Source organism: Melopsittacus undulatus, chromosome 8 (assembly GCF_012275295.1).
Source record: "Melopsittacus undulatus isolate bMelUnd1 chromosome 8, bMelUnd1.mat.Z, whole genome shotgun sequence".
NCBI lineage: Eukaryota > Metazoa > Chordata > Aves > Psittaciformes > Psittaculidae > Melopsittacus > Melopsittacus undulatus.
The window spans coordinates 20,847,334-20,991,512 of record NC_047534.1 but is presented as its reverse complement, the minus strand read 5'-3'; the positions used below and the strand labels follow the sequence as shown (position 1 = coordinate 20,991,512).

The 144,179-nt window shown below is 41.4% G+C and overlaps 4 protein-coding genes and 1 long non-coding RNA gene across 8 annotated transcripts; 3 read left to right on the top strand and 2 right to left on the bottom strand.

Annotated features, from left to right (window-relative positions):
• Positions 1–36,970: 36,970 nt before the first annotated feature.
• OLFML1 (olfactomedin like 1) lies at positions 36,971–45,256 on the top strand. Of its 2 annotated transcripts, none has more exons than XM_031050480.2 (3): positions 36,971–37,389; positions 39,456–39,741; positions 42,736–45,256. In XM_031050480.2, the coding sequence occupies exons 1-3, from the start codon at positions 37,264–37,266 to the stop codon at positions 43,512–43,514; spliced, it is 1,191 nt and encodes a 396-aa protein (XP_030906340.2). In that variant the 5' UTR covers positions 36,971–37,263; the 3' UTR covers positions 43,515–45,256. The 2 variants fall into 2 exon arrangements, with proteins under 2 accessions (XP_030906340.2, XP_005150669.2); XM_005150612.3 differs by having other exon boundaries at positions 39,453–39,741.
• A 4,391-nt stretch (positions 45,257–49,647) lies between these two features.
• On the top strand, positions 49,648–65,443 carry TRAF6 (TNF receptor associated factor 6). 2 transcript variants are annotated; one of them, XM_031050340.2, is made up of 7 exons: positions 49,648–49,677; positions 56,213–56,533; positions 60,301–60,451; positions 61,039–61,197; positions 61,812–61,883; positions 63,211–63,288; positions 64,167–65,443. In XM_031050340.2, exons 2-7 carry the CDS (start codon positions 56,244–56,246, stop codon positions 65,046–65,048), a joined length of 1,632 nt encoding a protein of 543 aa, XP_030906200.1. In that variant the 5' UTR covers positions 49,648–49,677; positions 56,213–56,243; the 3' UTR covers positions 65,049–65,443. The 2 variants fall into 2 exon arrangements, with proteins under 2 accessions (XP_030906200.1, XP_012984895.1); XM_013129441.3 differs by lacking the exon at positions 49,648–49,677 and adding an exon at positions 49,945–49,993.
• A 7,434-nt stretch (positions 65,444–72,877) lies between these two features.
• PRR5L (proline rich 5 like) lies at positions 72,878–115,080 on the bottom strand. 2 transcript variants are annotated; one of them, XM_005150614.3, is made up of 9 exons: positions 114,818–115,080; positions 107,343–107,616; positions 105,927–106,007; positions 102,331–102,379; positions 88,890–88,947; positions 84,763–84,854; positions 80,778–80,918; positions 79,252–79,378; positions 72,878–75,640 (listed from the first exon to the last, which is right to left on the bottom strand). In XM_005150614.3, exons 2-9 carry the CDS (start codon positions 107,510–107,512, stop codon positions 75,258–75,260), a joined length of 1,101 nt encoding a protein of 366 aa, XP_005150671.1. In that variant the 5' UTR covers positions 107,513–107,616; positions 114,818–115,080; the 3' UTR covers positions 72,878–75,257. The 2 variants fall into 2 exon arrangements, with proteins under 2 accessions (XP_005150671.1, XP_030906337.1); XM_031050477.2 differs by lacking the exon at positions 80,778–80,918.
• Positions 115,081–119,932: 4,852 nt separating this feature from the next.
• On the bottom strand, positions 119,933–130,571 carry LOC115946773 (uncharacterized). The gene is made up of 4 exons (XR_004080803.2): positions 130,425–130,571; positions 124,092–124,259; positions 122,913–123,022; positions 119,933–120,953 (listed from the first exon to the last, which is right to left on the bottom strand). It is a non-coding gene; the product is annotated as an uncharacterized lncRNA (long non-coding RNA).
• Positions 130,572–134,712: 4,141 nt separating this feature from the next.
• COMMD9 (COMM domain containing 9) lies at positions 134,713–140,725 on the top strand. Its single transcript, XM_005150615.4, has 6 exons — positions 134,713–134,841; positions 134,943–135,068; positions 135,538–135,677; positions 136,404–136,438; positions 137,848–137,951; positions 138,794–140,725. The coding sequence occupies exons 1-6, from the start codon at positions 134,791–134,793 to the stop codon at positions 138,932–138,934; spliced, it is 597 nt and encodes a 198-aa protein (XP_005150672.1). The 5' UTR covers positions 134,713–134,790; the 3' UTR covers positions 138,935–140,725.
• The last annotated feature ends 3,454 nt before the right edge of the window (positions 140,726–144,179 follow it).

Below are 144,179 nucleotides of genomic sequence, written 5' to 3'. Positions count from 1 at the left end.
TGCAGTTCATGTTTTTTATCACAGAAGTGAACAAATGTGGAGAAATCTAGTGGTGATGGAAGGGATACTAGCTGCAGCTGATATTACAAATAATACAAGAAAGCAGAGTCAATGACAAGTATGTGACAGATGAAATAAGACAGTGCTTTGGTAACATATCTCAAACTATATATTACATATATGATAGCAGCTTATTTATCTCATGTTTTAAGTATAATATTTAAAACATTTAATCTTCCAGGTCAAATTAAGTAGTATGCATCAGGTGGTAGAAATTCTGTATTGGTAACTGATAGAAGAAAGCTTCTTGCAGGTTGTTAGAAAGCTTCTTTGCACCTGCCAGATGTGCTAGATCATATCATCATGGCAAATAATTTCATGTTTCCCACTAAAGGAATTCCTTATGTATTTTAACTCACCAGTACTATTACTCCTAGGTCTATCAATCACAAAATGAATCAGTGACTCTTCAGACCCAACAAAAAGAATATTTGACAGCTGTTTTGTGATCGTGCATCTCAGGAACTGCAGTGCCATTTTCTCCTTCCCTGTTACTAGTCCCAGTGAAACACACTATCCTGAGTCATGTAAATCTAGATACAGTCAAACTGCATGCATTCATCAGAACTTCTGATAATGGCACTAATGCATGCACTGGCACTGTTGAACCTCACAATGTTAGCAATGAACTTTTCCAAAGCTAAATGTGCAGGGAGATCAAATCAGAAGGTAAAATTTAAAGAAAAAAACTCATTTTTTCAAAAAAAGAAGGGAAATCAGACAAGCTCAGTCTTTTCTGAGCTGTTTTTAAAACAATACAAAATCAGTTGACTACAACATTGCACTAACATGAATTCAGTCTTAAGTGACATAAACAAAGTTAATAATATAAATTTGCAATTGGTATAAATTGGATGAAAAAGAAAAAAGCTGAAGCAGGAAGGAATTATACATTCTTTTCTTGCAACTTATTAAAATAAAAAGAGAACTACAGTTTAATGTTGTTGTATAGTAGTTCTCTTAAAAGCTGCCAGAAAAATTATTCTCTAAAGACATTGTGTGGTTTATGTGGGAGAGGAATTAAATTAAGGAAGGAAACTTGCAGACCTGCAGAAGAAAACTTGCAAAAACTTGCAGAAGTGAACCAAATTACTGCACTTAAAAATAAACATATCAAATGCCATTTCAGCTACACCATTCAGACTCATGATTCTAACTTGCACTAGAAATCTTAGTGAGGTGCTGGAAGTACATAAGAACACAGATACCCAGAGCTGTGAAATTCTTTATGTATTTTTACAGAAGGTATTGAAAGCTGTAAAAGAGTTCATGGCACTGTATCTTATAGTCTGCTTGGGTCTCTGTTTATCACATGGCACTAAAGAGGTTACTGGTTCTGTCCTGAAAAAGCATCAAAGTCCTACTAGCTAGAATACAATATTTAATGACTGCGAAGATGACACAAATTCTGTCACTGTAAACCAGATATTATTACATTCACTCAGTTCAAAATCAAAGCAGAATCTAGGTATTTTTTCATCTGAAACTATTTTAAGTTGCTTTGACATTACAGTATGTTGTTGTTTGACCCCAGCTGGCAAGTAAGCATCACCCAGCCACTCACTCATTCCCCCTGAGTGGGATAGGTGCAAGAATCAGAAGGGTAGAAGTGAGAAAACTTGTGGGTTGAAATAAAGGCAGTTTAATAGGTAATGCAAAAGCCATGCATGCAAGCAAATCAAGGAACTCATTCATCAGCGAAGAAGGCCTGCATCATGCATAACTGTTCCTTGGGAAGACAAACACCATCACTCCCAGCATCCCCCTTCCTTCTTCATCCCCAGATTTTTATGCTGAGCATGGCACCATATGGTTTGGGATATACCCTGGGTCAGCTGGGGTCAGCTGTCCTGGCTGTGGCCCCTCCCAATTCCTTGTGCACCCATGCACCCCCATCCTGCTCACTGGTGGGGTGTGGTGAGAGGCAGAAAAGACCTAGGCTCTGTGTAAGCACTGCTCAGCAGGAACTGAAATATCCCTCAGTTCTCAGCACTGTTCCCAGCACAAAACCAAAACACAGCCCCATATTAGCTACTATAAGGAAAATTAGCTCTACTCCAGCCAAAACCAGCACACAGTATCATAACACTGAACTGTCATCATTATTTATACACATTATACACATATTTCTCATATAAGCCTGGCAAATTAGAATTTTTCTCCCTCAGCAGTTCTATATATAACTGGGTTTAATTACTTCATAAAGACCTGAGAAAAAAATGTAGGTTTGGGAAGGGACTTTGAAAATAGGTTTTGGTTGGCCTGTTGAGTTATGAGGGCTGCAATAGACAAAAACAGTTATGGAGATCTCTTAACAAGGCTGAAAGTAGTACTCACCAGCGCTGTACAGTTAATTCAAGCAGAGTCAAATGAAAAAGCGATCTCTGTATCAGAGTTAATGGGGAATCTGAACCTAGAGCAGGTTCAGAAATTGGCTTTGAATCAGCAGCTTGTTTTAAAAAGCCATAAGCTTACAAATATTTAATGCTTTCCACTGAAAAAAGAAGACAGTGGGAATCCCCTGCAGAAAATTCCATCTTCAGCCATAACAGTATGAAGTGTAAATGCTTGAAAGTATGTCTACAAAGTATTTGTTAAAAAAAGAGCTTTACTTCCACCAGAACAAATCTTTTCTCAAAGTTGTCAACATGTTCTGATGAAACAAAATAGAATTGCAAGCTTTTTTAGAACAGGACCATAACTCTAGATGTTACAGGTAAATTGGATAAATCATATGAAATTAATAACGTGGCATTCCATGAATGCAATCACAACTGATTGTGTAACTGTTAACACTTGACATGCCAAAGCTGAGCTAAAATCTCACTCAACTGAGAATTCCTGTCTCAATGTAAAATTGAGCTTTATTTTCTTAAAATCAAGACAAAATCACTGTGCTACTCTATCAAAAAAATAAAATTCACTGTCAGCTACAAGTGCTTCCAGGTCAAACCAGTACTGTGGAGGGACACCTCCAAAAAACTTTGCAACCTACACATTTTATTCACTGCTAATTTCTGCAGTATGCACTCCCCTAGTTTGTCTCAGCAAGTCATGATCTGAATAACCTGTTTCTCTTCTGATGCCACATATAGCACAAAACATGTCCTGATCTGGTTTCTACTTTTGAAATACTTGGGAATTTGTATCTGGGTTAAATAGTGTCAACTTAAAACTCTCTTGCCTTCTCTTGAACACATGAAGACACTGTGGATACTTAGAAATACTTTATGATGACTGAGATATACAATGGAATTCATGATACTCAAATAACAAGTTAGATAAAACTTCACTATTTACTCATCAGTCTATAAGGGACTGCAGTACTGGTAAGACACAATGAGCGATACATACTGAAAACTTCAGCACTTATAAATTTTTCCTTTGTTACAAATGTTCTCTCTGCACTTGATGATGATTCTATTTTATAGAAAGGTTTAAGTCCCTTTTGTTCAACACTACAGAAGGAATTATTTTCCACTTGTTTTTCAGATAGCCTGAGGGATTTTTGAAGATCGTGACTACTGAGATTACTAAATGGACAATGCCTATTTACAGGAAGGAGCTACTGTTGTAGCACCACAGTTAGTGGAAGTCTGAAAAAGTATGACAGATTTACATCGCAGTTCATAACTTTACTAAGTAAGGTTTCTATGAAGATTGCTTCTTAGAGAAAGAACGCTAAAACTGTGTTTTCCCTCTGTAAAACTTAGTAATTGCATTCCAACAAACCACACACAGGGACAGCAGCACCCAGCTACTCTTTCTGTACATAATCGGGCTAAAGAATACAGTGACATGCACACAACAGCTTAGCTTCTATCATATAAAATATTATCTGTGTAATATTGGCTGCTGTTCTCTCTTGAACAGCAGTGTACTTGTGTATTCTTTAATTTATGCAAAAAGATCCTATCATTTTCCTTCAAAACTCTCATTCAAACTTTCTTTTACTGCAGTGTCTAGAACAGCAGTGCCAAGCTTTGATATGTTTCAGCCAGTGCTTATCAACCCATTTGGAGCCACTCTTCTATCATGACTTTGGGCCTCCTGCTTGTTTACCTCACTGGGTTTTTGACTGCTTTACCCCAGAAGCTTCTCAAAAGCAAGGCCTATAGTACTGTGCCATGTATAGAGTGCCACATACATCACTTCATGACTAACTAAGGACACCAAGCTGGGTTAGAGCTTGAACGCAAGACTGATTTATGGCAGAAATTCTCAGTTGACTGCAGTAATGGACTGGGAGGTAAAACAGATCACTTTAAATTTCCTTCAGTGTTATGGGCTAAAAGTATGTACATTGTCTTATTATTGGTCAGCTGACATGCTGTAACTTAATCAAGTATCTCAGTCCTTAATTTTGATGTTACAGCAAACATTTTAAGAATACAGTGGAAAACTGAGGGGAGACACATATCTTTTCCATGACACATTTTCCCTTTTTTTTTCTTGCCATCTGTTCTGACTGTATCTGATGGTTGGTGCAGGAGTACATTGTTCAACTGTGGGGGCTGCAGAGGAACGTCCGCTCCAATCCCTGGATTGGATCCCAATCCTAACCCTAACCCTAACCCTTCTTCTTCCCAGACCTTGGTGCCTGCTGAGTTGTTTCTCTTACATGTTCTCACTCCTCTCTGTCTGCTCCTGCACATAAACTTTTTCCTCTTCTTAAACATGCTATCACAGAGACACTACCACTGTTGCTTATGGGCTCAGCCGTGGCTGGTGACGGGCCTGTCTTGGAGCCAGCTGGCATTTGCTTTATTGAACACAGGGGAAGTTTCTAGCAGCTTCTCACAGAAGCTACTCCCGTAGGCCCCTGCTACCAAAACCTTGACACAGAACCCCATTGCAAGTGGAAAAATTATCTCAAAATTTTCATATCTTGAGCATTCATATTTTGCTGTATTTTTTCTGTGATAGCGTGAGCTTTCACTTGCTATTTCTGTCTTCAGTATATTATTTGGTAATATAAAACCTGTTTTTCTTTTTTTTTTCCTAGTATGAATTTCTTCCTCATAATAACTTCAGATTTCTGAGGTGGCAATTCCAGAAACATAAATTTATTTTTTCAATCAAGGAAAAGATAAATTCTGAATGAACAAAGATACTAGCCTTGCAATTGAATCAGAAGACAGGGTCTTTACAAGCCAGTGTCCTTTCTGGTGCAGTGTCTGCTCCAGGCATTATCCCATTAATGGGGCATTTGAAAATTCTAGAAGGCTGATAGTGGACAATTTTATTAAAACTAATTGACTGCATAGTAGGCAGTCTTAAGAACATCTCCCCAGAATACCCTCACTATCTCTTGGTGTTCATTCGAATTACTGCTTCACTGAGAAGTCATTGGGCTTGAATGTGGACTAAATTCTAAGCAAATATTGATGCCAGTGATTTTATTATAAACAGGAGCAAAATATTAATTTACATAAGTAGTTTAATAATGTTCAAAATTCTGCTGATCTTACTCTAGAATTTTGAAGAAGATTACTGTGACCACCAGAAATACCAAAGAGATCTAACTCCCAAGAACTTCCTCAAGCTCTAAGCTATTCTGAGGGTCAAGATTCAGACCAGGGTGAATACAGAGGTTGTGGCTGTCATCATGAAAAAATCAGGAGCACAAACAAAGAGTGCACAAGTACAAAGATGAGGCCTCAGTGTTTTTAAAGTGCATGCAATCCTGACCTGGAGAAACCAAAATAGCACTGTTCGTCTGGAGCTTACAGAAAAGATGGACTCACTAATTAGAAGAGAGTTGCAAAGCATTTTTGAAGTAATAACCTGAAAGGGAATAGCCAATATGGATTTCAAAGGGAAAAGTCTCCTCCACAAAGATGGTTATAAAAGGTTATGGAGTTGATTATGGCAACTCATTTAAACTGTTTGATATTCAAAAGGCATTTGATGACACATCTCCTGCTGAAAATCATAAAAAAAATACATTTGGGTCACATAGAAGGAAATATCCTGTGGTGAGCGCTAATTACATTCATCTTTTATTTATATATGGAAACCTCATAAAACATTCCCTAGCCCAGTGTCATCCAAATACTTTCCAGACTGAGCTATACTTAGGACTCTGCTCCACTTCCTGGAGATGGAGGTTCTGCCACGCTCTAGGATCTGGCTCACTAAAAATCCTAAAACTCTAAGAGCAAAAGGATTTGCTGTTCTTCATTATAAAAATAGAAAGTAGTAGATTTTCATCTTACCTTACCCATCTGCATCTTTCTGTCAACTCTTGCCTGACAGAAAGAAGACTTTTTTGGAGCAAAGACAGACTTTTTATTCTGACTTAACAAAAGCAGGGCCACATTTCAGAACCTGGACATCTGCACGTACTTGTATATATATATATATATATGCAAATGCTATATTTCAAGTCATGGCTTATTATCAGTTACCAACAAGTACAGTTCCAATGGCTATCCCTGTGTCCTAAGCATTATTTTCATTATCCATTTCCCAGATATTGGGTTACCTAAGTGCAACCTCTATTTCTGTCATTTTTCTCTTTTTTTTTCCCTAGTACAAATTCTGCTGGTTCTGCGCAATGTGTCTACTATTTCATAGGACCAGCAATATCTTTCTGAATTTGCCATTTTACTAAGGATCACTGTTACAGAAAATCATAGAAAAGTTTTATTTTTTTTAATCACTCCATACATCAAATTACAAGTAGAAAGTATTGTTTCTTCCTTATATGTCTATTTATAGGCATTCACATACTGTAGCTATATGCAAATATTTAAGTAGCCCAATTTGCAGAGACCATAATTAGCACCTATAATGTCTTCACTGTGAGTTCTGGGTAACATGTAACTTTTGTTAACAGTAAAAGAGAGAGTTAAAGAATATATGGATATCTCGAGAACACATATATATTAGCACAGAAGATTTGAGCAATTCAGTTTTAATGCTTTATTCATTATAATATCTGGTGAAATAGAGAAGCTATCATTGGTTTGTAAAAGTTGGAAATTTTAAAAATAAATGTAATAAAATTCATTATGGAAATCCATTAACTGAAAGTGTTTGCCTTCTCAAATTAAAAGTATTTTTTCACAGATAGTTTAATTAGAAAGAAGAAAAATTAGTAAATTCTTTTTCAAAAATCTTATCACAAAACATATTCCATAAATTGCAAGGAATATTTTGTCTGTTTTATTTGAAAACCCAGGATTTTCCTCACATCTATTATTACACTAAATAATAAAGTCAAAGTTATAAAAAGAAAAAAAGAAAAAATAGGGGTTTACAACATTCTTACACATTCAGAATATTGAAAAAAGGTCATACACGCATCTAACTACCTGCCATTAAAACCAACAGAAAAAACATATGTTTGGTACTGGCATACATGGTACTTATTGCCTGCATATCTCTGCTTGTCCAGGTCAATTTTCCATACAGATATATTGCCATGCATCTCTAAATAGAGCCTTCCAGCTAGGGGCTGGACACATTAATCCTGTCCAACTGATGTGGGAGAACATTTCGAAGGAACATTAAGCACTAAAACTGGAAAAACTTCTTTTCAAACCATTTCGAAGAAGAAGAGTTTTTGTTTGCACACAAATTAATTTTTTAGTTATTTCAGCAAAGGAGAAATAGCTGTTGTGTATAAATGTTGAAACATTTGATTTCGGTATTTTGAAACAAAGGGCCTTGACTTTTCATTTTGAAATAAAAATTTGAAATTGAATTCCATTGCAATTAATTTAAAAACAAGCAAAACAAAAACAAAACACACGAACCTCTTTTTTTCCAGAAGTAGGTCTTGGCTAGGCTAGTAAATTAATATGCATAAACCTGCTGGTTGACCCCAGGCCTGCCAGCACTGAATGGCTCATGTCCACATTATCAAACTTTCTTCCCCACCAAAACAGGCTTCAGTGAAACTGCATAGCAGGAAGGCTCCCTGACCAATGCTTACACTTGAATCATGCCCACCCATCTCTTGTTTGTGAAAGTGGAAATAGTTTCAGGCCAAAATAAAGCAGGACACCTTTTTAAGAGTGTTACTACACAGACAGTGGTCCCTGGCACTATTTAATTTACTAGAATCGATATACCCTGAATGTTCTTGAATTAAAAAATTAGTTCTTTGTAGAAAAATACCTGGATGATAAGCAGGTATTCTATTCATATTTAATCATTGTGGAATCTGAATGCATTTGCTGACATGAAATAGCAGTTGCAAGGGAACCGACTGGTCTAGCTAGTTTTGGGCTCAAATGGCGTAATCATTTTAAGTATTCTACTTCAGGATGAAGGCTCAGACAAGGGAGAATGACAACACAGCAATTCTTTTACTCCACTTCCTCACATGCTAGTCCTAACAGTTTTATTACAGCACTTTTGAACAAAATAAAGAAACAGTAGTCAGCTAAAAGCAACAAAATTACCATGACTGAAAGACAATGAGAAGTATTAAAATATTAGTTCTGTATATGCAGCTGATCAGAAGTCTCCTAGAATTGCCCAATTCCCACAAAAGGTCAGTGCAGCATTGTCAAGTCCTTGTCCAGAATTCCAGTCACTGGATTATTTTTCCTTCTATGTGAAGGAAAGTTTCTGCACAGTATCAGCACAGAAACTGAGATGCCCAATGTGCAGCACGTCAGCATAACAGCTGTTGATCTACCTGCAACCTATAATATACAACAGTTTCTCAATTTTGCCTTCATAAATTCCCAAGCAACCAACTGATATTATTCATCTTGCAGGTAAATTTTACTTTCCTCAGTTAAATCTCGCTCTCTGTTGTAATTAAGCTTTCTCTTTGCTGGTTAAATGAGGCTTAAAAACAAAAAAAAAATCTAACAAAGTTCATCTTGCACTGCCAAGAATTTTTCCGTACCAACAGCAGTCCTAATCTTGCATCTCTTTTTAAAAGCCACTCTTGCTTTTCACTGTTTTGCTGAGATTCTCAAAAACACCAACTTCAAAATCTTCCCTTCTGCAACCATCTTTCTGCATATACCACGTGATGCATATACTACACACTGCATATACACAGTATGATCACATTATTCACAAACTTCTGAACATTTTTAAGAATTTCAGTATCATAATCAGAGCCCTAAGGGCCTGTATGGTGCCTTCAGGACTTATGAATGGTCTTGATGTCAAGATGCTCATTCAGGAAGCATCCAATTGTGCTATGCGGACTGCATCAGGGAATTAGATGAATCAGGCATCTCTGGGTTAGAAGTTTCCTGGGAAAGCTGCCAACAATCACGTCCTGAAAAACTATTTCTTACCCAATTCTTTCATTTTGACACGTCTTGTAATTGCTGTTTTATGACCCTGTTGAGTATTCTGCATCAACTGGGACGATAATATTACCATAACAAGAAACCTCTATCTAATGAGAACAATTATCCGGAGGTTATTTCTTGTTTTGTGACAAATCATATGTTGTCACTGCTTCCTTTTTCTCCAGTGACAGAATATCAAGAGTGACTTCAAAGTTCCCTCATCTCATAAAGTTTCTTGTAAACACTAATGTGTTCCTTTACAAGGCAGAGGCATGGTGTTCTGCTTAAGCAGAGCAGCAGGAAACAGAAGGGACTTCTGCCTGTGAAAGTGAAAGGGCTGATGGAAGCTCAGCTGCTTCATTCTGAGTCACATAAATGCTAAAAAAAAAACAAAAAGTCAACCAGAAGTCATAATGATAAAGGGCTAAATGTCTGAAGAAATTAATCCAAGTGAAACCTCATTTACTCTAAAATAATCTACAACATCATCGAGACTAGTTATCAAAGGCTATTAGGAGATTTCCCATAACAGAGCACATCCTTTTCCCAGACAAAGCCCTGGTGTGTTTCCTGCTGTAATATCTATGATGCATAGAGAGATTTGTGAAAGGTGACGAGAGGTCAAATTAAAATGGTAAGACAAAATCAGAAGAAACACAGTGTCTAAACTAAGGTAATAAAATCAAATCTAGTTCTTTGATTTTTTACTGATTCATGTTTCTTGCAGCATATTTCTTCCTACTGAAAGCATACATACACTACATAGGGTAAAATCTCAAACTTATTGACAAAAGAAGACATTAAACTCTGCTGTCTGGCTTGCTAGATACATCAACACTCTGATAGTGATTTGACCAACATGATTGCACCTGAAAGAAATACTCTTCAGAGAAAATGTGGGCTTTGGGCTATTCATGTCTCAGCCTCCTGCACTCTGAACTAGCATGCTTGTCTGCATGCACAATAGACCTCATAAACATCAATTTCTGTGTCAGTAACTGCACTAAATTACTTCAACTGTAGCAAGGCTGAGAAGGATGTGAATTAACAAGAAACAAATAATAAATTGTGCCATCACAGAAAATTAAAGCAAAGCAACTTCACATAGCTAAATTTCATTTCCATTTATACTGAAGTGAAGGCTCTGAAAAGAGACACACAAAAATATCTGGAGACTGGTGGAAGAGGTTTTCTGAACAGCGATTAATAAATAGCAGTAGAATAATTTTTGCTTGGTTGCCTCAATCTTTAAATATAAAATTCACAAAAAGCTTTTATTCTGAATAATTTCATCACCACAGTTAAATGGCTATCCTATTACACATTTCTTTAGGCTTTTCTGAAGTCTTACTTTCCTTCACATATCCACAAAAGTAACAATGCAGATGCTTCTAAGTTAGTAAATTGATCATATACTTTTGTCGATGAACACCTGAACCATCTTGCTCCATACCGTCACAAGATAGATAGACATGTTCCTTGACACATTAAACCACCAAGGCTTTTCTTAAGAAGTAATCATGCAGACACCTACACCCACAATTAAGTCATAGCATTAGAACATCTATTAACTACACAATTCAATTAACGCTCTGTTGGGTCTTGGTTAAAAAAAACACAGATGTGTCTAATTCCACCCCTATTCAATAGCAGAATGAACAGTATATTTTAAAATGTGATCCAATTTTATAAATTCAGTCAGTATGTTTTTCTGGATAGGAATGTCTTCTATCAGAATTTGTGTTTGGTTTATGTATGTTCTTGTATTATTGATGTACATTACATAAATATCTCATATTGCAAGAATATGTGGGACAAACTCACTAGTCTTATAACAACATAAATAAATTCAACTTGACTGCACATAAATTAAATCATAGAATCACAGAATCATAGAATAGTTAGGGTTGGAAAAGACCTTACAATCATTTAGTTCCACCCCCCATGCCATGGGCAGGGATGCCTCACACTAGATCATGTCTCCCTAGACTCTGTCCAACCTGGCCTTGAACACTGCCGTGAATGGAACATTTACTGCTCCTTTGAGCACCCTATTTCAGTGCCTCACCACCCTCTTGTAAATAACTTCTTCCTTATATCCAACTTGAGCTTCCCTTATCCAAAATTTTAAACCCATCACCTTTTGTCCTATCACTGCAGTCACTGATGAAGACAAAGTGTGTCACATAAATAGCAGCCTTCCAGCATCTGAAGGGGGCCTACAGGGATGCTGGTGAGTGACTCTTCATTAGGGACTGTAGTGATAGGACAAGGGGTAACAGGTTGAAACTTAAACAGCAGAGGTTTAGATTGGATATAAGGAAGAAATTCTTTACTGTGAGGGTGGTGAGGCACTGGAATGGGTTGCCGAGGGACATTGTGAATGCTCCATCCCTGGCGGTGTTCAAGGCCATGTTGTATAAAGCCTTGGGTGATATGGTTTAGTGTGACGTGTCCATGCCCATGGCAGAGGGGTTGGAACTGGATGATCTTAAGGTCCTTTCCAACCCTAACTATTATATGATTCTATGATTCTGTGAAATCATTAGGGTATCAAAGATAAGAAAGATAAGAGACAGCAGAAGCTCAAAGGATCAAGGTAGTATAGTAGTTTTAGCATAGAAACAGTACAAAAAGGCACATTATTCAGTTATCAATAATGTTACTAGAACCTTTTGTGAAACTTTGGTCCCAATCATGTGAGTGGAAGTTTTGCTGCAAACTTTGGTGAGTCTAGATATGACTTTCCCTTTTTTCTTTCTCCTCCTCTTCAGTTTTGCCAGGTCCCCAGAATGATAAATGTCCTCAATAATATCTTGCCCCATGGATTTCCAAGAAATAACTCTATGTACTGAAGGTTTGCTTCAGTTAAACTGAAGAACAACTAAAGAACAATGTATATATTCGTAAGGGTAAAAATAAAACTATTTAGACATATAAAAATATTGTCCATTTAGCCTGAAAGATATTCCAATTCAGAGTAGAAATAATGTATTCCAGTGGCATACCGATTAATTAAAAATGAAAAAATAAATACCTCACTGTGAAATAATGAACATTGTAGCTCCATGCAGTAAATTTCATCAAGGATTTCACTTCATAACAGGGAATCAACATGCATGACCTTTAAAAAGTCAACTTCTAAATACTAATTGGTGTAAACTCTATAGACAGCTATGGCAGTTATGATAAAAATTACCTTGCCACAGTATTCTGATGCAGTCTTCTCCCATTTCAGGCCCACATATATTGGGTGGTATGCTATAATCTTTCCTCTGTAGCATGTTTCAAAGTTTGTAATACTACAGACCTAGAAGATAAAAACCCCCAACTTTATTTAATATCAACAAATGACGCAAAATTGTCTGTCCTATCAATTAACAGTTTTATACAGAATTTGTCAACATGCTTATATGATTTATGTGAGAAAAACTTGCTTGAGACTAGAAAACCTAAAACCATTAAATATTAAAGAGAGTAAGACTAGAATTAGTTCCTTCAGCATAAAAAAATGTTTGGAGTTTTTTATTGTATCCTAACAATCTCTAACAATCCTGCTATAGCCAGGTAACAGTTTGAGTTCATTCATGAATATTAGTTTCCAAAGTATTAGACACATACAAAACTTACTTCAAATTATTTTTATTTATGATAGGATTTACGTTCTACTGTAAAAAACCTCAAAACCACCCACTAAAGAAACAACCGAGACTATCTCATTTTGAACATCACTCCGCTTTAGCAAGTTATTCCATAATAGTAACAGAGCAACCATGAGACATAGTTTGCTCAACTTTTAAAAAGATTCTGGAAAGAAGATATGAAAAAAAAAACCAAACCAAAAAATCACACTAGAGTACAGTAACCTGGAGGAAAAAATAGTGATGGAATATCATCAAGAAACATTACTATTTTATGTTTTCCTGGTTACACTAGCTTTATATAGATAGAATGTGAAAATCTTGACAAATATTTGTACCTCTAATTTCATCTTGGTACTTTGTTCAGCATATTTTCCTCTCTTTTTATAATTTTCCTTTCTTTTTATTATTTCTCTGTACTTTGCTGTTGTACTGCAGTTAGGTACAAAAATTCACACCTACTTTGTAACTCTTTTTGTACTGCCAAAGCAGTTCTTAGACATGCACTTTCTAGAAAAGATACAGTGATGTCACTGTTCCAGTGAACTTTCAAGAGAGAATATTGGTACTAAGCCTTAACATAGGTGCAGTATATATACAAGTGCTTAATAACTGTTGAACCAGCTCCCTTGTCTGCCCATCAGTGTCTGAGATCAGAATAGCATCTTAGGAATTTCATGTATTGCTGTGTGCAAACAAAACAACATGAATGGACACAAAACAATCTGTTTGTTTTTTAACTCCTAAGTAAATTCACCTGCACAGAAATTAACTGGACAGATAGGATTTACTTTTTTTTTCCAGGAAAGCTGCCTGTCAACAATTAAGCTAGCTTAGTACATTACTCTAAAAGGTCCTTTTAGCGTAATCCTACCCAGACATCCCTTCTGAGGAGAAAAAGATTTTTAAAAAATAAAAAAAAATATCTTCCAACAGTTATATTGCCACTGGGACCCAAGTGACACTGTTGCTTTCAGCTTATTCTATCCTCTAGAAGTCCACATCTAGAAGTACCTAAAAGATCCAGTGTGGAAGAAACACCCTTAAGAAAAACTTGGATTATTCACAACCCTAAACTTGAAGAAGTGAATAATTTCATGTTTTGATCAAATGGCAATGTAGATTCTGCAAACTTGTTTGCACTAAGTGATTCATAAAAAAATGCCAAATTTAATATTTTTCTTAATCTTTTAATCATATGCTCACAGATAAGCCCTAGAAATGTCGTTATGCCACCTTAATGTGTACTCAAAAATCAGTGCAAATTTTAAAAAGTTTTCCAATATCCTATTGTCCTGGTTTGAGCCGTAGCAGTCATTTTTTCTCCTTCTTGGTAGCTGGTGCAGTGCTGTGTTTTGACTTTCGGGCTGAGAACGGTTCCTGATAGCGAGCATGTTTTGAGTTACTGCTCGGGTGTTTGGTTTGTCCAAGGCCTTTTTCTGAGCTCATGCTCTGCCAGGGAGGAGGGGAGGCTGGGAGGAAGGAGAGACAGGACACCTGACCCAGGCTAGCCAATGAGGTATTCCATACCACAACACATCATACCCAGGATGTAACCGGGAGTTACCTGTAAGGGCTAGTGCTCTGGGGGGTTGGTGGAGGTATCGGTCGGTGCTCGGTCGGGCAGGGTGGGGTGAGTTATGGGTCGGTGGCTGGTGAGGTGTTGTATTCTCTTCACTTGTTATTGGCTTTATCATTATTATTTGTAGTAGTAGTACAGTAGTGATTTGTGTTATGCCTTAGCTATTAAACTGTGCTTATCTCAATCCGTGGGGGCTACATTCTTTGGATTCTCCTTCCTAACTCTCCGGTAGTTGGGGGAGCAAAGGGGGGGGAGTCAGTGAGCGAGCTGTGCGGACTTGGTTTAAAACACGACACCTATATTACCTTTTTCATCACAGATATTTGTGTACATATATATGTTTGGGGGCTTTTTTGCACTTTCTTGCTCTTTTCTGAAGAAAAATCAATATTTATGTTTTTTCCTGAAAGACCTCAGAAAAAAAAAAAAGATGTGCTATAAATAACTATAACCATATCAAATAGTTACTTCTATTAAATACAGTAATAAAAAAAAATCTGATCTTCTATTTTAAATTACTTTATTTCCTGCATGACTGACCATAGGATGCTTCTCATAAACTTATTTGTTCAGGCTCTTCAGACAACATACTGAGGAACAGGAGTTCTAATTAGAGGTGGTTTGGAAAGCTTTCAAGTACAAAATAACTAACAAACAGAACTGTCCTTGTTAACCTTCAGCACCAGATGAAGGTTGCTATCATGCTCATATCACCCTGAATAACCTATTACTTAGGCCTTCAAAAAGCATGGCCATCATGAGACAGTATGAAGTGTCCTCCTGAATCAATGAGACTGAAATTTTCAAGTAACTATTGCCATGAGCCACTTTCAGGGGAAAGTTCCCACAGGCTATCAGCAATGAACATTTTTCCCCCTTGCAAGATTGCCAAGAAGATGCAGCAGTGTCTACATGACTCCCTTCTCTTGAAGTTAACATTCTTATAACATGGCAAGGTGAGAACAGATTCTCTTCATACAAAGCCTCTCTTCTTATTGCTATGCAACAGAGGAACCCAAGAAAGACTAGTCCAAGACAATAATTTTTTAGATACTGCTCTACTATTGTCCATTTTTACCTTTTCAGAATCTTTGGCAGTTTTAAAATCTGCTAGTGACACAGGAGGCATTTCCTTCAGCAGAAAGTTGTGGTGTCCACAAGCAAGTGCCTTCAACCTATGGATCCTAGATGCTGTTGTGTTAAACATTAAAAATATGAGCATAACCACTGATATAGCTCTTCTTACTTGTATATTCTTTCCATACTTCCCCCAGAAGAATAAACAGCAGCCTGCCTTTACCTTCAAAATTCAAATAATTTTTCTTTTATTTCAGTAGAGAAAAAGACATTTCCTTGCCTCACTCAACTGCAGCTTATCACAAAGGCCTTTGTTAGCATAAAAGAAAATCTTGATTTTACCATGACTTTGTAACACACAACCCATCATAACAGTGGTGGGCATGAGTGCAAAATGGGTGTCTTGAATAGGTCAGGTCTCCTCTGCAGTATTCACAGCTCCTTTCTCTGAAATATAACAGAAAGTGTTTCAGAGCTCTTGAACAGATTTTTCCAACTTGGTTTGATTAATGAGTGTACTCAGAACCATCTTACAAGGCTTGTAGTATATCTCAATTAATTGCTTAATGTTTCTTTTGCCTTGGGAAATTTGATTAATGATCTTCAAATAACACATCTGGTCATACACAGAAGTAATCACTCACTCCTCTAATAGAGTATACAGATCATAAAGGCACTAGGATTGGTGTAGATAATGTACATGCAGCCACACTGCTGCTGCTCCATCTTTTGTTCTAGCACACGGTATCCATTTTAGGTGATTTTCAACCAAATGTCTTTCTGTGCTTGATGCAACCCTTTCATGGTTTCATATGTAAATTAGTGCAATTCCCAATTTGCACTGGACAAAGTATTCACGTACTCAGTTTTGTACAGACTGCCTTTTTAGTGCCTATACTGAATACACATTCAAACAAAGAAACCATATTCTTCAAATATGAAGCAAACAAATAAAGCATACTCTTCAAACTTCACTGATTTTAGCCTTCTCTCAAGGATTTTCTGTCTCTACCATCCTGATCTCTTTTTCTCCAGAAAGCCATGCCAGGCCTATTATCTTTGTATAGAGAAAAAATACTGAGTGGTCAGAATAAGTGAGTAAAAAACCCTCTGCACCATTATATGAGGCCCTAGCACTTTGGCAAATGATGATTTGGATGACCCTGCATGCTCACAGAGAAAATTCCAAGCAACCATCTATTACTGCATGCACGTGCCTGATCAAGCAGGTACACCTGTGAGGTGTCCAATTTATAGTTTCAAACAAAAAAGAGACATTTCTATTCAGTGTATGCCAAAGATAAGTTATCAGCTTAGGATAAAAATCACACAGAGAATTTCTCTGCCATGAGATTTCTCTGATGAGATTGTGCATTGCAACTGTCCAAAAATGTACAGCTTACAATGAGAAAGTCTTGCTCAATATAGTTTCCAGAACACTTTTAATCTCTCAAAAGCAGTTTCTGTCATGAACTGCAGCTCTAATTCCTGTAATTTTGAAGCACTTCAAGAAGGCCACTTAAGTGCTCTGTCTTTCTGCCAAGGAAGTATACTACTAGAAATCCAGGAATATACAATTATGAAATTTTATTTTATTATTTGAACTCTGAATCTTTGACAAAATGCCTTAAATTAGGAATTCATTTTTTATATTCTCATTGTTAAAATGGGATTTCAGAGTCAAGTCTTGGGCACCAACTTTCAAGTTAAAAAACAAGGTGATTTCATAGAATCATAGAATAGTTAGGGTTGGAAAGGACCTCAAGATCATCTAGTTCCAACGCCCCTGCCATGGGCAGGGACACCTCACACTAAACCATATCAGCCAAGGCTTCATCCAACCTGGTCTTGAACACTGCCAGGGATGGAGCATTCACAGCTTTCCTGGGCAACCCATTCCAGTGCCTCACCACCCTAACAGTAAAGAATTTCTTTCTTATATCCAGCTCAACCTCTGCTGTTTAAGTTTTAACCCGTTACCCCTTGTCCTATCACTACAGTCCCTAATGAAGAGTCGCTCACCAGCATCTCTGTAGGCCCCCTTCAGATACTGGAAGGCTGCTATGAGGTCTCCACGCAGCCTTCTCTTCTCCAAGCTGAACAGACCCAACTTTCTCAGCCTATCTTCATATGGGAGGTGCTCCAGTCCCCTGATCATCCTTGTGGTCCTCCTCTGGACTTGGTACAACAGTTCCATGTCCTTTTTATGTTGAGGACACCAGAACTGCACACAATACTCCAAGTGAGGTCTCAGGAGAGCAGAGTAGAGGGGCAGGATCACCTCCTTCAATCTGCTGGTCACACTCCTTTTGATGCAGACCAGGATACAGTTGGCTTTCTGGGCTGTGAACACACACTGAAGCTGGCTCATATTCACTTTCTCACTGACCAACACCTCCATGTCCTTATCCCCAGGGCTGCTCTGAATCTCTTCTCTTCCCAGCCTGTAGCTGTGTCTGGGATTGCTCCAACCCAGGTGCAGGACCTTGCACTTGCCATGGTTAAACTTCATAAGGTTGGCATCAGCCCACCTCACAGACGTGTCAAGGTCCCTCTGAATGGCATTCCTTCCCTCCAGCATAACAACCAAACCACACAGCTTGGTGTCATCGGCAAAGTTGCTGAGGGCACGCTCAATTCCATTGTCCATATCAACAACAAAGATGTTAAACAAGACCGGTCCCAACACCGATCCCTGAGGGACACTGTGGAGACAGTGTTCTCACAGGAGAATGGATATTTGGTACATGAGCTCTGAATAACTCCGAGGGATACAGCAAGGCCATGGGAGGCCCGAGGAAGCCTAAGAAAGCAAGATAAGAAGAAGCTGGAATTCACTGAGTGATGAGAACTGTGGACTGTTGGCAAGCGTTCGAGGTCAAGTTCTCACACCTGTGCTTAACCAATTATAGGTTAGTCACTAAGGGTCTTCTAGACAAGCATCCAATCATGATATGTCAAATTGCTGTAGGTGTGTGTAAGCAATAGTATATAAGGAGTTAATGCTTTGCAATAAATGGCTTCTTGTCTGATCATATTGGTCTCTGACTGAGTCCTTTCCGCTGCAGGACACCACTCATTACTGGTCTCCAGCCAGACATTGAACCGTTGACCACAACTCTTTGAGTGCAGCCATCCAGCCAGTTCTTTATCCACCGAGTGCTCCACCTATCAAATTGATGTCTCTCCAATTTAGAGACAAGGATGTTGCATGGGACAGTGTCAAACGCTTTGCACAAGTCCAGGTAGATGACGTCAACTGCTCTACCCCTGTCCATCACTTCCTTAGCCCCACCATAGAAGGCCACCAAATCAGTCAGGCAGGATTTCCCCCTAGTGAAGCCATGCTGGCTGTCACCCAGCACCTTGCTGTTTTTCATGTGCCCTAGCATGCCTTCCAAGAGAATCTGCTCCCAGATTTTGCCAGGCACAGAGGTGAGACTGACTGGTCTGTAATTCTCTGGGGCATCCATTTTTCACTTCTTGAAAATGGGGGTTATATTTCCCTTTTCCAAGTCATCAGGAACTTCACCTGATTACCATGATTTGCTCCTTCAGGACGCACGGATGGATTTCATCAGGTTCCATGGACTTGTGTATGTTCAAGTTCTTAAGATGGTCTTGAACCAGATCCTCTCCTCCAGTGGGCCTAAGGTCTTCATTCTCACAGTCCCTGCGTCTGCCTTCCAAGACTTGGGGGTGTGGTCAGAGCCTTTGCCAGTGAAGACCGAGGTAAAGAAGCTATTCAGAACCTCAGCCTTCTACAAATCCTGTGTAGCCAGTTCTCCCGATAGCTTCCAGAGAGGGCCCATGTTGTCTAGTCTGTCTTTTATTCACTACGTACCTATAGAGTCCCTTCCTGTTATCTTTCACATCCCTAGCCAAATTTAATTCTAACTGGGCCTTAGCTTTCCTAACCTGGTCCCTAGATTCCTGGACAACATCCCTGTATTCATCCCAGGCCACCTGTCCTTGCTTCCACCTTTTATAAGCCTCTTTTTTCCCTCTAAGTTTCTTCAGCAGCTCCTTATCCATCCAAGGAGGTCTCCTAGCCCTCCTGCTGCACTTCCTTCTAGTTGGGATGCAACACTCCTGAGCTTGTAGCAGGTGATCCTTGAATATCAACCAAGAGTCTTGGGCCCCCCTGCCATCTAGGGCTATATCCCATGGAACCTTGCTAAGCAGGTTCCTGAAGAGCCCAAAGTCTGCTCTCTTGAAGTCCAGGGCAGTGAGCTTACTGCACGCTCTTCTCACTGTCCTGAGGATCTCAAATTCGACCATCTCATGATCGCTGCAACCAAGGCTGTCCTGGAGCATCACATTTCCAAAGAGCCCTTCCCTGTTGGTGAGCACGAGGTCAAGCATGGCACCTCTCCTCATCAGCTCCTTTATTGCTTGCAGAAGAAAATTGTCTTCCACACAACCAAGGAACCTCCTGGATTGTTTGTGCCGGGACGTACCGTCACCCCAACAGATATCAGGGTGGTTGAAGTACTCTATGAGGACAAGGGCCTGTGAGTGTGAGGCTGTTCCTATCTGTCTATAGAGCGCTTCATCCACAGAGTTCTCTTGATCAGGCGGTCTGTAATAGATCCCCACAATAATGTCTCACATCGCTGTTCTCCCTTTAACCCTGACCCACAAACTCTCTGTTGACTGCTCACCTGTCCCCAGAGATTTTAATATCTCAGTCACGAGGAATTGGTCCTAATACCTCCATGTGCTTGTGAAAAAATAAAAGGACTTTCTAAGAAAGATTAATTAAAGCTAAAACTTCTTCCCATATATGCATTTTTGAATTTTGTTCACAATTTATGTTCATAAAATATTTAAAGATCCCTGTTTATAAACAGACACATGATGCACTTATGTGCAGTACATTATGGTTATTAAATGCCATGTGAGAGTCTGAGAAAATAGCATGTTCTGATATTAACTACTTTTAACCACATTATTATGCATTCACCTTCTAAAGGAATGTGTTATATTGCATATATCACAGGCAAAGAATAGAAACCAAAGATCACTTAACAGCATCAATATACTCGACTTTTCTACGTCAGACACTGAAAAGAAGTATCATTCTCTTAGTGGGTGGTTACACATGCCCCTCCCCATACAAATATTTAATGATTTGTGGTGATGCATTTCTAAAATACTTTTTCAGACAGGTTTGTGGGAGCTATTCTGGGTACAGGAAGGCACCTTCATCTTCTGAGACTGCAAATCTGAAGAAGCTGTCAACAAATTATAAAGTAAATTTTGGAATCAAGGCAAAATGAAAAGTAAAAGGTATTGCTAAGGATATGGCTGATAAGCTATTTATAGTGCTTTCAACTGACAGCATCCATTTTTTATGCTCCTGACCTGGAGAAACTAAATGACAAAATACCCATTTGAGGTAGTTGGTGACCAATCATGTCTGAAGCACTCAGGACAGAAAATTCCAGTGTTTATTTTTGTTCTAAGTAGTTTGAAGGACATCTGAGAAGTAGAAGATCATCAAGATCTATCCTATGATGAATATTCTACTCTGAATTGTCTACAGCATTCCCTGAATAATGGAAGAAAAGTGGAAATAGATTAGATATTTGTGGCAAAACTTTAAAAAAAACAATGAAGAAAGTGATTATTCTTCCTGGCTCAGCAGCAGAAGAACATTCATATAGTAATCTAAACTCACATGTGGAAATACTTTGATCCAACTGTCTGCAAAAGAACCCATAGGGCAGTCCAACAGCTGCACAGCTCTGTCTCAAAGAAGGTAAAGTAGCAGATGAGGCTGAACAGAATATGTAGAGGCAGTTCATGAACAAGCACTCAAACTCAGAAGGTTGTGGTGGAGTCCATGCCTAGGGCCCAGAACAAGGTCCAGTTCCACAATTAGAACAGATAGGTCATGCTGGTGGACAGCATAAAGATTGCTGTGGTAATGAACTGTGCAGCAGCACCAAAACAAAGCATAATAAAGAAAAGCAACTGGGCATTCAGCCCTGAGGAAAAAAAAACTAACCAAAAAAACTTCATGATATATTTTTCTATTGCTCAGTTATTTCAGAGCTGTGTTTCCTACATCATTTAACCTTCTTCCCCAATCTTAAACGAAAAAAAAGTTGAAAAAGAGTGCAAAAACTTATTGCATTTCTGTGCATCTGAAAAACATCCCTGTCAAAGCCCATCAACTGTTTGGTTATTGCATTACTGATTCCATACTGCAACATTATCTTGTTTAAATTCATGTTATATAAAATTCTTGGACAAGCTTTGGTATCCTTCACTTCAGTCAGTGATGAATTAACATTATAAATATTGCTATATTGAAAGCAAGCAATTGCATTTCATTCTGTCTTTGTGTTCAGAGAAAATATGCCTGATACCTGCCTGGATTTCTACATTATTCCACTATATAAAGAATACTAGTAAAACAATGAATTGTATGTAATATAAAAATGGAGTTATTTAATGCCTTTTGAATTTCCTGCTGGTAATTCTTGTCAAAACATCATATAATACAGCCTTCACTGAAGAGCAATAGAATGTAGCTTTTAACTGAAATAGTTGAGTCTGTGTTTAGCAAAGAATGAATACTAAATTATCTGTGTATTTATTATTCAGATTAAGCATTGCAGAAACATTTTCTATTCTATTAATTAATAATTTGAAAACTACTCAATGCAGAATCCTGTGAAGAAACAGCTTTTTAGAATTTGACTGTTTCACGTGCAGAATGTAAAATTAATTTGCAAACTTTCACAGTCATTTGCTAGGAAATAGACAAGTAGCCTTCCTACTCATCACTTCTGCTGTGCAGCTTCCCCAGCTATTCCTGCACTGTCCTCACTGCCAACTCTTTGCAGAAGCCAAACTAAAAATAATCTAAATACAAACATGCAGTTGATCAGCTAATGTATCAAATTCTGCCTATCTTATTTTACACTTGTCCACAACCCGGCTGTCATATTTGTGCAAAAGCTGGCAAATTAGCTAACACTGTTGTAGCTACAATAGCCTAAGGATATAAGTCAAGCAAGATTTATTGGGAGACATAATGCTTTTTATCAGATCATGTGATGCAGCTGGAAAAAAAAAGCAAGCTGTCAAACACAGAAAGCCTCCTAAGTTAGTTAGCTAGCATATACATATGTATACACAGGCCAAGCAGATGGAGTTAAAAAGTGACAACATACAGACCTATGTCCAAATTTAGTCTCTTTTGTTCCAATTTTACTGCAAAACTCACATCTTTCAGAAATCCCTGAGATGGCAGTGCTGCATCAGATGTATTATAATCAGTTCTGGGAGAACTGAGATTCTTAAACCCCCATAGGCAGTGATGAGAATTAAAAGCCACAATCTGTCCAGCTCCCTCTGTTTGCCAGCTGTAATTAGACCTCCACAATTTACGTTTTCTACACAGTATTTTGCATACAATTAAGGTTCTTCTAAAATTAATTTATCAAAACATGTTTGCCTTCTATTTATAGAAAGACAGGGCTTCTGTTTTTTTTATTTAGCATCCAAGAGTTCATACTGAAGACTGATGTTTGAGATTATAGCAAACTATTTGTTTGAAAATTGTAAACTGGCAGACATTCCTGAAATTAAGACAGATGCACCAGAAGTACATTCTGCTCACTATTTTCTGACAGTATAAAGAGTACATTAACTTATAAATAAAAGATTTAACCATGCTTGCAATTGCAAAATTTATGAATGCTCTTGCAAGTGTGTGTAGTCCAGTGGAATTCAACTCCCTGAACCAATCTTTTACAAACACACAATAAATTTCCTTCAGGCAAGAGAGCTGGTTTTTTATTTATGAGTATATAGTTAACATTACAAGCAGCTATGAAAGGGAAGAAAAAGGAATTCAGAACATGTGAAGCACCAGGACCCTTCAAAAATAGGTAAGCATACTTTTGAGAAAGATGCTTTTAAAATTCAATTGGAAAATTATTCTGTATTGGACACTCTTCAGCAAAAGAAAACTTGCTGCTTTTGGATAAAAAAAGATACTTCTACAATGTCAACATACTAGCATAATGATATAGTTCATAGCCATCAACACTCTTTCCCATACCTTTTCTAGATGTATCATTCTTATGAACAAGTTATGTGAATTCAAAAGTAAGTGGAATGATGGAAACCTCACCAAATTTGCATAAGTTCCTCAACTTGGTTCTCAAGATATTAAAGGACTGGAAAAAGTTGCACTGCAGACATCTAGGCCATCCTGACTAAACTGCACTACCTAATAAGGTCAAACTAAAGCCAAAAAGAAAATAAATCTGACAAGATTACCACTTGTTTCAATGGTGTAAGCAGGAATTAAGTTAGGAACAAATTACAACTTAATGGGAGACTAGTCCAAAAAAAAAAAAAACCACTGGTAGGATAGAATCATTAAAATAAAACTGAATTTAGTCACCATTTCTGCAGACTTCTGGGGAATGCTTTACCATCTTAGCAATGTTTCCTAGCTTTAGACAGTTCCTTACTTAAAAATATAATTCCATGTGAAGATTGTTTACCCTAAGGACCCAGATCTGGCACAAACTATCTGCACACTGCTCTATATTAAACCACTTTGTGACCTTTTTCCACATGTGAACTGTTCAAACCAGAGATCAATCACTACATACATACATTTATGATATAGAATAGTATTTTCTGAATAAGTAGTCAACCAATGTCATCTATATGTCACAATCTGGATAAAAAAGGTAAAAGTAGTTTACAGCTAATCTACAGTATCAAGGTGTCCTGGGTTCAGCAGTAACAGTCATTTTTCTCCTTCTTAGAAGCTGGTGCAGTGCTGTGGTTTTGACTTTCAGTCTGACAACAATATTGATAACACTGATGGTTTTACTTGCTGCTCAGTAATGTTTACTCTGACTATGGACTTCCCCAGTCTCATGCTCTGCCAGGGAGCAGGAGAAGCCAGGAGGAAGAAGAAACAGGACACCTGACCCAAACTAGCCAAAGGGGTATTCCATACCTCAGCACGTCATGCCTACTACAGAAACTGAGGGCAGTTACCTGGAAGGGCTAGATCACTGTTTGTGTCGGGATGGGTATCTGTCAGTGGGTGGTGAGAGGCTGTGTTTTATTCCTTTGTTATTTCCCTTATCATTATTATTCTTGGTGGTAGCAGCAGTGGTTTGTGTTATACCTTAGTTACTGGACTGTTCTTATCCCATCCTGTGGGAGTTACATTCTTTCGATTCTCTTCCCCATCCCTCTGGGAGCAGGTGGGAGGAAGGGGGGGAGTGAGTGAGCAGCTACGTGATTCTGGGTTGCCAGTTGGGTTTAAACCGCAACATAAGGATGCTGCTGTAGCGAAAAGAAGTATCTTTTACTAATCAGGTAGCTGTGGAAACTGTTTCTCATTGAGCATAAATTGGCAGTTGCTACCTGAAGGAATCACCTTAGGTGTTTCAGAGTAAATTAAAATTCTTCTCTAAGAATTAGTCTGTGCAAAAGTCCTCCTGGGCAAACTGATTTTTTCCATGCACATTTTCCATTTTGCCTACATTCAGTTAGATTGTAGGGGATTTAAAATTTCTCATGGGATGATGTTCATTGAAAACAGGTAATTGGGATAGCACAGACTGTGAAGCTTTTGAGCAGCAAGAATAAGGCAAATGTTCTGTTTGTACCACTAGCATTATATAACCTCTGCATGGCTTTTAAAGTTTATTAGCCCAGTTGTAGACAGAAACACTAGGTAATTAGGTAGGTAAAAAAGACTCTGAAGTGTACAATTGCATTCCCAATAACTGCTTTGGAAACAGGTCCCATAATAGCACTCAGTGCTCTGTGGCATCTTTCATCCAAAGTGCATTTTGCCTATCATGTTTATGACTGAAATGCAGTAACTACAAAAAGCATAACAGCTGCTTAATAATGCCAAGCAACCAGGCAAAGTTAAGAGGGAGAAAGGAAAACTGGTTTCAACTCCTTTCAGTCAATGGCAAATTCAAGAAGAAATAAATTATTAAGAATTTACTTTTACCACACCATCCAGCTGAACCCACTCTCTGTGTTACAAAGCATATAGTTGGATGTGTAATTACCACTAACTAGTCAACTAGTTAATCCCATAACAGCTGCCATACCAGCTCAAGACAGTTTACAGGTATGCATATTCCTGTTTAAAATCCACACTCTTACTTAGCCTGGATTTGTGTCCATGTTTGTACCTTAACACACAGACCACCTTGGAAAGTATGCTAAACACACTGATGGCTTCACAACAGTTTGCCAAGACATGTGTCAGCTTGAAATTCAAGTTTCTACCCAATGAACAGGTTTTAAGAGGCAGGGCTTTTTGTTCCTACACCTACATGTTATCATAAATTGTTCCTGTTTCCATTTCAAATTCGAACAGGTTAGTTTAATTTGTGGATGATTTCAGCCTCTTTGACTGTGCATTGGAGCAGAACAAAAGGGAAAAATTAAATCTATTGCCAGTAGCAACTGCAAGGACATGATACTAGTGGTCCAGTATCTGTCACCTCCCTCCTGAGACAAGTACCTGCCCATCCTGAACTGAAAGAGCTCCCAAGAGTCAGAACCATTGCTGGACCAAAGCTTAGATCTCATGCAGCATGAACAATCACCAACAACTTATGTCCCTTGGCTGTGCATGCAAGAATTTGCTGTAACCCTAACTGCTGACAATCACTGAATCATATTCCTGTTTTTCTACACTTAGCAGAATTATCTGCATGCCTTACAATATACAGAGGACACAGGTTTAACCATCTGGCCATAGATGTCAAGCTGAGATGTTTTCCAGTAGCTGCATCTGTTTCTCTACAAAAAGCAGTGTGTTTGCAGCTTTGGGCCTGTAATATGGTAAGGATATAAACACGTTACCTAGGCTGCCACATCTTCCTTCATTACTTTTTTTGATTCATCTCTAATTCTCTAGTGTTTTCTTTCTTTGTAAGGCTGTTCATAAATATATTTTTTCAGTAAAGGTTTAATAAGGAGCTAAAGCTTATCCTATGTATTACTCCATATGTGTTATATCCCACTCACCCACCTGATACTTGAGGCAAAATTGTCAAATACAGATGGTTTTAGAAGTGCTTAGCACTACAAAGAGGAGCTCATTGCCTTCCAACAGGTTTGTAAAGCAACAGTTCCTATATTAACATCACTTTCTAGTTGGTCCAAGTTGTCTCCTGTCTGAATAATAGTTATAGATAGAAAGTTATAGAAAGGAACAAAAAAGATACTAGTGGCCAAGTCTAATCTGTCACTTATAATTATACTATGTCAGGCAGTAACATCTTTTTAAATTGCCTTTCAGGTAGACATACACAGATAATTTTGTCAAAGGATCTAAAAGAATCGACATAACACCCATTCATGTATAAACACTAACACAGCTGTCGTGGTTTAAACCCAGCCACACAGCTCATTCACTCACTCCCCACCTTGCTCCCCCAACTCCCGGAGAGTTGGGGAAGAGAATAAAAAGGATGTAGCTCCCATGGGTTGAGATAAGAGCAGTATAATAACTAAGGTATAACACAAATCACTACTGATACTACCAATAATAATAATAATGATAAAGGAATAACAACTGAAGAGAATACAACACCTCACCACCCGCTGACCAATAACTCACCCCACCCTGCCCCACTGAGCACCGACCGATACCTCCTCCAACCCCTCCCAGAGCACTATACCTTCCGGGTAACTCTTGGTTACATCCTGGGCATCACATGCTGTGGTATGGAATACCTCTTTGGTTAGCCTGTGTCAGATGTCCTTGGCCAGACCAAACATTTTAGCAGTAACTCAAAACATACTTGCTATCAGCACCGTTCCCAGCCCGAAAGTCAAAACCACAGCACTGCACCAGCTACTAAGAAGGAGAAAAATGACTGCTACTGCTGAACCCAGGACAACAGCCCATAGGATGACAGAAAAATTCTCTGCCTAACTCCATCATGACAGCACAGCATGTAAGAATGACTGCACTAACTGCTTATCCCAGACTGTTCTTAAAACTCACCCCACTGTGTTCATGGGCCCAGTACAATGACAATTCCACAGAGACTGAACAATCTTTCTGTGAGAGGCAGAAGTGTACAGAGCAGACAGTGAATTTTGGTAGAGTATTTGGAGGTGATACTTGAATATTGTATGCAGAAAAGGGAGTATCTTCCTGTTATACCAGCAGGCCTAAAAGATACAGCATTATGCTAGCTCCCAAGTGTCAGGAATAAACATGTCCCATTGGACAACTATACTGATTCAAGTGCAGAAAAGATATCCCTTGTGTACAGATGCTGCTTGTCCTCTGTTGCAGAGAACCACAGCAGGAATTTTATGTTTGAACATACGGACGAGTTAGTCATGCCCTATCAGCGAAACAAACAGAGCCAGGCTGGAGAGCTTGCAGGGCAAAACAGGTTTGTGAGGTTTTTTTATCCCTATGACTCAATAAAAGGCCATGATGGTGGCACTGAATTTCTGTTTTATTCAGTTAATAGAAACAGTTTCTGTTTGGTCAACTGAGGGCTAGAGATCTGGAAAATTTTACTACATATTATGTCTTACTGGATGGATTCAATTCTTTTTGGCTTCCCTTTTCAGACATGTGTTCTATTTCTCCCTAAGAGAAGACTCTATAGGTTACATATTTATATAACAAGATTAAATTGCTCAGCAGAAACTTACATTTCAAATCACACAATTTCAGAGAGCACTGAGCCCTGACAGGTCAAAGGAAGTAGATCAAATCTACTTGATAACAACACTGCTGTATATCCTATGACGTGTACAAATATATGTGACCTTTTTCCTGGATGGAAATAATTAATTTTGGTGATATGACAAAGCTTGAGCATGGATTCAGTATAACAACAGGCTGCTAAACAACAGGCTGACTTCTAAAGAAAAAATAAAGAAATGTGTATCTATTATTCATGACAGCTAAACATGTTTATGACCTTTTCAATCAGCATAGTGTATGAGCTTTATTATTCATCATAAACTGAACTGGTACTAGGACCACCTCATCTGATACACTGACTTTCAAATGTGATAGCTCTAACCTTAGAAAGAGAATAAAGGCCACAAAATCCATTTCTTGCATATGTGTCATTATTAGAGTTCATTTTCTGTTGGTTTGGAAGATACTATTTCTAATCTGTAGACTTTTGTGAATGTCTGACTTTTTACTCTGTTTTAGAGATTGGGTGAAGCATAATATGAAGCTTACATTAAATGGAAATGTGAAGGTGTCTTGATATGATGGGGCTTTGAAAAATGTCAGTTTCCAAAGTTGTACAGCTGACTGCTCTGCATATCCAACAAATATGCCATCTCCTGACCTGGAGCTTGTTTCTCAGGAGATTTCTCTGAACTAATGCTCATATTAATGTGCTTAAAAAAAAAAGTTCTACTACGTGCTTATTCTGTACTCAGTAGCTCAGATCCCCCTGCTTTGCACCACACTTGCTAACAGTTTATTTTGCTTAGACTCAGGGAGATCATAAGCAGGTTAACAGAGATAAAGATTGATGAAAGGTATTTTTCATACAGGATTAGAGTGAGACAGAAAACCATACCTGGGTATCTCCATTTAAAGTCAGAATATCTCCCTTTGGCTCAATTCATGGATGTGATTCTTAATTTTTAATTCATTCAGAGAAGTATGTTTGAACAGTGTAAAAACTGAACCAACTTTTCCAAAAGTAGAAATCTCAAATACTCCCACTTAGAAATCTGAGAACAGCCTTTAATGAGGCTTACCTTGAGACCAAGATTCAGCTGATAGCAAGCAGATATAAATAGCAAGAAAGATAATCGCAAATAGTTTCTTCTTTAATCACAATCTCAACTTTTAAAAATATCTGTTGAAAATACCCCTTATTTTTAATCATGACTCCTGAGTTTGGAGATGCCCCCTTTTCCTTTTTTGGTAACATGAAAAAAACAGCACAATAAATTTCAGTCACCCTCATCAAGTTCCACATGGCCCCTTCAGGGCCTTTTCTGTCCTAGTTCACCCAGTTCATACACATTTTCCTATCTTTTAGAATTTGGGTAGATTTAATTAGACACTTGCTAACACAACTCCATTGTATTCAGTTCAAGTTTCCAGTACCGTAGCTATCACCATAATCTCTGAACATGTCATCAGTGATCACTTGGAAATTTAATGTAGGGTCAGAGTTTCAGTTTTAAAAAATATGACTGAAGAGTCCTGAATTCTTTGCTGTAGTCTCAGAGCACAACACCCTGTTACACACTCTCTCCATACCTCTCAATGAACTACAGAAGTATGCATTATTCGTCATCAGTAAAAACACTTTTTACCTCCAGTTAGTGACATTTAGTCATCTCAAAAGCAAGGCTACTCTAATAAGTTTTAACAGCTTTCCCAGACATACACAGATCCCTTCTCTCTTCTTTGCAGTTATAGACAGGTTATGAATCCATCTTTTCAGTGCAATGATAAATGAAACAACACTGAAATATGATGAAATGTTGCCATATCAATCTCTAGTATTGCTCTCCCTCTCCCCCCCCCCCAAAAAAAAAACAAACAACAATCAAAAAAACCCCAAAACCAAAAAACAAACCAATGTCTCATTATAGGCATTTAAAATTTTAAAAATGCTTTTTCATGTTTTTACCCTGGGAAGATTTAATGTGATATTTAGGAAACACAAGTCATGCATCACACCCAAAATACCTGTTTCAAAGCCAAATATAACCACAAAACAACAACTGGCATTGTCAACTGACCTGAGCTGGGCAGTTGTCGTCACCCTTTCATGTAAATATTCTGAGTTTAAAACAACATCATTTGATTACTGTACTTTTGCAAACGGGTTTAATGAATATGAACATTCAGGCAAACCAAATTTTAGTGAGAATATTCATGAGCAGATTTCACACTATAAAACAAGAAAAAAAAGAGGGGAAAAAAGAGTTTATATTGAATTGTACAATTCAAAGTTTGTTTAGTTTCAGAGTTATACAGATGTAAGCTTCACAGTAGGGGAAACAGATCAACAGAACATCCAATTCTGGGTTTTACAGCAAGCAAACAAACAATTCAAAATAATCACACATGGTTGGTTTTCACAATGGCAATTCTGTGACTTGTGTCCATATCAAATCCTGTGGATTATTTCAATACTTTACACATAAGTCTCCTGCAGTTCCTCTACATCTTCAGAACTACTCTCATCACAATCTCCCCAGATATCCCCATCCCAATCCTCCAGGTCTATACCCACAATCAACTTCCAAAGTTGGACAGTGCTGGGGTTTGGACTTTTCTTTTTTCTCATGCTAGCATGATTTCAATTCTTTGTCCAATAAACACATTCACTGTCTTTCTCCTTTCAGTTCCTATTTCAACCAGTCCATCTGCAACTGCTTCTCCAAATCATTTGCTGCAAAATAGTCCTGTGCCAGTACAAGGCACATGCCCAATATGGTGCACATCCTTTCTTTACCATCTCCACCATATCCACAGCACTCTAGGAGTGTCTGTAGGAGAGTCAAACCACTTCTCTTTTGCCCATTGTGCACACAAGGTGAAAGGATGCATCCATGCCTCCCTAACAATTCTTCTATGGACATCCTGCCAACGATGTCAATTTAGATGTTGCTGAACCAATAAACTGAGGCTAAGCAAAATTTATTGCTCAAACTCAGCTAAAGCTCCACCATCAGCTACAGGTTTGGGGTGTCACATGGCCTCACCACTACCCTGCTGCTCTCACAGCTGATGTCCAGCGACCCAACGTGTGCCATCACCCACCTTCACAGGGAGGGCTCTCCCCTCGACCAGCTCCCAGCCGCAGGGAGAGCCCCCGGCTGCAGGAGCTCTGCCCTCAGGAGCAGCAGCTCAGAATAGCTGCCCCGGGGGCTCCTTCACACCCTGGGCCAGTCTGACCTGTGAGCAGCTATGGTCACGTACCCTATGGGCTCAGGCCCCGCTTCCTGCCCCTGAACCACCACCGCCACCGTGTGGACCGGACAAGAGCTGTGCACGAAAGAGTTTTCCCTGGAGCCTGTCTCAGGGGAAGATTTGGTGGGATTTGGCCAAGGCTTTGGTTGGGGCTTTGGCTGGGGCTTCAGCCAAGATGCTCCCAAGAACTGTGGCCCCTCCAACTCCTAAGGCTGGTCCTCACTTGCTCAAGTGGCTGGCAAAAAAGACTTTCCCCCTTTTCCTGACTCCTTTTGCTGGCTTCATATACACTGATGCCTGTCTCTGCAATTGCAGGCACCTAGCTCTTGCTTCACTCTTATGCATAGGGTAGAAAGTGATTTTAAGTAGAAAAATATTTAAGAAAAGATTTAATCAATATTTGTGTTTCTCTCTATCATTTTGGACCATCTGAAACATACTTCCTTATGTCTGGTTTATCCCATTCAGAGTTTGGAAACAGCTTGTTTCAGTGATGTTTGCCTTTCAATTCTAAAGGCTTGAGAGCCGCCTAGTGGAGGCCTTTCTCTGAATCCCAAAATTCAGCAGTCTTTAACACAGTGTTACATTCCTTACTGATATCACTACTGACACTATTCTCGTAGCTGAACACCACTTAAGGAAATCAACTGGATTTCATATGTTTGTCTTTTTTACAAAAATGTGAATCACCCTCTAAGATATAGAACTGAAAGTAGTTTACAAAAAAAATAAGACAGAATTGGAAATGTTGGGTTAATTAGAATTAATTCATTGGAATCAATAACAAAAATATTTTCTAACCTCACAGATCCCAGCATTAGACAACCTATATCAATGGTATAGTGGCCAGTACTAACAAGAAATGTGACTCTGTAGACCCAAGTCTGAACAAAAATAGAAAATACAGAAGGCAATACACTACATATAATTAATCTAATGCATCATTATTTTTTATCAGCACCAAAACCTGATGAATTAGGCAACTGTAAACCAAAGCAAAATTGCAATTGCAAACAAAATCCCATTATTTCAGATAGCTATACCTTTTTCTTTTGTTTTGCTCGTAACACATTTGACTAATGATCATGAGATACAAACCCACGAGGCACATACGCACTCATGTATGAGTGAGGAGTAGCTGAGTAGCAGTTATTCTGTTGCAGGTTTGTACAAGGTCAGTAATGTAGAAAGCTGTAAAACAGACTGTGCCTGATGCTTTTTTTAAATCTATCTATTATTGTTTTACATGTAGAGGTAAACCAAAGATGAATAACATAACCAGCCCTGTTTTAAGCCAGTCTTGTCTTCAGGAGTAAAACCTGATGTATATATATATATATCTATATGTATATCTGTATCTGTACCTATATCTGTATCTATATCTATATATATATGTGTATTACTCATCTGTAAGACACAGGAGCAGGGTCTTCCCACCTTTTTCAGGTGGGAGAATAACATTTTCCTACAGCATTAGGAGAGCATTAGGAAGAGTATTAGGAATAGCATTAGGAGAGCAAGTAAAAGCCAAGGAAGAAAAGTGAGGGAGCCTGGGAGTCAGGGATGTTCACAAAGCTCAGAAAGAAAAATGTGAGGCTGTGTTTACAGTGCACACTGTGAGTCTATTAGCATCACAGACATGGACAGATCCAACAATGACACAATGAGGTTTATGTGTTATGGCTCTGGTGGGACAACAATTATGTCTCGTGGTTCCTGGGAGGAACTAAGGCATCCCTACAGGAAGCTTCAGCGGGACTGGAGGTAAGTCAAAAAACTGAGGAAGACATGGAACAGGAAGCTACAACAGTGATGTGGAAGAGCTGGAGATCTGCAATAAATCAAAGAGACTCATCTCTGACAAGACAAGGAGGTTCCTTGAGCAGTAATCTCAAGGTCTCCATGGCTGAGGTTCTATCTCATCCTGGGTTCAGCAGTAGAAGTCATTTTTCTCCTTAGCAGCTGGTGCAGTGCTGTATTTTTGACTTTCAGCCTGGGAACAGAGCTGATAACACCGATAACAGTTACTGCTCAAATGTTTTGTCTGACCAAGGACTTTCCCAGTCTCATGCTCTGCCAGGGAGGAGGGGAAGCAGGGAAGAAGCAGAGACAGGACACCTGACCCAAACTAACCAAAGGGGTATTTTGTAGCACAGCACTTCATGGCCAGGATGTAAACTGAGAGTTACCTGGAAGGTCTAGATCACTGCTCAGTCGAGCTGGGTATCAGTGGGTGGTATTGTATCCTCTTCCCTTGTTATTTCCCTTATCATTATTACTATTGGTTGTAGCAGTACTGGTTTGTGTTATACCTTAGTTACTGGACTGTTCTTATCTCAACCTGTGGGAGTTACATTCTTTCTGTTGTCCTTCCCATCCCTCCAGGAGTTGGGGAAAGAAAGGCAGGGGGGTGGAGTAGACTGCGTGGTTCTGATTTACAGCCTGGGCTTAAACCAGGACACTCATGATAGACAAGATTTCTCCATCATGAGTGTGATGCAGAAATGAGATTCTGCGTAGAAGTAAACTCAAGAGTTCGCTACATCCCGCTTGACTGTAACAGGACTTGCAAGTACCAGAGGGCTGCATATTGCTGCAGAAAGCCTGACTTATTGTGGTCCTGCTCTAGTTTTACCAACTGAAATGCTAGAAAGAAACTTACTTTTAAAACAGAAACACCAGCAAAATATAGTGTGTAGTAGTGTAAGAATGAAATAATATCTTAAAGAAATGACATTTTTTCCCCATCCAGCATCTGAAATCAAAATCATGACATAGATGAGGAACTGAAAACACCTATTTTTCATTTGGAAACTTCAAATAGCTGTCAAAACAGAGACACCAAATGGCGAAAATGTCAAATAAGTGCAGCAAAGAAGCACCAATGGCAGGAAAAGAATACCATCTTACCCAGAGAGTGGACAAAAACAGTGAAAAGGCATATACACTTATACTGACATACTTGTTTCCTTTTAGAAGTTTGCCTGTCAAGTTGACATAGTAATAAGAAACCTACTCCAGGAGTATTTCATAAGAGAAAAAGTGTTCCTTGAGATAAGAATAATCTTTCTGCTCTGTTGGTGTGTAACATCTTGTGCACTGAGATTAATTTCTTCCCAGGCATGCCAAGCAATCCTGCTTTAAATTATTATCATAAATGTATATATATTAAATACATAGCTAATATGTAGCTGGAAAAAAAATGTATATGAATATACCTAGGCAGAACAGAACTGGAAATTATAGAACAAATTAAAAAAAAAACCCATCAACAAAAGCAAAACCAACAAAGCTCCATTCTTAACCAGATGCTATAACATGCCCTCCCAGAATACAGCATCTGACATGGACCATCATTGCCATTTACCTAGAGATTATGGTTTAGTAAGCATGGGAATGTCTCATTAACAGAAATCCTTCAAAGATTCTGGTCTTTCAACTGCTGGCAATTCTAAGCAATGATGGAGCAATATTACAAAATCCAGTTTCTTATGCAACATGCTTAACCTTATAAAGTATGCTTAGAAGTTCAAGATACTTTGCTTTGTAGATAATTTGTCCCTTTTTTTAAGATGAAAGAAATAAATTATATATTTAAATCTTGACTTTAAAGTATGTTTTCTTGAAAGTTTGTCTTATTTTGCTTAGGCCATTTTATTTGGTTAGGTGATCTGGATTCAAATAGAAATAAACCTGCTGTGAAACTGATAAATGACATTGTTCATCTAGTGAAGTCTGAGGAATTGTCTGCAATTATAAAAAAAAAAAATGTAATATCTCTTCTAAGGAAAAACTTTCAGTAAGGAGTTCTGCCTGGACTGATGCTTCACCATACTCCAAGAGACTACTGCCTTATATTAGATGGCAACCTAGATTACAAACTGCAGTGAAAAAGAATATTAAAAGTCATAAAGTTGAGTTGCTGCTTCACATTACCTTAAGGTAGGACTTGCAATCACAAGTTAAGTCAGGCTTGTTCCAAACTGCAGGCAAACTGTGATAGATTTTATTTTACAAAGATATATGAATCCTCCCTCCCCTAAATGAAGAAATCAGCCTATTGAATTCCGCAGTTTTCATCTCCTGGTCATTACCTTAGATTATTGTGATAGACATACCAAACTCGGAGAACAACTCAAAAGGATTCCAGGTTCACCTAGGGACTTAGAAAAGGAACTGGTTTCCTGTATTCTACCCTAGTGTTGAAGCTGATCGTTCTGTGGGAGACAGCACACTTTCTCAAGATGTACCATAGGAATAATCAAGAAAGACCACACTTCCTAGGATGTCTGTTCTCAGTGCATAACGCTTTAAGGATCCAACTTTTTGTCCTCTCAAACATAAGTTCTGGAATAAAGTGAAATAACACTGGAGTTTAGAACCAAGTGCATCGCTTGGTATAGAACTCTTTGTGCATCACTGATTTCACCTTTAAATAGAAACTGGCAAATTATTTATGCCTTTTAAGATGAAGCAATATTACAATAAAAATACTTATCTATGCATTTCTGTAAAATTTGCCTGTAAAGCATGCATACCTTGCAACAAGCAAGCAAACAGCAGTAAAAATCTGCCTGCTGTGTCACATTTTCCTGAATTCTAGCACAAAACGCATGCTCACATACAAGGTAGTCAGAAAGAAAAGAAAAAAAAAGCTGTGTAACTATGAGGGGAAAAGAAATGTAGAGAAAAAAATGGAACTTAAAAACAGTGAAGAGGTGGAGAATTCTGAGAAAGACAAACAGAGATATCCTGTTTAGATTCAGATACAAAGAGCCTTCTAACATCCTAACACACAGTTTCCTAGCAAATACAGTGTTAGCATAGCCATGCATATTTCCAGAGAAGGCTTTCACTCATGGAAATGATGAAAAAGATTAAATAAATATTTCCTCAAATGCAATAGGCCCACAAAAGTTAATTACAGATAATTTTTAAATCATCCTGAGTGGAATTATTGTCGCAAAATAAGAGACCTATCAAGGACTACATTAAATTGACACAAAACTGTGTTAAGTATTTTTATTGTATCTGGAAAAGTACTGAAGGACAAGCAAAAAATTAAAAATATTTTTTCAGTCCTAGTGTCTCACTCCAGATAGGCTGAATACTGAAAGTGAAAAAAATTGATTTAGATTGTTTTACAGTAACAGCTGTGGTTGTTGAAATAGCTACAGACATTATGCAGATCTCCCTGTTAAGGAATGACCAGTGCTCCACTGACTGAATCTATGCTGACTTAGACCAGCTACATACTGCACACAGTGTTGGTCACATGGGAAGGCAGATGGGAGGAAAAAGAAAGGAAAACAAATTATTTTTATTTGTATAAAATTTGGCCTACAGGCTTTATGTGACTCAGTACTGAACATCTGGGATTGATCAGAGGATCACAGACTGGAAAACAGTCATATGGCTTCTAGAAATAAACACATTCAGCTCCTCTTCCACGATTTATTTTTTTAATGGCAAACTGAAACTGCCATTTTAAGTCTTTTTAATACTTGCAGCCACGGTATTTTTAACTTTTTAGTAATTTTTAGTATTACTTTTTCACATCACGGCATCAGACAACTCTTAAATTGCATATAATCCTGGACTGTCAGTAGTGTTTGGGATTGCCATCCACACACAGAGACACACTTAATTCACTACTGTTTTGCTTCAGGATTTTATGAAACAATGGTAGTCTTGCAACTTCGATTTTTATTAGTTTCTTTCCTAACAAGCACCATGGGAGCAGCACAATATATGATGCAAGATGCAGCATTGATGAATTACATTGACCGGCGTTTCCTGTCTTTAGAGGTATGTGCTAGTTGTATAATTCTGCAAGGAGGTTTGAAAATGTAAGAAGTTTCTTCTATGTATATGAACACACAACAGTCTGCATGATAAACAATATAAGGGAGATAAATTTCCAGCTTTTTCAAATAAGTAAAATTGTAGCTAAATCTTTAACTATAATGATTCCTAATTACCACATTATTATTTACTACAGGATATGACTTCATAATGTTATATTCTTATTCTGTTATCACTTGTATTATTTTACATCAGTAAATTTAGCTAGATATACAAATATTTATAGCACTGTCACAATCCATCATAGGGAGTAGTGTAACTGTATTGTTACCAGTAGAATTACTACAGACAATAAGGACACTAATAGATATCAGGTATTTTTCCTTTGTACAGATGAGCATACCTGGAAGAAAGTTTAAAACATATTTTTGTAAACTAGCAGCATATTTGCATTCTAACTAGGAGCTGAAATAATCCCCTTAGAGCTGTGAGGCTGAAATAGACATTTGCTTTCAGTTAATTACACAAAAGCACCAGTACCACCTTCTTTTTCTGCAGCAGAAAACTACCAGAACTTCAAAATCCCTTTTCAATATAGCATGCTGTATTCAATAGCATGCTGTATTCATACATAGTAAATTTTAAGTCACTAACATGTCCTTGGCTCCTGACTTGTATTGCAGACTCTTAGAGAAGCTTTAACTTGCCTGATCTTGCATTCCCTTTTTGTACAAAGCTCTCGCTGCTCTTATCACAACACAGAAAAATCAGAAGGATTAGCCTGGTATTCTGTTCTCGTTGTATAGACTAAGATTTAAATTTTCTTAGCCACTGTAGGAATAACTTCACATGGTCATTTGCATTTATTTAGCACCCATTAAAAATGATGCAATTCTACTTGTGGCATTTGGTGCAAGCGACAAGAAACAAAGTACAAGAAAAAGGGTGAGGCAGATCTTGAAGAGAACACCTGAAAATACTTAAAATTGTAGAAAGTGCAACATCCTGGAAACTTATGGTCACATATAAGTAGGCGGGGGGGGGGGGGGGGGGGGGGGGGGGGGGGGGGGGGGGGGGGGGGGGGGGGGGAGGGGGGAAGGAGGACACGACACAATGAGCACTTTTCAAAACAAACAACCACTGCCAAGTATACTTGGAACACCTGCATACTGCAAACTCATTTAGCAAAACTCAGACATCCCCTATTCAAACACCACCACCTTATATAAAACACATGAAACCTGTGCTTAAAAGACCAAATCAGAGCAACCAAGTTAGGTCTACTGTGATTCTGTGTTTGGGTTTATATATCAGTTCAATTTCCTCACCTTCTCAAAGTGGCAGTTGGGCTTCTGTTTTCAGGCCACCTATGATCTTCATAAAAGCAGATGCTTTAGAACTGAGAAACCATTTTCCTCACCTTTAAAAACATTGATAAGTTGAATCTAGGTATAAAGAAAGATCTGTTGTTGGGTGTGTTTTGTTTTTAAATAGAGCAAAAAAATGACAAAAAAAAACCAGCACCCTTCTCAAATACAGGATTTTAATTTTCTATTTTAAATGAATGAAAACCAGCCACACTAGATACTCTCTTGGTCAGAAGAGGTGTATTTATGTGAAATGTTCACGTTTTAGATTTCAATCAGAAAAACTTTTGTGACCGCTTCACCAACAGTCATACAGGAGCTCTGAAAAGTTTCTGGAAAGCAAGAAGTCAGAGATCATGTGCACTTAAGTGTCTCTGGCTGCTTCCACCAGAGCACTTTTCCCACTTAGGGCAACAAAATGAAGTATCTGGTGGTCAGTAACCACATCAAGAAAACAAATGTGTTTTTTTTGTCCAGAGTTGTGAATGCTAATGTTAGTCTAATGTGTCCATTTCATGTAGATAAACAGCAACAGACCATCAGTTTGAAATAGATGGGGGGGGGGGGGGGGGGGGGGGGGAAGGGGGACTGGAAAGGAAAGAACGATGCAGTCTTTAAAGCAATCATGAATGAGGTTGTAATCATATATCAGAATATACATGTTTATCCATGTATTTTCTTCCTGTGTTCTAACTCAAGAAGAGGCTGGAAAAATGCAACCAAGACATACTGGATTATGTGGAAGAATTCCGAGACTTTTCAAAGATGGTACTGTCACGCCTGGCACAACTAAACAGTTATAAGGCTGAGGTTAAAAGTGAAGTAGAGAATTTACTAACAAGAATTGAACGAGCACAGAGGGACATTGACTACTTTGGATCTGTCACAGTTTCTAATACATGTATAGAAGTACATGAAGACCTGGTGAAACAGCAGCTATTTGAAGAAGCAGAAACAAAAAAGAAACTTAAGCTCATGCTTAATGCAAGTAAGAACAGACTACTTTTCAGAAATTTGATGTGAATGAGCCAGTACATGCATGCTGATACAGGGATAATTTGCCTGTGTAAATATTAGACAAAAAAAAAAAAAAAAAAAAAAAAACACTAAAAAAATAGCATGGGAGAGGGAAGGAAGAAAGCACAGTTCAAACACTTATTTTGCAGATACTTTGCTGCCTATCAAAATGGTTCGTTGGAAGCTGCTTTTTATTAGAAAGTTATGTAAAAAGCCTCTGTAGGTACACCCTTGCAAAGCCACAGAAAAAATGCCAGTGCATTTCCGAGTATTGCCGCTCTGCCAAGAAATTAATGGTGGTCTTTGTTTATTGGTGTGAGCAGGGGTCAAAAGCTCAACTCAAAGGAGAGCTAACAACTTAATAAAAGGACTTAGTTAATTTCTACAATCTGTGTCTGTTTTACTGTCCTCTGTTATTCTTTCTCTCCCTCTCCCTTCCATGTATTTTGTCACAAGAACACACTGGCTTAGCTGCAAGCAAAGCTCAGTTCCTGTCTGAAAATTAAGTGGTAAGGTACTTAGTATGAAAAATATATAAACAACCTATACCTTAAAAAAATAAAGTTTTATAAGTATCTTTGCCTTAGGAAAGTTGGTTATAGATGTAAATAATATATTGTAGACATATTTGAAGTAGTCTGTTTCTTTTTCATTCAAAACTAGGAAGAAACTAAAAATAAACAGTAAGAAATATAACCTGCTTTTTTAAAAAGCTGGGTGAAAGATCTTTAGCATCATTAATTTTACAATTCTACTACCTTCAACACAGTTAGATTTAATCTTACAAATAAGTTTATAATATAATAAAAGATTAATAAGGCAGATGGTAACAGAAGCAATCACCTATTCTGATTCTAAGGTCTAATATTACCCCACAGCTGAACGCTCTGAATATCAAGATTTCTTTTTCCATACATAGATTTTTTGAACATTAGGCATTTTTTTGAGGCAGCAAAAATGTAGGATTCTTAAACTGACTGTGGTAAGGACACAGAAAAAATTATCTTTATAAGTTTTAGAGGGAAAAAAAATACTTTCCATTTCCCTTATTGGAAATTATTAATTTTATTGCAATATTTCATAGCAACTTTATTTTCATCAGTACCAGTCAAAGGCTTGTCCCACTGATGCCAATGGTAAAATTAGTCCCTGTGCAGATTTTACAGCACTTAGAAAAAAGTAGCAAGACCTAGCAAATAGCAGCTCTGCTTCTATGTTATCATATATTAGCCAGAAGTTACAATTATTTTGCAGAGCTGTTCCAGAACTCTAGCAAAAAAAAAAAATGTGGTTTAAGTCCAACTTTGTTTTAGGTTCAAATTCACAAAGACTTTAACAATCACGTAGAATCACTGTTTTTACATGCAGTAGTTGATACCTCATCCTGCTTTGGTGGGAAATGGGAAATGATCTGTGCATTTGGGGGTATGATAAGAAATAGTGAGCTTTAAAGATATTATTGTGGAGAATGTGGAAAAAAAACAGTAAACTTTTTTCCCACTGTAAGTGCCTCTGTTTCTCAGTCTTCCTCCAATCTGTTTTGAAAGCCAGAGAGTGAAAATTCTCTCAAAAAAGAGAGATATTATTCATAGATTTCAGTTGTCAATCAAATTATCTCTCCTGCAGAGGAAGATAGTGCTAAGGCTGGCTAGGTATTTGGATGCAACAGGTTTTTTAAGTTTTTAGAATCTATCTAATCAATAAATATTAGCTTTGGGAAAGCTTGCTCAAGGAAGGTGCATCTAGAGTGAGAACTCTCATGGTCCATGCTGTAGCAGCATATCTAAATGCTTTGGTTAGAGGGTATCAGTACACACAAATTACATAAAGGTTGCTCTCTACAGACAACTGGAATCCTGCCACTGACTTCAATAGGTTCATATCAGGCCAAACAACGAGGCTGGTTTTGCTTTCCTTATTTCATCTACTGCCAGAGTTTTCTGCCTTAGGGCTATGTTCTGTTTACTAAAATAGATGCACTTCACTAAAGGCAATTCTTTAAACTTCAAATAGTGTCTCTTGTAATTTATGAGTGCCTTTGGTAAACGAGTTTGCTAATATGCTTTGCAGTAGAATTTTTCCTGAAAAGGATGATACTGGATAAAGATCTTGGCATCTGGATGCCCAAGTTTTTGACAAATGTGGTGTTTTTTGGTCTCAAGCATCTGTTGAAAGTGCATACAAAATGTAATGAAGCCAAAACTATGGCTTGCTCTCTGATGCTGCCAATTTTGTGTCTATAGCGAGCTAAACAATTAAGTAAATCTCCAGGCCATGCTTGTAGCATAAGAATTGCTAGCACACTTCATTTAAAGCCCACCTTAATGTATAAGCATTCACAATCAATTGTGATACATTTATTTGTCCTAGTTCCTTTGTTTTGCAGGTGTTGGGAAGGGAAATGGTAAGATTACTGAATGTTTTGACTTTCTCTTATAATAATGATCTATTTTTATTTGACATTATTAAAAAAAATAAAAGAGGCTAACAGACAATAAGAGAATTCCTGAAACAAAAAAGCTATACACATGGCATACCAGGAAAATGGATTTTAATTAGTATGCCTTCAGTAAGTTTGATTATTTTACTGTGTTGATTTAAAGCAGAAGTAACTTCTCGGAAGTAAAAATTAAAGCCCTGTAAGTTCTGACAGGCACAACCATAGAATCACTGACTATGCTCTTGCTCACTTTTCAGGTACACCAATAGACTCTGTTTTGGATAACACTGGTCTCATAGAGTAGAAAAGAGCAGACTATTGTAACGAAGTTATGAAGTTTCCTTAGGAGGAGATGCTGAATATATTATGTAAAATTAGTTTCAACACTACTTATCATAGCCATGCTGCTGACACCTTTACTGTTATATTAACATACCTCTTATAATAGGATTAAAAGGAAACTAAGTAATTCAAAGAAATTATATTTTAATTAATTTTTTCTCATATTTGGGTGTTTCTTTGCAGGTTGTGACCACATGCTTGCAGGTATTAAGTCCCTAAAGATATTTAAGAAGACTGGAGATAAGCATGGCTCTTGGATGAAAGATCCTGGCAAAAAGCATGCAAAGATCTATTTATTAAATGGTTCTGTAAATAATGTTCTTTTTGAATTTGCAAATATCATGACATTCATGGAAAGCAATCATATGCTAAAAGCTCGCAAAGTCACTCTGCCATTTCCCTGGCAAGGAACTGGCCATGTCATATATCAGGGTTTCCTGTTCTATCACAGATACGGCTCCTTAAATGAAATAATTAAATTCAATATCCAGAAAAGAAACATAACTGACCAAATGCTATTGCCAGGGGCTGGAAGAATTCCTGCTTATCAGCTTACTCCACCTACAAAAATAGATCTTGCCATTGATGAGCAAGGGCTCTGGGCAATACATGCAGAACCAGAGACTGAAGGAAACATTGTAATCACTAAAATCAACCACATAACCATGGCAGTAGAGCACACCTGGGACACATCATGCAATAGCAAAGATGCTGAAGCAGCTTTCATGACATGCAACACACTCTATGTTGTCTACAACTTTCCAAGTGGAGGCACCTCTCGCATACAATGTGTTTATGATGTTTTGGATGCTGTAAATACTTATGAAACCCAAGTATTGCATTTTCCAAAGCGTCAGGGTAGCCATTCCACTATACATTACAATCCTAAAGAAAAACAGCTCTTTGCTTGGGGTGATGGATCCCAGATCATTTATAAGCTGCACACAAAGCAAAAACTTTAGAATCTTTAGCAACATTTTTTAGAATCTTTATCAACTTTTCAAGTACACTTAAAAGCTATCAGCCCCATGTCGAGGTGATCATTAAAGTGTATTAAAATTACATTATTCCCATTTGTTACAACCTTCATCTATTTTGCATTCATTTAGGCTTTCATAACCAGTGATCTTAAACTAACGTCCAATTAATAATATGTAAGGACTCCATTAACACGAATTACATGATGATCCAACACCACATAGGTACTCACACTGCCAAATCAGTCTTAAAGACTAAAGCTAATTAGAAAAAAACAAACAAACAAAAACAAACAAACAAAAAAAAACCACAGAAAAAAACCCCAACCCCAAACCATACAAAACAAAACACAAAAAAACAATCCATCTCTGCCACGTTCTTTTCCTGTCAGAACTACATATTCCACTTCAGCACCACAGAAATCAAATCAGAAGTCCTTCCTCTCAATACAAATTACTTGACAGCTTTCGCTACCCTGAAGCTCACTGTAGGAAGCCTTGTAAGCACTATAAAATCACACACTTCCAGGGAAATGATCTATAAAGATAATTTAGAAGGAGAGATTTATTTTATTACAAAGTATCCTCTGAAATAAGGTTTATTTCTAACATATGGTTGTTGCCCATTATATCAAGGCTATTCATTATCATTGAACATCTAGAATATTTCCATGACATTTCCACACTTCGGTTATCCATATAGCTGTACAGTCCAATTTTGATCCTGATAATACATTAGCTGCAGTTACATATTCACTTCTGACAGCTTTAGTTTGCCACCTTTCTTTTTTTCCAGTGTATTACTGCCTATGTGTCAGAAGGAATGCTCCTAGGTGATACCTTCTGCATCAGACACTATTTTAAAATGGTTTACATATCACTCATTCAGCATCTAGCTGTGAGGCATTTTCTCAATACTTCAAAGTGTTTCCACTGTCCATAGCAGAATTGTCATCATATGACTCCAGCGAAATACCTATACAGAAAAGGTGGCCCTGATGAGCAAAGTAGTGCATGTGAAGGCATGTCACTGATCATTCCTGGATTTTTAAGTAACAGAGGTACTCTGGGCAAATGCAAACACATTTTTGTTTTAAAAATAAAATTAAAACCAAACAAACAAGCAAATCAAACAAACAAAAGAACCCACAACCAAACCCTAGGCCTTTACTTGTGAAATGCAGGTTTTTGGATTTTAATGACAGCTGCATCTTTGTTTAGTAACAAGAACAAAAAATGGTGCTTGAAAGGCAATCCACAGCTGTTTGCACAGAAAGCCCATTTTGTTCTTTACACTGAAAGAGCTGTTGCTCTGTTCAAAAGTAACTTCAACAGAACAGCCAAACATCCGGGAATGATTCTGAAATGTAATTCCAGCTAAGAGTGCATGGACTGCTGAGTTGCAACACTGCTACTCTGCTTTTAGCAAATAAACTAATCATTCTAAGCAGCCTTAATGACTATAGCACTATTTCTGTGTTGCAGAAGCCATAGGAAGCACAGTTAAAGAAAAGATACCCTCAGGCTGAAAGTAATGGGTGTTGGAACTGTGCCACTATGGGTCAATGACAGATTCAACTATCTGGCCTCCTCTTCCTCACCTGTAAAATTACAAACACAGAAATACAAAACAGTATTAGCTACCTTAGGAATGCTTCAAGATCTTTTATTGCAAAAGGATGTGCAATTTTTTTAACTAATGAATAAAGGCTTTTGATGTAAATACAGATTGAGTCTCCTCTTTAGAAAAGGCATTCTTGGAATATACCATGTGCCACACAATTAAACAAAGAAAGCCAATGCTATTATATTGTACAGAGAGGTCAATAAGCAGTCCTCAAAAGTTCAGACAGGGCTCTTGCTGAAACTCGCTGCCCTAGAAATCCAAGCTTCAAAATGAATTAAAGGTAATGCCAACTTTTGATAAAAAGAGAACGTTTTGTAAAGATGAATTTCACTAGATTGTCATACTGAACAAACTGAAAAAGAAAATTAAAAAAGAAATAAGAATAACAAAGTTTTCTTAAATCTGAAAACTGAGGTTCATTTACTCTCTCGTGTTGTTCTAAGGTTCTCGTGTTTCAGCATGTTTTTCCAAGGGATACAGCTCAGGGGTTTCTGGAAATGAGCATGAGGAAATAAAACCAAATTTATAAGGAACTGAACAGGTATTGGTCACCTCAAAAAGATTTGCATTGTCCTGCTTCAGACTGAGGTTTGCTAGTGTCAGAGATGTGGAAACCCAGCTCAACTGAATGAACGCACAAGACTTCCAAAGAACACGTTCCACGCTGGCTTTTTGCAAAGCAGATCAGATGGTTAAAGCATCTCGAGACAATCCACAGCTCTTACCCAATCGGAAGGTACACGCCTCCTTCCCAGAGAGTGACAGGGTCAATGCCTCTACTGGGACATGCTTATGGGTATTCAATGCCTTCTGCTAGTGCAAGGCTAAGAAGAAATGTCGTCAGAGATTTCCCCACCATGAACTGCTAGGGAAAGTAGAAGGTAGGAAGAAGAAAACATTAGATCAGACTAGTTGAGTTGGAAGAGACTTCTGAAGAGCATCTAGTGCAAACTGCCTGTGCCATGTTGCAGGCACACATTCAATTTTTCCAGACGAGTGTTCCCATGCATTGGCTGTCAGCATGTCAATACAGCAGAGCAGAAAATAGTGTGAAATTTCCATTTTAAAAAAACTGTATTTATTTAAAACTCCATTGCAGATGGTTCAGATAGGCTTCTTGTAGCACACAAGAGGACAGACTGTAAATCCATTTAATCTCATGGGAAATCAGTCCTGCCTACCACAGCCACTCCATTCTCACTCAACTGAAAAATGGAGCCTTCTGACAGTACTCCCTCTGCAACTCTTTCTGTCTCTTGCCCACAGCCCTTGCTAGGAAGAAGATAATATCCATAATCTTAATTTTTTAAATACTGGTGATCTCTTCATTACATTTATAAATGTGTGTCACAGCCCGGATCAAAGATCACAACGAGTGAATCTGGACTCGAGTGATACACGTAGCTGAGCAGAGGCTCCGTCAAGGGGTCAGGGTCCAGTTGGAGAAAAGCCCAGTGCTGGACCCTGTTTCATTCATGATCCCAGGAGTGAAATTAAGACACAAACAAGGTCAAGTACTTTGTGGATGTGTTAATCTGATTTGTTTAGTTCCCTTGGGAGAGGCAGCAGTTACAAACTGCATGTTTGTTACAACACTCCAAATTAATTGAATGAGACAAGGAATAATACAAGGTAAAACTAAACACATAGCAAAGCCACATAACAAACAAAATCAAATTTGCTTGATCCATGGGCCTCCCAGAAGCCAGGAAAAATGGTCAAACTCCCATCCTTTCCAGGTTTGGACAGGAATATGAGCCAATTTTTGGATTCTGGATGTGATTCATTTGACTATTTTACCTTTCTGTGATTGCCTTTTCCTCTTTTTATAATGAGCTGGAGGGAGTACCTCTATTTTCATGTCACATCTTACATGTTCCTGGTGGACCAACTTCCCTGCTCTTGCAGCCAGCTCTTCAACTGCACCTGTCCACAGCAATTCATGGGATAATGGGCAGGGATACCTCACACCATTCCTCCAGATAATGGATGGAAGAGAATTATCTCAGCTCTATCCCACTCATCTCTCAGGCAATGGAGGGTGGCATTCCATTTCAGCTCTTCACACCCTTCTCCCAGGTAATGGATATTGGAATCTTAACTCCTCCCATCCATCTCTGAGATAAGAGACAGGTGGAATTCCATCTCCTGTTGTGTTTTAAGCCCACCTGGTAACTGAGAACCTTGTTCACTTCCCCCACTTGTTCCTCCCCCCTTCCCGGAGGGATGGGGAGGAGAATTAAAGAATATAAATCCCAGGGGTTGAGATGAGAACAGTCCAGTAACTAAGGTAAAACAAAAATCACTGCTGCTACCACCAATAATAATGATGATAAGGGAAATAACAAGGGAAGAGAATACAACTGCTCACCACTCGCTGACTGATACCCAGCCCGACCTGAGCAGCAATTGTTCCCTTCCGGGTAACTGCCCCCAGCTCTACTTACTGGGCATGATGTGCTGTGGTATGGAATACCTCTGTGGTCAGTTTGGGTCAGGTGTCCTGTCTCTGCTTCCTCCCGGCTTCCCCTCCTCCCTAGCAGTGCATGAGACTCAGAAAGTCCTTGGTCAGACTAAACATTACTGAACAACTAAAAACATCGGTGTTATCAGCATTGTTCCCAGGCCGAAAGTCAAAACTGCAGCACTGCACCAGCTACTAAGAAGGAGAAAAACGACTGCTACTGCTGAACCCAGGACAGCTTCTCATACCGATCTTTGAGACAATGGACAATGGATTATGATTTTGGATCATTCTCTCACAAGGTCCCTTTGTGCGGTCTGGAAGGTGTGTTTCTGACAGGAATGGGGAGTCCTTGAAAGCAATTTTAGTCAGCTATACTGATGCCCATAGCATGCATTATGGCCTTTCGGTATGTGCCACAACCCTCCTCTGTACTTTGTAGTGCCCCAGAGCCCTCTGTTTGCCCTCTGAATCCCTCAGTCCACATTTCTGGGTTGCCCTTAGACCTCTGTGTGCCTTTCTGCATACCCAGAGCTGTGTGTTTATATAGCATTTTGTCACAAAGTTCTCTGCATTTACCCTCCCTTAAATATAGCTTTTTCCTTTTTGTGCATCCCAGCCCTCTCCCTTTAATTTCCAACAAACTGCTCTCAGGAGCCAGGACATGCCTCTACTGTCCAACCTTTGGTAGCCCCAGTCTCAGAGGTTAATGGTGGTCTCAGTAAGGGCTTCAGCTGTGGGCATTGTACCAGCTGCATCTGAGCTTGGGAGTGAAGGACTGTGCTGATCACAGAAGCCATGTGCTGGATTGGGCTGTGCTACTCATGGTTGTTTTGCTAGGGTCAGTCTGGGACAAGCATTGCCAGCAGGGATCAAGACTGTGGCTGAAACTGCAGACAAGGTGAAGAAGAGTCTGCGTTTGGGGCTTCAGGTCCTGCACATGTAGGGCATCCCAGCAACTCAGAACATCCCAGACAACATGGCACATGGTGGGTAAGCCCGGACATGCACCAGGACAGTGCCTAGGGAGACCCACCTTGGGGCTGAAGGAGGATGCAGCACTGCAGTGCTAGTAGGGGAAGGTGGTGCCTTGGGACAGTACAGATGTCACACACAGGCATGCAGAGATGTCCAAGCACTGGGAGCAGCCTGGAGAGATTCAGTTCTGGGTAGAGGGGATAATGGGTGATAGTAGTGCTGCAGGGTGGGAATGGAGGGGGAACATCCCGGAGGAGATCCCCAGCAAGAGTTGGGGCTGCAATTGTTGTGGGTTGGGCTGCCTCCTCTTTATTTTTCTAGTGGAGCCCATCTGTGGGAAGGCAGAAGGGCTTGTGCATATGTAAATGGCATTACTAAAGTAGCAAGTTGTCAGTTGGTTTGTGCTCTTTTTGGGGAGGTGAATAAGAATGATGATATCTGGGGGATCAAGATGTCATTTGGGACATCCCAATGTCCGTAGACTGCATATAGGTACAGAAGCAGGAAAGATGGGAATAACAAGTGCCATGAGGTGAGTCCCACCTTCTAAAAGGGTTTCACAGACCAAAAAAGCTTAGGAATTCGGAGGAGGGGGAAAGAGTTAAGGAAAATTAAAGCCTGTGAATACAGGTCTGAGGTGTTAAAAGTTTCCAAGAGCGGTTTTGACGTGTGGCGTTGGGCTCTGCTCATTGCTGCCATCATGTGTCCTAACGTCGGTACTGCAGGTGAGGAGGGCGCTGTGTGGCGCCGAGCGCCTCTCGCTCCTGCCGCAATGTGGCCAAACTTCAGTACTGCAGCTCCAGCTCCACGCATGCGTAGTGGAGCTCTTCCACTCAGCCGGGGCCGTCAAGGCGATCCTGTGGCGCCTGGGAGCCGGTACCTTCCGCTGGGAAATGCCTCTGCTCCCCGTTCGCGGTGCTGCCGGGCTCGCCGGCTGCTCGCGGGCGTTACTCTCCCGTGCCCGCAGTCCGGTGTTCGCGTGCCGATTTTGGTCTCTCCGGCGCGCCTTCCGTGTCCGGCGCGTGCGCAGTGCCCCGGAGCAGCATGGCGATGGATCCTGTCACCGGCGGCAGGAACAGGTGAGGGCTGATGCCATCAAGAGGCGAGGCGAGGTCAGGCCCTTGGTGGATGCAGGGTGGTCTCCCTCCCACTGGCTCCCGGGAGTGGAGGATAGTGCAGCGGACAGAACCGTCCCAACCCCGCTCCGCGGTACAGCTCTGCAGACCTGGCCCCCGCACCTAGCCCTACTGCTTATCTCCTTCCCTTACGGCAGGGGGCGCTGTGGCGGCTGTGGCGCGTCGGTGTGCCCTTCTTGCTCAGTGCGCACTGCGCCTCTTTGCGGAGAAGGCGGAAGTGGTGCCCGGCGGGGAGTGGCGGGCAGGGTCGTGCTTGGCGGTGAGTGCGGCGGGGGCTGCTGAGGGGCTGGGCGCGGAGCTGGGGCTGGCGGCTGGGAAGCGGAGCTGCAGTCCTGCCTTCCGCAGAGTGAGTCTCGGCTGCTCGGCCCACGCCTGTGTGGGGCCGGGGGCTTGCCGCTGCGGTGGCTGGAGGTAGGGAGGACTGTGATGGAGCCGAGGCCTGAGCTGCACGGACACTGGACCGCGGTCTGTCAGGGGCCTGGGCTTGGGGTTAGGCCGGTTTGCTGCGGGGTTGGAACCGGCCGGAATGGCTCTGTCTTTGCCTCTTAACTGTTACCGGAAACCTATGGGAGCGTGTCCTTGTGCAGCCCCCAGTCACCCGGAAAATGGGCTCTGCTTTTCCAAGCATGGAATGGAGACTTAAAAATAATCCGGAAACATTTTAAATATTTTCTTATTAACTGTTTTCCATGTTAACAATCTTACCTTTCCTAAATGGGCCGGCAGAAAGTCTGGAGAGGAGCCTTTGACAAGAGCCTGTAGTGACAGGACAAGGGGGAATGGCTTTAACCTGACAGAGGGAGATTGTGGTGAGATCTTAGGCAGTTCTTCCCTGTGAGGGTACTGAGGCGCTGGCACAGGGTGTCCAGAGAAGCTGTGGCTGCCCCATCCCTGGTAGTGTTCAAGGCCAGGTTGGATGGGGCTTGGAGCAACCTGGTCTGGTGGAAGGTGTCCACCCCAGTGGCAAGGGGATGGAATTAGATGAGCTTTAAGGTCCCTTCCAACTAAAACTGTTCTGTAATCATTCTATGAAAAGACAAAGCAGGTTTGTTGCAAGTGTTAACACAGAACACACAGGGTAAAATGCACTGAAGATGTTAAATAAGCTGTTAGTGCAGCCAGTAACTTTGCCTCCCCCTGTTCATTTTCTTACTCCTCCCTCATAATCAGTACTTAATCAGTTCTGTCAGTGGTATCTAAGGCACGGCACAGTCCACGTCACTCATGGGTAGCTCTGCAACATGAACAAGTTGTCAGAGGCGAACATGGATAAGTACTTTCAGCTAACTACTGGGTATAAGGGATATAATTAAAACATTTTCCTCCTACATGTGGCTGAGATTTCTATTTAAGAATGAAAAGGCTCAGTGTGGTCTATCCAAAGCAGATGAAATTGATGGAAAGCACTATTGAAGTAATAACTTATTACTCATGTTAATAAAATTGCCACAAAGTACTGTCACTCTTTACAAAAATCTAGAGCAATCGAGTTTAGAAACAGTATCATAGAATGAATTGCACAATGGTTTGGGTTGGAGGGGACCTTAAAGTTCATCCGTTTCCAACCCCCTGCCATAGGCAGGGGCACCTTCCACTAGACCACCTTGCTCCAAACCCTGTCCAACCTGGCCCTGCACACTGTCAGGGGTGGGGCAGCCACAGTTTCTCTGGTCATCCTGGAAATCACCTGTAAGGCTTCAGAACACTCCCCAGGGCTACTCAGCACCCGTGGCAGAAGCTGTTGGTTGCATCTAATGAGCTTTTAATGTTGTTATTCGATTGCTTTTGCCTCAAATGTGACAATTCTAAGTTGTTGGGTTCACATGTTTAGATGATAAGCATAGTGGTTATCCAGAAAACTTGGAAGTCTGAAAGATTACTGATATTAGGAAAATCAAAGCTAGTTGCTGTCTCAACAAAAAGAAACCAGAATTTGGTTTTTGCAGTTATAAGTTCTGCCTGAATCTCCTGTTGCTTTGGCGTGTATGTCCATGTTATAGCTTTGAAATGAAAGTGTTTTACAGGTATTATTTAAAAGGAACTTGCCTCATTTTATATGTTCTGCCTGGATGAGGCCACAGAGATAGTAGTTACAAACCTCACATTGCAAACACAGCTCTTATCACTTGTCAGTAGACCATTGATTAATATGCTTGGGAATAAGTATTGCAGGTATTGCTTCATAAACAAATGATCCAAAGTCACTCCACTGGTCTGTCAGTCTCATGACCCAGAAATCTCTATGTACAAAACTGTTCTTGTCAAAGCAGAAGAGTCTTCCAGTCCATTAAGGCATTGAAAGCATTTCCCCCGCTGGTTGTGTTATTAGTTATGTTTGTGAGCTTCAAGTAAGAAAAGGGATTTGAAATAGTCTTCTGTATTGATTCTCTTATTTATATGATTACTCAGAGTGAATTTCTTAGGAAAAGGCATGTGGAAATTAATTGTACCCAGTACTTACTGATTAATACTAAAATTTTCTAAGTCATGGTACCCAGTACACTCCCTGTACTGTGTTCCTTCACGTTTACAGTGAAGCTTACATGTGCTCAAAGGTATTGTTTCATATTTCAGTGTAAATAGGTTACAATTGATAAATTAATTTTATTTGCTTTTATTTGCTCTCTGTTACTCTAATTACAGTGTAATTTTCCAGGCAATCTGAAGATTTTGTCTGGTACCAGTAATTTCTTCTTTTGATTTAGCAAGTTTCTAAATTAATCCTGTGGCTCTTTGGAGCATGAGAATCTGTAAAAGTCCTACTTAAGCTCCATTACGTTATGGGACTTCGCAAATCGGAGTACTGAGTTTTATTGCATATGTTGATTTTAAAATGCAGGGGCTTTAATTCTGTTTTGAGGTTGGTTTTGTGAATTGTAAGGTATGTTTATTCTTGCAGAAGTTTGCTCTTCTGGTCTGATGGTGCTATTTCAGATCAACCTAATCACTTTGTAAAGTAACAGTGTAGATAGCAACATAGCACAGGGTGCTTACTGAAGAAAGGTTGCATTATGGCTTGAGGTTAGAGTTGGAAGAATGACATGAGGACTCCCGTAGTCTTAACTGTGTTTTTGCTGGGACATGACAGCTTGATCCTTAGGGCAGTCCACATTTCTGCAGCAGAAGTACTGATCAAATAAAATTTGGACATTACCATTTGGCTTGGAAAGCACCTTCCTTTCTGTTGTCACACAATACAGCTGTTGCCTTGGAGAGCAATATCTGCCTTTCCTAGCCCCAGGACTTTGGGTACCTTGTGTGGACAAGGTAAAACCCATTATCCATCTACTTGCCAAGTCTGATAGGACTTCTAGCTCTAGAAGAGATCATTTCAGGTGCATTACCAAACATAGTTTCAGAGCTTCCTCTGCCTGAGAAACTCCACACTAGCAAAAACAAGAATTACCATGTAATAATGATCCAGTTTAATTTCAGTTGTTCCTCTATCTGAAGACTGAATCTTGTCCAAACAAAAAAAAAGTCTTAGAACAGACTACCAGGATAAATTCTGAAGGCTGTGGTGTAGGCAAGTTGTTATAAGTTAGTATTTGAATATTGTTGTATTTGACTTAATTTTGTTCAGCACAGATGTGCAATATCACCTATTATCAATAGGAAGAAAAAACAATGTGGTTTGGGGGTAGTGTTGTATTAGGTTTTTACTTCACTGGTCATCTATTTGGTCACTGAAAAGGAAGGGCAGCAATTTGATATGAATTTGGGGATATATACTGGTTGGGGTTTAAAATCCAGCCTCTTCTAGCCTGAAAGCTTTTTTAATTCCTCAGGGGAGGAGCATGCAAAACTGTTTCAGCAGGCTCAGGAACCATACCATCTGTTCCACCTTCATCAGGGGAGAGACCTGTCATCAACATTCCAAATAAAATTGGGCTTGTTCTAGCACTGCTCTGTTCAAGATTGGATCTATGTTCCTACTTGTGGAGGGTAAAATAAGTGCCACAAGAAAATGAAGCAATTCCTACTAACATAGTTACAACTTGTAGAGAATAATTTTAAACTATGGTGGAGTAATCAGGCCTTGGTTAATGGTCTGAGTAATAGCAGTGTGGATATTGATTTGGAAAATTGTTCCTTGCCTCACACCTATACATATGTGTGAAGGAAGGAAGATTTTCATCACAGATAAGATGAAATGGATAAGAGGAGGAGGAACCCTCTTAGTAAAACATTAACAAAATTTAAAAGATCTATCTCTTATCACCTTGTTTAAGTTGCTTCTTTGTGCCTGAATTTCCCTGTTTCAAGAGAAGAGACAGTGGTAGTTGATGAACCCCTTGGTCATATCGCAGACAAAAAGCTCCATGCAGGAGTGAAGTGTATCACAGAATAAGGGGATTTTTGTGTGAGACTATGGTGGTGACTGGTTGCAGTGAGTCATTCATTCAAATGGCTCTGCTATAGGACTTCTGTTTCTGTAAACTTATTGTACGTACCTGCTATGTCTGTAGAAACAATTTAAATAGACAAAGAGAACGCCACTTGCACAGCACTTAAATCTTCAAAGTCTTCAATTATCGAGATTTTACTGAGTCAGATCCTGGTTACTTCCTTGTGAGAACAATATGTCACATAGTCTGTTTTTTCCTAGGATTAGCCCAAGGGAAGAATTGCGCACTGCTTTGCAATTAATGTGACAGCTGAACTTGGCTAAAGCTATTATATTTTCCTCTTTGCAACTTCCTGACTTCATTTATGACACTGCTAAAGGGATACATGTTCCTCTTCCCTTTCTTAGTCTCACTAAATATACCCTTGTAGCTTAGAATAATGTGAATCTTTCAGCCCTAGGCTGGCTGGTGGATTCCAATACCCTGCATACCAGCATTCCCCCTCCACTGGCCTAACTTAGTTACTGTGATTTTTGGGGAAATACGGATTTCACAAGAGGGTTAATCATCCTCTGCAACAGCTGGTATGTAAAAGTTATGCTAGTTTAACAATGGGAGCAAGTAGGTTTATTTTGATTTATTTTTCTCCAGAGAAGAGACCTACTGATAGCAGCCTAAGCAAAAATCTTTCTGTCACAGAGCATCTTTCTAAGCATTGATTCTTCTGCTTCCATTCTAAGCCATTGCGGGAGCTCTTGTGAGACTCCCCTGCAGTCCTGCATCCAGCTCTGGAGACCCCAACACAAGAGGGATGTGGAGCTGTTGGAGCAAGTCCAGAGGAAGCCACAGATATCCTCTGAGTACTGGAGCAGCTCTGCTCTGGAGGCAGGCTGAGAGAGTTGGGCTCATTCAGCCTGGAGAAGGCTCTGGGGAGACCTTAGAGCAGCTTCCAGTGCCTAAAAGGGCTAACTAGAAATCTGGAGAGGGGCTTTTCACAAGAGCCTGTAGTGACAGGACAAGGGGAATGACTCTAACCTGACAAGAGGGGAGGTGAGATACTAGGAAGCTCTTCCCTGTGAGGATGGTGAGGCCCTGGCATGGATTGCCCAGAGAAGCTGTGGCTGCCCCATCCCTGGCAGTGTCTGTTATTTCGTATTACTTTAAGACACCTTTGCCTATACTGCTGCACAAAAGAAGATCAAACTATAATGGGTTTAGTAGGCTTGTTTCACATGCCTGTTCCTGTAGCCATCAGCCTAATCATACTGCCTTGTACCTTTTGATAACCTCTGTGTTACAAAGAAATGTGGTTTATATAGAAAACTCCCCACAGGAGGATTCTAAGAAAATGGTTGTAACCATTAAAAAATAAAGTTAAATGAAAATTTCTTGGACTTAAAAAAATTGTATTTGTTGTTCAGACCTTTGTTTGAAGCTCCCTCATCATCAAAAAAGAGCATGAACTCTGAGTACTACTGGTTTGTAGGTAGTTTTTTTGCTGTGGAAGCATTAGTCTTAACTTACTTGTAGCTTTTTACACAATTTAGTCATGTTGGCAGTTCTTAAATGTTATCAGCAGTGCTGTATATTTGAATTTTGTTTGCATCACAACATCTGTTTGGTTTGAGCACCTGGACTTGTGGGCATGCACATAAAGTGATTTGAGACCTGTCCTGTAAATCACTGTGTACATAAAATGTTAAATAACATTTATTCACTGCAAAGGTAAATACAGAATTGAACTATTGTCATCCAGTAGAACTTGGTTTTGTATAGCATTTTTAATGCAAATTATATTTGAATGTTTTAGAAGTAATACTACTGAAGGGGTAAAGAGGCATTTTCAGTAAGCATAGCAAAGACAAAGAGTATTTCTCTTTTTACAGAAATTAGGGGGTTAGATGAAAGAGTTCCTGAAAGGTGTGTGTGTTTTTGTTGGAATTAGGCTGACAGGATGCAGTGCTCTTTCCTATTTATCACAAGGTAAGTAAAGAAGATAGATAACAGAAACTGGGACAAAACAACACCAGTGATTTTAGTAGAACCAGGTATTTCTAATTAGAAAGATTTGACTGGAAAGGAAAGTCTTGGAGTATTTTATATTAACACATCCTTTTGTCATCTTGCAGGGTGTTTCTGTGTAGCACTTGATTAGCTACTATGAGCTTACTCTACAGTGATAACAGTAGTGGAGCCCGAGACGTGGAGAGCGGCTGCTGTGCAGCCATGGCCAGTGCCTGCAGCGCTGGAGCAAAAGAAGACAGTGTCAGCAGCGCGGCTGGAAATCCTCAGAGTTCTTTCACAGAGGAAACACAAGGCTATGATGTGGAATTTGACCCCCCCTTGGAAAGTAAATATGAATGTCCAATCTGTTTGATGGCTCTTCGCGAAGCAGTGCAGACACCATGTGGTCACCGTTTTTGCAAAGGCTGTATTGTCAAATCCATAAGGTAAAGGAAAATTCATGGAAGTTACTTTTAAGAGGGAATTCACTTACCAAAGCAGAGTAGCTTAAGTACAATGTAAACTGAATAGAACTGCTCAAGGTGAATTACCAGTGAGTGCTAATAGAACTTTAGGAATTTATAACTCATCAAAGGTACTTTCTGATAAACACCATGTATGGTCAAAATATCATGAGTTTGGAGGTTGCGAGAGCTTTAGATACTCTGCCATTTATTATTCTGCTGATGAGAGGCACAGTTACAGTCATTGGTTAGAATTTACCACAGGACTGAGTGAGGAACTGCAGTGAACCCGTGCTCAGAACACAGCATTTCACAGCAGGTAGAGAAACTTCTTTCTTCAACCCCAGGCATGGAAACTGATTTCTCTTCCCTTTTCAATTAACAGAGCAGTCACTCTGCTCAAAGTTCCAGGTCCACAAACAGTTTCAAACCTTTTCAGTGACGAGAAGCTTTTGCTCATACTAGAGTTTGTAATGTCTACAGTACTGTAATGATTGATGTCATTGAGAAGCTTCTACAGAGCTAAAATGAAAATGGAAAGTGACTTTTTTTATTATTTATTTATTACGTGATTATCACAGCCTTTATTTGATCAGGGTAAAAAATTGCTTCTGTTTATTCCTTGTTTCCAAACTGTCCAGCTCAAGTGAGCCCAGAGATTAAGGATATTAAATTACAAAGGATGGGCAGGCAGTTTTTGATTAATTGCTTCTTGTGACTTACACAAACAACTGTAGTTGTCCGTGTTGAAGGAGTTGTGGCTACAACTAGAAAGGTTGTGGTTTGTTTTTTTGTTTGTTTTTTTTTTTATATAGCTTTCAAAGTCTCAGATCTTACCATTTGAGGAACAGGATTAGACCAGATGGATTTGGACACAGAAAAAGTTTCCCTCCCAGAAAGTCTTGGCATCTTTTTAAGTAACTCTGTCTGAAGTGCTTTGAAGTGCTATGAGTCATGGTAGTAAAGAAGCTTATTTACCTAAGAAGCTACAAATTGTAGTTTACAAATGATATTTTATAGAAAGCACTTGATGAGAAATCTTGGAAGAACCAAGTTCAGATGCAGTAACTAATTCAGTTTCACTCCAGTCTTTCTTTTCTTGCATCTTAGGTCAAAGTCGATTTAGGGCCTGTAAAAGACCTCACCAAATATCAGAATCTCTTGTTTACTGGTAAAGCAGAATTATGAGCTGATAAGGGGCAGCAAGGAAGGCTTTGAGAGCTAGCAGTGCATGCCAGCTGTGTTCAGTTTCTGGGCTCAAATTCTCAATTGATAAAATCAGAGCAGGCTTTTTCTTCAAACAAAATTCTTCTGACTTTATTTTTCATACCTATATTTTAATTTCAAAGGAAATTATAGGAATATTTCTTGTGCTTTGTAGCAGATGATTATTGTTTCACAGGTACTGTTTTGCAGGGCACACCCGAGTGTGATAAATAATTACAGCATAGAAAAGCCTCTACTGGAACACAGATTGGAACTGAGGTGCATAAACTCAGTTGTGTGATAGATGTATAGCAACATATTTGTCTGTAGATGGATCTAAGCAGCCTTTTAAACACAGTCCCTATACTTGTAAAGGGTGTTTGAAGTTGTAGTGGCAGGACAAGGGGGAGTGTCTTCAACCTGACAGAGGGGAGGTTGAGGTTGGATATTAGGAAGAAATTCTTCCCTGTGAGGGTGGTGAGACACTGGCACAGTGACAGAGGGTTGGAACTAGATGGTCTTTAAAGTCCCTTCCAATCCAAACCATTCTTTGATTATGTGATTAATATATTACAGTGTTATTGCTTTTCCCTTACTATAATCTCTGGAAATCTGCCATTCATTCTTATTTTACCCTCTATCTGCTAGTCATTTAAACTGGGGATCCGGTAATCATTTCAAATGAATCTGTTGTTGGCTCTTTTTACACATGATTAGCTTTTCTGTATAGAAATAAGGCTGCTGTCTTCTCAGCAGGCCTACAGAGCTTCACTAAACAGGGGATTTGAAATACACTTGTGAAAACTGATTACTGTAGGTTGTCTGTGAGGTGAGGGAAAGTTTCTAGGCTGTGACCAGCATTCTGATCCTATTCCTGAGAGCCAGCAAACAAAACAGCACACTAGGTATTTTCAGTTTTCCACTTATTTAGGAGTATGACTGTTGGACTTGTGGTGAGCAGAACCTAGGAAAGGAAGTTCATTGTCTCTTTCTGAAGTCTCAGCTTTACCCCCACTTCCTCTAGCGACGTTGCTGATGGAGTTGCTGAGCAATTATTTCCTTTTCCAGCAAAGAACACAAATTCCCTTCTGGTCTCCACAGCCCACTGGGTTCTACTTCCACTCCTGCTTCTGAGCAGTGACAATTCTCTGGCCTTTGATCTTTCCACCACAACTGCTCTGACATTTTTCTGGCCCATGTTTTTCCATTTTATGGCTGTTTCCATTACCACTTCAGGTCAGAAGCTTTGATCTCCATGCCTCTTCAACTGTATTACTTACTCATGAATAGATATTTTGACCTGCTGCTTTCAGAAATGCGCTGATACTCAATATTTTTAAAGGAATATTTGGTAGAGGTAAATCCATTTTTTTACTCCATTTCTAATGATTCTTGTGTTTAATGCAGGTAGACAACCTGACAACGTGGAACAGGCTTGTGCATGTTGTGTGCACCCATGTTCCACCATCAGCCTCCAAACTTGTGCCAGTTAGCGCCAACTTCCAGTCTGTTTGCTGTTAAAATGGCTTGAGATACAATGCCCAGTTCCAAATCCAGTGTAATTTTCATAGAATCACAGAGTAGTTTGGTTTGGAAGGGACCTTAAAGCTCATCCAGTTCCAGCCCCTTGCCACAAACAGGGACACCTTCCACTAGACCAGGTTGCCCAAAGCCCCATCCAACCTGGCCTTGAACACTGCCTTGAACACTGCCAGGGATGGGGCAGCCACAGCTTCTCTGGGCACCCTGTGCCAGGGCCTCAGCACCCTCACAGGGAAGAACTTCTGCCTAAGAGGTCATCTCAATTTCCCCTCTGTCAGGTTAAAGCCATTCCCCCTAGTCGTGTCACTAGAGGCCCTGGTCAAAGACCCTTCTCCAGATTTCACGTTGAATACTTTAGGTATTGGAAAGCTGCTATAAAGAGTCTTCCAATACTTAATCCTTTTCATAGTAATTTTTGTGTCTTAAGTTTTTTTCATCTTTCTTTGCTGTAGAAATATGCAAATGAAAAGATGATCAAATGGTTGTCCAAGAAAAACAGTGAAATGAGCTATGTGAAAAGTAATGCCTAATAGATAAATGGATCTGGAACAACAAAGACATTTTTGCTTTTGCTGAGCTGTCAGCATCTTGGCTGTTTATAAAGTGAAAAGGAAAGGAGAGAAGGTCCAAGAATCTTTAAAAGGATTGCTTTGAAAATAGTATGTGAAATATTCTTTATTGTTTGAGCTATGTTATTGCTTGCAGAAATGGGATCATAAGTTCTCAGTTTCTTTACATCCTCCTCAAGTTTATTTCCAGAGTATCCATCTGACATTTGTCCAAATAAAAGTTACTGAGTTAGAAACTGCTGCCACCCCAGTCATGCCACCTTCAGTGGAACTTGTGTACAATGCATACTCTCTGCTGAATGTCACATACATGCCATTTTTTTCAAAGACTTCCTTAATGTGTTATAATTTGGCTGCTAATGTCTTGCTAATGTAAAAATACTTTTAAGGGCAAAGTTGGAGTATCTTTTTCCTTTCTTTTTGGCATTACAGAGATGCAGGTCACAAATGTCCAGTAGACAATGAAATTCTGCTTGAAAATCAACTTTTTCCTGACAACTTTGCTAAACGGGAGATCCTTTCATTAACGGTGAAGTGTCCTAACAAAGGCTGCAGTATGAAGATGGAGCTGAGGCATTTAGAGGTGAGAATTAGCTTGGAAAAAATGCAACCTGATTTTCAAGAGCAAGTAAAAATTATGAATAGCATAGATGGTAATGTTTCTGCTGCTGCAGTGCACTGTTTATTCAAGTCCATAGCTACATGTATTTGGTTTTATATCAGCTTTTAACTGTAATTCGGTCATTTGCAAGTGAACATTGTAGTGCATAAAAATTGCACTGATGCAGCTTTCTCTTTGGAATCAATCATGTTTGTGTTTTGATCTGTATCTGTACTTCACACAAATTCCCTAAAGTCAGTTTAATATTCTTTCAGAGCAGCTAGATACATTAGTTGAAATATTTTCTTTTGGAAAATAAAATGCAAAGTGAAAAGGCCAAACACAGAGCTGAGTTTTTACCCAAGAGCATTGTTAAAGCTCTAAATACATGAAGTCCTGATCTTGGTAACAGGACAATAACATGGGTAAAGTCAGCATAAGTTTATGAGGATTTACTTGCACGAAGGAAGGATTACAGTTCATTCCTCTTGTACTGTACTTTATCTTGAAAACAGATGAGACCACAGTACGTGTTTATAGTATCAAATACCTCTTTTGTTCTTGTTCAGGACCATCAGTTGCAGTGTGATTTTTCCACTGTGGAATGTCCACAGTGCCAAGGAGCCTTCCAGAAGAACCATCTGAAAGAGCACATAACACAGGAGTGTCCAAGGCGTCAAGTCTGCTGTCCAAACTGTGCCACATCTATGGCCTATGAAGATAAAGAGGTACTTAGCATAAATCTCAACTTTTCAACCTTCATTCACATGGGTTGGCTTGTAAACAGAATATCAGTTTTTTAAAAAAATTCTATTTGGTATAGAAGAGCTCTTAGTGCTACACAGGTGAGATGCTACAAACTCAGGTCATTAGTCTAGAACAGCCAAAAGCCGGAGAGAGGATTGTGCTTAAATACAAATGTATTTGGAACCCTGCATATGAGCAGACTTGTGTAAGAACTGTTGAATTTTGGCCTTCCCATCAGTGAGGCCAATACCTACTGCCAAAGTAACACACAAAGCAGTATTTGCATTTACAGTTCTTATGCCTGGCAGAAAGGATGTGTCAGGAGCTGCATCCTTTGGGGATATCTACTCACATAAAAGACCAAGATAATTTCTGAATTCTTCTCCTGGCTCTGCATTTTTTTTACTTGGATGATGCTAAGGATTGTCCTTTCTGAGCTTCTAGTTCTTTATATGGATGTGTTTTATCACAGTTGCACACAGCTAAGTGCAAAATTGGAATGTAAATAAAGATAATAGCATCAGAGCAATCTTTTTAAACTGTGTAACTTCATTGATTCTTTCTTTCCTCTCTTTTTTTCTGTTTGCTAACTAAGCTCCATGACCAAACGTGCCCACTTGCCAATGTATTTTGTGAATATTGCAACACAGTGCTCATCAGAGAGCAGGTAAGAGACTACCTTTCTCTATGTTTCATCTGTGGCAGATATTTTGCATGCACATTACTTCTTTATTATGAGATCTAATTTGAAGAAATGGTTTGTCTACTAGCCAATAAATCTTCACCTGTCTCTGAAAATGTTTCATCCAGTGCAGGTGTAATACACTTTCAAATGCTGCTTCAGTTTTCTGCTGCAGTCTGGTAAGCCTCTGGGATTTTTGGCTGCAAAGCACATTTAGCTATATTGCTTCTGGATTGGGGTCATGCTGTGTGGTTTTGATCTTGAGTGGAGGCTAAAGAATACCAAGCTGCCAGTGCTTATGGCTGAAATTAGAAAACAAGGCTCTCATTTGGGCAGGGAAGGAGAGTGAGAGTATTTGTAATTAGCTGTTGTTGGAAATTAGTTATAAATAATTCACTAGCGAACTTTACATGCCAGCTGGAATTCTGCTTCTCCATTACTATTGTAATAGTCATTACTATTCCTTCTATTGAATAACCTCATCAACAGGAAAATAAATGTTTTAATTTACAGCCCATCTCTGTTAAAATTAAGAATGAACTTGTCAAATTGAAGAAATACTCTAAAAAGCAGGATTGAGTTCAGTAATGACAAAGGCAAAAATATGTTGTAAGGTAGAATAATGAACTGTATTATCCTTTCCTCTGCTTAGGGCTCGTAAGGCTTCAGCTGAAGCTGTCCAGCTTTTGAGGTGGGGATGGATAGGGAGGATCCTGACCAGTGGGATAATTGGGTCTGGAAAACACAGACCATAAGAAAAAATGATGTTGAGCTTTTTGGGGAAGAGGATAATGAAGATAGATACAAGACGTATATGCAAGTAGTGCTTCAGAAAGGAAGGAAATGCTGCATCCCTGGCAGTGTCCAAGGTCAGGTTGGACAGGGCTTGGAGCAGCCTGGTCTAGTGGAAGGTGTCCCTGGCTGTGACAGGGGGTTAGAACTGGAGTCCTTAATGTCCCTTCCAACTGAACCCATTCTGTTACTCCATGATTGTATGAATCTACTAAATGGATTGTGATCTAGCTTTGAGGATAGGTTAGAAATGAAAGGCATTTGTTCTAGCAAGAAAACCTGCATGCTTTCTGATGCCTTCTGTAAGAACAAAGGTAATGAATTGTTAATGTGCATACAAAAAGGTAGAATTTTTATCAGTTATCACCTTGGTTGAAAAGTTCCATGTTTGAGAAATTAGGTATAAACTGATCTGACTTCCCCTGCATATTCAAAGTCCATGCAGTCATATTCTTTTAGGATGATATAAAAGAATAAAACTCTCAATTGAACGATTAATTTCAAATCTGATTTGTTTTAGATGCCTAACCATTATGACAATGATTGTCCTACTGCTCCAGTGCCTTGTTTTTACAGTGCTTTTGGGTGTCCAGAAAAGGTAGGCCTTTTGTCAGAATAAGGAAATGCAGACCTTCTGCATGTGTTCGTTGTTTGGGTTTTTTTTAATGTGTTTCCCTATTCTTGTCTCATTCGCTAGCCCAAATCCTCAGTGTTTTGGGGGGGGGGGGTTGGGTTTTTTTGTTTGGTTGGGTTTTTTTTTTTGTTGTTGTTGCTTTGAGGTATCTTGACTGTAAACCACTACATGTTTGTATATTGCCTTTTTTAAGTTCTTTTCGAATTTAAAAAACTCTATGAATGATTTGCTTGATAACTTGCTTTTATTAATCTGTTTGCTCAGCTTTCATGGCAATAAAGTAGCTTCTAGCATTTCTTCCAAAGTTCTGACCAAATAGAGGAATAGCTCTTAGAGCTCAGTGAAGAAAACCTGACAGTGCTTTAAATTTGAGTCAATTCTAAAATTATTTAATCTGGATAATATTTAGTTGCTTAATACCTCTTCGTAAAAATTGATCTTTTCCTTTCAGCGTTTCTGCATCAGTTTTTATACACCTTTGTGTTTGGTATGGGGGAGCATTTTAGCAAATCAGTGAAGGGAATACATTGATTTATAAGACAGAAAAAATAGGAAATGCATGTTTATCACTAACACTTTTTTTACCATGTCACTATTTTGAGTTGAACAGTACTTGCTCACTGGCATTTGTATTGCCTTTCTCATTTGTCGTAACGGCAATCTTAAATTTGGAACCCTCCACTGATGAAGTGCTACCTTGTCACATCACCTGTCCTTGATTCATATTCCAGTTTTTCACACATAACAGAAGAAACTAGTTTGGTTTTCTTCCAAGCCACATTTAAGATGGGATTGCAGATAACATTTGATGCATTCCTAATTCTACCTCTCTTAAATTCTAGATGCAAAGGAATGAACTGGCACGACACATGCAGGAGTTTACTCAGGTTCACATGAGAATGATGGCTCAGAGTTTTCAAAATATCAGTGTTACTGCAACAAATCCTGTACCCTTCATCAATGGCTTACCCTTTGAGCCTGCCCTCTTCTCACATGCGTCACATGCCACGTATGATTGTAATCCAGAAGTTGAAAACTTCAAAGAAACTATTCAGCAGTTGGAAGGTCGTCTGGTAAGACAAGATCACCAAATCAGAGAGCTCATTGCTAAAATGGAGACTCAGAATGCTCACATGGCAGAACTCAAACGTACTATCCGAAATTTGGAGGGAAAGATTACTGAGATGGAAGCACAGCAATGTAATGGTATTTATATCTGGAAGATTGAGAACTTCAGTGGACTTCAGAAAGCCCAGGAAGAAGAGAGACCTGTTGTGATGCACAGTCCTGGCTTCTATACTGGAAAGCCTGGCTACAAGCTGTGTTTGCGCTTGCATATCCAGTTACCAAATGCTCAGCGGTGTGCTAATTTTATTTCTCTGTTTGTCCACACTATGCAAGGAGAATATGACAGCCATCTGCCTTGGCCCTTCCAAGGCACTATACGACTTTCTATTTTGGATCAATCAGAAGGCCCTGACAGGCAGAATCATGAAGAAGTAATGGAGGCCAAGCCAGAGTTACTAGCCTTCCAGAGACCAACAACTCACCGCAATCCAAAAGGGTTTGGTTATGTGACTTTCATGCACCTGCAGACCTTGAAACAAAGAACCTTTGTAAAGGATGATACGCTTCTGGTGCGCTGTGAAGTTCTAACACGTCTAGATTTAAACAGTCTCCGCAGAGAAGGATTTCAAGCTCGTAGTGCTGAGGGAGCTATGTAGCTTGAAAGTCTTAACCAGAGGAGTGGAGCCACTGGTCATGTTCTTCCACCACAGATGATGCTTCATCATCCATATACGTTTGTAAAGGATCATAATTGACAACATAGTTGATCTTCACCTGAACAGAATTTTCTTGTTGCTGGTATACTTTTTTTTCTGTATGAGGTCATGTGTTCAACTATTTGGTATTGTTCTCTCTTAAAGTAATAAGCTACTTCTGTAGCAAGCTAACTAAATGAAGTGTTGTCAATCAAAACTTAACTGGCTTAACAGGAAAGTCCTGTTGACATCTCAGTTAGGCAAAACTTCATCAGAAAAGACCTGTAACTCTTCACCTCAGTGCCTTGTAATAGATACTGTATCAGGGAAATAGCTAAACTCATGAAGATGGGGGGGGGGGGGTTGTTACGTTTTGTTTTTCATAGTGCTTGGGAGAGTTGAGACAGTTCTCTGTATTGACTTAACGCAGTTTGAATTGGCTATGCTTCTCATGAAATCTGAAGTCAGGTTAAGGCTTTGCTCAGAATGCCTAGGGTTGAGGTGTGCTTTGACCCTTCCCTTCTATGCAGTTCTCTTCAGGAAGTTGCATGTTGATGTAGAATTGACTAGCATTTCTGAAAGACATGGTAGTGCTGTGGAGAAGACTGAATAACTCTGAGCCGGGTTTACTGAGGAGATATTTTTGATGTGTTCTGAAAGTGCACCCCAGTTCTTTATTTTAATAAATCTTTTTGTAAGTGTGTGCTCTGGGCCCAAAATGTCAGTCACCATCACCAGAGAGATATAAGGGTAGCATTTGAATGAGATACCTTTGTGTTGGTGGGATCTCCTAGTGCTGGATATTTTTCAGGTTGTGAGTTGGATACGAGTGAAGTACATACCAGCTGCATAGGGTGATGCAGAATTGGACTTACTGTTGTTGAAACCTGAACTTGTACCAAAGGTGAACTTGTGATCTGCAGCTGTTCGAGTGATCTGCTGGTGTTGTGAATGACTTCTGATTTCTGTTGTCTCCTGTGAATTCTTGGGAGTCATATCAGCATCCATCTGCTGCGGGCATTTCCTGTACCATTAGACAATAGGAGCTAGGCCACCCTCAACACTTTGGAGGGAAAGAAAAAACTGTTAATTTGACACTGTGAGGAGAAATTGCAATCCTTTTTGCTCTTAGGAAGAAAATCCATAGTTCCTCATTTACCAAACACTAGATTCACTATGGCAAGAATTCAGGTGCTTACTAACATTTGTGTACATTACTGCTTTCTGTTATTGAGTATGTGTGTGCCACAAAAATGTTAATTATGACCAAAGTTGAGTAGTTCAAGTTCACTGCTGCTAAAAGTTTTAACTTGCCACGGTGCTGATAAAGTCTGACTCTTGTCTTTAAAAGGAGTGAAGAAAAAGGTTTTGTCCACCCCATAGCTTAAGTGTAGAGTCTGATACTGAGGAAAGAACTAAGCAATACATAAGCATATGTGTATTATTTCTCTGACCTAGTGAAGCAACCTAAAGACTTAAGACACTGCAATTTAAAAGATACTGAAGAGTTATTTGGCCTTATCAAATCAATGCCGTGGGTATCATCAATGGGGAAAGTGTGTATGCTTAATATATACAAAGCTAATGAAGGACTACTGTAGTGCGTGGATTTGGGAGGATGAAAAGTTCCGGGACCCAACCTACCACTTTCATCATCATATTCAGATGACTAAAGTTGATTTTGCAGATAGAGCCTATTAGTTGAAGAGGAATTATGTTAAATGGAATATTGTCACTAGTGAAACATGAACTTCCTAACTAATGGCGAATTCAGTCAGTCATGGACTGAGTGAGTGTATTCTGTGTGTTTAGAGGACAGGTGAACATACATTACTGAAAACAGAAAGAGATCCAGGCTTTAAAACTGTCTTTTTAAATGTCTTAAGTAGCTTTTATACTGAGCAGCCTCATCCTATTAGCAAGATTGCTTCAGAGTGCCTTCAGTTAGACTCCTCCTAGTAGTTAAACCATTCTTAACCAAGAGCTTTTAATGTGCATGACAGTGCCCAGTCCCACTGTAACCAGAAGCCACTGTACACTAATACTCCGGTCATTTTCAAGTTGTATTAGTTATCCATGTTCTTTCAAGATGTGCAAAGACTACCATTCTCCTCTCTTAATTCTTTTTGAGGGGGTGGGGAAGCAGGAGACTTGTAATTTGAAAGCTTCTTCCTGCCACAGTTACTTTCTCAACCCTAGGGATCCTAACAACAAATGTCCTTAATCTGTGTGCTAATAATTTATACCCAAGGCCCACCAAGTGCATTAATACTTTCTTTCCTTTTGAAGCTTTGTGTTATGAACTGAATTTTTGCTTTGAGCCTTATCTGCTATTTCTGACATACTTCTGCCTTGGGAGGAGCCTCAGCTTGGTGGCAGGTTCAGGAGTTTAAATGATTTGGGTTAATACTGTACAGTAAAACAAACCAGTAGGGAATAGAATGCTAATGCATATATAATACTGCATTGGCCACAGTAACATGGATGTCTTAGTCACTGCTGCTATTCTACCGGTTTTGTATTTTAATATTACCAGGCAGAACTCCTAGTGATTCCAAATTACTGTAATGCCAGAATTTTACATCAGAGACTTTCAGAGCTAAGTTGCTAAGTATCAGTTATATCTTACTTTCATGAAAAATTATAAATGTTAATGAAATGTTTATTCATGTATTTATTCCATTTTCCTCTTTCTTTCCCCACCTTCCAAGCTACTCTTCATTTTAATGGCAGTTCCAGAATTTTCTTACAAATAAGAACTTCAGCTAATGGAAGAGTTCAGGAGTCTACATCTTTGCCATCTCAATGTATAGACTTTGTGACTATTATCTTGTATTTGAACTTTTCTGAGGTTGGCACAAAGAGATTCAGTTTGTGTGAAAATGCATTTTCACTGAAACAGCCTCTTTTCACTTCCTCCAGATCTCACCTTTTGAGAAATCATTTTATCATGGTGGATTGAGGTGTAACTGATAGAACTGCTTATATTGAAGTAGAAAGATATGCAGGGTTGGGAGCTGTTTCTAAAACAAATACGAAGTAATTAGAGGATTTAACCACTTACCTGCATAGTTTCTTCAGGAATGGGGTTCTTTAGGTCTGTAACTCTTGGTGCCTGGCAGCATTACTGGATCTCAAGGTGGTTCAGAGAGTGGCTTAGCTTTTTTTATCTCCCAAATTTCAGTTGTCTTGAATGTGGTTTAAGCCAGCCCTACTTAATACGTGTCTTTGCAAAGCTGCTATGGCACAAATTCTCCCATTATAATATATTGCAAGTGTGTTTTCCTTTTTGCCTCTGAATGTCTTCCCCTGCAGGGCAGGGAGAACTCTTTTTTTCTAAAGATGTTGGTATGTAATGTATATGTGGAAGCTCAGCTAATGTGAGATGTATAGACTTGAACTAGTCACATGATATGCCTGATCATGTTTGCTGTGGGATTAAACTTGCCCGTGAAATAAAATGAAGGTGGCCTTTCTGTTCTTAGAGATGCTTTCACACCAAATGCATTGATGATGGATGCAAAACATGATTCTGGGGTCAGTGTTAAAGGTTTGTATTAGTTCGCATTTGAGCAGAATGAAAGTACTCCTTTTTCCTTCAAAATATCAATAGATTGTTTAATATATATTTTGTAATTAATTGCACAGCTGTATTTCTGACAGGACTTTAAAAAATAAACTAGTTAAACTGTGCACTCTTTGCTGCATCTTTATTCTTCTGGAGGGCTGTTCAGAAAGATGAACTGGCACAGGACCTCTGGGATAGTTTTTGTGTCTTGTTGGCTGGTCTTAATGAGGGATGTACCATATAGCACCATGCAGGCAAAAGATATATTTCAAGATAAAATCTTGTGTAATTTATGAAGGGTAGTGATAATTTTATTCATTTAGAGCTACTGCAATTGATAATAAACTCAGTGTTCTCATGATCATCTTGTAATTTAAGATGCAATATACGATGATCATCTTTGAATGTGGAACACAAGCACCTCTGGCCACATCCTGCTTGCTTCTTATGCGTATCACAACACCAACTCCGGGTTGAAGGTTTGTTGCGAGATACTCAGATCAGAAACCAAAGGGAGTTCCTCTGACAGAAAAATGAGTTGTTGCTTCACGGCAATCTGCTCATTTATCTCAACCACAGAGAGAGGCTGGAGCTGTTTTTTTAACAGCATCTGCAGGAAGGGAAATCTTGATTTCAGACTACATGCCCCATCAAAGGTAGATTTTGTTCAAGACATTCAAATTCTTCTGGGAAATGTGGTGGTATTTATTAGACATAATCTTCGAAGTGGAGTTAATGTCAAGTTAATTGAAAGTTACTTGGTCCTCATAGCTTTCATGTGTAATGGATGGGAAAGCATGCTCAAGACACCATAGAATTACAGACAGATTTGGGTTGAAGGCACCTTAAAGCTCATCCAGTTCCAACCCCCTGCCATGGGCAGGGACACCTTCCACTAGACAAGGTTCCTTTAAGCCGAGTCCAACCTGGCCAGGGATGGGGCAGCCACAGCTTCTCTGGGCAACCTGTGCCAGGGCCTCACCACCCTCACAGGGAAGAACTTCTGCCTAAGATCTAAATATTCTGGTGAGGGACTCTTCATTAGGGACTGTAGTGATAGGACAAGGGGTAATGGGTTGAAACTTAAACAGGGGAGGTTTAGATTGGATATAAGGAAGAAATTCTTTACTGTGAGGGTGGTGAGGTACTGGAATGGGTTGCCCAGGGAGGTTGTGAATGCTCCATCCCTGGCAGTGTTCAAGGCCAGGTTGGATGAAGCCTTGGGTGATATGGTTTAGTGGGAGGTGTCCCTGCCCATGGCAGGGGTGTTGGAATTGGATGATCCTAAGGTCCTTTCCAACCCTAACTATTCTATGATTCCCTCTGTCAGATTAAAGCCATTATGCTACCAGGAAAAATGGCCAAAGGTAATACACTTCACTGTCACTGTCTCACATTCCTCATTTTCTTGCCACTGAGCCTTTGTCTACTCCATCTCGAAAGACCAAAAATGGGCTAAGTGGACTTTAGTGTTACCACTCCCCTTACAGGATCTGAGCACTTTATTGACCTGAAATACAAAATTCCATGATTTGCAGATTTCATGTGTTTTGGGGTGTTTTTCCCCAATTAAATCTAACCTGCTTGATAAAAATACATCAGCACAAGATGCTAAGGTCACAATGTGTGACAAGTTTGTCCTACATCTAAAGTTTCGTACACTTTGAAGACAACAATAAAAAACCCACCCCACAGAGAGCACTATTCTTGTTTCTCCTTTTTTTGGTTCCTCTTGCCTTCAAGGTAGCAGAAAAAGATTCTGTAGTAGTCATAGCTTCAGTCTACCCTTACTTGTATTTATGCCAAGAAGAGCTATTATCACCTCTTTCTCTTCCACTAAGAGACTGCAATTTTCTCTATTAAAAAAAAAACAAACCAATAAAACAAAAAACCAAAAATGTGCCATTGTAAAAATGTATTTACCTTGTTATTTTATGATGCAGGAGGAGCAGATAAAGACTGAGATAGATGATCTTCATGATGCTGTTTCTGCCTGAAACCTGGGGCCCTGCTTCATAGTTTATTCTGTTCTAAGGAATATGGTTGATAATCATGTTCCTTAAACCCATTTGTTCCACTGAAACAAGCACTCCAGTTTCACAGCTCTGGAAGGCTGGGTGCAGCTGAATTTTTTCCCTCTCAGCTGGAATTCACAGAATCACAGAATGGTTTGTGTTGGAAGGGACCTTAAAGCTCATCCAGTTCCATCCCCCTATGCCATAGGCAGGGACACCTCCTACTAGACCAGGCTGCTCAAGGGCCCATCCAGCCAATTTTAGAATCGGAACATTTCTGAAGCTGCCTGAGGAGGCTGTGAAGCAGAAAAATCATTTCCTTATAAGCTGCAGTTCTAGCCTCTCAATAAACTGCCTTCTTCCTCTGGATTCTGCTTTGACTGATCTCTGAGGCAACTTGAAAGTTTCTTACGCCTACAGACCGAACCTGGAAAAGCAACAAGACAAACTTTAACTTACCTCATTGCTCAGAATACGGTTTTCTGCAGAGTCCAGACTCTTCTGCTCCATGCCAGTATTGGTAACCTGTGGATTTACCCTTCTCTCTTCAGCAATAGGATGTCAGGCAAAGGTGTCCTGTGAAGCCCACGAGTTTGGCTTGTCAAGTCCTACAACAGTGTGCTTGAGCTTGCATTTTTATTTCCATTTGTGGTATTCAATTATGCATGCAGGGACTTGTTTCTCTCTGAGATTTAATTTTGCTTCTGTTGCTGCCTTTAATAAAGTGATAGTTTCAGTCAGGTATAAGCTTGGGCTTTGCTAACAGGGGCTCAGCAACGAAGGTACTGCCAGGGAAAAGTAACACATAAAAACCATGCTAGTTTCAGTGTCGCAGCCAGGTGTGATAAACTTCACACAGTGTGGAGTTTAGACTGACCTTAGCAAGTCCCTTCAATAAGATTCGCCTCCTCCAAAGAGTTCTTTGGGCTAACAGTTATGTACCTTCATGCCAAAGTCCTTCACATAGACACGTGCCTGTCCTCATCCTAATAGCTGAAATTAAGAAAGTGAGTCGATATTAAAAATTCAACTCACTGTTCTACTTTGTTGTGTTTTGGCTGTGGCACCTAGACTTTGTATCCCCTGGAAATGGAAGGGATCTAGACTTTACAAGAGTAGAAAACACAATGATTTTGAAAAGCAAGTCAGTGCTGTTAGAAAGGGAAGGTCAGACCACCGAAAACCATGTGGAAATAATCAAATTGTGGGATAGAGATGATCAGACAGCAATGGAGGCCAGTGTGGAAATGCAAAGGAGCCATTTTATCCTGCACCTATTTCTGATTCATGTATTCCCAGTACAGCTGTAATAGTCTCAGGTAGAGATAATAAATAAAGGTAGTATGTTAGGTACAAAAATACAGACAGGGAGACCTTAGAACAGCCTTCCAACACCTAAAGTATCCAGCATGAAATCTGGAGAAGGGTCTTTGACAAGGGCCTCTAGTTACAGAACAAGGGGGAATGGCTTTAACCTGACAGAGGGGAGATTGAGATCTTAGGTAGAAGTTCTTCCCTGTGAGGGTGGTGAGACACTGGCACAGGGTGCCTAGAGAAGCTGTGGCTGCTCCATCCCTGGCACTGTTCAAGGCCAGGATGGACTTGGCTTGGAGCAACCTGGTCTACTGGAAGGTCTCCCTGCCTGTGGCAGGGGGTTGGAACTGGATGAGCTTTAGTGGTTTATTACCCAAACTAGTCTGTAATTCTGTGACTGTATGACTATAAATATCTCTGCTGAGGCCCCCTCAGTAATTTTATGACAGAACTGTATGGATACAGAGAATAAATCACCTTACCTTAAGAAGATGAGACTTGAATAAAAAGAGAAGAAAGATTCAGTGTGACGGGGAGGCACTCAATCTAGGTAATAATCCAGTTAGAAGGTAACAGACAGACTTGGGCAGGTGGTGAAAGAAATACCTTCACATTCTGCCAGCTCTTCCAAGAGGTTTTCTGGAGTGGATGAGGGTAGAAAAGACCTGCCCAGTGCCTCTGTCATGGCTCTGTGATGTGGTGAACGAAGAAGCCCTCCCAAGTCTGCCCCCAGCTTTCCAACCACTCCCAGTTTCACCCAGTTTGCCTGTAAATGGTACAGCCATGCAGATGCTTCTGCATCTAACATGCTGTAAAAGTGATGCTTATGCCCATACCCTCAGTGGAGTTTACAGAAATAACTTATCTTCAGTTTACAAAGTAAAGCCACCAGCTTTAATTCTCCCTAAAACCCAAAATGACTGAGGAAGCGCATGGTTCAGAGTCGCTTGGTGCAAATCTTTGCAAAGTCACAGACACAAAATCAAAATAATTAAAATTATACATACATGTAAAACAAAAGGGATTCAAGTTAAAACCAGGACTGGATTTCTATTAACCCTAGAGATGACCCAAGAGTATGTCAGGAAATAAATAAAGCATTCTAATTGCACCATAAAAGAGGTGCTGCTCACTGATCCAGATGGTTTGAGTAGCTACAGAAAGCAAATGAGTTAGAGCAGAAATAGAAAAAAAGAAGAGCATTCACAAGAGTGAACTGAAATGCTGCAAGGCTGGCATGGTCTACTAAGCTTGGCTGTTCCCACAGAGATTCTGAAGCTCCACCACAATCCGTGGCCACCCTAGGGCAGATTCCATCAAATAATTTGTTCTGGTCACTCCAATTTATGACTAGGAGGGCAATTTATCCTAGAATCCATCTGAGGAAAGACTGCTTAAAACCACATCTTCCTGACCTCTACTGGACTGTGCACACTGAGGAGGAGGCAGTCAGCACAACTGTATCTCTCTTCTTCAATGTGTAAGCACAGATAGTGATTGAAACACTTGGCATTTCCACAAAGGCCAATAGTTAGGGTGCCTTAAGTGGCTGCAAGAAAAAAATCAGGCCCTCTCAAATATCTCTTTCAAGATTTGCAAACCACAGGAGTCAAGGCAATACCCTTGTTTACAAAGATAGTGTGACTTGTGCTCTTCACTGGTATTTCTGATGCTTTGTTACCAAATAATAATCCGCTTTCTGTTTGCTATCAAGGACAAATCCTGACAGGTTGGAGCTGTACTTTTGATGCAGCCAGTGAACAGGAGATGTTTAATGCCCAACAGAAGCAGGGCAAATTCTGCAGTTAATGCCATAGCACGCAAAAGAACACCAAAACCAAACATCCTGAAGATTCATCCTAACCTTCTGTTTCCTTGTCAAGACAGATCTATTTACAGCCAGTACCACAGGGACTAGATTCAAGCGGCGGTGGTGTTATACCGTTATTTTTAATGGGATTTGACATTTAAGGCAGCATTTTGGTTCACCTCTAAGCCTGTAATTACACTTGCAAATCTGCTTAGCAAGACATTGGCAGAGCAACCCAAGGGATTGCTCAAACAGATGGGTTCTGTTCCCATAGAAGCAGCATTTGAGTACCAAGTGATGCTACTGAGTAGACAGTGCAGGCTGCAGGGCCTGACACAGACACTTGCAAAATGGAACCACTCATAATCTTCAAAACAGAAAGCAAGACTGCAAAGAACCTTCACTTGATCTTAAAGGCAACACTGTACTGAGTCAGACACCACTGGAGGTCAGGAGCACTTCATGAATACACTACCAGAACAGGACTCCTTTCTACTACCTGCCAGTTATCTGTGGTTTCACTAGTGCTAAAAGCACCAGAGCAGCCCAAGGATGAAATTGTCTGGAATCACGACGGGCCAGTGCTGAGGAAGCACCTTTATGACTCCCCCACAAGTGCAGGCTCTGCCCACTGTCTCCTTCCCAAAGGAACCTATGTGGATTTCTCCTTTCATTGTAGCCCTGCAACAACATTTTGAAAGCAAATTGATGCCAAATGCCATGATGCTCAGGACTATATATGCCCACAAATTATACACTCACACATCCTTTATACCCAATTGACACCACATCCCCAAAGATGTCACTGGAACTAAATACAATAAATATGAAGTACTCAGCTCAGCTGGGACTCCATGAGTTCTCTTTGGGTCTGGGGCAAAAAAAGTTGGATCTGGATTTTTCATCCATGCCCATGGGAAGCAAAGTGAAGGATCTCCTTCTCTCACAAGCCAACTGAGCAGACCTTTCTGCAGAATGCAAATAGTTTCATCCCTGAGTTCAACTTTAAAGGAGAAAAACACCATCCTCAGCCATCCCTGGCACCAGGAGCAAAGAGGACATTTTGCACAGAGCACTCTGCTGCCAGAACAAAGAGCAAACAAGCAGTACAAAGCTGGGAGAGATGGAGAAAACCAGAAAGAGGCTAATGTGTATCATAACAAAGAAACAGAAGGAAACCTGAGGTTTTGAACTAGTAGAGGGAGAAAGCTTACAGAAGAAAGTATAAGCAGTGCCCATTTGGGAACAGCCTGGTACCTTCCTCAACAAGGATCCCAGACAGGCAAGAAAAACAAATCTAGAGTACTAGCAAACCCAGAGAGTACTCCTATAGAAATAGAAGATCCCTCAAGGCCATTTCAATTACATGAGCAAAGTTTGATTTTTTTTTCTTTTTTTTCCTCCAGCAGGGATGGCACAACACATAGAATATACATACGGTTCTCCTCTCCTCAGCAAGACTTCTAGCTGACTGATGTGCTGTTCAGCTCAGCAGGGTCCTGCCTACCTCCTGCCATGGCTCCCTCTGGCCCATCAGGAATACTGGGCTCACTGGAGCACTGCCTGTGGCTAAAACTGGGCTGCAGAAGGAGGCATTTATCAGTACTGTCCGACTCCTCAATCACAATTCCTGTATGCATCATGGAGGCCATTGCCAGGAGCTGAATATCCGAGTGAGCATTGGCAACAGTGTGGCGGCGGATGCTACCACATTTCTCCAGGTAAGCCTCACCCTCCTGCTCCGTCAGTGGGGTCAGGGCCATCTCGCCAGGCTGCCGGCTCGTCACCAAGTGAGATGAATAATTTGGTGCACCAGTCTTGGGACGGGATCTGGAGTACCGTCTCTCTGGAAGAGAAAAAGGAAGCAGGAAGGGTCAGTAGGGCACAGGCAAAGCATTGCCCCAACTGATAGGCTGGCCTTCCCACCTCATTACTACCAGGTTATGTGGTAGTTAGGAACTATATCTACTGCTAATACTGGCCTTCTGGAACAGAGAGGGCTCAGTATGCAGCCACAGAAGATCTCACCTCATTACCACTGTGTACTTGTTAGTTATGAACTATTAAGTTAGTTATAAATGATCTCCTGCTATTATTGGTGAGACAATGGCACAGGTTGCCCGGAGAAGCTGTGGCTGCCCCATTCCTGGCAGTGTTCAAGGCCAGGCTGTACTAGGATTGGAGCAACCTGGTCTAGTGAAAGGTGTCCCTGCCCATGGCAGGGGGTTGGATCTGCATAACCTTAAGATCCTTTCTAATCCAAACCTGTGATTCTATGATTATTATCAGGGGTTTGGGAAGGAGCCACCTCCCATCCTGGGGTATGGCAACAGTGCTGCTGCCCATAAGAGAAGTAATTCAACAACTACTAAGTGCAGCAAAGGGACTTCCTTTAGCATCCTGATGGTCTCCTCTCACCCAGCGAGGTGAGGACCAACTAGGAACTCTCATGTGCAGGTTTCCTAAAGTGGCACAAGTCCAAGAAACATTCTGTGAGGATGTAAGTTGCTGTCACCTTCTCTAGAAAATTTCTCACAGGAGATGCCAATAGCTGGTGTCATCATGATATTCCTGATGATTGCATTGCATTGACTCTCCAGCTCCCTAGGGAAAGGTGACTCTGCTAGCATTATCCCACTGCCTTTTTAAAAGATTATGCAAGCAAAAGAACATTTCATCTGCTTTAAAACATATTGGGTTTAGGGGCTGGACATTGGCAAGACCTAACAGCACACAGCAACACCCCACAATATCTAGAAGGCAAAGGCACGGAAAAGAAAGGCAGGACTTCTGGAGCACAGGTTTAAAACTCAAACCTAAGATACAGTCCCCAGCTCTGTATCATTTCAATTCTGACACGACAGCTTTAAGAAAAGCACAGGTCTGAGTATGTCCCTTGGCTCGCTGTAATTCAGGTTGAATCAGACAGCATTACTTTTCACCTGCTGTCTTCTATGGCCACGCAGCATGCTACATGGTGTTAAACACCTCATGTTTAACTATTCACAAAGCAGCTGATAAATCTGTTCCCTACCTGTCTTCCTGTTTCTCACCAAATTCCTTGAAGTGCAGGCTCTCATTTCATAAAGCCATAGAATCATAGAATGGCTTGGGTTGGAAGGGATGTTAAAGCTCATCTAGTTCCAACCCCCTGCCACAGGTAGGGACACCTTCTGCTAGACCAGGTTGCTCAAAGCCCACCACGACTGAAGAGCCTAAGAGACAGAGTAACAAAATACAAAGCAACACACTTGTAACTGAAGGTTATAAAAGAGTTTTTGAAGCTTGCATCAGGAAAAAAAAGCAGAAAACAAACTGTATGTTGCTGCAGAGAGGAACAGGTGAGCAGCCAGAACTCCACCACTGGTAGCAGCCAAGTTATGACAGCACTTCATCCAACTGCTGCTAATAATACATTCATTCTAAATGGTTCGTTTAATGCTGAAGAATACAGGCAAACAGTTATTGGCTGGTTACAACAAATATACTCTTTAGGTGTCACCTGCATCTCAAGCCACAGCAAGCTGTAGTGCTGGACCTGACTCTTTTGAGGAGAAAATATCCAGAGATTAATTCTGTGCAACGAAATTAAAATCCTTCATGAGAAGCAGGTAAAAATTAGGATGGACTCTGAATATTCACTTATTGCTTTATTTTTCCCCATTTACTTTCTTGGCCACAACAGACAGTCTCTTAAGGGAGCTATCATTCATAGTTTGACTAGAAATGTTATTTCTATTCTGGTGCATTATGGCCAGGAACGTAAACTGGGAGGAATTGTTTAGGGATTTTTTGCCAGCAAACTCAAATCAGTAGTGATGTTAGGTTTAACATGTTAGGCTTAAAACACAGGGTGGCTGTTTTATCTTCCTCCCTATTCCCTCTATGAACCCCCTCTGTGAGCTATTCTTGTCCCCTTTCATCCCTATGCCTGCTGCATTCCTCTCTCACTTTAAATCAAGTTTAAGATACTTAAAGCCTTATGGGCATCCACAGCTGTGATCAAACATTGTACTTCCCAACACTCATTTGTCTTAAAGGCTCTCCAGTCCAGACTGCTGTTTGGCCTCCACAGCATCTCATGAGAATCAAGCTCCTTCAAAAGCTAACAACCTATTTCTAAAAAGCTACTAGAGGGAACCTACCGGGCTCCATCATCATTAGAGGCTGCCCAGTGAGAGAAGAAACAGGCTCTGAGAAAGCAAAAAGGTGACAGAAGGAGGGACAGAGGAAGAGAATGAGGTTTTATTAGAAGTGGGACTTAATGAAAAGGACCAACCACCACAGGAGTACTTTGAAATACCAAGAATATTTGCAGAGAAGTGCTGCTCTGCTGTCAGTATTGTGTCATGCAAACAGAAGTTCTTTCTTTCCTCTTGCTCAGCACAGGGTGGAGTGGGGGCAAAAGGCCACCTTGGAAATACACATAACTAAATGACAGCTAAACTAGAAGTAAATACAACTATATTAAGGCACATAAACTTTACAAGGCCAATCCATGTGAAAATTTGCTTTTGTCACTAATGACTTGTTCAGCTGGTGGAAATCCAGGATGGTTGGAAACTTCAGTACAGGTCAGAAGGCTACCTTCCAAACTATCCCAGCAGCACGTAGGTGTCCATAAACAGCAAAGCAATCAAATTAGTCAAAACTCAACTTTTTAGCCTAGATTTAAGCTCCTGATCAGGTCTATAAATCAATGCTGAACTGTATAACCATGCTCACTTGCACAAAAGGTATTTAATTGCTTAACAGCTACAAGAACAAAAAAACTGAGCCACAGTTAGCCTGAAATGATGCCATGAGTTTGTTAGAGGCACAGATCATCTGAGTCATTTTGACTTTGAGTCCTTTGAGTGCAACACCATCTTTTCCCCTGTACTGCTAAGGTGTACTAAAAGACAGATTGTGTGTCTCCAGCTTGCCACAATCTGCATCTATACAAAGGCTAAAGCTTATAAAAACAGAGGAAGACTAGAGCTTTCTTTACTTGTTCTATTTAAATCTTCTCGACTGTTAAATCAGTACCACTACACCCATTTCCTAGCTAGCCAATCCTTTCTGGCTGGCCACATGTGTAAGCAGAGCTCATGGATCATGTGTGGAGGAATTTTCCACAATAAGTATCCATTTCCTGAAGTGAAGTGACAGTTGTCTCACCTAGACCCATTTATCCACAGTTTATATACAAATTTTTTTAATTTTTTTTTAACAGTTTGAGTTTGAAGGGCTTGGGTTGGAAGGAACCTTAAAGCTCATCTAGTTCCAACACCATGCTACAGGCAGGAAGACCTTTCACTCAGCCCTGTTGAATTTCATGAGGTCTGTTACTGGTCCACCAAGTGAGCCAAGATGTTTTAGCCTTTGATTTCTGTTTCTCATGGAGTCATGCACTGTCAACTTTCTAGCACTGCTTCATACCCCAACAAGAGCTTCTGTATGATGCACATGACTTACCAAGCAAGCAGGTGCTACCAGAGAAGCCATGATCCTCACACAAACCCAAGTACGGTGATATTACTTGCTTGACGAGTTCTTCCAGCTGTAGGTAGCCCTCACTGGGTCCAGTAGGCTCATGGACACTCTGAAATTCAACCATTTAAAAACAACATTATCCTTACCTACTTCTGAGTACGGTTTTCGAGTAAAGTCTGGCATCTGTCAAATATCTCTGCACTGGAATAATTCAACTATATCAGTAGACCACTTGGAGAAGCAGAGTTGATAAGCCCAAATGGAGCTTTTGGGTGCCATTCTGGTCAACCTCCATGTTTAAGTCACAGCTATAACCCTATAGACATCATGTACCTAGCTGTCTTTTTTCTGATCAAGGGGTAGGTAGGTACAAGGTACACTCACACCAAGGATTTGCTAGTTCTACCAGGAAACAGATCTTCATAGAAAAACCTTAATGTATTTTTGGCAAAGCACCACTCCTTTCCTAGGCAGGACTGCAAAAAAGGCACCCTCTGTAGTTCAGCTTACAGCTGTGAAGATGCTAGATAACACTAACCAATTTAACAGTAATTTCAGAACCTGTACACAGGCTTAACTTCCTACTAAGCCTCATTAAGCTTTTCTTTCTAAGACCCTCTTTGCCCTCAAGATTCTTTTATTAAAATATTTCAGGGAAATTGACACTTTAGTATATTCTGTTATTGAAGTCTGGGTCACTGGGAACATCAGAACAGCAAGAACTCACACAGAAATACCAGCTTAGCCACTTTGCAATTTTGATTGCACTTGAGGAAGTTTTATTCCCTGCCACTCTTTATAAGGTAAACTGGAGAAGAAATAAAACTGGAAGAAACCCAAACAGCGACCTGGTTAACATGGTGTTTTGCAGGACTGTCAGGCTGGGTTACATTAAAAGATAAACTAGCTGGTGTAGTAGACTGTGCTTGGCATGCTTGGAAAATACTCTCTTGAGATCTAGACGAAAAAGTTATTCCTCCCAGAAGGTCTGGGAGAGGCCTTTGGAAGACATATAACATTTTGCCTGCTGCCAAAAGGTATTCCCCCTCTCAGGGGAGATGTTGCTTAGCATCCCAGCCAGCCAAGGCGCTGGCATCAGGCAGTCAGCAGTTACAGCTCATCCAAATTCCACAGTTCACTGTGACGGAGCCTCACCCTGACATGGTAAAGCTGAGAAATCAGGAGAACTTGGGCACAAAGAGGACTTCGGAGAAGCTGGGAGATGAAAATATATGTGGGAAAAAAAAAAGCCAACAACCTATGACTGTTCCTAGCTGGAGAGGAGGAACACCAAACAGCAGAACCCAGCCCTTTCATGGCAACGTCCTTACCTGTTCCAGGGAAAACTCAGGACATTCAAATTCAGCTCTCATTTCTACACTTAGCACTCCCAAATTAGCACACATTGCTTCCCCTTCATCACACTGTCTTCCCTCCTCACTCTCCTTTCCAGTTCAATGAGATTGAGATAACCAAGGGGAGTCAGACAAATAACAGAGGCTCCCCACCTGCAGAATTAACAGCATCTGGACAATGGAAGCAGGAAGTTTTGTCTGGACCAGAGGAAGAATTTCTTCCAATTTTACTTTTAGCAAGACCAAGTCTCTGAAGCCAAGAAGAGCAATTTGACGGATCGTCAACTCCTGACCCTAAAAAACACAGAAAGCAAAGTCCAAGAACCGGTGAAGGGATGTGTAAGCATCACATCAACACACGTATGCACACAGAGAGAAAGGGTCTATCTTGCTCTTGCTGCTGTGGCAAAGCACCTCCAGCTGATAAGGCTGAGGGTTCATAGTACTCTTTGGTCACTTCCCTCTCAGTCTCTGCCCCATGCAAATTCCAGAAAAAGTAACACCTTACCTGAGATGCCACTAGGTTTGGAGTGAAACCAAAATGGGTCTGTGTTTCACCAAAAGACTACATATTCATGAAACTCAACTGCCACCCAATCTGTTCACAAACATCCAAAGGCCAGATGAATGCAGCTCCTGCTTTTGAGCTGAGAAACCAGAGAAGGTCTGGCAGGGAAAGAGGCTGGTACAGAGTATTCCTTAACAAAGCCTACATCTGGTCTGTGCTGGATCCTCTTTTTGGTCAAGGTTGTCCTGGGTTCAGCCATAGCAGTCATTTTTCTCCTTCTTAATAGTTGGCGCAGTGCTGTGGTTTTGACTTTTGGCCTGGGAACAGCATTGATAACACCGATGTTTTTAGTTGCTGCTTAGCAATGTTTAGTCTGACCAAGGACTTTGTGAGTCTCATGCTCTGCCAGGGAGGAGGGGAAGCCGGGAGGAAGCAGAGACAGGACACCTGACCCAAACTAGCCAAAGGGGTATTCCATACCACAGCACGTCATGCCCAGGATGTAGAACTGGGGGCAGTTACCTGGAAGGGCTAGATCACTGCTTGGTCAGGCTGGGTATCAGTCGGCGGGTGGTGAGTGGTTGTATTCTCTTCCCTTGTTATTTCCCTTACCATCATTATTATTGGTGGTAGCAGCAACGGTTTTGTGTTATACCTTAGTGATTGGACTGTTCTTATCTCAGCCCATGGGAGTTACATTCTTTCAATTCTCCTCCCCATCCCTGGGTGGGGGGGCAGACAGAGACTGCATGATCTGATTTATGGCTGGGCTTAAACCATGACTACACTTTAGACCTTGCTGATATGACAAAAATCCACAAGTCAGTGTGTTACAGGTTTTAGGATTTAGGCTACAGCAAAAGCAAGACTGCTTTTACCAAACATCATTTTAAAGAGCAACAGCTTTGATAATTTTAAGGAGCAACAGGGTGCTCTATATCCTCCTGGTTACTCTTCTACATCAACACAAGTAAGCAGGCTTAACAGATTAAGATGATGTAATATTTCTTAGCATATTTAAACACATTTGGACTCCATTAGGCATTCTGGTGTTACTGCCTTTCCCTCTGCTATGCTTAACATCCACACAGCTTTCTCTTGCCCCACTGGAAGTTAATGGCAGAAATTTTCCTTCCAGCTCTGCCCAGCAATTTCTAGCCTTAAGAATTTCTCTTGTTCTTCCCAGTACATTAATCTCTGCCCCATGGTCTGTTTGGGAATGATTTTATGGTTTCCATAACACACTCAATATGGCAAATATTTAGCTGGAAGGAATAAAAAGCAGTTAATCATTAACTCATAATGGGTTTAATGTCATAATTAACAGCATTAATATGTAAATACAAATTAAATCCAATAGTCTGGAGGGCAGCTCTGCCATAATAAAAGCACTCCGCTGTTTTAAACCATCACTGTATTTAGAAACAGAGGCATAGAAAAGACTGGTACATATCTCTGAACTATATCTCAGCAGCTGCACACTTTTTATTTATATCACGCAGTTTAGTCCCATTAACTTCATACCCCATTTCAAAATGCAAACATCTCATCATGCCAAACAAAACAAAATTTGCTATTCTTTTTCCACACCAAGTAGTTACATCAACAGCTGCAACTATATGAAAGCCAGTGACCTGTTTACATAGTTTCCCTCTGTACAGCAATTTAACCAACTTGGCTGGCTTAAAGGTCATATTTCTGTAACAGCTATGAGCCCTGGGTTTAAATTTAGCTGAAATAGGAAATTACTTCTAGTTACTACCTTCAGTATCATCCACTCACACATTCAGCTGACTTTCATTCTGAATGGGCAGTCCCTGAAACCACAGAAGGGCACAACCAAATAATCACATTGACATTTGCAGCAAAGAACAGGGAACCAACCACTAACTGACTTTCCCATCTTCCAGAGCAGCACATAACGAACTGTGGCTTGGTGATAAAGGTTTACTAGATGAGCTCTCTTCACATGTGGTGACATGATGTATAGGAAGAGCCCAATCTTGTTATTAGGGCAGTGGCCTGAAATAAGAACAATTTCTTATTCCTTGCTGCACCAGCAGCTCTCTCTGTTGCAGCCTAGGAGAGCTCACCCAGTCAAATTCTTACCGTAGCATCACAGAATGGTTTGGGTTGAAAGGGACTATAAAGCTCATCCAGTTCCAAACCCCTGCCAAGGGCACGGACACCTTCCACTAGATAAGGTTGCTCAAAGCCCTGTCCAACCTGGCTGTATTCTTGGATGTATTTAGGTGGTTTAAATTCATACATTTATGTAGGCTACAGAGCTTTAAATATACTGTCTGTCACATTTCAGTTCCTCATCTGTTAAATGGCAATACTTCCCTAACTTCACAGCTTCTGTGAAATAATTCTGAGTGACTCAGATATTGTGATATGACAAATACAGTAAAAAAGCTATGCTCTCACAGAACTTCAACATCCCATAGTAAATCTTTCACCACCTAGTTACTACCAAAACCCGCACCCACTGTGTGGTAAGTTTTGTTCAGTTTCTCATTAGAGACACTTAATAGGAGTGGAATAAATTTTTCTGGTAAGTGGCAGAATTATTAGCATCAGTGGGTGTGACAGACAAGGAAGGATATTATAATTGTGCAGTTTTACCTGCCAAACACCTACCTTTAAGCATCTGCAGCAAGGAAAGAATAAAAATAAACACAGCAGAAAGGTTAGTATCTGTTTTTGCAGAAATCCTTTCTCTTTTAGGAAATGCCAGCTTTAACAGGATTAGAGTAAAAGGACAACCTTTGAGCTTTACCTGCTGCCTTTTAAACAATATAAGAGAAAATAATTTTAAGGTGCTCTGGAAATCAGTGTCTTGCAAAAGAGTCAGAAGTCAAGAGGAGGAGGCTAGCATTTCCAAGAACATCAGTCTCCTCATGAGGTACGTTTTTCTTTTCCTCTCATGGAAAAGGAGATCAAAATAGGCTGGGGAGGTAATTGCACTGCTTGTATGGAAAACCTGACTAAAACTACCTTTAAAAATTATACAGCTCAACACTTCCAATAGGATACTCAGCTTTCAAAATGTCCAGTGAACAGGTTTTACATGAAGGTGTTCATTCATCCTCTACCCATGGATTTACTTGTCTCCTTATTAATGCTTAAAAAATCCCAATAGAGGATTTTCCAAAGGCACAACTGGGATATAAGCCCTCCAGAAGTATTTAGGGTGAGTTAGACACATTTGTCCCTGATCTAGACTTCAGACTTGTCCCTCTGAAAGCAAGTTGTTAGTATTATCATTTGCACCAACAGTCCCAGCAATTTAAAAGCAGAAGAAATAGAAATACGAATGGCACAGAGCTTCAGCCTAGACAACGTATCATCCAATAGTTTCAGCATTCAAGCTTAGCTAAGCACAGAGAGAGGGTAGACAAATGGGAATAAATTCAGCCCAAAGTGTGCTTGCCCAGTAGATTTCAGCAGCTCTTCTTACACAGTTAATGCTATTCTGCTTTGTCCCAGATACAGTTTAAAGGTTTTGAGACCTGTTTAGCCAGGGGCCAAAAAGTGCTGCTGGAACAGAAATTTCTATGTGCTCATAGCAGATATTGTTATTACATTGCCCCACCTGACTGAAGACTGAGTTATAATTAAGGTTACCTGGACTGGGTAGAATATTGCCTGGAGTGTAGGAAGAGTCTCTGTAAAATAGTGATCCCATATTTCAGCCAGGACATCAATGCGATCCTCACCTACGAAAACAGATTTGGACCAAGAGCTTTAGCAACAGGAACACCAAAATCAAGTTGAATTTTCCCACTACTATCTAACCCCCAAAACAAGAGATACAAACCCAGCCTTCACAGTTTCCATCCAAAACTGGACATCACTCATCTGAGCTTCACCTTAACAGGCAGAGACACAAGACTGTGATCATAAATTGCTTTGTCCCTTACTGCAGAGAAGACAGCTCTGTGTGAAACATGAGATGAATTCCAACAACAAAGTGAAACTCTCTTTAGCCAGAGGCTTTAACTCCACAGCAAAGGATTGCAAATCTCACAGCTCACAGTTAGCATGCTCAACTAGCATGGGAGCACAGCCATGTTTTAGCAGCTGAATCTGACAACCAGCAGGTAAATCATAGAATAACAGAATGGTTTGGGTTGGAAGGGACCTTAAAGCTCATCCAGTTCCAACCCCCTGCCACAGGCAGGGACACCTTATGCTAGACCAGGTTGCTCCAAGCCCCATCCAACCTGGCCTTGAGCACTGCCAGGGATGGGGCAGCCACAGCTTCTCTAGGCAGCCTGTGCCAGGGCCTCACCACCCTCACAGGGAAGAACTTCTCCCTAAGATCTCATCTCAACCTCCCCTCTGTCAGTTTAAAGACATTCCCTCTTGTCCTGTCACTACAGGCCCTTATCAGATCTCCTCTCTGGATTTCTTGTCAGCCCCCTTAGGCACTGGAAGCTGCTCTAAGGTCTCCCCTTCAGAAGCCTTCTCTTCTCCAGGCTGAACAAGCCCAGCTCTCTCAGCCTGTCTCCAGAGCAGAGCTGCTCCAGTCCTCAAAGCATCTTCATGGCCTCCTCTGGATTTAGCCCAACACCTCCTCATCGCTTTTGTGATGACAGACCCAGAGATGAACACAGCACTGTGGGGGGGGTCTCACCAGAGCACAGCAGAGGGGAAAAATCCCCTCCCTTGACCTGCTGGTCACACTGCTGGTGATGCAGCCCAGGATATGGCTGGTTTCTGGGCTGCAAGAACACATGGCTGGGTCATGGGGAGCTTCTCATCACTCAGCACCCCCAGGTCCTTCTATTCAGGGTTGCTCTCCATCCAGTCTCACCCAACCTGCAGTTGTGCTTGGGACTGCTCCAACACAGATGCAGGACCTTGCACTTGTCTTGTTGAACTCTGTCCTGTCCAGGTCCCTCTGAATCCCATTCCTTGCATCCAGCGTTGTCAACCACATCACACAGCTTGGTGTAAACAGCAGATTTGCTGCAAGTGCACTCATAGAATGATCGAAGCATAGAATAGTTTGGGTTGGAAAGGACCTTAAGATCATCTAGTTCCAACCCCCCTGCCATGGACATTTCACACTAAAGCACTGACAAAGATGTTGAATAGAGCCAGTCCCAACACCAACCCCTGAGGAACACTCAACAATGGTCACCATTTGGACATCAAGCTGTTGACAGCAACTCTTTGAGTATGACCATCCAGCCAATTCTGTATCCACCAACTGGTCCATCTGTCAAAACCATGCCTCTCCAGTTTAGAAACAGAGATGTTGTGCACAACACTGTCAAATGCCTTGCACGAGTCTGGGTAGATGACATCAGGTCCTCTTCCGTTATCCACCAATGCCATAGCCCCACTGTATGGAGGCCACCGAATTTGTCAGACACAATTGTAATGTCCAACATCAACTGTTCTGCAGCAACTGAGTCAAGGAGACCATTTGCAAGACCTGAGACCCTGCTCCCAAGCACATACATTGTAGTCAGGAGCTTGATGAGCCACAAAACCACTGCGCTCCTCTCAAATATGGCACTTGAGAAAGTTCCAGATTTAAATCCACTTGCGGTCACTCCTTCTATGACTCCAGCAAGAACAAATATCCCCAAATATAAGTGGGTACTTAAAATGAAGGCAGACTTAAGTTATGCAACTCCCAATTCCCATAACAGGAATACAACTGTGGTCAAAAGCCTATTATTAACAAAAAATGCTTTACTGAACGTAATGGTTTGGACTGACTTAAATTATGCACATAAGCTTGACTTGCAGACCTGTATGTTCCTCAGCATTTGGGCCCAAAACTTTTCTTATGAGATTTTTCCCATCCCAAAAAAGGCCAAAGATTTGCCATGCTTTTCAAGTTTTGGATATATTCCCAAAAATGTCAGGCGCAAATACAGACCCAGGTTTAACAATACAAGACTCTGACAAAAAAATTTGACAGGATACCTTCTATAGAGCCTCAGCTGGAGCTCACAGCAGTCAAGACTCAAGGAACAGTAATGGAAGGCAGCTGCTCAAGACATCTTTGAAGGCTCAGCCTCAACATGACTAAAGGCCCTACATGAGAACTGAAGCAAAGTACAATTGCAGCTCAAAGGAGCCTTATCACTGTGTACTAAAGTTCTTTCCCCATCTGGAGGCTTCTGCATGGGCTTGCACTGTGCTTGTCCATGGGTTGTGCTGCTTAGGACAAGGCCAGAGAGCAGAAAACCAGCATGACCATATCCTGCAGAAGTTTCCTTCTGAGCAGAGAGCCCAACAACCACCACAGGAGGGTTCAGAGGAAAGCTTCATGGTGTCACGTATGATGCCAGCCTTAAAACTGTAACTGCAGGCAAATGAGCACCTACTCAAACCCTCATAACAGCTACCCAGAAACTGCCAACAAAAAGTCAACAGGAAACAAACTAATAGAATGTTTCATTGCCTCCTCCCCACAGCTGCAACACTGTGTTGTGTGTGGAGCCAGAAAGAAATGTCCTAGATCACTTCTCCTTCTGGAAGAGAAGGGGAAATGGTTTGTTTCTTCAAGAAATCATAAATCCTACAGGCATTGAAACAGATTCTGACAGGCAGTATAAAGAAAAGTCATGTTAAAGTAAGGCTGTGATTTGAAAAACAGACACAGTAAAACATCGTTATGCCCTGCAGCAGGAACATTATTCTGTCTCTGATTTCTGGGACAGTGAGAATTTCCCAGGAAAACAGCGCTAACCAAGAAGCATGCACAGGAAGTTAATGTTGCTAGGACCACAAGAGCTGCACCAAGCCTACACATTATGAAAGAAAGGTGACCATGAGTCATCTCTGTAAGGTAAAATGCATGAGTCTGCCTTTTTACCTCCATTACAGGGCCACTGCTGAAGAAGCAGGCACCAAGCGGGAGTGCCTGCACAGTTCCTTCAGGATTCGAGTCCTACAGACTGCTGGCTGAGTGGAGCAGTCAGTTGGTGAAGAATGGTGCAGAGGAATTTGGCACCAACAGTGACACGAGACCATAAGTCTGTAAATGCCTATTGGCCTTCAATGACCCAGATACAGCAGGTTGTTGATTAGCAAGAGATCTTCCCTACAGGCTATGAAAATGGGTCAAATCAAGCAACAACCTAGTTTTGAATAAAGGCACATGCTGGAGACAGCTTGCTGTGCTTGAGCAAACTGTTAATAAATGTAACTAATCCCACATGCATCCAACATGGAGTCACCACACCACACTAGCCTCATCCAGAGGCTCTGCAAGCATCTCTAGCCCAGTGGTTTGAACAGAACTCCACGTGTGATCAAGTTCTTTCCAAAAGGATTTAATTCCCTGAGTGACTGTTTTTTCTATAAATTTATACAAAACCTGTTAGCTCAGCTCTCAAAAGCATGAGACAACAACCAAAATTATACTTCCACCAACCTGCAAATCACACTGAGAAATAAAAGGCAGAACAGCTCTCAGCAGTTCTGCAACAGGACCCATATCCAGTCCAGAACTGCTCTGAGCAGGTTCAGCTGCCACAGAAGCTGACGTTCCTGCTCTCATAACGGAGAAGTAGCTGGTGGAGGCATTGCAGCTACACGGCTATTCAAACAACACACCACCCCTTAAGCCTCCCGAGGGCTGCAGTGCAGTCTGCTCCTAACAGGTTGTGTGACACCCCAAGATGGTACCAGAAAGGGCTGTATGCCTTTCAGATATGAAAATCATCTCATCTGACCAAAGATCAAAACACAATTCTCTTCCAAAACAGGATTCTTACTATACTTGCCTTCACACAGCTTAACCTTCTCCTCTACGAACAGCAAGCCTTTCACAAGGAGCTGGTTCTGCCAAGAGAGAAGAGAGATATTCATTTGCCTTTTCTGAGATTTAAAGTAAACATGAAATTATTTTTTTATTTCTTTTAGATGTTAGCCCCTTTGCATGCAGTTATCTAAAGATGAGTCACATCACAGAATCATACAATCACAGAACAGTTTGGATTGGAAAGACCATCTATTCCCAATCCCCTGCCACAGGCAGGGACTCCTTCCCTGAGACAAGGTTGCTTCAAGCCCCATCCAACCTGGCCTTGAACATTGCCAGAGATGGGGCAGCCACAGCTTCTCTGGGCAACCTCTGCCAGGGTCTCACCACCCTCACAGGGAAGAACTTCTTCCCAGTATCTCATCTCAGTCTCCCCTCTGTCAGGTTAAAGCCATTCCCCTTGTCCTGTCACTACAGGCCCTTGTCAAAAGCCCCTCTCCAGATTTCTTGTTGGCTCCTTTAGGCACTGGAAGCTGCTCTAAGGTCTCCCTGGAGCCTTCTGTTCTCCAGACCAAGCTGACCAAGCCCAGCTCTCTCAGTCTGTCTCCAGAGCAGAGGTGCTCCAGCCCTTGGAGCATCTCCATAGCCTTCTCTGGACTTGCTCGAGCAGGTCCATGTATTGTAGTACTTTCTTTATTGTAGTACTTTTTATATCATAGTACTTTCTGCCAGTCCTGCCACCAGACCTGGACTCACTGTAAGTGCTGCAACCTCATTAACCACTCTTGTTCAGCCAGGCATGAGAACAGAACAGACACAGTAGACAGTTAAACCACTTGCCAGAAGTGGGAAGAAAGGAAGGATCTCCCTTGGCCACAGGGAGAGACTCAAGAAAATAAAATGTTTTTTATCATAAAAGTGCAGCTACATAAGCTATACCTCAGCCATATGACTGAGGTGATTAAAGGGCCAAACTCCACCACATATGCCTGTTTACAGTTGAGGACATCTGAATATCTGATAAGCTTTTCTGTCCCCATTCCCCCAGACATAAGAAAGGTGCAACACCAACACCTACCTTTTGTTCTCTCAAAGCACTAGGTGTATCAGGCATTCTGAAAAGCTTTAAGAATCCCTGAGAAAGGAGCAGCTATCACCACGTAACATGCTATTATTGCATCCTAAAAGGTCCACTCATACCACAGAAATCATACTGATAGAGAATAAAGCCTTCTGTCCCTCTGAAATGGGTCCAATATCAGGGTAGCGCAAAATGAAGGGAATAAGAAGGAAACATCGCTCTGTGACATTCCCTGCTTGTACTTGTATTTCACGTTCCAGAACAAAAGAAAAACTTGTCACTAGAGAGTCCTACTTGTTAGCATCAGAGTTCACTGAAATGTACAGAAAAGGAAGGGCCCTTCCTGAAACAGTATCTAAACAGGCTCTAGAAATCTTTGGAAGTAGGTTGAGGCTGATGGACTAGAGAGACCACCATATATCCTATCAGTAAGGAAACATCTCTGGACACATCGTCCTGGTGGAGAACTCTTCTGCAAAAATTTGTCAGGTAGGAAAATGCTGAAATTAATAAATTCGGGAAACTTCTTTTGCTTTGGAATCTCACCTCATGCAAGGTGAGCTCTGAGACCCTTTGGGCCTGGGTGCCACTTCAATACCAGAGAGAAATCATTCCATTAGCATCTTTGTCAATATTTCAGCAAAAAGAGCCTGGAAGAAAGAACAAGCCATGCAAATCACCAGCTGCTTCCCATGCTGTGGATAGTAGGGGGAGCAACCATGAAAAGTTTCATCTCAAGACCATATGGACATTGTCTTCTTCATAGTGTGAAAAAAGTGCGGCGTTATACAATGGGAAGGAAATGGGGACCTTCCGGTGGATGCTGTCACATCTCATGGCTATTTCATCCACATTAAAACACTGACCCATGTTTTGCCACACTGGCTTGTTTGCCTTAAATGAGCCAGATGTGAGTATTTTTAAGATGCTGCTTAAAAAAAAAGCAACAAAACAACAAAAGCAAACAAACAAAAACCCCAACAAAATCACCCCCCCCAAAAAAAGAGCAAAAAAAACCCAAAAAACACCCCCTAAAAAAACCAAAAAAAACCCACAAACAAAAGAAACACATGAAAAAAATCCCCCATATAAAAAGAAAAAAAAAAACAACACCAAAATTCCCTAATCCATACCCAGAGATCAGTAGTTCAGTCATAGGATAAGGAGGAATGGCCATCCAATTGACCAGTGGTATGTTCTGTTAGTGGCAATAACTGTTAAATATGGTGTAGTTCATACAAGGGAAAAACAATTCATGGTCATGCTTGTAATTAAGGTATATTGGCCCTGCTAGCAGGTGGCTTTGTTTTTTTCAGAATTCAAACCTAAAAATATTTAGTAAGGTCTTATTCAAAAAATAATGTAGAATTTAGGTTCCTTTTATATTAGTTACAACAAAACCGGAGCAACACATGGGATGAAACTGTACTATTTGAACCACCCACCCAAGTCACAAAACTTTGACCTTTAGTAGCTCTAGCGTAGTGTAAAAGGAATCCTAATTATGTGGTACAGTCAAGCTGTAAACCAATTTCAGTAGCATTATCCAATCATAACAGTTTCAGCACAGGAGCTCCAGCTGACTTGAAGAGTCCTGTGGTCAGAGACCGCATTAGAATTGCTATTCTGCATGCAGGTGACCATGTGGAGAGAGGAACCCAAAGCACTTTTGCATGCAGCCTTCTGAACCCACTCATAAACATTAACTGCAGCTGAAAACCTGCTGATGCCAACAGGTAAAAAGCAGATCTCTCTGGCAATACTGCAGACAGCTTTGGTCTGTGCTGACTCATTCCATGATGCTGACACCCACCCAAGTTAGCAGGAGTGAAGGGTCCTTCAGCAGGATATGCAACACAAAGAGCCTGGTGGTGCAGACCTTCTCCCTGGTGGTACCTCACCCTGCTTACAATGGCTCTTTCAGTTTTAGCCAAAAAGACATACACAGGGGGGAAAAAAAAAATAAGCTACTTTCTACAATTTTAGGACTCTGGAATTTCACACATGAATCCCTCCATCCCCTTCCTGCAGAAGCCTGGGTTGAGAGGAAGAAAAAGGCAGTTCCCAGCAAAGCGTGAGAGGAATGGTCTGTCAGAGGATGGATAAGCTGCTAAGGGAACATGCCTGGGAGACATTTCATCTGGACAATAACAGCAGTGATGAGCAAGTTGTATAAATACGCTCACATGATGATGAAGAAATACTGCAACATTTCCAAACATTATCAGCTAATGGAAGGTGAATCTAGCAGAAATACAGGATTTGGAAGGAAATACTAAGCTGTTAGGATGTCCATTAGAATTTTAGATTTGTTTGGCAGAAATAAAATGACACGTGTCAGGCTCTGGACAACAGCAACAAAAAGACTCTCCAGGGGAAAAAAAAGTAACAAAACCCAAAACCAAAACACCCATAAAAATTTGAAAATGACAGAGGAAAAAGTCTGGAGTGTGAAAATAATTATGAATGGAAAAAACAATGGAAATATTTTTCTGCCTGAGCAATAAGATAATGTTTGGAGTGATTATTAATAAACTGAAACCATTTGGAAGGACTAAAGTGCTTTAATTCTTACTTTTCATCTCATAGCTCAAGGTAATTATCTCTAATACATTGCAAGGAAAATTTACAGCTGGTCTTTAATACCATGTCATTTTAAACTACTATATCATTAAAAAATATATACACATACATATATGAGAGTGCATTTTTGTGTTTCTCTCAAGAAATACGAATTTCTCCTCTATCTGTACTAGAACATTAAGTATCAATTTCCATGTGTTTCACGAGCACTGTGGATCCAATTTTCTACCTGTATTGCTTGTAAGTTAGTATGATTGATGCTTTCTACTCTCAGAGAGTTTTATTTTATTTTTCAGCTATGTCAGCAAACAAACTATGCATTTGTACACCTTATGGGCAGCACAGTTCTATCTACTAAAACCAGGTATGTTAATCATTACTCTGTAGTAAAGAATTTATAATGCTCTTATCAATGTATTATCAGTAATTCTATGTGCTAAACAGATTGCTACATCTCATTCTTCAGGTTTCTAAGGAAAAAAAACAACTTAGCTCCATATATTTACTACAGATGTTTCAATTATCCTCTCAGGGTCTCCCTTTTCCTGTAGAAGAGACAAACTTTAAAAATAAAAATAAAAAAATTGAACCAACCACACTTAATTTCCCTTCTCCCCATCTCAAAATTATCTGGAAATTTTACTTATCTGTCTTTTCTGCTGAAATCATAGGCTTAGAAATGGATTCAATCTCAACATTACCTCCTCAGATCAGGCCAAACAGGTAAATTTTCATTAAAGAGCCCTCCAGTGTTTGCTGACAAATCAATAAAATCTAATAAATGCAACCACAGCAGAGGTCTGGAGCAGACCGTGCCCAGATTACAAGTCTCGTTTTACTGCTTTAACCCTGGTTGCCAGAGGCAACACAGAGGTAGAGAGCTAGGAAGAAAAAGAAACCTTATTTATCTTACTTATTGCAAGCAAGACCAGATAAAGATGCTCACCAAGTAAGCTTAAAGGATGCATTTATTTGAAACTCCACCATGTACATGCAGTTGAGAAATTCATAGAGATATTTTGCAGCACATTGAAGTGGGCTTCTGAAATCTCACAGGTTGAAAACCCCCTTGTTTCCTCAGTGCAGAAAACCATAGTAGCCATTTCAGGTATACCATAAAGAAGTGCAGCTAAGACAAAGCCTTTAAAAAGCAAGTTGTCAAACACCCCAAGTTTTGGAAGGCAGGATTCAAGGGTCCAGAAGAATACTTCATTTTTTCCTCAACAAAGAGGAACATGTGTTCCAAAAACTGAAGCCAGCCACATAAAATGTAGACACTCTCCAGGTAATTCTTTCTTTTTCCTCACACAGGTATTTCCCCCTTTCCTCCCTATAGAGAAACTGAGGTGAGTTTCTTCATCCATATCCAGAGGAGCCATTCCACCTCCTCCAGCACAGTGACTAGAGGTGGAATCTGCCCCAGGTACAGCAGCTGGGGCTCCTCTCTCAAACCAGCAGTGGTGGGCACCTTCTCCCTACCCTTCATAAGCTGGTCATCCCCAACAAGGACACCCTTCTTATGTGGGCATCCAAAATGGTACCTGCTTGACTTTGCCGAAGTCTCAGCAGTGTAATAGGCCAAAAAGGAATTCTCCTGCTAATACAAAAACATAACTGTTTCACAATAAGCCGCTATTCTTGGGGAAAATGCTTACATGAACACCCACGTAATTACAGACATGTTTTGTTTTCCTTTCACATCTCCAAGCTGAACATGGCCAATATGACATTAAAAAGCCACATTAATATGCACAAATTAATAGCAGTTAACCAAACAGAAACATAAGCTTGGCACAGGAGTAAACTGACCCAGAGCAAACTCAAAATAATTGGCCCCATTTTGCTGGATGAAAAAAAAATCAAGTTTTCTTCCACACATTATGGGATTTCTGAAATGCAACCCTCTCTTCTAGCCAATGTTTTGTGCTAGTGTTAAAACATGCTTGTACAGATTCTATAAGCACATAGCCACTGTTTCTTGGATAATCCAATGTTAATTTTAGGAAAAAAGCATTACCCAACCTTCCCTGGCAAATTATTTTCCACAAAGTTATTGCCAGTTGCACAGAAACCTACATCTTGGCAGTGTTTTAACAAATGCAAACCTGTATGAGCTGCAGCATCTCATACCTGACGCATCCCCACCACCCTTTAACTCCAGAAAGAGAGGAAATAGTGACAGAAGCAAAGAGATCATTTCAATCCTACATAGAGAACAAACTGCGAGATAAATAACACCCTAAAATGACTTTTCTAGAGACAGCTAAAAAACAAAGTGAGAACAGTGAGGCAGGGAGAGTGAGAAGAGCAGACCAGGCAGACCGAGTATGCAGCACTGCTATCATGTGGACCACAATGCGTCAAATTATAAAATCATAGAATCAACTGGGAAGGAACAGATCAAGTCCAACCACTACCCCAGGACTGCCAAGACCACCACTGAACTATGTCACTAAGGACCTTATCTACACAGTTTTTGAACGCTTCCAGGGATGCCTTTAGCCTTAGCAACCAGGCACAATTCTGAATGAATCACAAGCATCTACAAAGCCAATGCACACAGGGTGCCCCTGCTGCCACTGTCACCCAGGACTAAGTCCTCTCTTGGCCTATAGTAATATGGGCTGAGCTGCTTGGTGGTCGCCATCTCTGATAATGAAGCTGGGCAGCTGCTACCGAGTCTTTGGAGCTGTCCCATGAAAGCTCGATCCTAGAAAGTGCCAGATGAAGCAGAAGTAATCAACAGACCTGCATGAACAGGGGTTCCCAGACAGCAAGGATTAAAAATAAGATAATAAAGAGCAGCTTGAACTGAAAGAGTATTGAAGACATACCTCTGAGCTCTGCAAATTCCACAACTGTGAATGATCTTTCCTCGTGCAGCAGCCAAGCTGCTGAAACCACTAACAGCAGGCATGGGACAGCACTTCACCAGAGAAGAGCTAGCGCTACCTTTATACAGCAATAACCATCACTCCAATAACCCACAACACTTTTTCCTTGCCTTGCTGTGAAAGATGTAGAAGCAGAAACCTGGAACCAAGTAATGTCACATGTACCAGGTTTTTCTCTTTGACTAACCAGGACAGGCAGATAACATGGCATTTTCAGCTGTTAGTATGGCTTTACACATCACAGAATCACAGAATGGTTTGGGTTTGAAGGGACCTTAAAGCTCATCCAGTTCCAACCCCCTGCCATGGTTTTGGGGTTTTTTTTACGTGTTAAGCCCTTTGCATGCAGTTATCTGAAGATGAGTCATATCACAGAATCATATAATCACAGAACAGTTTGGGTTGGAAAGACCATCTATTTCCAACCCCCTGCCACAGGCAGCAACACCTTCCACTAGACCAGGTTCCTCCAAGCCATGTCAAACCTGGCCTTGAACATTGCCAGGGATGGGGCAGCCACAGCTTCTCTGGGCAATCTGTGCCAGCGCCTCAGCATCCTCACAGGAAGAACTTCTGCCTAATATCTCAATCTCCAATCTGTCAGGTTAAAGCCATTCTCCCTTGTCCTGTCACTACAGGCCCTTGTCAGAGCCCCTCTACACCTATTTTGTCAGCCCGTTTAGGCACTGGAAGCTGCTCTAAGGTCTCCCCGGAGCCTTCTCTTCTCCAGGCTGGCACAGCCCAGCTCTCTCAGCCTGTCTCCAGAGCAGAGCTGCTCCAGCCTTTGGAGCATGTCCGTGGGTTCCTCAGGACTTATTCCAACAATTCCATGCCCCTCTTGTGCTGGAGGCCCCAGAGCTGGATGCAGGACTGCAGCCTTTCGAAGGAGAGTGAGCATCCTGAGAGATGCTGGATGGGCTGGAGTCCCAGAAAGATGAGCAGTAGGGACTTAAGCAAAAGATTTATATTGCCACATCTTGGTATTCTGACTTTGCTTGACACCCCAGCAATACCGGTGCTCACACCCTGCGGTTGTACATACAAACAGAAAGCCAGGCCTGATTCTGAGTCAGGACTCGTCAACTCCCACGGCTCACCACTGCAGCAGGTGGGAAATTATATAATAGATTCACTTCTGTTTTTAAGACATCAAAGCTTGCACTGGATTATATGAGGAAATACAGCCCACTTGCCATCCCTCACCAATCAGCTCTGCCGGCATAGGCAGCAGATGTCAGGCTGGAGAGGCATCAGCTCCAGCTCTGTGACTTTCTGCATCTGCAGTCCAAGGGTGCTAGGAGAGGTTACAGTGCCTCGGAAGGGACTGGGTCTCTCCTTAGAGGAAGACAGTTTGGAGTTAAACACATCAACCAAGCAGTTCTGCTAAAGTGGTTAGTTGTGAAATAGCTAACATTTACATTTTCCCCCATGAGTTTCAAGATTAACAAGCCCCCAGAGAGTGAAAAGAAACAGTTCATCCTTTCCAAAGGTGAGGGGTTTTTCTTAGGCTGTTTGCAGACTCAGGAAAATAATGCATGAGTTGGAGTTTTTTTAATGCATAAAATTTCTCCTATGGAGACAGGCTCCAGGGGGACCTTAGAGCAGCTTCCAGTGCCTAAAGAGGACAACAAGAAGTCCAGGGAGGGGCTTTTGACAAAAGGCTGTAGGAACAAGACAAGGGGGAATGGATTTAAACTGACAGAGAGGAGACTGAGATTAGACATTAGGCAGAAGTTCTTCCCTGTGAGGGTGCTGAGGCCCTGGCACAAGTTGCCCAGAGAAGCTGTGGCTGCCCCATCCCTGGCAGTGTTCAAGGTCAGGCTGGATGGGGCTTGCAGCAACATGGTCTAGTGGAAGGTATCCTTGTCTGTGGCAGAGGCCTGGAACTGGATGAGCTTTAAGGTCCCTCCCAACCCAAACCATTCTGTGATTTTATGATTTATCAACACTTGCCAGTTTTATATTTCAAAAATTTGTCCATAACCACATGGTCAGGCAGTATGAAAATGGGTTAGGTTTTCTGAATCATGGAATAGTTAGGGTTGAAAAGGACCTTAAGATCATCTAGTTCCAACCCCCCTGCCATGGGCAGGGACACCTCCCACTAAACCATGCCACCCAAGGCTCTGTCCAACTGGGCCTTGAACACCACCAGGGATGGAGCATTCACAGCTTCCTTGGGCAATCCATTCTAGTGCCTCACCACCCCCACAGTAAAGAATTTCTTCCTCATGTCCAATCTAAACTTCCCCTGTTTAAGTTTTAACCCATTACCCCTTGTCCTATCACTATAGTCCTTATTGAAGAGTCCCTCCCCAGCATCCCTATAGCCCTGCTTCAGATACTGGAAGGCTGCTAAGAGGTCTCCACGCAGCCTTCTCTTCTCCAGGCTGATTCACAAAATGGTGGCGTACATCCATCCCAGGGCACCCTTGAGCCTCTCCTTATTGCCCTATGTTCCCCAATGGTGGAGATGTGTTGGAGGAAGAAAACCTGGATGGGCAGGGCAGGCAGGGGGAGCCTCACCCTGCACAGCACTGAGTTGCTCAGGCACCTACTTTTCCTGGGCATCCCAAGGGGCAGGGCTGGATGCAACTCCCCCGGGGCAGGGGTGGGACCAAAGTCCTGATGTGCAGGGACCCTCTCCTTGGGCTCAACCCAGCCTCTCCTCGAGGGGACTGGTGACATGAAAGAGGAAATACCAAAGGTGCTTGGCTTTGTGAACTGCTGCTGGTGTCCCTGGGGCCCTCACCTGCCTTCCTGCATCACCCTGCATCACCCTATGGCCCTAGTTGTCACCCAGAAAGGGAAGAGTGGAAAGGGTGTCCCAAGCGGGAAGTGTGGGAGTTCAGCCAGGGGCAGCTGGGGACAGTGCTGGCTCTGCACTTGCTGCTGCAGTTCTGTCCATAAACCTCCTCCCCTTTGCCACCTCTTCCCAGGAGGGCAGCAGAGGCCAGTCTGCTCCCACCGAGCCCCACAGCTCAGAAATGGACATCCCGCATGGAGTAAGCTCAACACTGGATCTCAAGGAACCAGGGACACAGCACAGATGCCCTGGCAGAGAGACAACCACTTTAGGGACACAGAGTGGAGCTCCTACCACTCAGCCCTCCAGCTCACAGAGAAGGCCTGGAACTCACAATACTCAGTCAAGTAGCTCACAGAGAAGGCCTGGAGCTTCTGTCACCAAAGCCAAGGCTCCACTGAGAAAGTTTTGGCCTGCTCCACCCAGGCCACCACCCAACGAAAGAGGCTGGAGCTGCTGGCACCCAAACCACCAGCCCAGGGATGCAGCCCAGAAAAAAAGGTTGCCTGGACAGACCTTGAGGGAGCAGGGGCACAACCAGTAGCACCAAGCTTCAGCATTGATCCCAGGGCCACCAACCAGCTGCAAGAGCTGTACAGCTCCTTAGAATAATTTTATAGATGCCTTGGAGAAGTCCCAATCACAAATATACCCTATTCCTCCAAATCCCAGCCTCTTACCTTCCACAGCCATAGGATTCCTTCCTGTTGCAGTTCAGCTGAAAACCAGAGAACTAACCCACCAATAAGAGTAGATGGTGCCCTGCTGGGTTACTGAGCAGAGGGGTGGTTACAAAGTGCCCCTTTTTATCAGCAGGATCAGTTCATGGGCAAAATCAATACTTTGAAAACCTGCAGTGTGAAGCATTGTTTTAAGGCAGATCCACAGCCCATATTGCGAGTCCCAGCTATCTGGCAATTACACTTAGACTCTGATCCAAGGAGATTGCTTGTATATATGAGTTGCTAAAGCAGCAGATTTACAAACACAAATGTCCTTCAGAATGATACATCTGAGTTCTCACAAAAAAAAGACCAAACAAAAAAAAAAAAACCAAAAATACCTTTACAGGAATTACATTTCTTTTTCAAATACAAAACAGACCCAGTAACTCTGGTATGACAATGGTTTGGTAGCAGAGAAAGGCTGCCTAACTCCCATCTACTTCTTAAACTTTCCTTTAGCAACTTCAGGAGCTAAAACTTGGTAATTTGCATGAATGTAGGTGAAAAGGACTGGGGAGTAATCAAGTTGATTACAAAGGTAGATGTGTCTCACTATAAAAGCTCTGCTCCATTTTAGTCTTAAATATTTAGTTGTTAGAAAAAAAATGTGTGTTTGTAAAATATACATAATGTAAGAGCCAGAACTCTCAAAACAATGGAAAATGTGATTTTAAAAATTATCCAAGTAACTCCTGTTATAAGTGCTGTGGCATAAGGAATGGAAAACATTTAAGTCAATTTATCCCATCTAAATATGACATGATCAAGTTAGTTGCTTTAACTGCTGCTAGGATATTTAAAACTGCCTGGTTACACAAGAGGTCCTTAACGGTCCATTTCTATCCAAGAGAACAGTAAACCTGTTCTCATGAGGGCTTTTCAGTGGACTTTAACAGATGGAGGAGGAAGTCGCTGCCAGAAGATTCACTTCCACTCCACTTCCCATCCAGATGACCTGCTCCCATCACCTCCCCCATGTCAGAAGTGATGAGTGCATGTCAAAGGAAGTAGCTAAAAACTTTTTTTTCCCCTCCCAAGGTTATTTTTCTGCCACATCAGCAGCCTGATTCAACTGCTCATTTTGGTGGCTATATTGCTGTAAATCAGCCAGCATCAACAGCGAAACTGAACCACAGACAAATTAAATAATGTTGTCAGCCCTTCCTCGGCACATGAATAGTCTTTCCCCACTCCAAAACCAGAGGACTTCTGAATAAAGACATTTAGGAGGGAGAGGTAACTTTCATCCAAAATTCTTCTCTGTGAGGGTGCTGAGGTCCTGGCACAGGTTGCCCAGAGAAGCTGGGGCTGCTCCATCCCTGGCAGTGTTCAAGGCCAGGTTGGAGCTTGGAGCAACCTGGTCTAGTGGAAGACGTCCCTGCCTGTGGCAGGAGTTTGGAACTGGATGAGCTTTGAGGTCTCTTCCAACCCAACTGAGTCTGTGATTCTACATTTCTATGATCATATGCCATTTGATTCTATGCCATGTGCTGTCAGTCTAGAATCAGAACTAAGTCTGCACCTTAGTTCATAGCACAGACAAAAAGTTCATTTCCTGCAATAGCCTTTATTTCACAGTTTGTTTCACAGCTTGCCACCACCAAGAGTTTTGCTTCAGCCTAAGCTGGATGGAAACCAAGTTACTACTAGTATCATTGAGAAAAAAAAAAAAAAGAAAATCCTAGAAATAACATTTTATTCCCAGCAGCTTCAGTGGGAGAACAGCAGCTTCAGGTGAAGAGTGAAAGAAAAACAAACTCCAAGGAGAGTGCAGCCATGGCCTTGCATTGCATGCTCTTGAAGAGGGATGCCACACAAATATCCCACCTACAGCAGTGAGTCTCTTCAGTTGGCAGCCCTACTTCTAAGAAACATTAAGGAGTCTCAGTTAATGCCACTAGCCCTAGTGTGACTGTGACAGCCTGGAGGTTTACAGCCCGGAAGAAGAGAACAGCACATTCGAGTCCCAGTGCTGCGAGACATCTGGTCCCCAGCAGTCACTGGCTCCTCTTGTGCTGCAATAAGGTGCAGCTGTGTCTTAGTGCTTGAACCCACCCAGGCCTCTTTCAGTACACTCTGAATTTTCAAAACCAGATAACAGCCATAGTTCAGCACCTCATGTCCCTTGTGACTATGCTCAGCTCCATGCTCTACTTAGGCTTATGGGTGCATGAAGTTTCTTCTGGACATTTTCTGCTTATTCCAGCATTGTACACCATACCTAACACTGGGTACCTGATCAAGACCTTTCAGATTTCAATTCACCACATATATTTAGTTGCAAACTTTTCTTTGCCTGTTTTTCAATTAGCAGGAGCAGTAGCAGATTTCTACTTAAGCCAGGCACTTTGGGCTACGGGCTCAACAGATTTTCTGCCAGACCCCACTCATGGTCTAGGCAACATCCCACCACTCGGCAGCAGCCTCTGCAGAAAAGGACTCGTGCAGATAGAGTACAGAGAAGTGAAATATAACTCCCCTGCCATAGGAGTTTCTTTCTCACTTGATAGCAGTGGGGGGGATTCTTTAGGTCATGTAATCTAATACTGATAAGAAACAACATTCATCTTTTCCCCCTAAGCACAGTAGGCAGCAGTACTTCCCCTTCAAGAAGTACTGAAATTCTCTTTTTCTCTTTCAGGGATAAAATACTCTTGTTTTCAGGAGCCTCCTCCTTTTCTTTTTTTAATCAACACTACACTGACCAACTTAAAACACTGAAAGCCATCAGTGCTCTCTCAAAAATCATCCAAAACACAGTTTCATGTGATTACATTTGAGCCTCTATCTGGACAGTGTCAGCCAAAGGCAATAACATTTATTCATATTTGTGACTGCTCAGGTCTTTCCTTCATCATCTTATACTTGTTTGCAGGCTGCATTTATATTTGTGGTACTAAAAGGCAAATAGTACCCAGGCTGATTTCCTGCTGATAGGGACTTCCTTCTTTGCCCTCCCCCTAGCCCTCCCCAACAGACATCCATTACCCTTTCCCTTTTGCCAGCCCCTGTTGCAGAAAACCTACTCCTGAATTCTCTGTACTAGAGAAATACAATGAAAAAAACCTATGGAAGGCAATCCATCTCCTTTTAAAAGTTGAAATTAATTCCTTCTTGACTTGGCAGGCTACTTGCAGCCTTTTGGAAGCACAAAGGAAGATTACTCTGAAGTTAGCACATACACCCATAAATATGATTACTCCCAAGGCTACATGGCCCACATTCAGAATGCCCAGTACCTCCATCACCTTCTGTAGGAAACCAAAAATGGACCTTGTAAGCTATGCGCATGTCAAAAGGACTCCTGATTTTTTTATAGGCTAAAAAGCTGAAAGAAGCAAACCTCCAAAGCAAGCAAGCAAATCATGTAATACCTGAAAGTAATCTGTGATGAAGGATCCAAGTTCACTCTTCAGCAGCCGTCTGTAGACAAAAGGAATGTATCCATGAAGTAACAGCCATCCCTGATAATTTCTTACAGGTATATCCACATGTTACTACCGGTTTTACCAAAGATACATGAGTATATGGGAATGTGTTATTTTGGCTACGGTTAAATTTTTTTTTTACATTTAGGTATATACTCTACAAATGCCCACAAAGGCTATTCTCAAATTATGAAATTATGGAGGAACTAAGCAGTTTCCCTGAAGGCCTGTATTTATAAGTCATACATATAGAACAAGGAAAAAAAAAACAACCCACATTTATCCCCTGAATGCACAGAAAGTTGGGGAGACAATTTAAAAGTATTTAGTTTGAAATTCACATTTTTTTCTGCTTTTGTTTAAACAAAGACACCTTTCATTTTTCTAGAGACAGTCTATCTCTCTTGGAAATAGGGAGAGGAGCAATGAAGTAACAGAAGCTGCAGCTTCCTCATTACTACCACATGTAAAAACTAAAAACACAGTGTATTTTTCAAGAAAGAAATTGTAGAAATTTAGCAAGAGGTGTTTTAAATGGTGTTTCACAGTAGCAGAACCCATTCCAAATGAGTATTTCTGACAAAAACTGTTGGATTTTAAATCAGGCTGTGACAAAAGTCTAAAATTCTAACACACAGTTTTATTTTAAAACCCTGATATAAAAAATCAGAGTTGTTCTACAGCAGAAGCATCACAAAAAGAAAACAAACAAACAAAAAAAAACCAACAAACAAAAAAACCCCCCACAAACCACCCCAGGAAATTCTGCCTAAAATTCAAAAGATGCCCAGCATTTTCCACTGCAATACACTGCATTCCTTTTCCTGTTCAAAGAATTTTGCTTTTTACCAACAGGAATTATAATCAAGAGTGTTCAAAAACGGACTTTGAACCAGGAACCATCAAGTTCTCAGGCTGAGTTCTTACCAACAAACTCTACTACTTTCCTAACCTTTGCTGAAAGTCAATTTTGATAGCAGCTTTCCCCCTAACCACTTTGTAACACTTCTTCACCTATTTGTGTGTCAACAGGCCTTGACTCTTTCTCAGAGTGGTTATATTTCCCCCATCCATCTAAAATCCATCTCAAATCACATTTCTATTTCTGTGAAACAGATAAACCAGAGAAGTCTTTGGGGTCCTGTTTGCCAGAAGCTCCCTATCAGCTGATTGACAAGCTCACTGCAGAACTTCACCTTGCACAAGTAGACCAACAACCAGAGGCTTGCACCTCAGTGAGAACTCAACGGAAGGGTCTCTTCCTAATCACTGCTAGATCACCTCCTGCTTCCTGAAATCCCATCTCCTGATAGCACTTTTTAACAGTTCTTCTTGCTGTGACAACTGATTTCAGGGCAGCAATAAAGTATCCAGTGAAAAGATATTAAATCAGAGCAAGATAAATACTTAGTGGCAGCAATCTAGAGCAAAATGTTATCATGTACTTGTCTCCTTGTCCTGTCATTACTGTCCTACTTTAAAACTCTCCCGCATTTCCCACTGTCAAATAACTAAGGGCTGTGCAGAATCTGCAAGGCTCCTGAAGCATCTAGCATTACTAATTTTCCCCAAGGGGGAATGGAGAGCTACAAATACAGAAAATGCACCAGCTTGACCTCAACACCCAGAGTCACTGTGTGCAGGTGTGCATACACACATACATGCAGTTGCACGCTGTTTGCTCCTTAGATGAACATTATTGAGCTACTTGAACGTTCAAGTGCCCTATTTAAAGAATGACATTTGGAGATGTAACCAATGCTCAGAGCACCTGCAGACACATTAATCATGTATTTCAAGGTGAGTGTTCCCAAGGGCTTCCTGGGAGTGCCTGTCCATGGAAAAGGGCATTTCCCCTTCCACCAGCAGCACTGTTTACAAAGTGCACACAGCTCACAAAGCACCTCCTGTTCTTCACACAGCTCCCAACACTTCAGTAACCAATATGAAGAAAGCATGGTCCAGTCCCAGAGGCCAAGCCCAGGCAGCATGTCTCTTCTGCCTGGTGTACTGCTCCTTGCAAGGGTGGGAAGGAATCACAGAATCACAGAACAGTTTGGGTTGGAAGGAATATTAAAACTCATCCTATTCCAACCACCCTGTCACAGGCAGGAACATCTTCCACTAGACCAGGTTGCTCCAAGCCCCATCCAACCTGACCTTGAACACTGCCAGGGATGGGGCAGCCACAGCTTCTCTGGGCAACCTGTGCCAGGGCCTCAGCACCCTCACAGGGAAGAACTTCTTCCTAAGACCTCACCTACATCTCCTCCCTGTCAGTTTAAATCCATTCCCCCTTGTCTTGTCCCTACAGCCTTTTGTCAAAAGCCCCTCCCTGGACTTCTTGTTGTCCTCTTTAGGCACTGGAAGCTGCTCTACGGCCTCCCCAGAGCCTTCTCTTCTCCAGACTGAACAAGCCCAGCTCTCTCAGCCTGTCTCCAGAGTAGAATTGCTCCAGCCCTCAGAGCATCTTTGTGGAGAATTAAGACTGCTCCAAAGACCTGAGGACTTCTGACCTGATCATACTAGAATAGTACTAAAGCATGAGACAAACATTGCCCTCACTCAGCTCTCAGAAGGGATTATATTTAACTTTCACCTCTGGGACCAGACCAAGTAGGAGAGTCCCATACTCTGTAAGCTGCATTGATTTTGAAAGTAGGGAAGGGGGTAGCTTAGACTGCAGCTGAGCATGTGCTTAGGCCAAATTGCTACTTGAAACTTGGCAGTCAGGAAAACTGCTACAGGAATTGAGAGGTGGAAGGGGGTAGACAGAAAAGGAGAAGCAGAGACCTATGTAACAGCATTCATGATGAATGAATATGGATGTAGTGGGAAAGAGAGAGGGAGGAGGAATGACTTCCATGAGCTCTGACAATGCTCCTCTTATCAGTACTTAAAATCAAGAGCAAATTGTTCCTTATCTACTTTACAGACCTATCTATGCTTACCAAACTTTCCAAATAATCAGAATTAAACCACATGCTAAAAAATATAAAATACTTTTAATCATCACTAGCATCAGTGTTGGAAAATGTTTGTTAGGCCTTAACTTCTTTATATCTTGAGGCTTAGTATTTTCAGGTCTTGGCCTGCAATTATGATATGGAGGTTAAGGTTTTATATAAAATGCTGTGTTGTGCCTTCATTTTAAAGACCCCACATTTCTGAGAAACTCGGGTTTAAAGAAGATTTTATTACCACCATGAATCTCCTGATAAAAATGTGTAAAACCAGCCAGAAGAGCCAAACACCACTGGGGAGGGCAAAATCCTTGTAGTCCAAGTCAATACACATTCTGTCCTTGGCAAAGCTATGCATCCACGCAAGTCAGAGAAATATTATCCTATTGCCCTATGCCATTCACTGCACCCCATAGCAAAAAAGAATTAATACTGAAATGCCCTAACTGTACTTAAGTTTGTTTCGATTCCTGCTTCTCTCACCAATATCCTGTAACTGCTGTTCCATAGGGTAATAAACACAAGAAACACCAAACAAGCAGCAACAAAATTCCCTTCTCATGCGTTTCAGCAACCTACCTGATATTTTCATTGAGAGTGTAAAGTTCATTATTCTGCAAGCCTCCCCCTTTGAACACATTTATCACTGCTGTTTGAACACTGCCAAAAAAGAAATGAGACAGTACAACATCCATAAATAACAGCCAGCAGTGTGATTTAACACAAGAGTGCAAGATGAGCTAGCCACCAAAAGCTGAGTGCTTGCAATAGGGTGGAGAGTTTAATTGCACTTAAATACTTCCACTCTTTCTACTCTGGAAATCATTCTTATTTACATACATTTCTCACAGGAGATGGAGCAAAACCAGCATCAACTTGTGCCTAGGGCAAGCAAGGGACAGTCATTACAAGAACACTGTTCACAAAGAACATGTTCATACTAGATAAATCCTTAACATGACTGTTTAGGGGATCTAAGGGACTTTTTACAAGGGCCTGTAGTGACAAAACAAGGAGGAATGGCTTTAACCTGACAGAGGGGAGACTGAGATTAGAAATGAGGAAAAAATTCCTCCCTGTGAGGGTGGTGAGGGCCTGGCACAGGTTGCCCAGAGAAGCTGTGGCTGCCCCATCCCTGGCAGTGTTCAAGGCAGGGGGCTGGAACTAGATGAGCTTTAAGGCCCCTTCCAAACATGACAGTGAAGAATTTTTTCCTAATATCTCAATCTCCCCTCTGTCAGGGTAAAGCCATTCCCCCTTGTCTTGTCACCACAGGTCCTTGTCAAAAGGCCTTCTCCAGCTTTCTCTTCAGCCCCTTTAGGCACTGGAAGCCGCTCTAAGGTCTCCAAGGAGCCTTCTCTTCTCCAGGCTGAACAAGCCCAGCTCTCTCAACCTCTTGTGCGACACTAGTAAGCTGAGCTAGGTCAGCAACAAGGGGTCTGCAGAGCACAGAGCTGGTGCCAGAAGGGAAATTGGGAACACCCACTTTTGGTAGCAGCAGGCCATTAGATCAGATTGAGACATCTCACTCCTCACACTACATGTTTTTCCCATTGCCACTGCTGCATGACGCACACTGCAGACAGGATTTGGCTGTAATATGAAGTGCTGGTAGAAGCCACAAGCTTAGCAGTTATCAGAGGAACTTGACTGTGGTAAAAGCTTCATAATATGCAGATAAATGCCTGTTGTGCATTAAGAAACTGGTCATTATCACACTGCTAGGATGCGTTTTCCTAAATAGTACTTAAAAGATAACAACTGTTAACAAAGAGCACTTCTGTTTTACTTCAAGAGAGTACCTCTGAACAACTCTGGCCAAAAGGAAGGCTAAACACTACTAGGTCTACTTTTTTTACCTCCACAGAGGCTTTCAATGCCAGCAAAGCTTGGGCATCCCAAAAAATTAATGTGTGCTTACAAACAGGTGAGCTTAGCCATAAATAGTCTGAAGCATGAAGGTAAGACATGCATGGTTCTTATGGGGCTGCTCACCTATTCCAGGCAGAGTTGGAGCTGAGCTGCAGGGCCTGCCGGGCTGCCTGGAACCGTGGTAGATCACTGAGGACTGGGGAGCTCATGAAGCGAGGGCGGGGCCTTCTTAACGAACCCATCTTATGGAACTGGAGAGTAAAGGATGGAGCCGCGGTGAACCCTGCAGTCATAGGGTCAGGTGGAGCAGAGCAGCGCTGTCAGAAAGTCTCTTCTCTTGAAGATCCAAATGTTAATCTCAGAGATGTCAATGAATCTTCAAAATCTAGGACTCCACCTGGAGCAAAAACAAAGAGTCAGCCTTGGACTAGCAGACTCCCATGGGGTCAGATTGTGACATGGACACACATCGCAAGATGATGAAGCAGTCCTGCAAGGCAAAGAGAGAGGAAAAGAGCAAGACAGAGAAAGGGGTGAAATAGCCTAACCTTTTAATAGCAAATTTGGACAAACGTTCTGCAGCTCTTCAACAGCAGTCCCATTTCCCATCTTGCCCCTTAAATAATGACCCAACACAGCCAACCAGAAATACAAACATGGTCTCTCTTTCCATCTCAATTGGCAGAGATGCAAGAATAGAAGTGCCTGAACACTTCTGCCAGAGGCACCTTACAAATACCTTTAAATACAGTTAGCCATTCAGCCTGTATAAAACACTAGAAACTGGAGGAAGAGAGAAGTATTTCACCAGAAAGGAATAAAAGATGAACAATACAAAAAAAGATGAACATTGCCTGCTTTTTTAGAGAAGTGTTATGCAAGGGCATACACCCACTCATTATCAGTCCATTGCTAAAAGAATACAACAGGGCACTTCTGCAAGAGATCTGACAATCCAATTATTTTGTAAGTAATCAGGACTTTGTTTTCTACAGAGTGAGAAGTAATTGCTAGGCCAAATACAAAATACCCTTATTTCCACTCTGATTATCATCTCCATATAGGTGAATATGTAGCCCCAACTAAATTAAAGAAATAGAAGAAGTTAGCTTGGATAAAATCACAAAAAAATAACTTTGGCAAAGCTCTTTTGAAATCTTCCCACTACAGAGGAATACAAGCAGTCAATGTAGTTGCATCTGGAGAATGGGGACGTGGAAGAAATGAGAAAGGTGCATAGGAAAGAGTTCTGTAACTGAACTGCACACAAGATGTAAGATCATTTCTTTTCCATCACATCTTCAGCATGACATGAAAACAGAGATGATCAGCCAAAGAAATGTTGTCTGTCTGCACAGTGCTTCTAATACTACTCCCCAAATCACATGTAGGAGAACAACTTTCCATCCAGCAAGCTCCTGCTGAACTAACTCTGCTACCCTACCTCTGCACAGCCTTATTGATCCTGATAAACCCCCACAAAGCTCTCACAAGCTCTTGCTATGCCATAGACACCATGCGCCTCACCAGTGAGGAAGTTAAAATGCCTCGTTTTTAAGGCCCCAAAACATGTAATACTGTCATTCTCAGTCCCATTCAAGGCTTAAATATGGTGGTTATTCCCCCACAAGTTAAATATAGTTTACACAGATATCTGTGGAACTGGAACATGGCTACAAGTGCAACTTTCTTCTGTCTTTAGACAGCCGCTGGCTGTCTTTTGAGATGACAAAGCCCTGACAGTCTTTCATGATATGAGCTTAGCCTTGACTGTTGCTGTTTGAAAGGGCAGCAATCTGTTGATTCTGTGGTTGTCCTGTTCCAATTAAAAAAAAATAAAGATAAATAAAAATAGTGATAACTTTTAGAAATGAAGAATAAATGTCAACTAATACAACCAGATCAGCAGAGTCCTCTGTGTACATTTTGAAGTAACAGTTCATTAGATTTGGCCCACACATTTTCAATCTGCCATCAATTTCTCTATTGGTAATTTTAACTACATCAGAAATCATCAGAGGACAAGAGCCACAGCACCTTGGAGAGTCAGCAGCAGGCTTTTCTTACAACACACCTAAAGGTGCTTGGGAGGCAAAGTGCACGCACAACAGATGCTTCTGTTGCAAAACCAGTGCTTGTGCCAATGTTTGTAATCTCATAGTTCCAAAAGTGACAGGGTAAGGAGCTGAGTAAGTGACAGGTCACTTCTAGCAGAGCAGTAAAATTTCTAGCTTAACAATTTTTATACCAGGAATACAGCATATATTTTTCATAGTTATAAATGCAATACAATTGCTACTTTATAGAATCACAGAGTGCTGGAAGGGACCTTAAAGCTCACCTAGTTTCAACCCCCTGCCATGGACAGGGACACCTCCCACTAGACCAGGTTGCTCCAACCCCCATCCAACCTGGCCTTTAATATTTCCAGCTTCTCTGGACAACCTGTGCCAGTACCTTACCAGCTTCATAGGGAAGAATTTCTTCCTAATATTCTTCACTAACATTCACTGACATTGTCCTCCTAGAGGCTTTCAGTCCAAACTCCCTCACATCTACAGTCTCCTCTTCCTAAGATTAAAGCTTTTTAGAACACCAGCAAATAAAACCTGCTGCTAATAATCACAGTCCTATTATTTATCAAACACAGAACTAGAAAAAACTTTACAGAGAAGCAATTATTATTTTTCCCCTTTTATATGGAGTGAAGGGAGATACCAGTGTGCAGCATGCTCTAGCCACCAAGCAGCACTCTTACCATTGATTATAAAAAGCACGAAGACCTGGAAATTGAAATGCATCAACTGCATAAGAGATACAACCTCATCAAGGTAATCTCTCACTGTCATATGCTCCAGCTGCCAAGGTAATGCTTTATGGGGTTTCAAACCCTTGATAGCCGATATATCCTAAAACACTCTCTATTCTTCTCATTTCTCTTAATGACCCTACTTTTCTGGGGGGAAATGCTTATCATAAGTATGCCAAAGAGATAGGGATTTCAGCTGTCCTACCCCCGGTCTTTGTTGTCTTTTATCCTTGATTATCATCTCAAAACCCAGCTCTCTAAACCCTCCACATCTATAACAAGGGAGAGATGTAATCCGTGCAAAAAACAGGTCTTTGAGTGAGTAAACTCTTCAGAACTAGAAGTCAATGTTCTCAACTGGGGGATGATGAGTCAATCTGACAACAATGTTATTTCATTCACTTGTAATTCATCACATCTGAGTAAACACTTTGAGGATTAACCTGAATCTTTAAAGAGAAGAATCAAGCATGGAGACAAATCCTTTTCCAACACACACAGATACAGGCATTTATAAAAACATTACAGTCATCAAGCCAGATTTTTCAATCCTTTGTTTCCTCTTAACCATGAAAACAAACAGAGAAATTGTTATAAAACAATTTGATGAAAAGACCTTTCCCTCCCAACAAACCATAATACATATGACTTTCTAGATGAAAAGCAAGATCAGACAATATACATCCATCAACTGATCTCCACTGAAGAAAGAATAACCCAAAGAAAAGGTGGCAGCAATTGCTCCAAGTTATGAACCCTCAAGATAATCTTGAGCCAAACAAACAAAAAGCCCATGGTAACTAAGATTTAACATAAAAACAGACCATTTTCAATTCTTGTGATGCCTTTTCTGCAAGATACAGAGCAACAGCAACATATGGAAGTGACAAGGCAGGAAAAACTGCAACTGTCTTTGCTCCTTAGAGGAAAACTTGCACCAACGCTTCTTCACACCAAATTCAGATGAAAAAGCCACTGGTCAAAAAGTAGCTTTAAAGCAGATGGGAGGAAAAGTAACTTTAAAGCAAAGAGCGGAGAAATCACAGGATCCTCACAGAAGTTGTTGATGCCCCACCGTGGCAGCATTCAAGTCCAGGTAGGGTGGGGTTTGGAACAACCTGGTCTAGTGGAAGGTATCCCTGCCTATGGCATGGAGTTGGAACTGGATGAGCTTTAAGGTCCCTTCCAACACAAACCATTCTGTGATTATGTGAAACAAGCATTTCCCAGGTCTCCTGAAACACAGCATCAGAGAATGTGGTGTTATCTAGATATAAGTGATATTTTGCCATTTAAACTTTTTTAGTGGTAAAAGAACAGCCCCTTCATGAAGAAAGATATACACTTGCCCTTTTTTCTCTCCTTTATATGTTTTGTACAATTGTGCATTGATGAGCCATTACTATAAAACACACAAACTGAAGACTGCAACCAACACACATCAGGTTTTTTAATGATCGTGTGGAAGAAGCATAATCTTAAGAAAACTCCCTGCTATACTAGGCCTGCAGACCCATGATGAGTGGTTTCATCTTACCTCAGATACAAAAATATGCAGAGAACCATCCAGCTTTTTATTACCTGATTCTCCTGGTAAATCCTTAACAAAGGATGTGATTGGCAAAATCCTTGATTCAAATTCAACTGACAAGATCTGAAAACACTATTTCTGACCAAAATTGCCCATTTATTTGCTACACAGTCATCCTGAGAAGTAGAAAAGCAGCCTACAACCTGTAACTTCAAGTCTTTATGGTCATCACAATTGCACATACATGAACTTAGTTTATATTCTAAGAAAACACAACACTTTCAGTTCCTCTTACTGCTCGGTTTCTTCAAAATAAACAAGGTCTGCTTTTTAGAAGGACATGATCAAATCAAGGTTTATTCCATAACTAACAAAGGTCCTACATGTATGTCAGAACTTACTGAAAGCAAGAATGTCAACAATTTTGGAGGCAGTCTGAGGCCCAACCTTGCCCTATGGGCCTTCCTATACCATCATCCTTTCATGCCTTCACACTTTTGGAAATCTGTCTCTGGAAAACTTTAGTGCTTAATCTGCATCCCATCCAAAACAATAGGAATCTAAATATAGAAGTTGTGGCTACCCAATTCCCAGCAGTGTTTAAGGCCAGGCTGGAGTGTGCTTGGAGCAATCTGGTCTAGCAGAAAGTGTCCCTGCCTATGGCAGGGGGATTGGAACTGGATGAGCTTTAAGGTCCCTTCCAACCCAAACCATTCTATGATAGTGTGCCACAGAGAAGCATGGAGGGCGGGGAAAACATAGTTTCAGAAGCAAAAAAGTTGTATCAGTTGAAATGTAATGACGCGTTTAATTTTCTAGGAATATTAATCAGATGATGATACATCATCAAATAAAACACTGGCAACTGCAATTATTTTAAGAACTATCTCTGCGCTTTCTCGCTCTCATACTTACTCCTTTTTGTTTCTTTTTTGTTTTCACATTCCTGTTGCTGTTATTTAAACCATGAGTAACCCCCAGACTTTTAACCCTGGGACTACAAAGCATGGCAGCTATCTTGCCTGCTGATAGCCACAGCCTACCCTCAGCCAGCTCTAGCATAACCGTGGTTTTGCTAAAATCCTTAGCAAAATCTTCCACCCTCTGAGTTGCACTTAGGCCTATCTTGTGTGCTCAGTATGATTATGCTCTACTGAGCAAGCCCTGGAACCCAGCACATACATACTCAGTGTATATTTATGCTTTAATTCACATCAGGAGTAACAGTGAGTACAAAGGTCATACACTATGGGGAAAAACAAACCCACAAATATTACAGGCAGCTAGAAAAGTCACATGAAAATTGAACTCGATGAAATGAATTACAAATGAATACATTCTAGTACTTATTTGCCTGCTACTTCTAAGTCCTTAATGATATATTGAAGTCTCATTCCTCCACTCTTTCCCTAAGAATGGAAGCTGTACTTATTTCTCAGATAAAAGGATAAATATCTCCCCTAGTCTGTGTCTTTGGTTGCTCAAAATTTAAGGAACTAAACTCTTCCAAAAGAGATTGAGGAGTTGGTAAACACCACCTGTGTTCCAGCTGAACTTCGAAGATGAACATTAGAAGTCTTATCAGTCTCAACTGATATCAGATGGCCCGTAAACACACTGCACACAAATAATTACAAAGAATTTTATCTTGAAGGCTGAAGACAAATGTGAAACTGTTACCTTAACTCCAATGTAAAACTGACAAAAGGAAATACTGCTATTAAACTGACACAGCAAAAGACTCCCACATGGGCTTGAATTTTGCTGTCTCCCCTTGGCACTGCCCCTTGCAGGTACCATTCATGCAGAACCAAGTGCAATGCACTGTACCTGACTTGACAGCTACTTCAATCAGAGATTCAGGATATACCCATCATAGGCAACCACAGAAGAATCCACCTCTGGAGAACATTCTTTCTAGCTTTGCAAAAAGCAGGTTTTTGACCCAAGTATTTTCCTCCCTCTGATACCTAGAAGTCTACGGCACTAAAGTCTTTTCAAGAATGCTATATGTGGTCTATGAAGTGTGTATCAAGATCACTCGATGTCTTAGATTACTGTGAAATTTTCATTTAGAATCATAGAACCATAGAATGATTTGGGTTAGAAGGGACCTTAAAGCTCATCCAGATCCAGTCCCCTGCCATGGGCAGGGATAGCTTCCACCAGACCAGGTTGCTCCAAGCCCCATACAGGGGGCAGTCACACCTTCTTTGGGAAACCTGTGCCAGTGCCTCACCACTCACTAACAAATGCTAAATGCTAATAAAGTTCTTCAAAGGCTTTACAGGACAGAATTTTAACCCTAGGTAGGCGGTTTCCTAGTTTCAGAAAAGACAGTTTATCAGGAGAACACAGTGTCTTGTCTCTGCTGATGATACCATTGGGACTACTGCTCAGCTCAACTGTGGCAATCTGAGTTAGAAACCACTACACAGCAGCTTCTGTGTCTTGTGCATGTTGCCCCACTGTGACATAGGATCTTGTGTATATACATTAAACATGCATGAACATATACCATGATACACATGATGTAAGCAGCTCTTGATAACTGATCCAGGTAATAATGAGTTCTGCATAACTGAAAACCTTCACACCACAAAATTGCAGCATCACCTACAATAAGCTCAGCACTTGTTGCTGACAAACAGAAAAATCCCTCCGGTTAAGATAGCCCACTTCCATGAAGAAACTGTCATATGACTGGAAAACACAGGGGTGAAAAAAATATAGCTGTGCTCTGGGCTTTCTTTTGAGCAAGGACAGCCAGGGGCTGTGCTGAGTGGCAAGACATGTGGCTGTGTCTGATGTCCCACAGAGAAGAAGGTAGCAGGGGATGGGTTTGACAGCTGAAGGAGATGAAAAGTAGGTTATGGCTACAAAAAGGAAAAGGACTGTGAATATTCCTGGGGCAGACAGGCTCTGAGCGAGAGTCAGGGAGACAAGGGTAGCATCATCACGGGGGAGAGGCCAGACGGAAGAGAGAAAAGGGTAGCCCCTATCCTTCACTTTACTAGGCAGGCGGCCTGCTACTCACAGCTTTTGAATCCTCTCGCAGCAGCTACGTGCTAGGTCAATTTATTTAGAGAAAGAGGGAAGACGAAAAACCTCTTTCCCTTCACCCCCGGTTTCAGAACTATTGTGCCTTCTGGGCGGGGAAAAGGGGTTAGATCAAGACATTTCGTTTGGAAATGACTCACTCGGCAGCTCCACGGAGCCGGAGGGTATGGGTTTTATATTTTTAAAAGGAGAACTTACCCAGTTTTATGCCCGCGCTTTGCTCCAGATGCACGGCCGGGCCGGGGGACAGCCTCAGCCCGCTCCTTGCCGCAGGACACCACCGGGTAAGCTCCCCCTTTGCATGGCAAACGGCTCCCTCCTGATGTCAGCACCGCTGCCAAGCCGCCGCAGTGCAGCCCCCTCGGAGGGGAGGCAGGCCGCGCCCCACCGCGGCAGGCGGTGAGGGGCGAGGAGGGGCCGCTCCGCTACCGACGGACAGACCGACCGACGGACTTGCTGCCTCTTCTCGCCGCGATCTGGCGAAATTGCCACCAGCCGGCCAGGATTTTACACTTCCTGGCCGCCGGCCAGCCTTTATTTTTACAATCTGCCTCTTACTGGCTCCTCCCAGCACAGACAAAAGGCGGCCGGGCCAGGCTGAGCCCAGCCGAGCCGGGCCGGGCGGAGAGGGGCCGGCCTCAAGGGGCTGCATCCCCCCCGCGCTGAGGAGTGGGGGATGCCCGTCCCGGTAGAGTCAGTAAGTTTAAACTCTTCTGACCTTTAGCAGAAGAAAGGATAAAGGAAAGACAAGGGAAGGAAAGGCCAGAGGAGCTCCGCGGCCCTTCCCGAGGCAGGGTGTCCGGCCCTGGCGCAGTGGGGTGTCTCCACAACACCGGTGCAGGGTCGATGCTAGGGGTCTCGCCGAGTCGGCAGAGAAGTCACAGAATCATAGACTCGCAGAATGGTTTGGGTTGGAAGGGACCCGAAAGCTCATCCAGTTCCAATTCCGTGTCACAGACAAGGACACCTTCCACTAGACCAGGTTGCCCAAAGCCCAGTCCAACCTGGCCTTGAACACTGCCAGGGATGGGGCAGCAACAGCTTCTCTTGGGCAACCTGTGCCAGGGCCTCACCACTGTCACAGAGGGGAAGAACTTCTTCCTAAGATCTCATCTCAGTCTCCCCTCTGTCAGGTTAAAGCCATTCCCCTTGTCCTGTCCCTACAGACGCTTGTCAAAAGACCCTCTCCAAATTTCTTGTCAGCCTAAAGGCTCTGGAAGCTGCTCTAAAATGCTGGACCTGCCACCAGCTCCTCACAGGCCTGTCCTGGGGCATGAAATTTGCCTTCTGACTGAGCTACAGATAAAGAAACGTACTGTTATGGCCAATAAAGTGTGCAGCATGGGGAAGTGGATGTGCCGTTGGAAAGATAGGGCTTCTTTTATTTTGATCTCACAGTTCAAGGTTCCTCTGGCAGCCTCAGTCCCATGCAATTTGCTCTGTTGGGCTGTCAGAGTCTACAGCAGTATCAGGCAGGAAACGGCTGAAAGAAGAAAAAAAAAACAACATGTGTAATTGGGGTCCAAGGAGATAAAAAAGCTGCAATTAGTTGCAATCAGTGAGCAGTTGCCCAGAATGTGTAACTCAAACTGTAAAGCCAGCTTTTGGAGAGCTACTCATTAAGTTAATGTGCTGAGATTTTTAAGTCTTTAAAGGAGACAAACCAAATGTGTAAAATAGTATAATTTTCTCTAGCTGCTTAAGAGGCTTTTGTGAATTAGTTGATGAATGGTAGTGCTGCTGCTTGGTAATCCATTAAAATGCTCATTAAGAGAAATCAAATGGTAACTTTACAACAAAGTTGCATATTAAAATGAGAAAAGCTGATGCTGCTCAGGGGGGGATAAGATGATGAAGGGTTTGGAACTCTATGGTCTTTAAGATACCTTCCAAGCCAAACTATTCTGTGATTCTATGATTCTATATGAACACCTACAAAAGCACATTTCCAGCCCCACACTGATGTGGCATATGATGAGAGCTGATACCTATCCAGCCATAAAATATTAATTCATCAGTTAATCTACTAACAACTAAAAGTGAGTATTTTCATTCCTTCTGCACACACTTTTCAAGATAACATGTTTCAGGAACAGTGTTGTTGAAGTGTAGTTTCACTGGTGGTCTCAACTTGTGGCTCATGATACAGCTGGGAAGTTTCCACCACCATGGAGAGATTGACTGCAGAAGCAAGGATATGATTGATCATAGTTGAACTGTTCTCCATGGGCAAGCAAAGGAATGTGCAGGTGATGGGAAAGGTGACCTGACATACCTGCTCAGATGGCACCCTCCATCTGAGAGAAATTCTCAGGAAAAAAAAAAAACAACAACAAACCAGCACACAAGTTGCCATCTTTCCCCAATTTTTAACTCACATGGTTATGAATTAAAACTTGACAAAACATTTCAGGTGTGGGACACATACTTGCACATGCAGACTTGTGGAGCTGTGTGTTTAAGAGCAGAAAGCTGTCATACCCATGTGGTTTCAGCTTCAGGGCTACAGCCTAGGGACCTCACTGCTACAACACAGACTTAATGTGACTATCCTGATGATTGGCTGCACACCCACTTGTGGAATAACAGGGAGGAAAGAGCAGAACAGACCCCGGCCACTGCACTGGGAGAAAGGGGGAAGTTTCCTTTGATTTTCACAACAGGAAGAAGTGAGGGTTCTGTGGAGAGTCCTTGTCACTGGGAGTGAGGGCTCCCAGTTATCTTATGCAGGAGCATAGGTACTGAGGAGACATTATACAAGAGCAGACAAAAAAGACAAATATAAATATTAGCAAGGAGAGAGATAAAAATACTTAGGTGGAATTAATTTTTACTTAACTTTAGCTATCTGAGATTACACAAAACACACCTAGCTTTCAAGGTTAGGTAAATCCTGCCCCTAAAACTTACCTGAGTGGAATAAGGTTGCAGTGAAAGAGATCTGAAAAGAGTTATGTTTAGATTGAAAAATACCCTTTAATAGCCCCCCTTTCCCATTTAGCTTTTGTCAGAGCAAAAAGAGAATATTGTTTCCAAAGGAAGCTACTTGTCTTACAAACAACTGATAACTGACAGACATCTGCTGTCAGCTCTGAAGCCAATATGTGGTGCAAATGGACTGCCGTGCACTTTTAAGAGGACTCATCTGTGGCCTTGTTCAAGTCTGCAGCATAATCTCAGAGAACTTAAAAACAGGCAAGTTGTCAACATCAACAATGTTGCTACATTTATATAATGAATGGATATATGAAAAATAGCTGCAGCCTTGATTTTGTTTTTGACAGTCTGCCTCAACACCACACATCCTCTCAGCAGCACGCTCTAGAGCAAGACAGCCCTGAGCATACACACGTCCTGTTCTCACACAGCCTGGGCTTCAACAGAAGCCAAACCACAAGAGTTGTGACTAATAGATGTGACCTTTTATTAGTTTGCTTTATGATGCACTCGATGGGATGAATCCACAACATGTTGCCTTTGCTTTAGCTGTGTGATCCATCAGGTCTTCATAATCATGTGTTTCCCAGAAATGAGTTCTGGGAAAAGACCCACAGTGTGATCTATAAGGAGGGCAATGCGGGAGTCTGGATCTCCCAAGAGGGATGTGGAGCTGCTGAAGTGAGTACAGGGGAATCCACGGAGATGTTCTGAGGACTAGAGCAGCTCTGTTCTGGAGACAGGCTGAGAGAGCTGAGCTTATTCAGCCTGGGGAAGAAAAGATTCTGGGGAGACCTTAGAACAGATTCCAGTGCCTACAAGAAATCTGGAGTGGGGAGTTAGAGAAGAGCATGTAGTGACAGGACAAGGGGGAATGGCTTTAAACTGATAGAGGGGAGATTGAGATTAGACCTTAGGAAGAAATTCTTTACTGTGAGGGTGCTAAGGCACTGGCACAGGTTGCCCAGAGAAGCTGTGGCTGCCCTATCCCTGGTAGTGTTCAATGCCAAGTTGGACAGGGCTTGGAGCAATCTGGTCTAGTGGAAGGCGTCCCTGCCTGTGGCAGGGGGTTGGAACTGGATGAGTTTTAAGATCCCTTCCAACCCAAACCATTCTGTGATTCAGAAGTAGATGAGCTTTAAACTCCCTTCCAACTCAAACCAGCCTGTGATTCTACGATAATTTCTGAAGAACATTCCTCATTCTGGCACTAATTTCCAAATTGCTGAGGCTTGCAGCTGAACCATGTTGAGGTCAACATCCTTCAGTTTATTCTTATCCTCTCCACCAAAGTTCTCTTTCCCTTTCCATCTGCTGGGAAAACATTTATTTGCTCCAGCTGACCAATGAGAGAGGGCACACGACCAAGCAAGAAATAATTTACTTCAGCTGATGTGAATGATTTGGACAGCAAAAGATTAACTAGTAGCTACATTTGAAGTTACCTTGCAGATTCTGACAAGGAGTGTGGGGAAGACGGCTGGGGACAAGTTGGGAGCAGTAACCTCAGCTCCCAGCTAAGACAGCGAGGACAAGTGTGTCGGTCCTCAGTAGTATTGTGCAAACTATTTAACAATACGGTTCATCTTTCTCCTGTGGCTGCAGTGAGAAAATTCTATTGTCAGTGATACTATGAAGCCTTAAAAAGTCCTGTGAAGAGAATTTAAAAACATTATTTTACTTATATTTTAATATTAATTGTTATGGTTTCAGGCTTTGGGAGGAGAAGGGCAGGGAGGGAGCACCTCCAAGCAGCAGGATTGAAAGGACATTATTCTATTAATTTTATAAGTCAAAGCACTGACACAAATTATATTCAGGAAACCAAATGTAATTCCACAGGGAAAAATGCAGCTATACTACATTTGCTGAAAAATAACTCAAATCCCAACTATTTTTCAGAAAGAAGAATTCTCAGAAGCTGTAATGCTGAAAGGGATCAACAATAGCAGAAGAGAGAAAATTAGACATGCCTGTAATTTGAGATGACAGAACTGGGGGGAAAAACAGAAACAAGAAAACAATGGGATAGTAGAGTTCAGGAACAGAAACTGTAACAAAGGCCTCTTAGTGGTATTGTAGTGCAAACCCCCTGGAACACTGCATTCAGTCCTGAGTATTCTGCTATTTGCATCAAAAATACATCAGCAAACATAAAGGTTGTTTGGTTTTTTGTTTTGAGTAGAATTGATGAGGACTGATTTAGAGATGCTGTCATGTGAGTTGGAAGAGGTAAATACAGCTACATATGACATGTAGGACACAGCTACAAAAAGTAGGCACTGTGGGAGAAAAACTTTAGGTTTGGAGAGCTGAGTGCATTACTATTATGTATGTCATGTAGGACACAGCTACAAAAAGTAGGCACTGTGGGAGAAAAACTTTAGGTTTGGAGAGCTGAGTGCATTATTATTATGAGGAAGGAGAAACTAGGCTGAAAGGAGGCAAAAAGCTGAATGTTACAATGGCTTGGCTGTAAAATGTACTGCCTGGTGGAGCAGTTGCTCCAGGAGACTTCTTCTCGTCGTATTTCAAATAAGCCCAGTGCCAGCATTTATCCCTTGGCCTACCAAGCACAGTTGATCTTTTCCAGAGAAACATGCCATCTCTAATTTCTGTGTTTCTAAAGCTTCCTCCTCTGTAGACCACTGTCATGTCAGTGGCAAACTCTGAGGAGAAGACAAACTGTAGCCCATGGGGGGACAAGATCTAAATGAAGAAATAAACTAATGCATGCCTGTGTGTGATACTTTATAGTCACACGACAAACCACAGTTAGGCAAAGGTAGTGACAACCAGTCTTCCTTCTGTTGACCTCTGCTAGAAACAGTAACATAAATGTCAAAAGCACATAGGAAAGAAAACCAGGCTGTTCTTTCCTTCACACTCCTGACTTTGACTCTCCATCATCTCTGCCCACTCCATCTTGCCTTTCATCCCCAAGGTCAGTAAACTGAACATTTAAATTAATTACTTGGAATTCTGTTCATCCGACATAAGCCCTCTCCAATATAGTTTTCAACCTTAGGCATCAGAGTGGTATGTCACATTTTCCAAATATCACAGTTCAGTCAACCCTCAGAGCAGTTCCCATCTTCTCTGACACAGTCATTTTTGAAACACACAGCTGTGTTTTGCACTTTTTGTTTTCTCTGATGGTCCTTGCATGGTTTCTTCTACCTCATTAATTGCTTCATCATTGTATCCTCATTCAGCTTGGTAAGGGAGGGTTTTTTCTTTGGGTTATTTCTCTTCTTCTTTGTTACTTCTCTTTCTTCTTTGGTCATTTCTTCAGAGTGAAGTGCAATCAGTATCCTCACTTTGTTGTATCTCTCAGACCCAGATGAAGCCAATGAATCTGTGCGGGTGCAGCAGAAGGACGTGTTCACTTCCTGAGCTGACTGACACAAGAAGCAGTTTAGTCAGGGGCCAAGAAAAAATCATGTGTCACCCCAGAAGCAATCACAGTGGCTCTGTCTACATTTACATGCAGAAAGAATGTGGGAAAGACCTGAACCCTCCCAGCCATCCCAGAGTTGGTGGGATGATGACCATACATGCTTTTTCCCTTCAGAGCAGGCTTCTCATTTGTTGTCAAGTGGCACATGCTGTGCCAAACTATTTGACACAGTTGATGCCAACTTGGCCTCACCTCTCAGAGGTGACCCTGCCTTCCTTGAGGAAGGGAGGAACAACAGAAGGCATCTGAGTGCCATAGTCTGAATTTACAGGTTTACAGCTAGGTGCTTCCTTTAGTCATCTGTTCTTGACTTCCACTGTAAATGACAGGTCATTTCTTCCAGATGCATCATTCCTAAAGTTGAGCCAAACTGGAAGATGCCTTTAGTGGCTAAGAAATCTTATTTTCTCTGTCTAAGAATGAGGTTGTGCTGTGGGGAAGAAGGGTGGTGGATAACAGGCTTTATCTACACAGACTTTATCTACACAGAGAAAGGGACAGGCACAATTAGTGAGTTATAACTCCTTAACTATACCCCTCTTTCTTGACCAGTTAAACACCTTGAATAGATGCGCTTATCTGGCATAAGAATGTCAGTGGCACAGAAGTGATGTATACAGTAATGTTATACTGTCAGATCAAACTAGAGAGGCTGAGAAGGCTTGGTGGACAAATGTGGGCATTTGAAAGGTGGACTGCATTTGAATATACAGAGTAAGATGCAAATACCTGGAATAAGCACAGCTTGTGGTAGTTATGTGGATCGTAGAGTGAAAGACAGCTTCATAGAATATTCCTCCATGTTATCAGATGCCTCTGATCCCAAATTATCTATTGTTATCAGATACAGCCTTTGTACTACAAAGGCACCATAAAGCATGAGGAAGGATATAAGATGCTAAAAGTGCTTCTTAAATGATAGTGAAAACTGTATCAACCTTTTGCATAGGAGGAGTCACAGCAAGCTGGTTGGGTCTATGCACTAGTGGAATTCAGCTTGTGATTGCCAGTATAAATGCATGCTAAGTAAAGAATCCCATAAAAATGTGTTGATTTTGCTTATGAGCAATATTGTATGGGGGCAAAGTGGCTGTGTGTACAGACATGCTCTCCTCCAGAGAGCTAATGTGGTATTTGAACACCAGCTGTGGAATCTGTGTCTAGGGCTCTGCATTTGTGTGGAAGAGAGTCATATCCCAACCGTGCTGGGAAAATTGGCTCATGTATCTCTAGTTCTCACTATTTTTCTCAGTCTTTCAGGTTTTTGATCTATTTTCAAAACCTCTCCATAGGGACTGTTCATGTGGAACGTACTCTTCTGTGACACAAGACTGGAATTTCAGTCATTCGTAAAGGAGACCTGAGACTCTGTGTGTGTGTGTAGTGACAGCTCACTAGAACAGACACAGGGCCAACACAGGCTTTGCAAGCAAAAAGACACATCATAGAATCACTGAATAGCTTGAGTTGGAAGGGACCTGAAAGCTCATCCAGTTCCAATCCCGTGTCACAGACAAGGACACCTTCCACTAGCCCAGGCTGCCCAAAGCCCAGTCCAACCTGGCCTTGAACACTGCCAGGGATGGGGCAGCCACAGCTTCTCTGGGCAACCTGTGCCAGGGCCTCACCACCCTCACAGAGGGGAAGAACTTCTTCCTAAGATCTCATCTCAGTCTCCCCTCTGTCAGTTTAAAGCCATTTTCCCTTGTCATGTCACTACATCCCCTGTCAAAAGCCCCTCTGCAAATTTCTTGAAGGCCCAGCCTGCCTCTTTTCCTTCCTTCCCTGTTTCACTCCTCCCTTTCCCCACCATTTTCACACCCTGATCAAACATTTGAAATCATAATGGCAAAAACATTCCAAGTAAACTGTAATTTACCCTGGGTTATTACTCACCGGATCCAGGCGCACCATGCCCTGCCCTGGGCAGGCATCCTCTTACATCCTCCCTCTGCAACAAGAAGTTCATCTGCTGGGTCATGGCTAAGGAAAGGCACAGTCCTCAACTGTGGAAAAAAACTGCTTTAATGATACCTCAGTAAAGCAACACATGGGCTAGCACTGCATTGGATTGTGGGCCAGGAAGTCTACCAAATGAGGCACATGTATGCAAAGAGACTGTGTTCACCTGCAGCTGGGAAACATGCCTCATGAAGAGACTGTATCAGGGTGCGCCTAGTGCATAGGGTTGCTCAGTGAGGGACAAGTGATCTTCAGGTGTAGACAGGGGATGCTGGAAGTGAGAGGCAAAAGCAAGTGCAGCTACATGTTGTCTCACGGATAGGTTTTTATAGAATCACAGAATCAGACTGGTTTGGATTGGAAGGGACTTTAAAGCTCATCCAGTTCCAACCCCCTGCCATGGGCAGGAACACCTTCCACTAGACCAGTTTGCTCCAAGCCCCATCCAACCTGGCCTTGAACACTGCCAGGGATGGGGCAGCCACAGCTCCTCTGGGCATCCTGTGCCAGCACCTCAGCACCCTCACAGGGTGAGAGCAGAGATGGAGTGGTAGATGAGGAAGAACTTCTTCCTAATATCTAATCTAAATGCTCTTTGTCATCTTAAAGCCATTCCACCTTTTCCTATCACTACAGGCCCTTGTCAAAACACCCTCTCCAAGTTTCTTGTCTTTCCCTTTAGGCACTGGAAGCTGCTCCAAGTTCTCCTTGGAGCCTTCTCTTCTCCAGGCTGAGCAAGCCTGTATCTTTCAACCTTTCTCTATAGGAGAGGGGCTCCAGCCCTCAGGGCATCTTCATAATGATAATTTTCACCATAAATGATCAACCTTTTTTCAAATTAGTAGTTCTATCACTGTGAGTTGCTTGCTTAGTCAAATTGTACAATTGTTACAGCCAGCTGGAAATAGGAAACCTGTCTGAGTGCATAAATCTCAGCTCAAGCAGGCTAGCAGTGACCCCAGCCAGCTTGTACTTGGTTACCAGGCAATGTAACATATGGAGGGCTTGACCCCTTTTTCTGCCTCCAACAGCAGATGCCTTGTATGGACCACAGGAACAAGAAAAACATATGAAAAGGTAACTTTTCTCAGACACCATCACCACTATTTTTACCTGTATTAACTAAGTTAGGGTTGGCAAGAGGTGCTCTTCACTTCAATCACTTATTTTCTACAATTACAGATGTGGATGAATTTATTTTCACATCTGTATTTTCCAAAGTCTATGAAGGGCAGATGTCTTGATGGGGAAAACTCCATGGCACAAGGATGTCACATATTCCTGGGAGAAGGCAAAGAGAAATATTTGGGTAAATACAAGTTAAACTATGTTGATGCCAAATACATAGCCAGAGACTAAACTGTGAAGTCAATTCTAATTAGCCATTACCTGATTCCATATTGTCCCCCTTCTCTACACACAATGGTCATAAAGCTGACCAACAAAAAAACCCCAATCAAATCAAACCAACAACCAACCAACTTCCTCTGTTACAAAAATGTAAGTTTAAACAATGATATCTTCTGTCACCTCCATTACCTTTGAAAAAGGCATTTTGCTGACATAAAGGTATTTTTTTCATCTGATGGAAGTTGCAGGATGCAGCAGTGCTTAGAGAAATGACAGTCTATATACACAGGATGCAGACTGCCTGCACCTACCTTTTTTGCACAGGCCTGGAAGCAGAAAACAGGGCAGAAAGAACCAAGATAAGCAGCTGACTTGGCAAGATGCGGATTCTTTTTGCTGCAATGCATTATTACCACTAGAATGAGCTTCCAGTGTTTACTGTACACATACAGATTGGTATGCAAGGAGATGGGCTGTCTGAATAAATAAACAGAAAAGGCCACAGTCCAAGTCTGACTGAACAATAGACTGGGGAGAATGCAATCCTCCTCTTTAGCTGGACTTCCCTCCAGGAAACCCAACTCGTAATAAAATCCTTCTGTATCCTGTGCCCTAATCTGTGGGTGTTGATTCAGTTCCAGTTAATCATGTAGATTGTATTTGCAGAAGAAGGTGAGTGGAGGTTGTTGGATGCAACCAAGAAAGTATTCTGCAAGAAACGTTCCTGCTCTAGATGGGAAGAGGATTGGCCTCAGCATTTTGAGAGGTACACCTGTTCGAGTCCCCCTCAATATGATCACTTCTTTAGTCAAGTTGCTGGTCATGCATCAGACCTGAAAAATTCAGAACTCCTCTCCTGCCTCCTTGAGAAATGTGAATGGTTGTCCAAACACAGTGATTCTCATGCCTCCAGCAGAAGGAGATTTTGACCCTAAGGCTTCCACTTCACGATGCCTGGAGCTTTAACTGAACAGTCTTTGAGGCTTACCTCAAATCATTTGGATTACTGAGTCTTCTGAACATGAAGGTTCTTTTCAACATGTGGAAAATTAAGGCATCCATTTTTCAATCTGTGGCTTCAAGTTGACCAAAAGAGAGTTGTCATATTGTGTCTAACTAAGGATCAACATCCAAGCCTAAACCTCAGCCAAAACAAAATAAATTCTCAACCTTTTGTAAGTGGTGACTCTCCAGACCATTTTATTTAATACTAGCATTTGTGAATTAGAAGCTCAATAAATCATAGAACCATAGAAGAGCTAGGGTTGGAAAAAACCTTAAGATCATCTAGTTCCAACCACCCAGCCATGGTCAGGGACATCTCACACTAAACCATGTCACCCAAGGCTCTGTCCAACCTGGCCTTGAACACCGCCAGGGATGGAGCATACACAGCTTCCTTGGGCAACCTGTTCCAATGCCTCACCACCTTCACAGTAAAGAACTTCTTCCTTTTATCCAATCTAAACTTCCCCTGTTTACATCTGAACGCATTACCCCTTGTCCTACCACTACAGTCCCTAATGAATAGTCCCTCCCCAGCATCCTTGTAGGCCCCCTTCAGATACTGGAAGGCTGCTATGAGGTCTCCACGCAGCCTTCTCTTCTCCAGGCTGAACAGCCCCAACTTTCTCAGCCTATCTTCATACAGGAGGTGCTCCAGCCCCTGATCACCCTTGTGGCCCTTTTCTGGATTTGACCCAACAGCTCCATGTCCTTCTTATGTTGAGGACACCAGAACTGTACACAGTTCACAAAGTGAGGTCTCATGAGAGCAGGGTTCACCTCCTTTGGGGAGGGGCAAGATCACCTCCTTTGACCTTCAGTTACAGACCACAGATGGCTGCAAGACACAGGTCAGCAGCAGAGCAGCATCATTGCCATCAGCTCTGGACTTCCCCAGCACTTACTGGAAGTCCTGGCTAGACCACTTTGCTATGAGACAGTCCGCTTTAGGCTGATACATCTGCTCAGAGGGGTTCCCATGCTACCACGTGAGCTACATGGTGAAGGGCTGCTGGCACACTGGGTTCACATGGAGATGGCATCACCCAGCCTGCATCCCCAGTGTGCCAGCACCTTCTGCTGCAAACTTATTTAAAGTCTTTCAGAGTTTCAGAGTTTGCTAGGTAGTGTTGTGGCTGCAGGACATACTGGCCTTAGGTCACCAAGTACCCAGAGGTGACCACGGCTGTTCAGGATAATGGCCACATCAAACGCACAAGCAGGTTAATGGGCAAAAATGTGAAAACAAAAAAATAGTGGAAACCTTGAAATGGTGGGACCTTATATCCAGAAGCCAAGCATAAGATATGCACAGGGTTAGCTGCAACACATCCTGCTGCTTCACTGCCAGAGCAACACAAAGAAGGTAAATCTGTGCTGTCCTGGACCCCTGCAGCAAGGAGTGGATATCCAGAGGATAAAGCACCTGACATTTAGTTAATAAAATGCAGTGATTTTAGAAAAATTAAATTACATTTATAATCACAGCCACTGTAACAGAAGATGCTAACTGGAGTATTGATACTGCTCACCGGCTTCCAATAGTCAGAAGTCAGCAAGTATTGCAGTGTCTGTACTCTTACATCTTATGGATCAATAGTGGTTCGGAGTTCACAGACTGAATTTCTTGACACTGGTTTGGAGGTTGCAATAGCAGTCTCGAAAATCAAGGTAGTTAGAATCTCTGTGTGCTTTAGTGTTTTCAATGTCCCTTCAGAAAGTGCCTTTTTAAGATGCTGCATATTCATATCTGAAACTGGTTATTACACTCGCCTTTTTTCTTTCTTTTTTTTTTTTTTTTTTTTTTACAAGGAGATGAAACACTTTTACCTCTTTTAGCAGGATCTGGAAGTAGCCCATTCCTATTTTTACATTTTTTACATTTCCTGTTCCAGGAAGGAAAGGGGATTTTAATGGTTTTTTTTACTACAGATTTTCTTTCCTAGTTGAACCAAATCTGACTCAGTGGTGATACTGAAAGAGTTATGCTTCCTGTTTGCTTCTGCTTAAGAAAAAAAAAATCTAGCGTAATCTGTTGAAAGTGCAGTATATTTTTCAGTACTGAGCTGAAACACTGAAACTTTCTCCAAACACTGTTTAACATTTACTTATCAGAAAATCACAGAATGGTTTGGGTTGGAACGGACCAGTTTCAACCCCCTGCCACCTTCCACTAGACCAGGTTGCTCCAAGTCCCATCCAACCTGGCCTTGAGCACTGCCAGGAATGGGGCAACCACAGCTTCTCTGAGCAGCCTGTGCCAGAGCCTCACCACTCTCACAGGAGGGAAAAACTTCTTCCTAAGATCTGACCTAAATCCCTCCTCTGTCAGTTTAAAGCCATTCCCCCTTGTCCTGTCAATACAGACCCTTGTCAAAAACCCCTCTCCAGCTTTCTCATCATCCTCTTTAGGCACTGGAAGCTGCTCTAAGTTCTCCTTGGAGCCTTCTTTTCTCCAGGCTGAACAAGCCCAGCTCTCTCAGCCTGTCTCCATAGTGGGGGTGATATGAGAATTCATAGTTTCATTTCAAGACATGCTGATTCAGATTTGTTGCTGACATGAAGCTGCCTTACTACCAAAATCAGTGTTTGTGTTGATTTAAACATTATTTTTACTGGTGGAAGCAATTTTCCTTGAAAGTAGCGCTTTGGCTCAATGGTATTTGTGTCACTGCATAATGAAGTTGTATGTTACATCACTGTAGATTGACAAGCCCCAGGTAGTGACTCTTCTGACAATATAATCTGTTGCAGTGAGGATACACAGCCTGTGGAAAAGCAACCAAGTACTCCACTGACAGGGCAACATCAGGTGCTGCAAGACAATGAGTGACTTCCTAAGGCTGATGACAGACCTGTGGTCACTGGCTTTACCCTTCAACTAAGGTAATTTTTTAACCATGTCAGAAGAAGATATTTTTCATCAAGAAATACTGGGGAGCCTAGTTTAAACAACAGCTATCAAAACAAAACAAAACAAAGCAAAATGAAACAAATTCTAGGTTTGGCCACATAATTTTTTTAAGGCTATGACACTCCTCAGTAGCCCTTCAATTCAGCCTCTGGTACTGCGAGGAACCATGCATCAGATGACACTGAATCTGTGACATTGTACAATGGTATCATTGTGGCTACAAAGAATGAAATCAGATTGTTTGCCGGATGTACCAGTCAGTAGGAAACAAAACAAGCCTACCAATGCTTAGGTGCTCTTCTCAGCATGGCAAAGTATTCAGAGAAAACATCAAACTATGTATCTAGGGTGCAGGATTAAATACAGCATGTCCTAAGAGCACGGTTTTTGCAAGATTTGTTCTGCAGTTTACTGAGAGGAAAAGACCATAAATCAACATAGCCATAAAATGTAAAAAGACACATGGAAATGTTTTTGTTTTGTTTTCAGCTCCAAACAGCACTTCTCCCATGGTTATTACTCCATGTTCCTTGCCATTACAGACCCAGGGTTCCCACAGCTATGAAAATATTTTTGCTTTCACCTTGGTGTAACTAGTTGCTCCCAGTCCGTTCCATTTCTTAATCAAGAGGAAATTTATGTTGACTGCCGTAGAACAGCAACATGACACATCAAAGGCTGTCAGAGGCTAAAGTGAAATTAAATATTTAAGTTTTGGCCAAATCTGGCTTTGGGCTTTCTTTGTGAAGGCATGGTTCTTCTGACCCTCACAGATTCAGGAAGAAGAAACTGTGGCTACCATATCAAACACAAAACTGAAAAACATAGGCAGTGGAGGGAGGGATACACATCCTGGGGAGGTTATAGGGATATGGCCTAGGAGTGCAGGGCCTTGGCTAGGGACATAGTAACAAGAAGGGTTTCTTCAGATACATACGACAGCAAAGTAAGATGCCAGAAACTGTACCTCCCCAGTAAGCAAAAGAGGAGACCTGGTCACATAGGACATGGAGAAGGCTGAGGTACTCAGTGACTTTTTTGCCTCAGTCTTCACTGGCAAGTGCTCCAGCCACACCACCCAAGACACAGAAGGCAAAGACAGGGACTGGGAGAATGAAGAACCATCCACTGTTGGAGAAGATCAGGTTAGAGATCAGCCAAGGAACCTGAAGGTGCACAAGTCCATAGGACCTGATGAGATGCATCCATGGGTCCTGAGAGAACTGTCAGATGAAGTTGCTAAGACACTTGCCTGGGAAGATCATGGAGCAGGTCCTCCTGGAAACTATGTTAAGGCACATAGAAAACAGAAAGGTGACTGGTGACAGCCAACATGGTTTCACTAAGAGCAAATCATGCCTGACAAATTTGGTGGCCTTTTATGATGGGTCCATAGCACTGGTGGGTAAGGGAAGAGTGACTGGCATCATATATCTGGACTTGTGCAAAGCATCTGACACTGTCACTTCTCTCTACATTGGAGAGGCATGGATTTGATGGATGGACCACTCGGTGGATAAGGAGTCGGATGGATGGTTGTACTCAGAGAGTTGTGGTCAACAGCCTGATGTCTGGGTGGAGATGAGTGATGAGTGGTAATACTCATGGGTTGGTACTGGGACCAGTATTATTTGACATCTAACACTGGGATTGGGAGCACCCTCAGCAAGTTTGCCAACAACACTAAGTTGTGTGGTACAGTCAACATGCTGGAGGGAAGGGATGGGATCCAGAGGGACCTGGACAGACTGAATACGTGGGACTGTGCAAACCTCATGAAGTTCAACAAGGCCAAGTGTAAGGTCCTGCACCTGGGTCGGAGCAATCCCAAGCACAATTACAGGCTGGGTGGAAAATGGATTGAAAACAGTCCTGAGGAGAAGAAATGGAAGCATTAAATTAAGCAGCTCTTACAGCAAACAATGCTCTCTTAGTCTGTGATAGATATCAAGATAGATATCAAGAAAGAAACTGTGTTATTCCCCCTTTAGAAAATGACTATATGTCTGTGAGGGTGATGGCCATCTCAGGCCCACTTGATTAGTACTGACACAGTCATAAGAGTCCTCATCAGAGCCCTTATAACCTCTTGTGTGTGCAAACACACGTAGGCACAGAGGCTGTAAACACAACTGGGTGGCTTCGACACATTCAAGACACTCACTGACACCTCTTACCTCTGAATAATTTGAGATAGAAATTTCCATGACAGAGCAGATGAATAGTCCACAGTATTTGTTGCCTCACACAGCCCAGTCGCTAATATCAGATATTCCACAAAACTCTGCAGATGACAGTAAAATACAGGCTAACAACAGGAAGCTTCTTTGAGAGGCTGGCTGAAGTCCTGAAATTAGAGATGCACAAACAAACACAGCTGCATTGGTACAATTTCTAAAAGGCCAGAGGCAAAGCTTCTAATATACCTTTACACAGATATGAAACACTCTGGGGATTTACTACTTGCACTCAAGGAAGTGACCAGTGGTAACAGCAGATAAATAATGAAAAAAACAATTATGTTTTAAAGACCCCTATAATTTTAACAGTCCATGGTGGTGTTAATAATACAGGGAAGGAAACTGAAAAACATTTCTCTTGACATTTACCCTTTTGGTGACCTGGTAAGTTAAGCGTGGTGATTTGTGATGAGGTAGAGCTTTAGCGGAAGAAAAAAAGGATTTAATTTATATTCAAGTCTCTTGGTTTTTACTATCCTGCTCTTCTGTTTTGAAGCATTTAGAGGCTTCTCTGAGTGTGTGTGGTATACCTCATCTTTTCTGAGTTTTAAGCCACCCAAAACAATCAGATAAATAAACTGATTTTTGATTGCAATTACATGTGTGGTCAAGGCATTCTCCAAATAAATCAAAGCTTTATGATTTCAGTACTATTTCTTAGCACTTAAACCTGGACTTCTTTGAACTAGTCAGTTGGAACTACATAATCTTTAAGGCTTCTTCCAACCTAAACAATTCTATGATATTGTTCTCCAATATTAACACAGAATGAAAAGACAATCCTAGCTAGTAAAACAGAAATAAGCCTTTAATACTTATCATTTCAAACCAACAAAAGGCAGCAACTGCAACAAAAGGGGCCTGAATGACACCAGCACTTCATTGATAACGGAGTAAAGAATTCTTTTGCTTACCAAGCGGTAATTTAAACTAATGGTGACTGTTTTTTTACCTATTCTCATACAAAATTCTTTCTTGTGAGGGTGGCCAGACACTGGCAGAGGTTTCCCAAAGAAGCTGTGACTGCCCCATCCCTGACAGTGTTCAAAGCCAGGCTGGATGAGGCTTGGCGCAACCTGGTCTAGTGGAAGGTGTCCCTGCCTGTGGCAGAAGGCTGGAACTAGATCAGCTTTAAGGTCTCTTCCAATCCTAACCATTCTGTGATTCTATGATTCTATGTTCGGAAGCTAAGGCATAAGTCTGCATGAGTGGGTGCTGCATAAGCAGGCTGCTTTCCTCTTGCTGATTCTCCTGTGGAGTCACTAAGTGCTGCCAGGCAGATAGGTGACTATGTGCTGTGCCCTGAAAGCCTGCAGGGCTTACCTGCAGGCTGGCTGGGGCATACAGCTCTCTTCTTGGTTACCACATAGTCTACATCCAATTCGACCAACATATACTTGATGTCACATCTCTACTGCATTAATTTAGGAGCTAAGTCCTGTGTCTTCTAATTTTCAAATGGATAAGCAACTTTACTACTAGAATCCGCTTTTCCTTATGAGCATTAGGATGCTTCTGACATTGTATCAGCTTCTCACCTTGTGACATGAATGTATGAAATAAAGGAAAAATGTACAAGAAAAGACTCCTGTTGTTTTGTGAGTTTTTCTGGGGGGAAGGGCAGGTGGTGTTTGTTTATTTGTTTTAAATTATAGAATAATAGAATGGCTTGTGTTGGAAGGGACCTTTAAGGTCACTCAGTTCTATATTCCCTGCCACGGTAGGGCCCCCCACTAACATCCCCTCTCTCTACCCTCCCTCTAATTCTGATCCATAAGCAAGACTAGGTCAAATCATTATTTCTTTTTCTTTTGAAAATAGAAAAAAAAATCTGCTTTGAGATTAAATATTTTCCCTCACAATGCAGAGAAATTTTAAAATTAGATTATTCTTGTTGCCCTGCATGCTTTTAGAATTCTTCCTAGTAGCTATTTCAAATAAAGACAACACACTCTAAAATCGCTTGTATTGAGCAATTACAGTTCTCACATAGTGGAGGCCAGATTTATTTCCAGTCTTTCATGCTGTGGTGTATTTAATCACAGTGCAATGGAAATACATAAGAATGTCATGTTTATTTTTCAAGCTCTCTAAAAACAAGTTCCTTCTTTATCTGCATTATAATATCAGTTTTAATTTAGATATTGTTTCTTGACCCTATGGCTATGACTTTCCATTCTTTTTATAATTCCACAAAATTAATGCTTTTCATTGTAAAAGATATTCCTCCATTGGAGAGCTATCAACAGGAAAAAGACTAGAAATATGCCATGGTAGTAGGATTCCACCACTATTAAGGGAAGAATTGGTACTATCTTATACCATAAATATTCTTAGCAGAAATCCCTGCTCTGTTGGTAACAGTGCAGATCTCATTTCTAAAGTAAATAAAAGTTTTTTCCTTGTATGTCTATATTTAAAACAGCTACTTTACTTTTCATCATAATTTTCAAAAATGTAAGAGAGAAGCTTGCTTGTTTGTTTTTTTCTTTGTTTATTTTCACAATTACCACCCATTTCCCCCCAGTGTTTTCACAGCAAACATTATCACAAATGAGCTCTTCTGGGGTACTGCAGGAGACCACCTGCCATAGGGATTTCTGGTACTGGACCTGCAACACCATCTTTCAAGTTTCATGTGCATTTTCCTTACCCTACCTAGTCAGAAAGAAAAAAACAAAATTTCCAGCTTCTAACTGGTAATCTTTTATAAGCAAGTCTCAAAGTAGATAAACAGTTTAGGTGCTATGGACTATTTACTATTATTATTATTACTATTATATTTATTTATTTTCCATTCTGTATATGAACTGTGAAAACCTTGGCTGTACCCGTAACACAAATAATGGGAACTAACGTATAATTTCATACTTGGGGTATTTTGCTGGTATTGCCTTCAGCAGCAATCTTAAAAATAATCACTACTATCTGGAGATAAACCTCAGCAATGTTGTGCTTTTTTCCTTCAGTCCAGCTGTTACAGCTGGAAAATACAGACAAGATGTGTTCCCCACAAGTTCTTCAGGACAGTTGGATGTGGGATGTTTTGAGTTACAGGCCCACATGCCTCCTGGCTTGCAGTGCTGTCAGCAGGGGTGAGACCCTTGTGTCTATTTACAGACCAGAAGCAGCTGAAACAGCTACCATTTAAAAACAAACCTTTGTGTCTTTGTGAGGTGTCTCTGTACTTTTGAGATTCTGTTAAGAGCAGCTACATTAGCACAAACGCAGTAGTAAGTTTTTCCATCAATTACTCAGGTTCCTGTGCTTTGGAACCAGCAAAATACTTTTCTTTTGATGCAGCTGGCTCTACTTCAAGTGTTTGCACATCTCAAGCCAGCTCAGTCTTCCTAGTTGAGAAGGCTACTATGGTTTCTGTAAGTTTAGCAGTATTTTTGAAGCTAGTAAGTCCTTACAAATCTACATCTCCTGTCCAAGTCACAGAATCAACTAGGTTGGAAAGACCTGCATGATCATCAACTTCAACCAATACTCCAGGACTGCCAAGACCACCATTAAGCCATGTCACCAAGGGCCTTATCTATAAGGTTTCTGAAACACTTTCAGGGATGGTGATTCCACCACTTCCCTGGGTAGCCTGTTCCAATGCCTGACCACCCTTTTGGGGAAGAAATTGTTCCTAATCCAATCTAAACCTCCCCTGGTGCAGACTGAAGACATTTCCTCTTGTCCTGTCACCTGTTACTTAGGAGAAGAGACCAACCCCCCACCTCTCTCCATACTCCTTTCATGTAGTTGTAGAGAGAGATAAGGTCCCCCTTGGGCCTTCTCTTCAAGCTAAACACCCCAGTTCCCTCGGCCATTCCTCATCAGACTTGTGCTCCAGACCCTTCACCAGCTTTGCTGCCCTTCTCTAAACCCGCTTCAGCACCTCAACGTCCCTCTTGTAGCAAGCGGTCCAAAACTGCACACAGGATTCGAGGTGCAGCTTCACCAGTGCCCAGTACAGGGGGATGATCCCTGTCCTGGCCCTGCTAGCCACACTATAGGTGATACAGGCCAGGATGCTGCTGGCTCCTTGGCTGCCTGGCACAGGCTGGCTCATGTTCAGCCGGTCGCCAACGGCACTCCCAGGAAGCCACAGGCTTTCCCATGCCCTGACTGCCTGCGGGGGTTTCCGCCTGCAGGCCCGCGAGGTGCCCCCCGAGGGCAGGACTACAGAGCCCAGCCCTCCCGGCAGCACCGCCCCCGGCTCCGTCCCCGCGTCCCTCAGCTGACAGCGCCAAGATGGCGGCGGCGCGTCACGGGGAGATCGGCGCTCGCCTCAGCTGACAGCACCAAGATGGCGGCGTTGCGGGACGGGGAGTTCGCCGCCCTGCAGAGCCTGCTGAAGGTGAGCGCTCTGCCGAGCTGCTGGGGGACGGGGCGCCCGGTGCGGCGGCTGCCGCCTCTCCCGGGCCGTGGCCGAGCATCCCCTGCTTTGCTCCCCACCAGGCACCGTCGAAGGACGCCGTGCGGCAGCTGTGCCAGGAGTGTTTCTCCAGCCCGCCCGCCGGCCTCGGCCCGCTGGCGCAGTGCGCCTGCCCCGGCCTCACCGCCGACCTCGGGGAAGCTGAGCAGGTAGGACCGGGCGGGACAGCGCCAGGCCCCTTAGGGAGGAGCGGGAGGACAGGAGCTCCCCGCCGCGCGGGAGGGAGGGAGGGGAGAAGCGGCCCCCAGCAGCGCCAGCATGGGGGCTGGCAGAGGCACTCTGGGCGTTGCGGGCCCCATGAGACTCCCAGGGACCGGGCCGCTGCCGGAACGAAACGTGCTCGGTAAAAGCTGTCCTCTCTCGGAGGCACTGCCCGGAGCGGCCTGCAGGGTAGCAAAAGGGAAGAGGCATGCACGCTGCAGGACAGCTTGAATCTCAGCTCCGTACCTGTTAAGGCTGTCAGGCACCACTTGAATGTCTGAGACGCTGGGGGGGGGAGTGGGGAGTGTGTCAGTCTCCCTGCAGAAGCTGTCTTTCTTGGCTACTTAAGGCTCATCCTGTGCTGCATGTAATGCTTTTCAACCCAGCAGAGCCCTTCCTCCTCTTTCTTTCCTACAGCTGGTGTCTGCTTTGCACAACCTCACCAGACACGTCGTGTACCGTGGCTTGACAAAGGCAGAAGACATCCTCGCACTCTTTCCCGAAAACTTCCACCAAAACCTGAAAAACCTTCTGACTAAGATAATCTTGGAGAACATGTGAGTGCTACCCACCTCAGCCATTTGCTCTTGGCTGGAAAGTCAAAGCCATAGTATCTCTTTTGATATGTAGATAGCTGGCAGCATGCAAACTCTTGTTTCTGTTCATAGAATCACAGAGCAGAGTGGAATTAAATACCTCATCCAAGTAGAACGGCAAACAAAACACAGCTGTGGTGGGCACAGAAGGTTTTTCCAACACTTGGAATGGGAATGGGACTCATTCACATAAGGCAAACCCCTTTTATCCCAACAACTCACCTGTGTGGTGGAAAAATGATAAAACTTCGAGGGCTAGATTTCAGCACTACAGAGTCTGCTTGGGTAGTATCTAGATGCCCATCCACTTACCACCTTGGCTTATGTGTAGAGGCACTGTATGTGATAGAGCATAAGTGAGGCGGTGGCAGAGGATAGCAATTCTGCATGTTTGTACATCTCGCTGCCCGGTAGCCATCACTTTGATAAAACCGGGGAGAAAGGTACATGGTGTGAGTTATAAAGAACTAATAGCTTGTCACCAGTTTGCCTACCATCACCAGTGACAGCCTTTCCTTGGCACTCTGGCATAAGCAGTTTCTCTCCCCTGCTTACTGCTGCAGCCCTGGTGACCTTTCTGTTAGGGATAAGCCACTCTGAATGCTTTCCCTACCTTTTTTCTTTTCATCTCCTCCCTCCTGCTGCCTCAAGCACTGCTGATGCTGTTTTTTCTTCACTTTTTCCCAGCTCTGCTTGGAGGAATGAAGCACAAGCAAGTCAGAGTAAGTAGTAATTCATAACTCGATACAATTATTGTTTCTTGAGGTCATTGTTTAGAATAGTGCATTGCAGTGTGTTTTCTTAATGTAGCACATGGATACACCCATTTGCCTTAGATGCAGCTGTATGACTGCATCATCACAGAACTTTGCAGAGGCCAAAAAGCTTGTATTTAGATGTGTGCAAAACTGGTACCAGTCTTCATGCAATTCCATTTAACGCTCAGTCTGTTCCTGCCTTGCAGAGTGCAATGTATAGCAATTAATTATTTGCAAGAGTCTGAAAGTGAAGCACTCTGACCTCCCCATTCAAGTCATAAAGTGTTGTCCGTATTCAATAATAAGGAGACGTATATGTTGGGGAATACCTTTGCACATCTAGACAACTCTGTGCATTCTTTCTCTTCCATGCATCAGGAAATACACTGCATATATTCATAACTGCTTTTTCTCACCTTTCTAAACTGTGATGTAATTAAGGAATTCAAACTCTTAATGTCACAGGCAATGAGTTACATCCCAGTTAGGTGTTTCGTGCAGCTGCAACACGTTTTCTCTCCAAGAGGTATTCTTTACAACTGTAGCACTTGGAGGCTTACAAATGAGAAATGGTATATAACAGGCTACTCTGAGGTCTGCATCAATCTTCCTTATCCTTTTCTTTGCCTCCAGAGGAGATAATGCCCAACAGCTAAACAGTATGGCAAGACCTGGAAATACACTGTCCCTCTAAGTTTTCATGGCCTGTAAATAGGTAGAGGGAATAAACCTGTGTAATGCTAATACAGTAAATAAAGCAGTTGCTTACATTAAACAATGTTCTCGTGTTACCAACACACGTAATGCTTTTTCCTGTATCTTGGCATTATCATGCATTAGAGGAAATGAGAGCAAGCGTAACACCAGCATAACACACAAGCTAGCTCTTCACAACCCAGAGGAAAGGCTCTTGGAGCACCACCCAGGAGCTTTGCACAGACACTCATGTCTTTGTATTCATTAGAAGAATATTTAACCTTGTTGCAGTGAGACTGTCTACTAGGAAATGGATTATTTTAGTATTATATTCATGAAATATCTGACTTATATTACATAGGGACCAAGGCAGAGATTTAAATAATAGATACATGAATGGCTACTGCTCTCCTCCCAGCTATATTTGTCTTGCACTGTACCATCTTTGCATGTGGTAGTTGGAAAATCCTGTTTGTCCTGCCAGTGTCATGAGGAGGCTTTCAGAGACTGGCTTATTGCAGAGTAAAACTGATATAAAACCAGGTAGGAGCACTAAAGTTGTACACTTGCCAGGGCCAGAAGTAGAGAAGCATGTACGTCCTGGTAATGCAGGGGTTCCAGGGTCTGGTGTCATTAGGTGCTGCTGGGCCTAACAGACCCATTTTTTAATCCCTCAGTCTCCCTGCCTCGGCTGGTCGACATGGATTGGAGGGTGGACATCAAGACATCTTCAGACAGCATTAGCAGAATGGCAGTTCCAACTTGCCTTCTTCAGTTAAAGGTAATGTCAGTGGCTGTAAAGGGTACAGGATCAAAACAGCCAAGTCCAACACCTGACTTACCAGTGATAGTGCAAAGCAGTGCAGACAGGCATCTGGTGTTTGGCTATTGCCTAGTGGGCAGTTAACCAGAGGTGATCTTTAAAATACCGCAGACCCTGGGAATGATGTCTCTGGTGAAGGCCCTCCTCTTCTTGCAAGGGAGAGTTTTCTTTGCAGGAGGATGCGAGAAGGCAGTGTATTTGTTCCTGCTCACCATTGCTCTCTACAGAAAAAAATAAGATAAATTATAAAGTCATCTCCCTTTAATTCTAAGCCACTCATTGCCATATTTAGCTGACTGCATTAGTTGGGAAATGACTTTTGATTACTAATAACTTCTTCACTGGTCATATCTATCGTTTAGGGATTATAGGTAAACTTGCTGCTTATTATATTCTACAGAGTTCTGGATCTCCCCAACCAGTAAAAAGTGGGATGAGTGGGTTTCAGAAGAGGAGGGGGAAAAAAAAACCTAGTTTCTGTGTGTGGGATGGGTGAAGTATCCTATGCAGTACCTGCTAAGATGTTTTTGATATGGCTGTGGCTTCCTGCTATGAGTCTTTAAAGATTTCCCTGTACCCATGGCAGTCTATGCTTACTTAAACACAGTCAGTGGGAGCATGCTTCATTAGTAAGGCACACAGCTTAGGAAATGTGCCGTGGTCCTTCAGAATGGAGCTGGATGCCAAATTTAAGCCATTTTTTTCTTAATCTAGCTAATAAACACTGAATTTTTGTAATGGTGCTGAAAAACCACATGAATAAATTTTTCATCAGCTAATGCCTGCATTCCTGTTTTCAGATGCAGGAAGATGTTGCCTTATGTGGAAGTAGTCCTGTTGTTTCTGCACTGACTGTGGAACTGAGCAAAGAAACCCTGGACACTATGTTAGAAGGTCTGGGAAGGATCCGGGACCAGCTTTCTGCTGTTGCAAACAAATGAATACTCAAGGACATGGATTCCAGCAGTGAGGAAGGGAAGTATTCTTCACCTGTAGCTCTCACAAGTGGCAGCCTAGCATAACATGTTTCCTGTTGTAACAAAACAAAATCAAAGAGGTTTCTTGATTAAGATAGCTGTTGAAAAGCTAACTCTTAAACATTCCTTTGGTCTGATGCCAGAAAGTGTTTTCCTAAGATGCTGTTGAACAAAAGCAGGTCTCTATTTTAGACTAGCATTTGAGGTCTCAGAGCTTGGGGTTAATCACAAGGGTCATAACTGGAAACAGCAAATAGCTGCAGCCAGTGAAGCAAGTGCTATCTCTCTGCCCTGAAATTAGAATCTAAAAGGCTTAAGCTGTTTGATGTGGTGCTTTCCAGCACTAGCAGAAAAGAAGGATGCTTCTCTGTGGAATGTGCATGTACTGGGGTGCATGCTGGATACAGCAGTTTCTCCCTCAATGAAGCATAGCCATACTGCAGGTTGTTATTACATGCTAATGCTTTGAAATAGGGCAATTACACTACAACACATTTCCTTCCGATCAGCTTCATAGCAACATTTGCAAAATGACTAGCCTGAACATCTTTAGCAGCAAGTAATTTCCTCCTTCTGTTTGAAAAAAGAGAGTTCAGATAATTCATGTTTGGGTTTATTATGCTCTGGGCTTTGCCTTCACTGCACAAAAGACAGACTAGGACAGTAAAGAATTGATGGCCATTGTACACTGGAGGAAACCCTTCTATGGCAATATGTGCCTATACTTCCTCAAAGTGTTCTGCTGTTTGTTTATATAATTCTTCCTTTGATTAAAAAATGAACTGATAATTGATTTTGTGAATCATTTTGAGGCTAGAAGAAATGTTGTCCTGGGTTACCTCAGCCTCTTTGTGATGGTGCTAGTTTGTAGGCTGTTTAATGGATCTTTACTTTTATTGCTGGAGAGAGATCTTTTATTTCCTGTTGAAATGGATTAATCTTTTAAACTGTCTTCTCTTCATTATAATACAGTTTCAGGACACCTTTTTTTCTATGAGCACCAGCTCTCTGCAGTATCACAGGTGATGACCCTAACCTAAAAACATCTTCATTGAAAGTGTGGAGGAGTAAAGTGCAGAAAATTAACAAAATTCAGATGCTTCTTTCTGATAAGCTTCTATAATGCTCCAGACTAGAAGACAGTTCTTCAGTTTGGGGAACTTTTGTTGCCTTTGCAGCCTAGCCTTAAAAAAAAAATAAATCACCAAATAGTTTATATTGTACTGTTTATTTTAGAAGGTAAGACTCACTGAGGAAGTAAATAATGCATAATGAGATAGTCAGTGTTAGAGGAGCTGAGGGAGTGAATACACAGAGGAAATCCTCAAGATAAACACTGAAGCTACAGCCAGAATGTTGTAGGGACTAATGAAATGAAAAACTGATAGTTGCATAGAGTTCTCTCACAAAACCATTATACAGCTACAGAATTAAAAGGAAAGACTTAAAACTGAAAAGGCTTTCCCAGTGTTAGAGTGGTGCTAGGTGCAGGCAGCTATAAGTTGCTTGTGAAGACTTAATAAAGGGGAGTGTCCACTGGATCAGAGTCACGACAAAGATTTGATGACTTCAAGGGGTATAGCACAAGTAATTCTGCAGGAATATACTGGTATTTTCTAGCCCAAGCTTTAGGAGGCTGTCAGAACTTGCCATCAAATCTTTGCCTCAAGTGATATGTATTTCCGTGTTGGCTGTTATCATCATTGCCAGAAGAGCCGAGACTGCTCAATAAAAGAGGTGTATAAAACAAGACAAGCTGAGTAAGACTGTCATTACCTGACCAGCAAGAGTATGTCACATTAAAGTCCTATTTACAGAGACAGCTGCAGAGAGAGAGAGTAATGTGCCTGCTATTGCAGGCAGTCGTATGTGATCCTTTTTATAAAATGATTGCTCTCAAAATCAGTTTACTTTTTCTCCTCCTTCCATGTACTGCTGCTATTTGGTAGGCTGGCCTATCTGTATTCAGAATTACTTGTTCATGAGCCAATACTCTCTTCAGCTTACTTCTACCTTTCAGTTTTTGCCAGCTAAGATGAAACCATGACACCCTCCTACTTACAAAGCAGTAAAATCCCTCTCTGCTTTTGATGGTTGAACCTAGTAAGCTCTATATTCTGTGCCTTTCAGCATCATAGGGACCATTCTTCACTCTAGTTTGCATCTCCCTTGAGTAGGGTCACCACAGTTGTTCATTTTGGGAGAATAGTTCAAGGACATTAATAAAGAATAGAGCTGGTATAGCATGTGAATCACCTGAATGAACTCCTCCTCCCAGGAAACCACAAGCCTTGGTTGGGATGTGGAGCTCAAAAACTCTGTTTTCATTCTAGTATTTGAGGAATAGAAAAAACACCTCCTACATGTACACTGTCTTTCAAGTGATAACTCAGTTACACTAAGCAAAACATTGTAACTGAGTTAATACATTTGTTTGTAAAACACAAGGTGCAAGTTAAATTTGAATTCTAATTTCACAGTTTGGACATTGTGTTGGATTTGACTATTTCAGAGCATTGAAAAAGCATTAAAAACTTTAAAGCCTACTTCATATTATTCTGAATGAAATTTTGCTTTCTCTTACTGAAAGAAATATGTACTTCACGATGTTCAGGATAAAAGTTGGATACATGGGATTGGGAGGAAGAACAGCTTAGGAAGAAAATGCCTTTAGGATTCCAAGCTTCCCCTTCAATTAATAATCTTTAAACATTAGTTTTAAACAGTATAAACAGCAAAACGTATTTAAAACAGTAGAAGACTATAAGACTCATGATGGTTTGGTAGATGCATAATAGTTACTCTAGGTTTAAGTTTTGCGTTTGTGAAATTTATATATTCATATATATTTATATACCAAAACTATTACCTATACAAAGTTTTTGCTTTGTTTATAATGGAGATGTTCTTATTTCACTTCACATATCATGACTAGTTTGAAATCCTATTTAAGATTGTTTTGACCTAAGTAAAAAATGTTAGTTGCAATTTTTTTGGTATCCAATTTTCCAATAGAGTTTATATTTAACAGTATATATGGAACCCCCTGCCCAGATCAGGACTGAAAAAATGGGTATTTTTTGTAACAAATCTCCCAAGCGATCAACATCGCTCTCCCAAAATCACAACAGCCCAGCTTAATCTCAGTTCTTGCTGCTAGGAACAAAGTGTAACTTCCTTAGCTGCTTTATAACTGTAGTTATTCTGAATCACACTAACCCCTTCAAAAGTAACTAGTTTAATTAATTCATCAATCTTTCTCACATACCCCTGAAAAAAATTCATCTCACTAAGATACAGAGAGGTAAAGTAGGTGCATAAGGTTGCAATTTAACCAGTGATAGCACTGGGGGTTGAGGAATCCTGCCTCCCCAGACCCTTTTCTAACTACTTGACCCCTTGGAAACCATTCCACAACACAGTAATTACACTAACTGTTACATATTTTTCCTCCCATCTATATGGACATTGGGCAGCTAGCTGCTGATATTTGGTGTATTTTTCACAGAATCACAGACTGGTTTGGGTTGGGAGAGACCTTGAAGCTCATTCATTTCCAGCCCCCTACCGGGGATCCCTGCAGGGACACCTGCTAGACCAGGTTGCTCCGAGCCCCATCCAGCCGGGCCTTGAACACTGCCAGGGATGGGGCAGCCACAGCTTCTCTGGGCACCCTGTGCCAGAGCCTCACCGCCGTCACAGGGAAGAACTTCTTCCTGTTATGTTTTCATAATATTTTTTCCCCTCATATTGTTGATGTAAGAAGTTAATAATGCTTGGGACATTTGGGCTTTGCCTATTACTGCTGCCTCCAATGTGTAACTTGATTAATGCAATGTAATTTAGCCTCCAGTTGGCTTACCACTTTACAATAACAATGCCAGGAATATCACTGCAGTAGCACAGCCCTGCTCAATCCATAGGTATCCTTAGAAGTCTCATGGTAGGCATCAGTTTTTGAAGTGACATACAACTATCTCTGAAAACTAAGGTATTATACCGCAACTAATCAGTACCTACAACATGTCCCTCTTCTCACAGGGTATACGTGGCAGTTGCTAACAGTCCTTAACATTTAAGGTACATTAAGAACTTGACTATTCCTGCATCTGCTCAACACTCTACACACCTCTTTTCTGGGGTTATTAACGGATATGAGTCTTGCCACCGACGTTGCTACTGCTGAAGTGTGGATGAAGTATATAACAAAAATACCAACAGCCTGTGACATAAACTCACTATCTTTGTTTTATCAAGTTTCATAGGAAAAGAGGAACCACAGTAGAGTCCGAGCTAGCATTGCAGGCCTGGCATGCTTCCTAAGACCTCTCCTACAACCCTGGTCTTTCACAAAGAAAAGTGTGAGAATGAAAGGAATACACTAAACTTTCCTGTAAGCGTAAATACCTTTTCCCCAGGAGATGGCGAGCTTGATCTCCCATTTCTATTTCCTCAGCAGTTCCTGGTCAGGAAGCAGTCGCCTGAGCTGTCCTCAGAAGCTGGGAGCAACCTAGTGCCTGCAATAGCCTACACAGACCCATTCACTTCAGCAGCAAAACAGAAAAGGGGTTATTATTCACTGGTTAGTAAAAAGTCTGTCATCTGCTAACACATTTGTGGGGTGAAGCAGCTGAGCACAGTTTAGGGGAAGCTTGCAGAGGAGGTAGTGGCAGCCAGTTCTCTGTACTGTGCCAGTCATTTTAATTACAAAGTAGACAACCTGCCTTCTCTTTTTTTTTGCCAGGCTCATTGCAGATTCTTCCAGGGACAGCTTTGGCACCTTCAAGGGAAATAATAACATTGTATATAGAGGATACTGACAGTTTGGAATGTTTGGACCAGTCTCCAACTGGCCCATCACAGACAACTGAAGTTTTGCATCGTTCTGGCTTTAAATAGCGGTGAGCAGGGCACTGTAAGAATCATCTCTGGGGGAGGAAGGAAGAGGGGGAAGGGAGAGTGCCTTCACTCCCAAGCATGTTACAAACAAGTTTTATTGAGCAACCTGGTCTAGTGGAAGAGGTCCCTGCCCATGGCAGGGCATTGGAACTGAACCTTTAAGGTTCCTTCCAACCCAAACCACTTTGTGATTCTATGATTCTAAGCACAACACATCCTATATATTTGATCTCTATTCTCCACACATACATATATATATATGGATTCTTGCTGCTGTTAATACAAGGCCTGGAATAAAAGCATCTCCTCT

Coding starts and splice junctions, on each gene's coding strand:
- OLFML1 (XM_005150612.3), top strand. CDS start 37,264: ATGGTAGTCTTGCAACTTCGATTTTTATTAGTTTCTTTCCTAACAAGC. Junction 37,390..39,452: donor GGCGTTTCCTGTCTTTAGAG/GTATGTGCTAGT, acceptor TTCTAACTCAAG/AAGAGGCTGGAAAAATGCAA. Junction 39,742..42,735: donor TAAGCTCATGCTTAATGCAA/GTAAGAACAGAC, acceptor GTTTCTTTGCAG/GTTGTGACCACATGCTTGCA.
- PRR5L (XM_005150614.3), bottom strand. CDS start 107,512: ATGACTGCAGGGTTCACCGCGGCTCCATCCTTTACTCTCCAGTTCCAT. Junction 80,919..84,762: donor CAATATTCTACCCAGTCCAG/GTAACCTTAATT, acceptor TGTGTTTTTTAG/GGTCAGGAGTTGACGATCCG. Junction 79,379..80,777: donor AGATGCTGTTAATTCTGCAG/GTGGGGAGCCTC, acceptor GTTGAATTTCAG/AGTGTCCATGAGCCTACTGG.
- TRAF6 (XM_031050340.2), top strand. CDS start 56,244: ATGAGCTTACTCTACAGTGATAACAGTAGTGGAGCCCGAGACGTGGAG. Junction 60,452..61,038: donor TGGAGCTGAGGCATTTAGAG/GTGAGAATTAGC, acceptor GTTCTTGTTCAG/GACCATCAGTTGCAGTGTGA. Junction 61,884..63,210: donor CAGTGCTCATCAGAGAGCAG/GTAAGAGACTAC, acceptor GATTTGTTTTAG/ATGCCTAACCATTATGACAA.
- COMMD9 (XM_005150615.4), top strand. CDS start 134,791: ATGGCGGCGTTGCGGGACGGGGAGTTCGCCGCCCTGCAGAGCCTGCTG. Junction 135,069..135,537: donor ACCTCGGGGAAGCTGAGCAG/GTAGGACCGGGC, acceptor TCTTTCCTACAG/CTGGTGTCTGCTTTGCACAA. Junction 135,678..136,403: donor AAGATAATCTTGGAGAACAT/GTGAGTGCTACC, acceptor ACTTTTTCCCAG/CTCTGCTTGGAGGAATGAAG.